This window comes from Heteronotia binoei, chromosome 5 (genome assembly GCF_032191835.1).
Source record: "Heteronotia binoei isolate CCM8104 ecotype False Entrance Well chromosome 5, APGP_CSIRO_Hbin_v1, whole genome shotgun sequence".
NCBI lineage: Eukaryota > Metazoa > Chordata > Lepidosauria > Squamata > Gekkonidae > Heteronotia > Heteronotia binoei.
The window spans coordinates 140,471,305-140,615,483 of NC_083227.1; the positions used below are offsets into that span (position 1 = coordinate 140,471,305).

A 144,179-nucleotide genomic window follows, 5' to 3' on the forward strand; every position below is an offset into this window, starting at 1 on the left:
CGCATCTGTGCAGACTACAAATAAACAATTAATACAGCACTACAGGACCACCCATACCCCGTCCCGGTGGTCAGCCATGTCCTCGCTTCCCTGGCTGGTTCAAAGATTTTCAGGAAGTTGGATTTGGCCCAAGCATACCAACAACTTCTGGTGGATGAGTAAACGGCTGAGGCCCAGACCATCGTTACGCACCGGGGTGCTTTCAAGGTGGGGTCAGCGTGGCCCTGGGAATTTTCCAAAGCTTAATGGACTCTCTCCTTAAAGGGATTCCCGGAGTACAATCCAATTTGGGGTCAGCGTGGCCCTGGGAATTTTCCAAAGCTTAATGGACTCTCTCCTTAAAGGGATTCCTGGAGTACAATCCTTTTTCGATGACGTTTTGATAGCTGAACCCAATGCTGATGAGTTCTGCTGCCGCCTTCGAGAGGTGCTCCGCCGTTTCCAGAATGCAAGTCTCAAGGTGAAGTGGGAGAAGTGCTCACTTGGGGTGCCAAGGGTAGAGTTACTGGGTTTGTGGTGGATGCCACAGGAAATTGCTCAACAGCTGACAAGACCAGGGCGATAGTACAGGCCCCGGCCCCCACATGCAAGGTGGAGCTACAAAGTTTTTGGGGGCTCCTGAACTTTTACCACTCATTCTTGCCCCACAAAGCAGCCCTGGCCAAACCCCTACACAGACTCCTAGATAAGGGCGCCCCATGGGTCTGGGGGAAAAAGCAGGCCGCGGCCTTCCAGGTGGTCAAGGACATCTTAGTTTCAAATGAGGTACTCCACCATTTTGAGAAGTCCCTCCCTGTGATTTTAGCAGGTGATGCTTCCCCTTACGGAGTGGGCGCCGTCCTGGGCCACCAACTCCTGGATGGGAGAGAGGTCCCCGTGGCATATTACTCTCGCACTTTGACCCAGGCTGAGCGCAACTACGCGCAAATAGATAAGGAGGCATTGGCAATCGTGGTGAGCGTATACAAATTCAACAACTACCTGTATGGTAGGCGCTTCACGATTGTCACAGACCACAAGCTATTGCTCGGCCTACTCGCCCCAGACCGCCAGACACCGCAAATCTTGTCACAGCAGGTCCTGCGGTGGAATGAGTTCCTCAACTCATACACCTACAAGCTCATCTACCACCCTGGCAAGGCAATGGGTCACAAAGACGCCCTCAGCCGCCTTCTGCTACCAGAGATGGACCCAGATCCAGCCCCGGCCCACCACATGATGCTCCTGGAGTCTCTAATGGAGTCCCTCCATAGAGCAGAGGTAGCCAGGTCCACGTGCAGAGACCGCATCCTTGCAGGCATTTCATACTGGGTGGGGGAAGGGTTGGCCCACGGGCAAATTGAATGCTGAATTTAGACCATTTGTTCCCCGTCAGGAAGAACTCTCCTTACACAAAGGGTGTATTCTTTGGGGCAGCAGGGTGGTGGTCCCTCCCCCACTCTGGAAGCAAGTGCTCGAAGCCTTGCATGAGACGCACCCAGGGATAGTGCATATGAAAGCTCTGGCGCAGAGCTATGTATGGTGGCCGGGAACGGATGAAGAGATAGATGGGTGGGTTAGGAGGTGCCCACCCTGCCAAGAGTCCTGGCCAAATTCGCCCGGCACCCCCATTAACTGCTGGGAATTCAATTGGGTGCCGTGGTCCTAGCTACACTTAGACTTTGCGGGACCATACCAGGAACAAATATTCTTTATCTTGGTGGATGCTTACACGAAGCGGCTGGAGGTCATCCCAGTTGCTTTCACCTCCACCGCGGCCGCAGTCAGAGCCTTACAGAGGGTTTTTTGCACCCATGGAATCCCGGACACCATAGTGATGGACAACAGCACCGCGTTTACCTCCCAGGAGTTCTAGGAACTCCTGAATAGTTACCTCATCTGCCACATATGGTCCGCTCCCCTTAACCCAGCTACTTACGGCCAAGTGGAGTGCGTGGTTCGCACAACCAAGGAGGCCCTGGGTTGAATAGTCCAAGGGGATTGGGGCCACCAACTGTCTGCCTTCCTGTTTGGGAACAGGATCAACCCCAACCCGGCTACGGGTGTAAGCCCTGCCAAGTTACTCATGGGCAGGCAGTTAACCACCTGGCTCGATAAGTTACACCCCGACCGGGCCCCGGACCTCCGCAGCTCCCCCGAGACCAGGTAGGCCACTAGGGGGTTCTTTCCAGTGGATCTGGTCTATGCCAAGAACTTTGTGAGCGGGCTGGAGTGGAAACCAGCTCGGGTGCAGCAGCTCACTGGGTCCTGCTCATATGAAATCTCGTCGGAAGGGGGGCAGCTCCTCCGCAGACACATAGACCAACTCCACTGCTGCACCCTGCCGGAAGAACCGGCAGGGCCAGGGGAAGTGGGGAACAGGGAGAGCATGGGGCTGCCGCAAGAAGCAACCTTGCCGAGCTTGCCGGGTTCACTGGCGGGGGAGCAGTACAGGGCGGGGGAGATACCTCCGCAGGCTCAAGACAACGCTCTGCTGACCGTGGCCCAAAGCAAGGAACCAGCGGTTACAGAACCCCAGGCAGCAGCCTCAGCTCCCCAGATCGAACCTCGGTGGTCACTCAGAGAGTGGCGGCCGCCCGCTCATTTGAAAGACTATGTATCTTGAACTGGGGGGGGGGGAGGAGTGTTGTGTCTGGCGTTCGTCCTGGAAAGTACAGCACAGCGCACCTGTGGGCAGTGCCTGGAAGGGACGAACACAGCCCGCCTATGACGAACAGCAGCGGGAAGTTTAACTGACCAGGATTGGACTTGACTAGGAATGTTGTTCCAGGAAATGTATATAACAGGGGACCCGGACTCACCATGTTGTCTTTGTGATGTACTCGTTAATAAAGCATGTTGCCATCTGAACATCTTCGACTTCAGTACATTACATATTTATTTAGAGCTCCTGAAAAATCATTAAGCATGTTTAATATGGAAATAATGTTACAGAGCTTTAACCTTCAGCATTATTTTAGAACTACTTGAAGCACTTTGCAGGCTGAAGATCCCAAATTCAATCACTGGCACTTCCAGTTAAAAACTCTTGGGCTGGAAATAAAACTCTGCCTGAGATCTTGGAGAGCCACAGCAAATTGGAGTAGATACTACTGGGTATGATGGCCCACTGATCTTACTGTAAAGTAGCTTCATAGAATGTGTAAATTTAAGACATTTTTAAAAAATAAGATGCTGCCCAAACATCTCTCCTTCTAAGGCAGGGGTCCCCAACCCCCAGACTGGTATTGGTCTGTGGCCTGTTTCTAAGTGGGCCGCACAGCCGCCCTCCCTCCCACGCAGACTCACTGTCCCCCGTTTATACCACTTTAAGGCCAGGGAAGGTGCCATGAAGCGCTTTCCAGGCCGGCCTCCCCCGCCCCCTGCTGATCAGCTGATCCAATCAGTGGGGAAAACCATGGCGGCGGCGAGCAACCACTGAAACAGCCATTTTGCCGTAGTTTTCCCAGCAGATTGGATCAGTTGATTGGCGGCAGGGGGAGGTCGGTCTGGAAGGCGCTTCACCTTGAAATGGTAAAGTGGCCTTAAAGTGGTAAAAACAGGAAACGGTGAGGCTGCGTGGGGGTGGGCGGCAAGGCTGCGGGGGGCGGGGCAGAGGGGGGAAGGCGCCACGTGGGGGGGGGGGCTGCTGGCTCTGGAGCCGCGGTGGGCCAGCCAGCCCTGGGACCGGTCCCTGGGATAAAAAAGGTTGGGGGCCTCTGTTCTAAGAAATATGTTATTTCATTCACAGTAAATAAGAAACCACAAGACAGAACTATTTCCACCATCACTCCAAGAATATAATTTTCATTTAGAAGGGTTTTTTGGGGGGGGGGGAGGGGTTGCATTTTCCTATGTAGGAAAAGTTTCCTTTTAATAGCACACAGTCAGAGTCATTTTGGAAAGGAAAGAAGGACTGGTCCTTCTAGCCCCATGGAAATCCTGGTGCAGAAGAAACAGCCATGTCATGTAGACAGCTCTAAGATGAATTTAAAACTATTCAGATTTATTAGCTACTCCAAGCACTAAACTGGAACAGGAATTTCCAAAATGGCCTGCAGAGCTGTGACACAAAGTTTCTGTTCTTCTGCCTAACTCACATTCAAATGCCCACATGGTTTCTCACATCAAGCACTCTTTCTACTCACTAAGAGAAAAGTACTTTTTATGATTTTTTTAAAAAATGGGATGATGTTGACTGGCAAGAAAGTAAAAACAACACAGCAACGCAGACTGCAACGGTAATTTCAGGTTAAAATCTGCAACCTATGATTAAGGTTTTGTTTTTTCCTCAAAGAATGTGTGCCTAATCCAATTAAGCCCTTGTCAACAATGCTGCACTGAAAAATCAAGAAGTAATCAAACAAGGCCTTATTCACTTCTTAGAAATTGTTCTGTGGACACAGAGGGATTTCTGGCACAAATGGTTCATTCAGGAAAGCTAGTGGCTCATTGATGTGGATTAAGGAGGAATACTCTCCTCCAGCCTCTCCAGTTGATCTTCAAGAAACTTAATCTGCTCCTCAAGGTCCTTCTGTTCAATCAAGAGTGATGTCTTTGCCTGTACAAAGTGCCTGTAGTCCTGGAGTTGACTCTCAGTCAAGTATTTGGAAAGGATGCCTGACACCACCCTTTCTCTGCGATCTAAGTTTTCTTTCAGGTCCTTTGCATCCTCCCGCTGTCTGGACAAGAGGCTGTGCCGCTCATTCAGTGATTGCTGAGAAGAAAGAACCAATGCAGAACTTAATATGCATCACAAGAGCTAGTTTCTCTCCTTTCACATTCCTTAGTCCAAAGGTCCCCACACTTTTCGGTGCCTGCAGATACATTTAGACACAGTGTGGTGGGTATGGCCACAAACTAGTTGTTACAGGAGGCGAAGCCAGCCACAAAATGGCTGCCACAGTTTATCTTCAGTCGCACACTGAAATACTGCCAAAGCAATATTTCTAAAAATTTGCAGACAATCAGATTTCCAAAGGCCAATCAGAAGTCTTGATGGACAAAAGCCCTACCTGGCTCCACCTACTTTCTCAAAACAATTGGTGGATGCCAGGAGAGGTTCAACGGATGTCATGTTGGGGGCCCCTGCCTTAGTCACTTGCAATGATGTTTATTTTTTACTATTAAAGATTTATAAAGGCTGCAGTTAGTTCCATCTGGCCTTGAAGTTTTGATTTGTATTAAACATGTGAATTGTATTTTAACAGCAGGGCTTTAAAAAAAATAATAAGCAGGAATGCACAGGAACACAGTCCTGGCTGGCTTGGTGACAGTGGGTGTGGCCTAATATGCAAATTAGTTCTTGTTAGGCTTTTTCTACAAAAAGCCGTGTGTGAAACAATGGTGATGTCAGAGGTGTGTGGCCTAATATGCAAATGAGTTCCTGCTGGGCTTTTTCTACCAAAAAAGCCCAGTTTAACAAAAAGGAGAAATATTGTGGTCTCATCATATGAGTGTCATGAATCTGCTATGACTTATTGGTCCTTCACCATTGTGTAATCTCCCCATTTTAACTCTAGTGTAATTTAGTTCAGGTAGCCAGCTCAAGGTTGAACTCATTCCATACTTCCGAGGTCGGTAAAATGAGTACCCAGCTTGCTAGGGGTAAAAGTGTAGATGACTGGGGAAGGCATTGGCAAACCACCCCGTAAAAAGTCTGCCATGAAAACCTCATGATATAATGTCACCCCAGAGTCCTGCTTGCACAGGAGACTACCTTTACCTTTTAGTGTAATTTATGAACCCAGGAAGATACAGAAAGACAACCAGTGCAAATAGATGGGCTCTACTGAAATAGTTTCAACACAATATAAAGAAAAGGCTTACCAAAACCTTTCATGGTTACTGGGCCAGGCAGGGGCAGATTAACAAATAGGCCAAGTAGGCACTGACCTATGGCCCCCCATGCTGGTTTGCCTCTCTCTGCCTCTCCCCCAGAGCTTTGTCAAAGGGGCTTTTGCGAAGGTACCTGCAGGAGATATTAGGAGATAATTTCCAAGCCCCCCCCCCCAAGATTTCAACTGCCTGGGGCCTCCAGAGGGTTTAATCCAGCACTTGGGCCAGGTCCAGCCTGTGGACAGAGACTAAGAAACAAACTACATATAATAACAGGAGATACATGAGCAGTTTCTGAACAGCTTAGTTTAAAATGAAAAATAGCTGCAGGAGTCGATATTTTGAGCACAGGAATGGCTGAGGAGCTCAACCATTTCTGCCTTGCTGTTTATCTACTAAAACCTGTGATTCTAGCTGTTTTGATTCACTCTTGCATGGGAAATGATGAGAAGAGAAAGCAGTGGGCAGTTCTCCACTCAAAGAACGGGCTATTTCAGCTGCTTTCATGAAACAAGTTGTTCACAGGTATCTTTATCTAGCATGTCCCTAAGCAATAATTAAATCTGGGATAGGAGTGTTACAGATTCTGGTCACGAGTCCAGTTCATATATTATCAAAGATTTCAGTTTTTCACAGCTGGTAACATCATTAGGGTTTGTAGAATCTTTCGGGCTCAAGTGCCGTGTTCTACTGGAGAAAGTTTTCCTTCCATACGTTTCGTTCTCAGCTGCGGAGAACATCCTCAGTGGCGTTGCAGCCGGAGCAGGCGCTCTGACCTTCTTGGCTGCTGTGCATTGAGGTTCATAAGTTCATATATTGCTTTCAGCAGTATGAAAGATTCTATGATGCAGCTGTTAGTTCTCTGCATAGCTTGCTATCATGTTGTTGGGGGTCAGTAAGACCATCACTTCTCATACCAGTGTCACCAGTAGGATCATTATCCTTCAGATGTTAGTAGTATTGGCTTGGGACCAGCTATATTACAGCAGTTGCCATGTTGTTTAAGGTTATGTATGTACTGGGCTAAAGATACCATTGTACATAGAATTAAGACCCTTAGAACAACTTTAAACATTCACAAATAGTGAAAAATTATGGAATGTTTCAGATTCAGAGAACCATGTCTACAGAAGTCTAGACAATTAGAAAAATCACACTGCAACTTATCCTGGAAGATTTCACAGGAAGGTAAAAGATTCTAACATCACTCCTTCCTCTCACAACTTACCTTTTCTTCAGCATCTGTATTTTCATCAATTTTCTCCATGGCATTCTGAACCCGAGCAAGACGGCTAGACAGACAGAGCAGCAGGCTTACAACTTTCTCCAAATCTCCAATGAACATCATATAGCGCTCGTATTCATTGGGTTTGCAGATATCTTGCACGAGGGACTCCAGCTCTTTGCCCTGAGCAGCATGCTCCTTGGCTTCAGACTGGATAAGTTCCTTCTCATCCAACAGAACCTGCAGCTTCAACTGGATGCTGGAAATAAGTTCTTTCTGCAAAGAGAGAAGTTGTTGAGAAAATGAATTGGGCAAGATGGTGCTTGGACTATGGGCAATATGCGAGAAGCCCTGAGATGGTTACTTTTTAATATCAATCAATCAATCAATCAATCAATCAATCAACCTTTAATGGCATGTAAAAACAGGTTTAAAGAACAATGGGTTGAAAAACAGAAAATAGGTTAAAATACTGGACATCAGGATTAGAGTACATTTACATAAGATCACAGTTAAATGGGACAACAAGACTGTTCCTTGTCTTGACGAATCTTTTTGGCCCAGTACAGAAATAAGGCAGAATTTACAGTTATGTTTCTTTCAAAAGAAACTGGACCTTATCTGGATCAGCCAGACCCATCTTATTTAAAAGAATAGGATCCAAAAATCGACCACGAATACTTAGATAAAAAGGACAATACAGGAGAATCTGTGAAATGGTTTCAATAGATCCAGACTTACACGGACATAGTCTGGCCGGGTAGGGTATGTTATGATAACTACCATATAGAACTGCTGATGGCATAACATCAAATCTTGCCAATGAAAAGGCCCTACGCTGTTGAAAACTTTGCAAAGAATAGAGATAGGAAGCCTATCCTACTTTTTAATATTTGCTATGTAGAAGAGAACTATATATTACACAAGTTTTAAATAGGTAGGATGCAATTAGCTGAAAAATGATCTGGTTTCAAAGACTGGTCAACCTCTTTGTCGCAATGTCAGACTTTTAAACAAACATGGTCATTCCGTCAAAGCGAGAATTTCCATAGCCAATTTCATTTTCTGCATCTACAAAAGTCAGTATAGGCCAACACAATCTGGAGTCATGAATATGTTTTTGAACTTAAAAACTGAGGAAAACATGCATTTATTCAATTCAGAACCAATACCACATTTTACAGCAAAGTTATTATGAATGGAAATAGTAAAAACATTGAGAAACAGGGTATTAACATACCAAAATTATGTTTTAAGCAGCACTGATTTCATTTGGAGAGATCTGAGCACATAGCTTAAATCTTCCATTGAAATCAAATGGATTTAAATGTGCAAACCTTGGTTGGATCATGCCATAGCTTTTCTCTTCTCATTCATCTACCTACTTTCTTGGATATGATGTTTTCTGGGTCCTCAAGGCACTCTCTGCCACTACTCAGGATTTGGTCCATATGTGATGCGGGATCATCTGCTCTCTGTTCAAGAAAATGCCCAGTTTCATGAGAGAGATTTGAGGCACTATCACTGTTTATTTGGCTGTTGAATAGAAAATAATACGACAATATTTCACTATCAGCATGAGAAATATTTCATTAACACAGACTTTATTATTAAAAGAAAATATACTAATCAAGACTACTTTTTCTTCCCAAGAGTTTCCCCCCAAAATTGTTGAAAATACATGGCTTAACATAACACCACCCTTTTTAAATCCCTCTAAATCACCACATGTTGTGACAATGAGTTATCACACCAATTGTGTGAAGTAAGTAGTACTTCCTTTTGTAGAGAAACTAAGTCCATCACAATATCCATAAACTTATTTATATTTATTTATTTATATTTATTTATATTAGGATTTATACCCCGCCCTTCTCACCTAAGTGTCTCAGGGCGGCTTACAGCATAATAATTCAAACACTTCAGTTTAAAACATTTAAAAATACAATTAAAATACAATTAAACCATAAATTAATAAAAACAAGATAGAATAAAACCGGCGGTCTATAGATGCATTTTGTTCCATCCAAGATATTTTCATTGTCAGTTAATGTTATAGGCCTGCCGGAAGAGGGCTGTCTTACAGGCCCTGCGGAATTGCCCTAGATCCCGCAGGCCCCGCACCTCTTCCGGCAGCTGGTTCCACCAATAAGGTGCCGTTATTGAGAAGGCCCGATCCCTGGTGGATTTTAGACGGGCCTCCTTTGGCCCGGGGACTACCAACAGGTTTTGTGAACCTGAGCGTAGTACTCTCTGGGGAACGTGTGGGGAGAGACGGTCCCTAAGGTAGGCAGGTCCTAGGCCATATAGGGCTTTAAAGGTAATGACCAACACCTTGTACCGGACTTGGAATATTACTGGCAGCCAGTGCAGACCCTGGAGCCCCGGACGAATGTGCTCCCGTCTTGGGAGCCCTAATAGCAGCCGGGCAGCAGCGTTCTGCACTAACTGCAGTTTCCGGGTCCGGCACAAGGGTAGCCCCATGTAGAGGGCATTACAGTAGTCCAGCCTCGAGGTGACCGTAGCATGAATCACTGTTGCCAGGTCGTCACGTTCCAGGAAGGGGGCCAACTGCCTCGCCCGCCTAAGATGAAAAAAAGCGGACTTGGCAGTGGCTGCTATCTGAGCCTCCATCGTCAGTGAAGGCTCCAACAGCACCCCCAGGCTCTTAACCCTGCCTGACGCTGTTAGCGGAGCGCCGTCAAAAACTGGCAGGGGGATTTCCCTTCCCGGGCCGCAGCGACCCAAGCAAAGGACCTCTGTCTTCGCCGGGTTCAGCTTCAGCCCGCTTCACACCACTTGAGGAGGTAAGGAGCACATTAAAAGCAATCGGTTGGGAATCTTGTTTGTTTCAGCAGGGCTTTTACTGGGAGAGTTCCTCAGTAGAGTGTGGACCATGCATCACAAGATGTGATGGTGAAAAGTACTGTCAAGTCTCAGCTGCGTTATGGCAACCCTGTAAGGTTTTCAAGGCAAGAGACGACAGAAACGGCTTGCCATTGCCTGCCTCTGCATAGCAACTCTGGACTTAATTGTCTCTCATTCAAATAGTAATCAGGATCTTAATAATCAGGGGCTCAGCTTCCAGGATCCAATAAATTGGACTAGCCTTGACCATCTAAGTCAATGTATCATGATACATTGGCAAACATGACCAAGCTTTCTTTATTTCTGCTGGCAAAATCACATAACCAGCATTTGTACTGTCCCCTCCCAAATGTAGATATTCCATATTGCTATTGATATCATGTTGTGCAATTAATATATGCCTTTGCCCACCAAAGTCTGCTAGCAAAGCCTCCATGTATCATACTCATGCAACTTACTCATTTTCTTGAACAGACTGGTTTCTCCTCTTTATTCTCAAGGATCTGTCAGATATTGAAATATTCACAGGAAAAAGGCCTTCCATGAGATCTAAAGCAGTCTTCCTAGTAGGATGAGGCCTGAGGATGTCAGCCAGAGACTTTTCTTTGGCAGTAATCTTAACAGCAAGGTCTTCACACCTCTGGTCCTCTCGAAATTTTAACTGTTCTGTTGACAATTCAGTGTCTTGCTCTTGAAAGATATTATCATGTCCCTTTTTCCCCACTTTTGCTGATGGATGACCAGTATTTTTATCCCCTTGGCTATCCAATATAACTGTACAGTATGTTATGTCCTCCGAGCAATATCCTGCTCTTCTGTGGGTCATCTGTAACTGTTGCCAATGTGTCCTCTCTGATGCATTAGACGTTAGGGATTGATTATTTCTTTCTTTCTGCAGATGAGAATCTTTGCTAATCCTTTCTTTGAGGATAAAAGCAGAAAATTCAGGAGCTATCTCTGGACAATGTGAATTCTCAGCAGAAATATTTTCTTCACTGTTTCCATTTCTGTTTCCAAGACCAGATTCTTCTTCCTTGGGAACATAAAAGCTAGAAGAACAAACCAGGTACATACAATTACGCAGGGTTGCCATCTTTTTACCAACTCTGCTGCTATGCCTTTTGATGTCACACACAGAAATTTAACCAATAAAACATTTCCTAATAATGAAATAAGCACCGAAAGCTAGGATAATTCAAGTTTTTCCCCCCCTCCCTGGTATGCATTTCAATGGATGCACTTACAACAAAGGTATTCCATATGAAAGGAAACTTCTAATATCAGATCATACTGACACAACTCTGAGTGTACAGTACATAAACATGATTTTCCAAATAGCTTCTTTTGAAAGCCTGCCATTCATTTTCCTGCAAACTTTTTTTTTACAAGCTTGCCTTCTGAATTCCTGGCAGATATTGCAGACCTAATCAAGTAATTCTTCTCAACATATAAGAAGGCAAGCTTAGATCCTGGTAGTACTGTCATGGCTTCCCTCAAAACAAATCTGGGATTTATGGGTTTGGATCCCACTGAAGATTTCCACTAATGGAAGGGAGGTGATTTTTCCCCCTCTCTCGCTACAGACTTCTGGCACCCCTTCATGGTGTTCCTGGGGGTCCCCAAAAACAGCATTTGAGGGAGCTGGTTGAGCTTCAGCAGAGGAAGGCAAGGAACTCATGCTTCACGGATAGAAATCCTTCCATCAGCTAATAAATGTTGGTAGGGTCTAAGCATTTGTTCAGTGAAGCGGCAGAGAATTTAGTTGGAGATTCCATAGAATCATAGTGTCTGGGTCTTTTCGGAAGAGAGAATCTATAAAGGAAGCCATGACACTCAGTTTGTAGGACCTGAGCAAGGCTGTTAACCATAGGGCATCTGGAAGGCCATTAATTCATAGGGTTGCCATAAGTTGGAAGCAACTTGATGGCACTTAACACACACATACCTTAAGTCTGTACCTTAGTAAGTGTGAATTTGCTAAATAATTCAATGTACCAACTGGATCATTTAATTTCAGTCCCGTAATTTAAAAATTGGACAAAGTGTGCTTCTTTAATCAGCTTATATCAACATTGCTTACTGGTCTTCCAAAACTCAGAAATAAAAACAGCTTCTCAAGTGGTGGTGGTGGACACAGGAGATTTTATCTGTAAGCAAAATTCATAGTTCTTTGGATCTAACGCATAACTAATGGCATTCTCTTCCTTTTCTACAAAGACCTTTCCACTTTTCCAGAGCTATAGTACCTTTCAGAGCAATTTTTCAGAGCTATAGTACGTTTCTTTCGTATACAATGACACTTCTGAAAGATGACATAAGAAAGTCCTGCTTGATCACACCAGTGGTCCATTTAGTTCAGCAGCCTGTTTCACACAGTGGCCAACCAGTTGCCCTGGAAGGCATTACACCTTGCTGAGGTGCCACCCCTCCCCTCCCCATCCCCCCTAGGCTTCACAACCAAAATCTCCAGGTATTTCCCAGCCCACAGCGGGCAACCCTAACAGGCATTCAGATTATAAAAGAAAACAATCGCTCCAAAAAGAATAAAATAGTTACCTGGCATTATATTCTTTGACTTGTTTTCCTTCTATGGACGTCTGTAAAGCTGATACAGTCAAGGCAGATTCTGGTGGTGTTCTGTCCAGAATGGAATTCTTATTTTGTTTATAGGGGAAGGGAAGGCTTGAGGCCTTTTCTGAGCCATTGGAAAAGGAGTCCTTAAAAACATCATTGTCTGTCTCAGTAGGAGAATGCAGAGGCTCCACAGATACATTCTGAGACTGTGACCTACTCACATAAAGTGAGGGTACATGGGACAGGGATGGATTGCCTAGACTCATTAAAGTGTTGCTGTGTTTATTTGTACTAGGAGACTGTTCAAGTGCCTGGACCATTGAATTTAATCCCTTTAAACCTCCAACACCTTCAGGGTGTGATGGTCTGGGCAGAGGTCCAGATGTAGTCTCACAGTTTTGCAGAACAGTGTTTTGATGATTTGGCTTTTGGCTGTTTTTGTCCAGCTTCTGCCCAGAAGAAATCTGCTGGTTTTTCAGATGGTGAAGCTGATCTGTACTTTGACTCAGAGGTGATAATCTGACAATTTCTGAGCTTCCAGTTTCCTCCATAGACTTCCCTCTCCTTCCAGCTGTGTAAGTGTTTTGTTTTGAAGTCCTGAAACAGTCTGATGGGTCAGCTTCTAGTTCCTCCTTTGTTGGGGCACTGAAGTTAGTTCCAAATCATGTCAGTTTAGAAAAGTAACAACAACCCTTTCTCATTCATTACAATAACTTTCCATCATAAATCTAAAACAAGCAGAATTTTCATGCCAGCATTACTGCAGAATGGCAGTTTCATGGTTTAAGCAATGTATTCCCCTCCTCCTTTATTTTATTAGGTAAATCCGTTACAAGTGGATTGGATTAAGAGCGCTGCTGGAGAGAGGAGTTGTTTGATGCATTCAGTGCCAATTGTTTAATTGTTCAAAAGTGCTACCCTAGCTGGTTTTCTTATTAATATGTAAAAAGGATACAGGTCTCATATCTTCTAAACACCCAAATGGCTGACAAATAAGGGGTGAAACACTCCCTTTCTTTCCCTCTCTTCCACCCTTGTTCAATCAGAGGCCTCTCGCATTTTGTCCCTTTGTAGAAGAATCACAGATAATTTTGCCCTCCATAAGCAGCTGGACTATAAAGCATCTAAGGCCTGTGTGACTACATTGTTGGTTTTATTGTGTAAACTGACCAGTGATGGAAGAATATCCTCTTCCCACAAAACTAGAAACAGCAGGGAGAGGTTCAATGTCAAAAGAAGTATAAAAATGAAGATAAAACAAGGGTTTTTTTAAAGCACAACATGGAACGTGTTTGTATGTGTAAGTAGGGTGACCATAATGTCTGAAGGCCAGCCAGGGACACCTGGGGGGGGGAAAGGTAGGGGTGTGTGCGCGCGAAGCGCGCGCGCCGCCGGAAACAGGAAGTGACGTCACTTCCGGTGACGTCACTTCCGGTGATGTCATGCCACCGCCGGAAGCAGGAAGTGACACCACTTCCTGTGACATCATTTCCCCGCGTCACCTGCCGGAAACGGGAAGTGACATTGTGGTAGGACCCCCAGATTGATAGCTCCAATAATCTATAATCAACGTGTGAGCAGAAATGCAGGCTTAATAAAGGCAGACACAAGAGGCTTGTATTAGCAATGGAAAGCAGAGCTTTAAGGAAAGAGGAACTAGCTCCTCTATGCCTTAGCTTAGCTGCAGAGAACATAGTTGCACAAGGTAACCGCAAAGCACAAGCTGACCGCAGAAGCAGGAGTCAGAGTTGTTTACCAGAAGGGAAAGGAGCTGGAAAGCCCCTAAGAATATGTACCCAGTATTCTCCCCCTGCACCCCACATAGGGAGAAACCAGATAAGACCAGAAAGGCCGGATGCCCAGACCACAGTGACCTCGAGTAACACCCAGTAACAGTACTAACAAGACCGAGTCCCCTTCCGAGTCCCCTTTCCTATGACTAAATATGGGCAGAGAACACCTACTAGGAGGGTGTCACGAGGGACAAGAGAAACGGGTATCGGGCCTAGATGGGGAATGATGATGTATGTATTATATGAAAAGAGGAAGTATGTTTGAGGCTCTGAAGGCCTATAAAAGCCGTGATTTTTCTATGCTTGTTGCCCAGTCTCTCTTGAGAGTCTGGCGCCCGTGTGCAGAGGGCCCGTGCACGTTAAATAAAGAAGCTGTTTCCTGATCTTGTCTCTGGCCTCTGTGATTGCTTCAGCTGAAATTGGTAACGTATAAATAGGGTTTTTCCCGCTACATAATTTGGCGAGCCAGCCAGGAGGGGCATTTAGCCCCTTCTATTAGCCCGGCCAACCAGGGCTGGTGGCAGGGGGGATCAGAGCAGCGGTAAGGAGCTCCCAGCCCCTTTTTGGGCTGACCGTCCCTCTGTCTACCCTGTTCCTGCCTAGGTTTCAGTCGTGGCCTAAATTAGACTAGGAGAACGAGGCAACAGGAACCAGCTTCACGCCTTGGGCATGAGGTCGTGGCAGATTTAGGCCCTTGTGCCCAACGTGATAGATTTCCTCTACGTGACATAATTTGAAATTTGTAGTGAATCCCTCCATATGAGATTGTCTTAAGTCTCGGAGGAAGGCGTGCCTGATCACCACGCAGCAGCATCCAAGGACCTGCGGAACAGGGAAGGGCAGTGTCCCTTCTGACTGCAGTATTCCAACGATTGACTGCATGTGTAGATTGGTATTAGAAAAAAGGGGAAAAGTATATTTGAGGAAGTGGTTTGTCCGGACTGTGTGAAGTGTGTGTGGTGTGTGAACGAGACGATATCTGATATCGAAGTGAACGGGACGCACAAGTACTCCGTTTCCGGCCCGGGCGACCGCGGCCGGCGAGGAAAGTGCGGAAGCGAGTTGCCTAGGCTCCTATATGTGGTCACCCTCCCCTGTCTGTGTGTGTTAGTTGTCTTGTCTGTTTGAGGCAGTGGAATGGGAAATTGGGAAAGCGCCAGACCCACCAGTATTAATTGATGTGACATTGGCCAGAGGCCAAGACCAATTTCTCACCCGCCCCATTCCGCATTTGTGTCCAAAATACTTGTTTGATTAACCAGGAGAAAGTCACAATCTGGGGGACGCCCCTGGTTGTATGATTGCCTCCCTGACTGGTCTAAGTGACAGGAAAACCTGGAGCCCTCCTGGAAGGTTCCAGAAGATGGTTATTCCCTGGGTTGATATCCCTGGCGCATTAGCCCGCCACTGGCAGCATATTTTGTGTCCCCATTATCGAGTCCAGTTGTGGACTGGGACCTGTCAGACCACTACGGCCTGGCTGATTAAGCGTAACACCAAGAAGCCCAGCGGTAGTTGGAACAACCGCTGGGCACGGTGGTACTTTCTCAGGCAAGAAGCAGGAGATTGCATTCATGCCTGGGAAATCAAAAGGCGAACTGCCCGCCCCGAGACTACTCGCAGAGCAGAAGACTGGGCCCGTTTGTTGGCCAAGGACCCATTAGCTCTGGAGGAGTTTCGCTCGCGAAGTTGCCCACAGTGCTTTGACAAAAACGGTCCGCCCAATCCCTCATCCAACCCCCTTCCAGAACTCGCCTGGTGGATTAATGCTTTGGATCGAGGGTGGGACCCCCTTTGATACAAAGACGATAATTGAAAACTACTTTGGTGAGTAAATGGCATAAGTCCCTAGGCCCACCTCCCAGGGGCACTGATTCTCTGTTGGTGCGTCCCAAGACACCATAGGCACAATATTGGCTTGTGGAAAGGGGAGCATGGGAAGGCAACTGTATGGTTGCTGAAGGGTCCAATTAGATGGCCGCCTGGATGCTTGAGACTAAACCAGGCACGAGGGTGCTTCCTGAGAGAATTGGGGAGGGCCCCTTATTTGCTTGGAGGATTAAAGGCTAAACGGCCACCCCTGAAAGATTAGAGGTTGAATTGCCTCTCCAGCTTGGACCGCCACTGAGGATCTGACACAGATAGGTCGACCCTCTTTGGAAGCCTTCCAATTGGCAAAGAGTTAGAATCAGAGTCACGTTTCAGATTGTTTAGAAGTTTATATTGCCTTGCTGTGTGAAATATATCTGCGATGTTGCGTAACTGTGGCCTCGCTGAGAGAAAAACGAGAAGTGCAAATGTGGTTGAGTTAAGTTAGTAAGACTACAAAAGGGAAGTACATGTGTTTTACTCCGGGAGATTTCTGGAGACAACCCCAAAAGATGCTATTTTATTAAGGCAGACAAGCTGTGGGTTGGCTTGTGCTGTGACTATGACTGTAATACTGATACCGTGTATGGGAAAGCACCTAGGAGAACTAATTATGTCCCACTTATGGGTTAGGGTGTTTGTGGTTTGAATGATTCTGTTAATGTGTTATTTTGAATGATGTATGGCTACAAGATACCCTGTTCTTGAACTAGCATTTCAGTTTCAGGACAAGGCAAATTTAGTTAAGACACCCCCGGGAATTAAGTATTGAGGTATTGAGCAGTGTTTGTTGCTGCCCCTGGCAGGGAGCTGGGTTTAAGCCCAATGCAAAGCTCCCAGTCTTTTTGCCACCTAGACTCGTTTAGACTTCACCCTTGCCCCTTTAGTGGCTGAAAATTGAAGAATTCCAGATCTATGGTCCCTCCCTAGAGAGAAGTACTCCAGAAGCAAGTCCTCTGCCTCTGGTCAGCTTACCTTTCAGAGGAAGTCCCCATCAGCTATGTGGAAACCCCCCTCAGCCATCTGACGCCATCTGATGTCCTTTCCCCACTTCCGAGCCATGACCGAGCTCATAAGTGAAGTGATTTGAGCCTGGTTGTTGAAAACGGAGTATGCGTCCTGAGATCAAGGCTGCTCTGCATTTCATCACCTTCCACCTGTATAACAAGCTCCCCCGGAGACGGGTTGACCAGTTTGGAGAAGAGCTAGGACAGCTGCTACAGAAGAAATATGAGGGCCACTGGTACCCAGAGAAGCCTTTGCAGGGTTCAGGCTATCGTTGTGTGCACCTTGGGGAGATAATAGATCCTATAGTGCAACTGGCAGCCAAGAGAAGTGGATTGACTGTAGAGGATGTGCAGGCCAGTATCCCTGCAGAGTTGACTATGTGGATTGACCCATTTGAAGTTTCCTACCAATTTGGGGAAGAAGGGCCAATCGAGACTGTGTACCTGAAGGACAGTAGGGGTTGCAGCATAGCAGACAAGAGAAGCAGAAGTGGGCTCAACCCTGAAGCCCAGGCGTTTGTCCCCACTAGAAGTCAGAATACCGTTTTGTCCAGCCCTCCACCTCCATCTTTTGGCCAGTCTCTTAGTCCGACCTTTACCGCCGTGACTTTTGCAGCTACCAGGTTTGGCTCCACTAAAGTGAAGAAAAGCCACAGAAAGTTGAGTTGGGGCATTGTTCACCCAGCAAAATAAGAGGTTGGGAAGCAAGAGCTCGCCTAAGTGAGGCAGGCTGCCAGGACACTTATTTGGACAGGCTTTCACTTTTTACCTTTTTCTAAGGCGTCAACGGCCTGGGAGAATGGCGGAGAAAGTGTCACCAGCCCCTCCACCGGGAGTCGTGCAAGAACCCCAGGCTGAGGTCTGCTCTGATGGGAATCATGAGCCAGAAGAAGATGGTTCCCAGACAGCAATCCCTCGTAGGGGCCGACCCAAGAAGGCAAGGGCTCCAACCAAGAATGAGTCCAAGAAGAAGAAGCAGGCTGTGAGAGCCTTCAGCAATTACAAAGGTACATACAACCTTGAGATCAAGGGGTGGGACCGGTTTATGATGTTCAAGAAGTTGAATGATGCCCTGGAGTTCCGAGATGCCCAGGAAAACCTCGCAACAAGAAAGGAGGCCCATGGTGAAGGCGGAGAACCTCAGGATGGACTAGAACAAGTGGGTCTCCGATCCCAAGGCCCACCAAGAAGTATGCAACCACCCCTGTTACGCGACGGGCGTGCCTGGCACCACGGAATTGGCCACCGCATGAATTTCTACCCCGATGAGTGTCCAGCCATCCCTCCCCAGGTTCGGGAGAGAGGGAGAGGAAGAGGCCGAAGCAGAGTGCTCGACCCCCACTGGCAGATGATGAACGCACCTAGGGTCATGAGAGTAGCCACAGGATGGTATCTCGCCCCCTACAGGTGGGGTCCTGCAGCTTGGAACGAGGTCTCAGACCTAAAGACTGTAGCCGAAATTGCACCAGAGAGAGATGGCCATGAAAACACCGAGGGCCCGGAAGAAGCAGCTGGCCTGGTCCCAGAACAAGATGTGCACCCGCAGGAGCCTCTTCAGGTGAAAGAAGAGACCCTCCTGAAGGAAGAGAGCCCAGAAGGAAGCCTGGAAGAAAATCCCAGTTGCTGAATTTTGTGTGCAGTCGCAAAGGGGGGACCCTCTGAAGTGACTTTGAAGTGATTTTGATTTATTTGAGTTTTGATGTTTGCAGCCATTCTCTTCCTTTGCTCTGTGTAGAAGATTTGTTCGTCTATGAAGCAAATGTTCGAGTAGCCCAAGAAGAAGAAGGTAGGATAATCCCTGGGAAAGTTGAGGGATTATGATGTGTCACAAGCTGGTTTTGGCCTGACACATTGCCTAGTGCCTTGTTTATACTGAAATGCTTAGCAGAAGTAAATAGGCCTAAAAGATTAAATTCTCTAGGTTCTGTCTATGAGAAGCCTTTAGTGAAAGCGAATGAAGGGAATGCTATATGTTATGATGGAAAATAGGCTTGCCTTGAGCTTTGTATTGTTTTTTGACTATGCAATCTAATCAGAGTTTTTCTAGATAGGCTTTTCAGATGCCGTTCGCCCCCGAATCTGGTTGTTTGAAGGCCAACCTCTGAGTACCACTTACCGGAAATAGTGGAGCTCACAGGCAGCCCCCTCTGGACCCTTGCCTACCGGCAACGGCTGGGTTCACAGGGTTCATCCCCTCTGAGCTCCACCTACCGGTAACGGTGGAGTGCACAGGGAAGAAGATCCCGTCGTCGCAGCAGAAGAACTGAAGATTCTGTATTTGAAGTATTGTATTGTTTGTAGGATCTAAGTCCTCTGTTGTACCCTACGCAGGCATAGTCTTCATGGTGATATTCATCTTAGGGTTTTTAGTAGCTTTGTCTTTTGTTCTCCTCTTTTGCATTCGCAAGCTGCGCCAGAGAGAGTTAACAGCTTGGGTTTCTAGCAGTAACTGATCATAAGTGTTAAATGGGTTTAATAGCTCCTCTAGATTACGGTTTCATCATACCAGTCAGCGCAGGGGCTATTGGGACCATATCTTTCTTGATATCTTTCTGCTGTTCTCTGTGGTGCCTGGAGCGTAAAAGGAAGAAAAAGCTCAGGCAGAGAGTGATAAACATCAGGGAAATGTTGCCCGCTATAGGCGTGAGTGCATTGATCTTCTAGATGCAAGCCCCCCGTGAATTGGAGAATGCAGGCCATGGCCTCGAGCTCCCAAAGGAGTGTGACAATGCACATACCCGACCCCTGCCAGGAACACCGAGCAGCCTCCGCAGGTGCCCTGAAGTTCCAAGCAGCAAACCAGACGTCCCCGTCCGGTACGTCACCTTCGGTGTCGACCTCGACCCCTAATACGCCCCAGAGCATGGGTCCCTCTGGCACCCGAAAGGTATTTTCCCCTCTTCCATGAGAAGACCCCGACTCATCCTTTTTCATGGACCGATCAAATATGTGTCAGAAATAGCCAACCTTTCCCAATGCTGGCTTTGCGCCCACACCCATGCGGCAGGGGGAGCACTGGCCTGGGATCCCCTCCATGGCCCAGAATTGTTCAGTGACAGGAATTCAAAATTACACCTTGCAATTGGGCACTCGAGGCATAATATGGTTACTCACTGGTAATCCACCCACATGGATTAGTGCACATGCCTCTATTTGGCTAACTGGATTGGCATACCTACAGGCCTGCAACACATCCACATATCCTAAAACCCTGGCAATGTTCCAGAACACTGGCAGGGCAACACCGTGAAGATATCATGGCCCATGAAGTTCTAAATCTAGGGTACCCCATCCAACCGTTGGGGCCAGTAGACTAAAAGACGGGAAAGGTCCTGGGGTACTGGAATTTTAGATGTTTTAGACACTCTGTGTTCCCAGGGTGGGGAGTCTATGATTTACAGATCTATACAAGAAACCTGTCCCGAATCTTACAAGAAGGCCTTGAGAAAACGCCTCATCTCTGTTCACACTGCAGAAAGAGGTTGATAGCATAGCTAATGTTGTGCTCCAGAACCGAAGAGTGTTGAATCAGTTACTTTCCGAACAAGGCGGGACATGTGCTTATCTGGGAGAAGTATGTTGCTTCTACGTTAATGAATCAGGTAAAATCCTCAGTGGAGTTAAGATCTTACGAGGACTGGTGAAAGAAGCACAAGGAGTAGATACAGCTTTTAACTCAGGAGCTGACTTGTTCAAATGGCTCACCAGCTGGCTCCCTGATTTTGCCTGGCTGAAGAAGGTTTTATTGCCTTCCTTATATTCATCTTGGTGTGTATTATTGTGTATGGTTGTATTAGGTGTGTGCCCTCGATAGCTTCACGCAAAGCTCAGAATGCCTACCCCATATATAGGACCCCACCCCGCAGAGAACCAATATATGAAGAGATGAAAGCTGTTAGATCGCAATGTATTTAGGGTCAGGGAAACTGTGAAATCTCAAGTTCCCCTGAAAGGGGGGAGATGTGGTAGGACCCCCAGATTGATAGCTCCAATAATCTATAATCAACGTGTGAGCAGAAATGCAGGCTTAATAAAGGCAGACACAACAGGCTTGTATTAGCAATGGAAAGCAGAGCTTTAAGGAAAGAGGAACTAGCTCCTCTATGCCTTAGCTTAGCTGCAGAGAACATAGTTGCACAAGGTAACCGCAAAGCACAAGCTGACCGCAGAAGCAGGAGTCAGAGTTGTTTACCAGAAGGGAAAGGAGCTGGAAAGCCCCTAAGAATATGTACCCAGTATTCTCCCCCTGCACCCCACATAGGGAGAAACCAGATAAGACCAGAAAGGCCGGATGCCCAGACCACAGTGACCTCGAGTAACACCCAGTAACAGTACTAACAAGACCGAGTCCCCTTCCGAGTCCCCTTTCCTATGACTAAATATGGGCAGAGAACACCTACTAGGAGGGTGTCACGAGGGACAAGAGAAACGGGTATCGGGCCTAGATGGGGAATGATGATGTATGTATTATATGAAAAGAGGAAGTATGTTTGAGGCTCTGAAGGCCTATAAAAGCCGTGATTTTTCTATGCTTGTTGCCCAGTCTCTCTTGAGAGTCTGGCGCCCGTGTGCAGAGGGCCCGTGCACGTTAAATAAAGAAGCTGTTTCCTGATCTTGTCTCTGGCCTCTGTGATTGCTTCAGCTGAAATTGGTAACGTATAAATAGGGTTTTTCCCGCTACAACATCACTTCCTCTGACATCACTTCCCCCAATGACATCATTTCCCCCAAATGCCACTGCCGGAAACAGGAAGTGACTTCACAGCACTTCCTGTGACGTCCCCAAAAATCCCCCAAATATCACCGCCGGAAACAATTTTGTTCTCAAATCCTGTATATACTTCATCAGTATATGGGATAAGGCACTTTCTCAACTGTGCTGCATAATGCAGCCTATTTATTTTGTCCTGTTTGCTCTGTTGGCTCTATCTGCGCCACCTTCATCACTTTCGGGGTGTGGATCCCCCAGTGGGGTGGTCTCCCGACTCCCTCCGCCGGCTGTTTCTGATAGCCCTGCGCCCCCTCTTTCATTTGATATGTGTCCCGTGCGGGTGCCACCCTCCCGCCGGGAGATGCCGCAAAATGAGCCCCCTTGAGGCTTATGGCGGCAGGGCTCGGGGGAAGCGAGCTAGACTGCTGTTCTTTTGAGGGGTTATAGAGTGTTTCGAGCCCGTCCCTGTGGCATCGGTCTCATCGTTGTGGGACCCAGGGGGCCGGCGCAGCGGCCCGCCGAAGCAGCCTGTCACTAATAACACAGGTCGAGATGCAGGACAGGAACCCGGAAGTGACCGACAGGCTGCTTCAGCAGGCCGCTGCGCCGGCCCCCTGGGCGCAGGGACGCTCCCTCCCTCACTCGCCGCCTTCCCCGCCGGCGCCCGCGGCCCACCGCCTCCGGGGCTGGCTAAACCGGGACCTTTAATGGTCCCGGTATAGGCAGCCCGGGAGCCGGGATTGGGTGGCCAGAACCGGGAATGTCCCGGGAGACCGGGACGGTCTGGCCACCCTATGTGTAAGTGTGGTCCTTGTTATTAGTAATGCCTCAGCCATTATACAAAAGTTGTCCATTATGCCTCTGCAACCTCATTCTCCTGAGGTGTGTAAGGAATGTAGGGGAGATATGACTTTTCCAAAACACAATTTTATAGATTGAAGAAAGAATTTGTCTGCAAGAAAAATATTGCCTTGAGGGAAGGCATCTGCAGACCTCATCCATGACAACAAATGAATAACATTTATTTTTGGCAAAGGGGACAGAATTCAGGACAACCCTAGTTTAACCCTGAGGTCCTAGAATATGGTTGGAAGGAACATGGCATTAACACACACTAACTGATTCATACAAGCCTTTTCATATGACTTGACTTAAATATGCTTAGGCAAATTGTTACTGCTCTTAATACAAGGATTTTTTGCCCTGCGCAAACTAATAGCACCCCATCTTCATTTGCTGTTTAAGCCACACACATCAAAGCTCCCTTTTAAAAGCATCTAACTGTATAAACCTAATAAATCTTCAACAGTTTTATGGAGTGGGTGGTTTGCTGTTAGTATTGCAAAGCACTGGAATGCATTTATGCTACTACATTTCATTCTGGAAAATGAAGATAGAAGATGAGGGTACTCTGGTCAGGTCTGTGGCTTCCTCTACCAATGAAAAATAATAAAATGTATTATCTATTGTCTATAAATCTACCAGACTCCAAAAATAACCTCCAAATTGTTTTCCAGTTCTAAGGAACGCAGCTTTCCTTAAGACTAGCTTTTTACTCGGTCAATGCCAGAAGCTTTTCCTTCTGAAGTAAAATTCTCTTCTAAGCAATCATATTGTAGTAAATATTAAACATCTGCTTTGAAGCTATATGCACAGAAGCCTTCCATATTATTAGGGCAGCATGTCCCTCCTAAATTTTGAATGCTGTTTCTCTAGAAGATCAGGTGGTGGAGCTCTGACCTAAAAAAAAATGATCACGAGAATCGCTGATTCTGTGCCTTTGAATTACAGAGTGGAGTTGTACCAGTTCTGCAAGCAGTCGTTTTGTGCATTTGCACATAATGTTGAGTCGAGGAGAAGCCAAAATAGTTCTACATTTCAACTGGAAAACATTATAATTGCAGAACTGTAGCATTCTAGATATTGACTGGACTGAGACTCTACAAGAATTCATAGCAGACTTTTGCCACTCAGAGTTTAGAACCTGAAGTGATGACTGGACATTCAAAGGCTTCTTAAAGGCTCTCAGCCAACACTACCCTTATCAGACAGCCTTCAGTAGTTGGATGAATTAGTGAGCTTTTATCCTAGGGTTGCCAAGTCCAACCCCAGAAATATCTGGGGACTTTGGGGTTGGAGCCAGGAGACACTGGGGTGGAGCTAGGGGGGAAACGGCGCCGGGGAGCGTGGCGAGCCGCCCCGTCTCGGAGCGGGCGACGCCACTGCACCGCTGCTGCCTCTTCTCCGCTCGCCGTGGCCGCTCCTCCGAGATGGGCTCAGCCTGAGCCCATCTCGGAGGAGCAGCCATGGCGAGCGGAGAAGAGGCAGCAGCGGCGCAGCGGCCTCGCCTGCTCCGCCTCTGGGGTGGAATCGGAGGGGGGGTGGAGGCAGGCCGGGGGCGTGGCGAGCCACGAGTCCGGGTCTTAGAAGGGCCCGGATTCACAGCTCGCCATGCTCCTGGCCTGCCTCCGCCCTCCCCTGGTTTTGCCTGCGCTGCTGCCGCCTCTTGGCTGCATCTCGGAGGAGCAGCTGCGGTGGGCGGGGAGGGGGCGGCGGCGGCGCGGTGGCAGCCTCGCCCGCTCTGGGATGGGGCGGCTCGCCATGCTCCCCGGCGTCGTTTCCCCCCTCCCCCCGCTTCCGTTTTTTTGGGAAGCTGGGGAAGAGGGTGGAAATCCTGGGGTCCCCCACCAGGGCGGGAGGGTTGGGAAGCCTATTTTATCCTCTAGTTAAAGGTGGAAGGGTGACTAGAGTTGTCCTAGATTCCTTCTCCTGAGTGTGATTATTACTCATTCGCAGAAGATCCTTTACAGGCCTGGTCTATACAAGCGATGGTGAAATAAGAGAATCCTAAAATGGCAGAGTGAACTGGATGGAGAATACCAGATTACTCAATGCTGTCCCAAATCACAAAATTCCCAGAATTTTAAAAAAAGATATAGCATAGCAGGGAGAAAGGATTTAGCACAGCCTACATCAAGGTATCAAATGTCAGGCTCACTCAGGGCTTTAATCATGCCCCCGAGGCTCTTTTCTCTCCCACCTCCCCCCACACCCCATTCTCAGCATTTGAAGCTCTGAAGCTGACAAAGTTTGCTTCTCTTTCAGTTCCCTGCCTTTTCTTTGCAGGCTGCAGCACAGACAAAACTGCAAGGGAAATGTGGAACAGACTCTCCATCAAAGCTGCAAGGAGAACGTAGAGTGGATTTTCCATTAAGATCTCTGTGCCCAGAAAGATATGGCCCAGGGACCTTGATAGAAGACCCATTCCATGTTTTCTGTGCAGCTTTGTCTGAGCTGCAATAAGTTTCAGTGGAATATAGATCAGTTTCACTTTCAGCATTCCTATATAGACAGCTGAAGCTCAGGCTTCCTGGAGTTGCAAAAAAAAGGGTTGATGCTTTGAGCTAGCTTGTCTCTGCTCAACAGACCTGACCTAGTGAGTACTCTAAGCTAGGAACCTACAGCCAAAGGGGAATATTATACTGTAGAACAATTGCCAATCTGAGTAGACCTGGGGAAGTAAGAGAAATCCTGTTGTCAATGGAATTTCTGTGGGATTCAACCTTATGCAAAAATAACCATATAAATAATGGATTTCATACATTATGCAAACCATATGCAGTCTTCAGATGGTGCTGTCTGTCAATTCATCTAAGTGTCTGGCCAATGATAAAATATTCTCCTGATACACATTATCATTCAAAAATGCCTGAAAAAAAATCTTTTGGATTAGTTGGTTTGGAGAACATAGTCATACTTATGACATTTTTGCCATGCATTATACCCCAATCACCACCCAAGATGCATTTATCTAGAAAACTGAATGGCAACTTATCTGAACACAGCTGGGGCCTCCCAGAAACAATTTTCATGATCATTGTTGCTGAAAAAACTATAATAATGGAAGTTGTTATGGGGAGAATGCAGTTGTGCCAGTGGAAAGGCCAAGTAAAACTTAAGTTCTTCCTTGATTGGGGGTAATCAAACACAACACAGGGAAAGTACAAGTCATGAGAACACTAAGCACTTACCAGGACTGGGAGGGATAATATTTGTGGTCCTGAGATGACAACACTGGGCAGTCTGTAGATTTATAGAAATCCTGGAGACAAATAAAACTTATGATGAGGAATCTCTGCATACAACTTCATTGCTTTTCACTTTCTACTCAACACGCAATCTTCTGGAATGAGACATATCAGCCCTAATGAAGAAATGAGGTATTTTTTAATCTCTTCAATTGCACTTCTACTTTATTACTATAGTGGGAACAGAAATCACTTTGAGCTGTGTGTTTGATGATATTCCATGCAGAATTTAACTTCCTGTGAGAATCCCAGATTTCATCCCCTCCCATCCTGGATAGCTTTTAAGGCTGCAGAGAGGGGCTTGATAGTGCATGAATAATGCCAGATGAATAAGACAAAAAAAAAACTGTGTCTGAAGAAGAAGACCTCGGCAGAGAGTCGGCTTTTGGTACACTGCATGACTTCTTGATCCTTCCTATCACCAGCACAATAAAGGTTGTCAGAATCTTGCTCTGAAAGAAAGGATCTTCTCTCTGAGTTTCATTGCATAACCATGTATAACACTGGCTCCTGATTACTGCAGCAATAGTTGAATTTTTTTCTCAGGATAGTCAATATCACCATATTAAACTGGAAACCATAGATTACCATAAACTAAAATGTAATCATCAAGATAATTTTAAAATGTTCATGAAAAACTGAATAAGTCTTCTACATTACAAGAACACACCTGGCTATGGTGGGATTACTCCAGATCTTTCCATTCCAGCCATAGCACTGACAAGCAGGCAATGATGACTTTCCAGAAGGAACACTAGCAGACTGAAGAACAGATGCTTACTTCTGTTCCTCAGTGGTAATACATGACTCAAGATTCTCCAAGATTTTGTGTAGAGTGCTGCACACCATGCTAATCTCAAGTATGCTTATCAGCTGCCTAGTGCATATTAAACTGCACTGGTCCATGAAGCTCAATATTGTATATTCTGGCTGCTAGCGCTTGTCCAAGTCTCTTAAACTTCTCGTCTCAGAATGTTTACTAGCAATATCAGGGAGAGAACAGGGATCAATTTTTGTACTGCTTTAGCAGTTTTTACCCACCTTGGAAGAATAGGGTTACCAGGTCCTACCTGGCTGCTGGTGGAAGGAAGATCTTGTGCATAGTGCAATGACATTTTCTTATGTATAGAGTAAGAAAAAGAGCAAGGACATGGTAGGCCCATTGAGAGGGCAAGAAATTGAAATTGTAACAGGTAATGAAAAGAGGGCGGAACTGCTCAATTTCTACTTTTCCTCAGTCTTCTCTTCTGAGGGAAACGGTGCTCAACATGGCAAAAACATAACATATAAGAAGGGTATAACCTAGGATCAGCATAAACACCTAGTTTCTTTAAATGAAACTAAGTCCTCAGAGCCAGATGAATTGCATCCAAGAGTTCTAAAAGAGCTTGTGGATGTAATTTCTGAGCCTCTGGCTATTATTTTTGAGAATTCTTGGAGAACAGGAGAGGTGCCGGAAGATTGGAGGCGGGTGAATGTTTTCCCCATCTTCAAGAAGGGGAAAAAAGATAATCCGGGTAACTACCGATCCGTCAGCTTGACATCTATACCTGGAAAAGTTTTAGAACAAATCATCAGTCAGTCAGTTCTGGAACATTTAGAAAGAATGAATGTGATTACTAAGAGCCAGCATGGGTTTCTCAAGAACAAGTCATGTCAGACTAACCTGATCTCTTTTTTTGAGAAAGTGACTACCTTGCTGGATCAGGGGAATGCTCTAGACATTGTTTATGTAACATTCTGCATTTAGATAGGAAAAATCCAATGCATGGTTATAGGATGGGAGAGACTTGTCTTAGCAGTAGTATGTGCGATAACGTTACTTATCTGGATTTCAGTAAGGCTTTTGATAAGTTTCCACATACTATCCTTGTTGAAAAGTTGTTAAAATGTGGTTTGGATCCTGTTATCGTTAGGTGAATCTGTAACTGGTTGACAGATCGCACCCAAAGAGTGCTTGTGAATGGTTCCTCATCCTCTTGGAGAGGAGTGACAAGTGGAGTGCCTCAAGGATCTGTCCTGGGACCTGTTTTGTTCAACATCTTTATCAATGATTTGGATGAAGGAATAGAGAGAATGCTCATTAAAGTTGCAGATGATACTAAATTGGGAGGGGTTGCAAAGACAGAAGAAGATAGAAACAGGATGCAGGATGACCTTGACAGGCTGGAAAACTGGGCTAAAATCAATAAAATGAATTTTAACAGGGATAAATGTAAAGTTCTGCATTTAAGTAGGAAAAATCCAATGCATGGTTATAGGATGGGAGAGACTTGTCTTAGCAATAGTATGTGCAAAAAGGATCTAGGGGTCTTAGTGGATAATATGCTGAACATGAGTCAACAGTGAGATGCGGTGGCTAAAAAGGCAATTTTGGGCTGTATCAATAGAAGTATAGTGTCCTGATCATGTGAAGTGATGGTATCACTTTACTCTGCTCTGGTAAGCCCTCACCTGGAGTATTGTGTTCAGTTTTGGGCACCACATTTTAAGAAGGATATAGACAAGCTGGAACGGGTCCAGAAGAGGGCGACGAAGATGGTGAGGGGTCTGGAGACCAAGTCCTATGAGGAAAGGTTGAAGGAGCTGGGGATGTTTAGCCTGGAGAGGAGGCGGCTGAGAGGTGATATGATCACCATCTTCAAGTACTTGAAGGGCTGTCATATAGAGGATGGTGTGGAATTGTTTTCTGTGGCCCTGGAAGGTAGGACCAGAACCAATGGGTTGAAATTAAATCAAAAGAGTTTCGGGCTCAACATTAGGAAGAACTTCCTGACTGTTAGAGTTTTCTGCATTGTGCAGGGGGTTGGACTAGATGACCCTAGAGGTCCCTTCCAACTCTATGATTCTATGACATCACCCATAAGTGACATCATCACACTGGGAACATTGCACAGGGGATGCTCTAGCATTACCCAAATGCTAGAGCATTCCCTGAGTGATGTGCCTGGCACAATGATGTCACTTCTGCATGATGTCATCGTGCCAGGCACATTGGGTGCCAATGGAGCTCTTTGGGGGCAGGGATTCCCCCACCAGCCAGCTCCATGTTGATGGGTTGGGGGCCCCAAAACCAGGGGAACCCCTGCCCCTAGTGGAAGGTTGGGAACCCTATGGAAGAAAGGAGAGCTTAGAAATGCTTTGACTAATAATCAATGAATAAATGTAAATGGTAAGTCTCTGGCATGCAAGGCATTTAATTTACCACTGAGCTATGGCCTATTCTCCCTAGAAAGTTAAGAAAGCAGAATTTTTGAATAGACCATGCAGTCAGTTTGTCAGCATGGCTAGGGGGGGAAATCACAATGAGAACAAGGAACTGACTTCATTTTCCTGATACGCTTGAAAACAAGGGAGTTTCTTATCAGATAAATAACCAAGAGCCTGAACTAAGAAGTGAAGCAAATTCCTTCCCTCAATTTTCTTTCCCGTTTGCCTTCCTTATCCTGTTTGCCCAGCATTATCAACAGACATTGTCCTCCAAGTTTTGGCACTGAGAACTGCATATTTCTGCCCTGATGCTGAAAAATATCTGTGGAGTGTGAAAGTAGGGGGGGGGGGGGAGTATATAGCTTATTATATCAACTAGTTTAAGCAAGATATTACCATTGGAATATCTCCTCATTCTGTGGCATTTTGCAGGCTAGGACATGGTCTAGACATGAGATGGGCAGTGAGTTGAGTTGGTAGAATGGACCATACCACTTTGACAGATTACATCGTTCACTGCTCTCTCACATAATTTTCTGTAAAGACAGAACTACCTTACCTTACCACAGCATGTAAAAACCTGGGCTAGAACCTCTCTTTTTGGGGGGCTAATTTTTAATTTGCAGGAGGTTTTTACAGGGGGAAGCATTTAAAATGTCTGAAGTAGCCCTGATCTGAATAGTCCAGGCAAGCCCAATCTCGCCAAATCTTGGAAGCTAAGCAGGGCCGACTCTGGCAAGTACTTGGATGGGAGTCTTCCTTGGCATATCAGGAGTTGGGAGCTTTATTCGGTCACCTCCCCGAATATCCTCCAAGTCCCCAGTAGGGGTCAGTCACCAAAGGTCATCGGGACATCCATGTGTGTGTGCGTGTATGCACACACATGCACATATAAATACAAAATTACAAAAAATTTCTCTGAAGCAATATATCTCATTACACTACCTTTGAATTCCTATACATCATTGTGTTGTGTTTGTAGCGGGGTTGCCCCCTGGCCACTAGCGGGGGATGAGGGGGTAGGGTTGCCAGATCCAGACAACCTGGAGTCTGGGGAGGTGTTGGAAAAGTGCAAGTTGCTTACATTTCAGTCACTGTGGGGTTAACTGTTATTGTTAAGGTAAGGTAAGGTAGTCCCCTGTGCAAGCCCCAGTTGTTTTCGACTCTGGGGTGATGTTGCTTTCACAATGTTTTCACGGCAGACTTATTATTTTTATTAATACTTATTATTACTGTTATTGTTAGTTGTTAGTAAACAGGATATATTATGTAGTTTTGTATCCAATTAGAAGCTGTCTGTAGTATGCCTGGAAAGCCAAGAAAGAAGTGTGTTAATCTGTAATCTTACTATTGGTCTGTTAGCACTTTGTTTGTAAGATTGTTTTGATTTTCTATGCAAGTTTAATTGCTGATGTTTCAGGCTTTGTCTCGCTGGCAAGAAGAGGCAACAAGGACCTTCGTTGCAAATAAAGGTAAAGGTAGTCCCCTGTGCAAGCACCAGTCATTTCTGGCTCTGGGGTGATGTCGCATCACGATGTTTTCACGGCAGACTTTTTTACGGGGTGGTTTGCCATTGCCTTCCCCAGTCATCTACACTTTCCCCCCAGGAAGCTGGGAACTCATTTTACCGACCTCGGAAGGATGGAACCTTGAGTCAGCTACCTGAACCCAGCTTCCACCGGGATCGAACTCGGGTCATGAGCAGAGAGCTCGGACTGCAGGACTGCAGCTTTACCACTCTGCACCATGGGGCTCCTTTCACTGCAAATACAGCCATGTAAATGTTAGGATATAGTTAGTAAGGTAGAATGCATCTTTTATTTTCTTTCAACCCAAGTACCCTTCCCTAATGCTTTTCAGTAAACTGTTTTCTTTATAAACTTAAGCATGCGTTTTGCCTCCTTTGTCTACGCACATCAATTCTGAATTTTAAACAAATATCCCAACAGAAGGACAGGGACCTCAGTGGGTTACAATGCCATAAAGTCTGTCCTACAAAGTATCCATTTGTAGATGACCAGTAATTCCAGGTCCCACGAGGAGGCTGGCATCTCTAGTTGTGTAGGTCAGGCCTTAGTCTCATTGAAAAGGAATTGTTCGATCCAACTCAGCATGTGCAACTATATACATATTGCCAATCAGTTTGCCATTAGATAGCATTAAATTCATGGGGGAGATATATTTCTTGGGATGCAACGCTTTGAAAAATATTGGCCATTTCCCTTGCACAATTAAGTTCAGGCAATTTCAACGAGAAACAAAGTTAGACACCTACTTCTATTTCACATGAAAATAGTGGATGGGTACTGGTGAGCCAAAATTAAACAGCTTTAATTCCAATTATTATTTACTTTATTTATATCCTACCTTTCTCCCCAAGGAGGAATTTATCCTGAGAACTTTCTAGTAAAATTAACCTACTGACTTTCAAACAGGAATATAGCCATCATAGTTCACATGGCCAAATGTTTAAATATTCAGGTCCTACACAAGGCTGGCCATAAAATATGAAGAAGGTGGTCACAAAGGGTAGGGCCTTTTATCTGGTCTGCCTTCCCATCTATGGAATGCCTTTTGCCTCTCCTTGCTTCTGGCATGATCACTGAAAACCCTTCTATGTCAGGCCAAGACTTCCTTATTTCAACTAGCTTTTAACTGCTCCTGTTCATTGGTTCTTTTCAGGGGTTGTTTTGTAAAAAAAAAAACAGGTGGTGAAGCTCATCCTGGGATTGTAATGCAGCTGCACCTACTATTCAATGGACAAGGTGTGGAGGAGAAAACTGTCAGAAAGGTTCAGGAGCTGTGCTAAAATAAATAAAAATCTAACAAAACAAACGTTAGGTTTCACTGATGTCTGATTATGGGGATGGAGATGGGATTGCTTCATAGTACCATTTTATTATACCATTTATTTTTATTATACCATTGGACTTCCTTGGACACATTTCTGGAGTATACAAATATTTCAAAATAAATACATTATTGATAAGAACTAGTGCACATCAACATACAGAAAGCTCTGAAAATCTGGCACAATTGGGCAAGTTGTATCTCAATAGATTTTTTATTACCTGCATAGGAGAAGGCGTTGACTTTGATCTCCCATGGCCTTTGCTGGAGACAGAAGCACCCGAGTAAAGAAGACTTTTCGTTGAAGTACATCTGCCGACACAGCTCCCTTCACTGACAACAGAATGTATTTTCCAATCAACCTTTTCAGACATGGAAAAAGGAGATACAGGAGTTGCAGAAGAGAGGAGAACAGGTGCTTCCAGATTTCTCCCAAGATAAGAAAATTGACAGGAACTATCAATATTTTGTGATTTCTTGCTGCTGCTGAGGTTAGAAATGCTGTCTTCTGAAAACTTTGACTCTGAGGGCCTTGTTGGCAAAGGGGGCTTTTGTGGGATGCTGGTATGGACAGTAGCAGGCCGTTGTCCAATCTTGCGTTCCATGTACTGAAGAAGGGCATTGTGCTGTATCTGCTTCAGTTCCACCTTTGAAAGAGCTCTGCTTTGATTTTCCAGACCTTTGTTATTAATGATCCCAGGGTCTTGATCATTGATTTCATCAGACCTGCACCTTGCGTTTTTAATTCTCCATGCTGTGTTGTGATCTCTCTGGTCATCCAGTTGATTCAGCTTCTCAGGTTCAGAATAAGAGGTCTTCTTTTGTTCTTTGGTGATTCTTTTCCTTCCCCCAATTAGACTAGCTTGGGGTCTTTGGGGCTCTTCCTGTTTATCGATGTTTTCAAGTGGCTTGGAGGAAGGAATCAACTGGAAGTCTTCATTTGTACTAGATAATGACAAAGACCTGAGATGCTGAATGGAAGGCCTCGAGGAAGGCTTCTGCTTCAGCCTAATGGGCAAGCTCATCTGTAAATCCTTTCTCTTAAATGAGGTTTCTCTCAGAACTTTTCTTTGAGCAACTTTAAGTTTTTCTCGATAGTCATTCTTGAACTTCTCATCCACTGATGATGCTGGGCTCTCTAGAATTAGCTCTGTCTTCTGGCTGGCAGCAGTGTCTTTCACACAGCTGTTACTGTCCCTTGGTATTTCTATTGGTTCTGCAGAAACTGAACAATCGCTCCTTGGAGACTGCATATCAAAGTCTTCATGTAACTGAACTTGATTTGGATTACTCATCATGTTGGCATTTTTCCCACCAGAAAGGTAGTAGAGCAAGGGAGTTGTTTTTCTGTTTATCTTTCTATTGGCAGAGTCATCCTGGGATTGACTTTCAACCTTCTTAGAAAATTGTTGCGGAGAACGAACAGACATTAGCATTTCCTCTTGCTTGGGCTTTGTAAGAAGTTCAGGGTTGCCATTATTTTCACTTTGCTTTGCTTTTCTAACTCCATTGAGAATTTGGAATGCAGATGGCAACTTCTGCCTTCTAGCTTGCTGTTTTAGAAGTGGCTGCTCAATATTTCTGCTGTTTTCTTCTCTAGAGCTGAAACACTGATACTTGTCTTCATAGGTATTAATTATCCCTAGTGCAGTCAGACTTGGAAGAGAACTGTCCGTGTACTTTAAGCTTGGGCTGTTCTCATATATCTCCTGATCCAAACCTGAATGCTTGTCAGCTTTGAAAACACCACAAAGCTGTCCTTCTTGTTCACCAGGTACTGACATGGTACATGGCAGGTCTGCTTCTGCAAAGGGTGGTTTGTGTACACGGCAAGTATAAAGACACTGTTTGTTCTCTTGTGTATCATTAACAGCATTATGGCTGGTGTGTGGCAAAAGAGAGGACTTAGAGTTCAGTGCCTCGGGAAATTTATAATTGTGGGCTGAATTTAATGGGTGGACCAAAGAACCAGATTTTAAATAGCCTTGAAAATTTAAATAAGGTTTGGTGGAAGCGGTAGTTTCATTTTTCTTTGTCATATAATGATTGGTGGGATACCAAATGTCACTGTCTTCTAGTTCTATGACTGGACTTTTATCTTTACATGTTGAAAGCCAACAGTCATCATAACACTTTCCTGGGGAGTCAAAAGGGAGGGTTTTGCTGATATCTTGACTGCATTCCTCTCCTTGAATTCTGTAGTCGAAGCAAATTCCGTAATGACTTTGATCTGTATTTCTGCTAGCTTTATAGCTATCAACTTGAGTTGGTGGGGATGACTGGTGTGAAAGATGTGGTGGAAGCCCAGCCACAGATGATGGTGGTTGGTATAGCATCCCAGAAGTGCTTCCATATGGCTGGCCATTGTCCATTTTGTGCATGCTCATTTCTACTGGCTTGTCTTGATATATCTGTTTAAGATTAGAATGCATTGCACAAGGATTAAAAACACCTCTTACATATCCTGAGTCCATGTATGGAAGCTGTTCTAAAGGCAGAATGTCATGGTCACTGTTGCACAATGGAATATGACATTCTGGAATATTGGAGCCACCAGAAAAAGAACTGTAGGCAGAGTCTGCTTTCCCAGGGATGTGTAAGCACTGATCCATGCCACCAACAGGTGTCTCAGATGAAAGCTTGTTAGCATAGCTGGGTGAGGTTACTGGCTCCAGAACCTCTGCTATTCTTCTGACGTGTCTCAGGTTCCATCTTGAGACTTCATTCCCACAGGAAGACATTGTTGCTACTGTCAGTCATTTGGGTCCATTAGGAAAAGAATTGACATGGAATTAAGATGTCCTTGTGCTTACAGTGGAGAATAAGCATCCTCTGGCAAGTATTATTATGCTTCAGCACTGTACTGGCTGAGATATGATCCTGGAAGAGAGAGAAGGTAATTGAAGGACAACTGTGACATTACTAAAGTCAGTTGACTTAGAAGGGCATAACTTTGCTTAACATTGCATTGCATGTCTGGCAAATTAAAAAGAAGCCTAGGTTAAAGTTCAAAATTAAGTACCTTCCCATTAATTTTATCATGGAAGCAACTGTCTTCCATGAAGCAACATGGAAGCAACTATCATGGAAACAACTCAACTGTCTATGCAACCTAAGACTGCTGCCCTGCAATTCCTCCCTTGCTTTCTTCTCGTCCCCCTTCCATTGACTGTCCCAGCCCCTTTCCAGAGCAGTTCCCACAAGTATTTCAAGCTCGCTGTGCATGCTAAGTGAGGCCTTCTGCAGCCCTGTAGCTAGCAACTTTTTGCTTAGGGGGCCCATGTGGGGCCTGTTATTATATGACTGTGTAGAGCTGTCACACAATATTTATATTTATAAATAACCAATAAACAAATAATAAATAAAAGTGGTTTATTGCACAATAATATTTCAGATTTGTTATAATTTATTATAGTAGTAGTCAACTCCAAAGTAAGGTCTGGATCACCATATATCACAGGGGTGGCCAAAGTGTGGCTCAGGAGCCACATATGGCTCTTTCACACACATTGTGTGGCTCTCAAAGCCCACAATGCCCCATTGGCCAACTTGCAGAAGGCATTTCTCTCTTTAAAATACTTCCCCAAGTCAACAAAGCTGGCAGCTTGGAGAATGCATTTAAAGTTGCTTTCTTTCCACCCCTCTCTCCCCCCAATCTATTTGCCTTCCTTACTCCCTTCTCTCCCTCATTCCCTGTAGCTCTCAAATATCTGACATTCATGTCTTGTGGCTCTCAAACATGTGATGTTTATTGCATGTGGCTGTTATGTTGGCCATCCCTGATGTATCATATGCCCCCACATTCAAGGGATTCTCTCCTTCTAGGGAACGCGTGCTGGGTCCTTGTTCAAAGAGCAGTTCTCATGCCTGTTGCTCAAAAACCAAGTGCCCCCAGGACAATGACACCGGCAGAAACAGAACATCACTATGCTCTGGTACCTTTAAGACCAACACAGTATTATTCAAAGTAGAAATTTTTGTATGCAAACACACTTCCTCAGATACAAACAATCAAATAAAATATCCTTAAGTCCTGCTTATAAGGAAAAGAGAGACTGGGGGCAGCAGTTACAGAACAGCCATACAGAGCCAAGATGCATTGAGCTGAAATAAGCCTGTAAGATCAATGAATGGCAGCAAATCAGCACATAAATGCAACAGGGATGTGAGAATGAAACCAGAGTCATTTCTGCAGAACCCCCAAGTCAAACGAAAGTCATCCCAGGGTACATGTGATAACAGACTCTCAGCATGTACACACTTCTTCACATACTTTGAAACAGATTTCCTCAAATATTACATTTCATTGCTAAATGAGAATTAACACATTTCAGAAATGCTTCAGTTCCTTATACCAAACTGAGTTTCCTGAATTTGAATTCATTCACAAGCACACTTAAAGCACATTGAAACTTTGCATCCTGACTTTTCTTTTAAATCAATGATGTCAATGCCACCAATAATCCTATCAATAATTCCAGGGCTCCGCCCAACAAGGTCTCATTTATGTCGGATTTGACCGTCATAACAAATGAGTTCAACACCTCTGTTTTAAATAGTCCTTGTATCCTTTTGTATGGATATAACAAAGTTTTCCATTCAAATTCTGTCTGAACAGACAAGCTTTGACAGTTGAAACCTCATATTCCCATTGAAAAGGTGTGCCGTCCCTTTAAATGTGATGGCCAGAACTCCCTTTGGAGTTCATGATGCTTGTCACAGTCTTGCTCTTGGCTCCGCCCCAATGTCTCCTGGCTCCTCCCCCAAAGTCCCCAGATATTTCTTAAATTGGACTTGGCAACCCTAGTTACTACAAAGATTGCTATCAGTGCCTTGAATGCATTTACTAAGTTTTATAATGTTTGGGTAGGGTTGGCAGACCACCTGGTGGAAGTGGGGGTCCTGGACTTGCCTGGAGAAAGAGAAAGGCCCAGGCCTCGTTGCCAGCAATACACAGAAATTGACATCAGCACACCAGCAACATCCTGGTGACACTTTGGTATTTGGGCAAAAACTCTATGGTAGAAGCCTGTTTTACTGCAGAGTTTTTGCCTAAATACCAGAGCATTGCCTGGACAACGCTGGTGTGATAACGTTACTTCCTGTGCAACTCCAGCGACAAGGCCTAGGCCTTTCCCTTTCTCCAGGTAAGGCCCCTCTCATCCCCTGCCAGTTGCCTAGGATGGGAGTGGTTGTGGCTTTGTTATATTTGAACTGTGTATTGTAAGTTGCCTTGAGCCATGGGGAAAAATGCTTTATTGATTTTTAAAAAAAATATATTAGAACTATGGCAATATGATGCTCACTATTAGCATGTCAAAAAGCTTATTATTCCTAATAAAGCTAAGATGTGTTGGCTGCATATTGTGAGGCTAGATTTTTCCTTTCTCATGACCAATAACAGGGAAGCCATTTACTCAGATTCTTCTTGCTGGTTGCATGGCAGCAGAACATTTTCAGGAGGAGGAGGAGGAAATTGAGATTGAATTTATACCCTTCACTATTCAAAGGAGTCTCAGAGTGGCTTACAATCTCCTTTCCTTTCCTCTCCCCACAACAGAGACCCTCTGAGGTAGATGGAGCTGAGAGAGCTCTGACAGAAACTGCTCGAGAAGAACAGCTCTGTGAGAAGTTGTGACTGACTCAAGCAGGGCTGGCCCTAGATTGTCTGGCACCCTATGACTGGACTTTTATAGCAAGGCTAACTTCTAGTGCCCCCCCCCGTACTGATAATATTACTGAGTCACATGGACAGCACTCAGTTCTGCGCCCCCAGAAGTCTGGTGCCCTAGGCAATCGCCTAGCTTGCCCTGTGGCAGGGCCACTCCTAGACTCAAGGTCACATCAGCAGGTGCATGTGGAGAAGTGAGGAATCAAACCCAGTTCCCCCAGGTAAGAGTCTGCACACTTAACCACTACACCAAACTGGCTCTAGATCCAGAGTGTCTGAGGCACATAAGTGCATTACACAAATTGGCCCAACTCTCTGAGTTTATATAGTTCAGGATAAAATCATTCTCTAGAGGTCTCCAGTGCCTCATCAAAATATTTAATTAAATATAGATCTGTACCTTGGTTGGCTGTTGGAATGAAAGGCACTTGCTGCTGCAGCCACTTGATGCTCTACCTGACAAAAAAATATTGCATCATGAGAAATCTCTCCTGGACTGTGGAAAAAAGACTGCTAAAATGAAATGCCAGACACATAAACCAAACTGATAATAAACTGTGCTATGAGTAGTGAGTCATATATTATAATGACAGGCAAATAGCTTTGCCCTGCAAAACCAGTGACTATCCAGAAATACTCTGATGGTGAGGAAGGAGTGGGACAAGCATCAACCAATAGGAGCTCCATTATTAGAAATGTTATGGTACTTGAGTGTAAATCTGCCAAGTGTGTTAAAACTGGCCCTTTATTACAGGACTGGACCTACAGCAGCTGACAGCAATATGTGTGTGTGTGTAAAATGCCTTCAAGTCTCAGCCAACTTATGCCTACCTCAGTGAAGGGTTTTCAAGACAAGTGAGAAGCAGGAGTGGTTTGCCATTGCCTTTTCTCCATACTCTTCCTTGGTGATCTCCCTGTCAAGTACCTTCGCTACTCAGCTTCTGAAATCTGATGATACTGGGTTACACCATGCTGACTTTCCTTCCAAACATCACCTTACAGTTATGCAGCTGTTATTAATAACTTGATCTCTTTACAATTATTATTATTATTTGTTTATTTATATTCCAACCATTCCCCCATTGGGGGCTCAGAGCAGAGTACAGCAAATAGAAATAAAATCACAATAAAATCATAATAAAACCAATTACAAGATTCATCAAAGTGCAGCAAGATGATTCAGCAAGATGACATGACAGCAAGGTGGCATAGCACAAAATAGTACCACAATATAGCATCACAGTACAGTAGTGCAATAGAGCAGCAGAGCAGTAGAGGGGAGGCCAACCAATCGATAAATAGATGCCCACTGCCTCATCCAAAGACCTGACGGAACAGCTCCATTTTGCAGGCCCTACAAAAGGCCAGCAAGCCAGGTAGGGTCCAGATCTCCATAAGGAGATGATTCCACCAGGTCGGGGCCAGGACCAAGAAAGTCCTGGCCTTGGTAGAGGCAAGACGGGCATCTCTTCGGCCGGGGACTATCAGAAGACCTTGGGAGGTCGAACAAAGTTACCTCCGAGGCATATATGGGAGGAGACAATCCCATAGGTATGTTGGTCCAAGGCCACGCAAGGCCTTAAAAGTCAAAACTAACACCTTGAAACAGATTCAGTACTCTATAGGCAGCCAGTGCAGGTTGCGGAGCGCCGGCCGTATGCTCACCCGTACAGGTGATGCAGTCAGCAGGCGAGCTGCCGCATTCTGCACCCGCAAATAATTGGAATAATCTGCGGGCACCTCTTGCAATAGGCGGCCCAGAAATGCTGGCATCTGATGCTCTGAAGTGACGGCTAACCAACCTCAGTGCTCTGTCTCTCTCGCACACACACACTCTCACTCTCTGTCACACACACACTCACTCACTCACGCACTCTCTCACTCTCTCTCGGGAAAAAGCTCATACCTTGAATAAAACTTAAAGATGCTTTGTATCTCTCTCCTGCAATCAAGGGAACTAGGAAAAGGAAATTCTCCCCCTTCCCCTCCCCAGCTTTCTGATAACCCTAAGTGGGGGGAGGGCCTCCAAGCCAGGGGATCCCCTGCCCCAACAGGGGACTAGCAACCCTAATTGTATTTTAATTGTCCTGGTGGAGCCAAGAGCCCCACTCAGCCTACTTTAGGTCTCCTCGCTGTAGGTAATTAGCCTTACAGCTCCTCCGCATGCACCAGTCACAGTGCCACAGCTGTGAAAAAGGAAAACTCTACAGTAGGAAGTATTAAGAAGGGAATAAAAGCAATACAGCCAATATTATAGATTTATGGTGCCTCTGGTATAGATTTATGGTGCCTAGTGTTGCCAATCCCCAGGCGGGGGCAGGGGATCCCCCGGTTAGGAGGCCCTCCTCCCGCTTCAGGGTCATCAGAAAGCAGGGCGGGGGGAGGGAAATTTCTGCTAGAAACTCCCATTATTCTGTATGGAGACTTTTTCCCATAGAAAATGATGGAGAATTGATCTGTGGGTATCTGGGGCTCTGGGGGCTGCTGTTCTTTGAGGTAGAGGCACCAAATTTTCAGCATAGCATCTAGTGCCTCTCCCCAAAGTACTCCCCAATTTTCAAAACGATTGGACCAGGGGGTCCAATTCTATGAGCCCCCAAAGAAGGTGCCCCTATCCTTCATTATTTCCTGTGGAGGGAAGGCATTTAAAAAGGTGTGCAGTCCCTTTAAATGTGATGGCCAGAACTCCTTTGGAGTTCAATGATGCTTGTTACACCCTGGCTTCTGGCTCCGCCCCCGATGTCTCCTGGCTCCACCCCCAAAGTCCCCAGATATTTCTTGAATTGGACTTGGCAGCCCTAATGGTGCCTCTGGCATATTTATTGTATATATTTATAAATGTAATGGAACAGTCTGCTGCCCCTCAAAATCTGTGTGATTTAGTTTGGTTCTATTCAGTGGAGCTCTTGTTTCAGTTTCCATTCTTGTATGTTAGCTGAAGTTGTTGATTAGCCCCTTGCAAATACTGTTGATATTTTGAACCAGTTTGACTCTGCTGAATGGTCCTGAGGATGAGTGCCCGAGTGAGTACTCTAACCTGGAAACGCACAGCCAAAGGGGGACAGTACACAGCTGGTGTCATTTGGAATACTGGGCACAGTTCTGGGCAACACATCTCAAAAAAGATACTGCAGCACTGGAAAAAATGCAGAAGAGGGCTGTTGTGTATTGCCTCTTTAAGAGGCTATCCCAGTAGGCCTCAGAGCAATCAAGAGAAACTCAGAGCTTCTCTTGTCAATCTCCCTGCTGGCAGCCTGCAGGAGTTCAGAGTCTACTAAGAATTTGCAGAACCAGACCAGGTTTCTAGAACTCTAGAAACAGCTTAGTTAGGTTATTCCAATAGCCAAGTTACCTGCCGTACAGTTATGGTTACTAAAGAGGCCTTCAGCCAAACAGAACTGGGTGTTGGTTGTTTGCTCTATTACACAAAATGGGCAACCAAGATGATTAGGGGGTTGGAGCACCTTTCCTATGAGGAAGGGCTGAAGAGTTTGGGACTTTACGGTTTAGAAAAGAGATGCCAGTAGGAGTGATGTGACAGAGGTTTATAAAATTATGCACTGGGTGGAGAGAGCTGAGAAAGAGGTATTCACTCTCTCCCAAAATACCAGAACTCAAGGGGATCCAATGAAGCTGATGAGCAGTAGACTCAGGATGGACAAAAGGAAATACTTTTTACACAGCAAATGATTAAGGGTAGAATTTGCTGCCAGAGGATGTAGTAATGAACACAGATTTAGATAGTTTAAAAGGGAATTAGATTCATGGAGGATAGCTCTATCAGTGGCTACTAGCCAAGGTGACTAAAGAGAACCTCCACATTCCGAGGCAGTGAATTTCTGAATACCAGTGTCAGGAGTCAACAGCAAGGAAGGCCTTGGTCTGTGTCTTATTGTTGGCTCTCCAGAGAAACTGGCTGGCCACTGTGAGACAGGATGCTGGATTAAATGGAGCACTGGTCTGATCCAGAAGAGCTCTTCTTATGTTCTTAAGTGCATCTCAGGCTAGTCCTGGGTATGTGTCTGTAGCACAGAAAGCAAAAAATGGGAGATGGAAAAATGAGAGATAGAGATACTTTTTCTGGGAATGCCTGCTGCTCTTTCAACCAAAAGCTTAGCAGCTCTGTACTGTTTCAAGGACAGTCTTGGCATCAATCATTCTGAGCCAAGGGGAATGTGGAAAGCAGCCAAGCTGGATAACGTCAGGCATGGCAAGGCCAGCGAATAGTTACAAGAAGTTAATTTATAAAGTAAAGCTAGATTTACAAGACATAGTAAACAAGTCAGACAGCCCCCAAGAACAGGAAGGTAGAGCAATAGCATTCTAGACTGGGCATTTGTGCCTGAGCCTTTGGGGATAAAGCCAGATCGTTCTGATACAAAATAATACAAATGAGAAACAGAATTAATTGGGCTTTCATAAAGTAAGAATGACCTACCTAATTTCTGAAGAATTCTGCTGTATGTAGAGACAGACAAATATCCACACAGATGGCAAAATTCAAGTCTATTCCCAAATAAGAGGTCAATATGAGAAAATGCCAACTATCTTTTATTCACATCTATACACACACGCACACAAGTGGCCTGCTTTGTAGGCTGATTTCACTAAAAAGAAAACCCAGTTCTTAAGCAAACCGTCTATGTTAAGAGTAAAGTGATTTGTTAAACACTTTTGAATGGCCACAGCGAGCAATTTTTTTTTAAACCCAATTGCTTCTGGATGGTTTTCTGCACCAGTTTTCCTCACACCTCTTAGAATTAGCTAAAAATATACTCAGTGCCTAGCCTAAGGCAGCTTGAGAAGCTGAGACCAATTTCCCCCCCACTAGCCTTACCCCGCTCTCACTCTCCTCTTCTCTGCGGGACTTCTGTTGGATTTTGCACAAGCTGCCCAGAGGCTGCAACTCACTCCTCCTTTTTCGTGGAGCAAGTAAGATCCTCTAAAAATAGGGTTGCCAAGTCCAATTAAAGAAATATCAGGGGACTTTGGGGGTGGAGCCAGGAGTCTTTGGGGGTGGAGCCAGGAGACATTGGGGGTGGAGCCAAGATCAAGGCTGTGACAAGCATAATTGAACTCCAAAGGGAGTTCTGGCCATCACATTTAAAGGGACGGCACACCTTTTCAATTCCTTCTTTCCATAGGAAATAATGAAGGATAAGGGCACCTTCTTTGGGGGCTCATAGAATTGGACCCCCTGGTCCAATCGTTTTGAAACTTGGGGGGTATTTTGGGTAGAGGCACTAGATGCTATACTGAAAATTTGCTGCCTATACCCCAAAAAACAGCCCCCACAGAGCCCCAGATACCCGCGGATCAATTCTCCATGATTTTCTATGGGAATAAATCTCCATAGGGAATAATGAAGTGCCCAGCAGACATTTCCCTCTCCTTCCCCCGCTTTCTGACGACCCTGAAGCGGGGGGAGGGCCTCCAAACCGGGGGATCCCCTGCCCCCACCTGGGGATTGGCAACCCTATCTAAAAACCAGTTTCCGTTTGCCACATGAAAGAGGCGAAGCAAGTGAGAGCAGGGTAAGGCTAGTGGGGAACTGATCCCAATCTAGACCCTAAACCTCAGAGGGCTTCAAGAGCCAAGATCCTGTAACGACACATATATGAATACTGGGTTCCCAGTCAAAGGATAAGATTTCAATCCAGTAGGAAAGTTAATATGAGTAGATATTGGCTGTGTCAGGCTCCTAAGCTTTGTCCTGGGTGTCTGCAAATCCTCGGGAAGCCCTGAAAATAAATGCCCAAATATTACCCTGTAAAATGTTCTAAAAGTAGAAACAGTTCTTGAGAAAAGTTTTTTACATTCCTGTGGTAAACAGGTCAGAAGCTTCACATTTCACGTGTTTTAAAGTGGGTTACAATGCTATGCAGCCCCATCTCCTTTTGCCCTGGAAGGAAGGAAACAGCATGCTGTCAACATCTTGCTAAGGTTAAAAATGACACTGTTTTCTTAGACTGTTCTGTGGCTAAGCAGCCAGAAATGTCCAGGCAATTTCATAATACAAACCACTGGGATAACACGAAATAATTCCAGGAGGGCACTCTCAGTTGTCTGCCAGTGAAAGAAAGCACATTAAACTAAGTACAGAACAAAATGCCAGAGAAACAGCAGATGGGGCAAAGTTCTTTAATAAACTAGCACTGCAGGAAACAAACAGAAGAAAGCAAGCCATCAGCTCATCAAGAGCCAAACTTTAATATCACACCGCCATATTTTTCTGTTATATTTGCATCTCCTCCAAGGAGTAAGAGTTGATCTTTCCATTTTTATCAACCTTCTGAATTAAGTTAAGCTAGCTTGAAGGATAATGATTGGCTGTGAGAGATGTTACTTGGTTGAGTGAGATTTGAAACAGGTTTCCCTCATCCAAGTCCAATAATTAAACAACTAGACTAGCGGGTCACAAACTATTCAACCTGAGAAGCCCACGCATACATATGTGCAGGAATAGACTTACAGTGAGGGCAAAAGAGAACATGAGTGCCAAAGAATCAGAATTAACCTGGTTCTAATGAAAATCAACTTTCTTGATCAGCAGAGTAAGCTATCACCTTTCAACCCGAGCTTCCAAATTTGTAAAATTAGAAATCTAGAGATAGAACCATCTCAAAGTCATTATTGTTCAAAGGTAAATGGATTAGGGATATATTTTGCTTTCCTATTCTGTGGACACTTAAACTTGTTTACCTACAAACATATATGGCATTTGTAGTAATGACAGTTCAACACAGAGAACATGACCTAAATGCAATCACCATGCTGGTCACAGAGACATGTGCCGTCTGAGGATTTTGTTCCAATAACATGGTTCTGTAAACTTTCTAATGAAGGATACATGGGTGCCTCACCAAATTACATTCTGGCTTCATAACACACACTTCCATTGACCAGTGTGCCATGAATACAAAAGTACAAAAAGTAGTGGATGGAGAACAAAGTAGGCATACAACCACTGTTTGTATGAAGCTGATTTTTTAAAAACCCACATAATTAGCATTGTTCTGTGAACCTCTGGACATTGTACTAAAGCCATTTCAAACTATCCCTGTGACCTATCACTGATAACACAAGTTGTAAAACCCTTACTACTGCTGAGGTGGACTCAAGAGCAAAATGTACATGTGTAGTGGTCTGCATTTGGAGGATTCGGTAAACAGCTGCCCTATCTCCAATCTATTTGTTTCATTTCAATATTATTAATACTGCTTTAAAGGTATGACAGAGCCTTTCAAGATTATATGTGTACCAGGGATTCATTTGGTATACGAATCCAGAATTTTTACCCCAAGTAACCCCTTTTGATGTAGGGATTTTTAAAGCATTCAAACAACAATATATTGGTATTGAGAAAATAACCTTCCCTCCTATCCTGTCCTTGTCAGAGGAGGCTGTCCACAAGTCTCAGGCACCTGATGAGTACTGCCTGTGACTCCAAGTTTATGACCTGTGACAAGATCTCCCAGCTGCACTGTTCATGCTGCTGCTCAAACTTTTCCTTATCTTGTGTTCTGAACTCTTCACAAGGTGAACACTGGTCCACTTGACCACTCACTTAATATCTGTCAGTAAGTTAGCCCCCTCAATTTTCTCCAGTAGTTCAGCATTCTCCACTTATGCACCAGGACAAAGAATCCCCTTTTTGAAAAGGGGGGGGGGGGAGAAATGGCAAAGAGCTGCCCACTGGAAGTCAGGCTCTTCCCCCTCCCTCAGAAATGCAAATGATATAATTGCACTGTTGCACACTTGCAGACTATTCAAAAGGTAAAATATGATTGGGACATGCAATGATTGATCACCTGGATAGACCTCTGGTTTTTCAGGTGGGGTGATAATTTTAGGGGAGGGTTCCTATCAGGAATTTAACAGATTATATATTTGAGTGTTTGCTCAACAAACTAATGAGCCAACGGCAAGGGAACCTCAATTAGTTCCCAACAGCTTTACAGAAATGTGGGACAAAAGAAAACCCTGTTATCAACCTCTTTTACAAAATCCAGCCGTCCTCAGAAGAATGTGATCAATAAACATGTGAAATGCAAAGCAAACATCATGAGCAGCCTACCAGTGTTGTGTCTTGTATCCAGTTGTGAATGACCTATAGCTTATCAAGGTACAAATGGCTAAGACAAATATTAAACTACATTCCAAAGATTCCATTCAGTTGTATGACTGGCAGCTAGAATCTCATCTAATTTAAAAGCAAAGAGCTTGTACGAAGGCCTCAGGACCAAAGTGAACACTGAACAAGATATGGTCTATGCTAAACATGAAAAAAGGGAGGTTATATATGTAGAAATGCAACTCATAGGGGGGAGTTAGTCAGAATTAGAATTACCTCTTCCATGCCAGTTTTCACCTGCTCTGCCCCAGCTGAGGCAGTCACATTTCTGGAGGAGGTGCTAAGAGGAAAGCAGCTGGGGAGGGAAAGCTAGGGAGAAGCTTTGTAGGAGAAAGGTTACATGCCTGAATCCAGCCCACTGTTTCGCTTTTCAACATATTAAGAGTCTCAGTGGGATATTGGGTTCCCACTTGGGAGGTGGTGCTAAAGGGGGAATTCTTGCTGGAAGATAGGCTGAAAAGGCCACAGAAGCTCCTAAAACCCAGTGCCTGCATGGAGGGAAATCCTATGGCATAAAAGAGCCTTTTTCCTAACCATTCACAGCCAGAAACACAAGCACCTGCTGGTTTTACCTGCATCCCTTGGCCGAATGGAGCAGGAGAAAGCTAGATAGGAAAATGAGGGGCATGTACATTATGGATTGGATTGTGTGCAAAGTCTCTGCTAACGGGAGGGCTTCCGACCAGCTGACTGGGATTCCTCTATCCCTCTTCCAGCTGCAGCCCCAAATGCTGGGGGACATGGGAGTCCCAGCAACAGCACAGGTGCATTCACGCCACACTAAAAATGCATTTTGCAATTGGATTTTTACTGTTTAAGAATAACAAAAATCCAGTTGCAAAATTCATTATTTAGTGTAGTGTGAACGCACCCCATGAGAGGGGGGTTGGACGGCTGCAGTGGGAGGAGAGAATTAGCAAAAATCCCACTGCTGCTGCCACCGGTGGCAAATTTCCTGTGGATCCAATCCTCTGTAACAGCATTTGCCATATGAAAGGGGTTAATTAAAAACACAACACTGTTCTGCCCTGTGGGATCCCTCCATGCAAGGATGCTTCACTCAAGAAAGAGGACTGGACTGACCTTATAGCACAGGGGTGGCCAACGGCAGCTCTCCAGATGTTTTTTGCCTACAACTCCCATCAGCTGGGGCTGATGGGAGTCGTAGGCAAAAAACATCTGGAGAGCTACCGTTGGCCACTCCTGTCATAGCATGTAGTGGTGAGAACTTTTCCCTACACATTCCATATAAATACAACAAGATGTAACAAGATGGGGTCACAACTCGCAAGGGGAAACAATCCAGTTTATGACTATATGAATTAGCACATGCGCTGGAGTGCATTCTTCTTGTGTTTTCCTGATGTTCATTCAGTTGGGTAGCTGTGTTGGTTTGAAGCAGCACAACAAATTTTGAGTCCAGTGGCAACTTTGAGGCCAATTAAGTTTTAGTCAATGTATAAATGTTCATGTTCAGGCACACTTCTTCAGATACCGTCTGTATCTGAAGAAGCGAGCTTGCATATGAAAGCTTATACCTTGAATAGAATTTTGTTGGTCTTAAAGGTGCCACTAGACTCAAACTTAGTCGTCGTTTTTTTCCCTAGGGCACTCCTCAACTCTAAGCTGGTATTTGACATACAGCTTCACCAGGAAATAAATACCAGCTCTGAGCTGAGGCCCATCTATCTACTACTGTGGCTCCGATCTAGGTTTCTGCCACATCCCTTATGGCTACTGTTAAGAACAGCACACTCACACAGCAGGAGATCCAAACTTGTATCTTCCAACATTTCATCTAGTCTGGCTCTCATCTGCTATTCATATATTTCAGTGCAATAGAGACCGATAAATAGAAGCAGCAATTGTTTCCCTCCAATCTTATATGGCCGAGGACTGGCCTACCTGAGGGACCGTCTTTCCCCATATCAGCCCCAGAGAGCACTGAGGTCAGCAGGGAAAAACAAGCTGACCATCCCTGGGCCAAAAGAGGCTAAACTTCAGAACACTCGTGCACGGGCCTTTTCCATTGCGGCCCCATGCCTATGGAATCAGCTCCCGGAGGAGGTGCAGGCCCTGCGGAGCCTTGACCAGTTCCGCAGGGCCTGCAAGACCACCCTTTTTAAGCTGGCTTTTACGGACTGCTGATTTATGATTGTTAAATAAAGGGACCCGCCAACGTGATTTTGTTTATACCTATGTATGTTGTTAGCCGCCCTGAGCCTGCTTCGGTGGGGAGGGCGGGATATAAATAAAATTTTATTATTATTATTATTTGTGGCCGACAACAACTAGAAAAATCACTAAATCCTGGTAATCTTATCTACTGAAAATTATCTTATGTCAAATTAACTTTAGCTACATAGATTTGGATCAGGATTCTGATCCTTGGGCAAACTATGCTTCTAACTCCGTGCAAGATTCTGAGCTTTGCAGTTGCTGGATAGAAAACACTACAAAAAATGGAATACATGTACTAATTACAGATTTAATATTTGACTTTAATTTTTTTAATTTTATTCTAGAAAGTAATATTGTTGCTGTGTTGTTGGACACAACTATTGCTTTTCTTGAATATTAGTTCAGTCAGCGCAAATGTGAGATATAACAATGCTATTCAGCTTCTATACAAGGCATATGTCATACAAAGTAGTGACAATTAAGAGTCAGGGCTTTTTTCTGGGGAAACACAGCAGAATGAAGTTCTAGAACCTCTTTGTGGAAACAAAAATCTCAAAAAATCCTTAAAAGTTCACAAGGGGCATCCATGCATTTCTCTTTCATTTCCATATTGAGAGTTCCAGCACCGCTTTTTCCAGGAAAAAAGTCCTGGACAGAGTTATAACTTTATATCTGAGGAAGTGGGAGGGACTGTGGCTCAGTGGTAGAGCATCTGCTTGGTAAGCAGAAGGTCCCAGGTTCAATCCCCGGCGTCTCCAACTAAAAAGGGTCCAGGCAATAGGTGTGAAAAACCTCAACTTGAGACCCTGGAGAGTCTCTGCCAGTCTGAGTAGACAATACTGACTTCGATGGACTAAGGGTCTGATTCAGTATAAGGCAGTTTCATATATTCATATATAATTTCATATATTCATATATATATTCACATAAGTGTACCTGAACACAAAAGCTCATACAGTGGCCACAGGATTGGAAAAGATCAGTTTATATTCCAATCCCAAAGAATGGTAATGCCAAGGAATGTTCAAACTATCGCACCATTGCATTCATTTTACATGCCAGCAAGGTCATGTTAAAGATCCTACAAGCTGGACTTCAGCAGTATGTAAATCGGGAACTTCCAGAAGTTCAAGCTGGGTTTCGGAGAGGTAGAGGAACTAGAGATAAAATTGCCAACATTTGATGGATTATGGAGAAAGCACGGGAGTATCAGAAAAACGTCTAATTCTGCTTCATTGACTATGCTAAAGCCTTTGATTGTGTGGATCACAACAAACTGTGGCAAGTCCTTAAAGAGATGGGAGTGCCAGACCACCTCACATGTCTCCTGAGAAACCTGTATAAGGGTCAAGAAGCAATTGTCAGAACGGGATATGGAACAACTGATTATACTGTCACTCTGCTTATTTAATTTATATGCAGAGTACATCATGCGGAATGCTGGCCTGGATGAAGCACAAACTGGAATTAAGATTGCCGGGAAAAACATCAACAACCTCAGATATGCAGATGACACTACTCTAATGGCAGAAAGTGAGAAGGACCTAAAGAACCTCTTGTTGAGGGTGAAAGAGGAGAGCACAAAAGTAGGCTTGAAACTCAACATCAAAAAAACTAAGTTCATGGCATCTGGCCCCATCACACCTTGGCAAATAGAAGGGGAAGACATGGAAGTAGTGACAGACTTCACATTTCTGGGATCAAAGATCACTGCAGATGGTGACTGTAGCCATGAAATTAAAAGACGTTTGTTCCTTGGAAGGACAGCTATGGCGAACCTGGGCAGTATAATAAAAAGTAGAGACATCACCCTGCCAACAAAAGTCCGTATAGTCAAAGCAATGGTATTCCCAGTAGTAATGTATGGCTGTGAGAGCTGGACCATAAGGAAGGCCGAGCGAAGAAGAATAGATGCTTTTGAGATGTGGTGCTGGAGAAGACTCTTGAGAGTCCCTTGGACTGCAAGAAGATCAAATCAGTTAGTCCTAAGGGAAATCAACCCTGACTGTTCCCTGGAAGGTCAGATGCTGAAGCTGAAGCTCAAATACTTTGGCCACCAAATGAGAAGGGAGCACTCCCTGGAGAAGATCCTGATGCTAGGAAAGACAGAAGGCAAAAGAAGAAGGGAATGGCAAAAGATGAGATGGCTGGACAGTGTTACTGATGTAACAAACACGAATTTGAGCAGCCTTCGGAGGATGGTGGAAGACAGGATGGCCTGGAGTGACTTTGTCCATGGGGTCGCAAAGAGTCGGACTTGGCTGTGCGACTGAACAACAACAACAAACCCTCACCCATTCCCTCAAGTGTACTTTAGAGACCAACCTCTCTCACAGTCCTTTATGGCACGGCAAGGTTTCCGACTAGAGCCCATATTTCTTTGTGCTATGTAGAGCAGTGTTTCCCATTTGCAGGGTCGTGACCCAGTACTGGGCCAAGGAAGCCTCACTACCGGGTCACAAGAAAAGCCAAAGCTAGCCCCTCCCCATCTCTGTGTTGTGCAGAGAGGAGCTGGGCTGCCTCTCCTTCCTTCTCCCCTGCTCCCAGTGTTTGAGAGAAAAACTGGCATCCATTGGCACTTTAGACTCATGAAGTGTTCTTCAAGGCATGAGCTTTCATGTGCCTTGCAGTATGTTCTTTTGGGGAGATTTCCCCAGGAGGCCTGAGCGGCAAAGAAGGGTGTGTGTGTGTGTTTTTTCAGCCAAGAGGGACGGGGAGTGGGCACTCCAGTAGCTGGGTTTTTTTTACCAAATGACCCCTGGGCAGAATTTTTGCTGGCTGGGGTCATCTGATGGTGAGGAAGGGGGTTTTTTTCTTTGCCTCCCCTTCTTTCTTTCTTTCTTTCTTTCCCTGCAAGTGATGCTCTGTCTGTATTCTTGGTGCTGGAGCGGGGGGGGGGGAGCAACAGTGGGAGGACTTCTAGTGCCCTGGCCCCACTGGTGAGCATTTTGGTGCCTTTTGGGCATTATATGAGGGAATTTTGGACTGGATAGTCCACTGGCCTGATCCAACATGGCTCCTCTTATGTTTATGTCCTTTCTTTCCATGTCTTTCTTTTCCTTTCCTTCCATGTCTTTCCTTCCTTCCTTCCTTCTTTCTTTTTCTTTCTTTCCTTTCCCTCTTTCCTTCCATTTTTGCTGGATGAAAGTTTTCTGTTCATCATACTGTTGTTGCAGACATAGGAGCTCTGCCAATGAAAAGTTGGCACTCCCAGTTGTAGCCAGGTGGCCTTCTATGAGATTTCTGTGTGAGTGAGTGAGAGTAAGAGGTGTGGGGCAGAAAGAGATTATTGGAGATTACTGCGATATATCTCAACAGTGCTGGAAGAGATGGTACTATGATGTTGGCACCATTTTACTGGTCCTGCTTTTAACAGCTGTCTGACACCGAAATTAAACTCCTGTAGATATTAAAAAGGATGAAAGTAGTTCACTGGCTAAGTATCTGCACAACAGGTTGCTTTTAAAGGCATGGGAAACACAGTCAGTAAAAAGATGTAAGCCCCTCATAAATATCCTTCTTGGGATAACTGCAGAAAAGCTTGTATGAACTTCATATAACTTGAAATTAATTCATTAATTGCAGTACAATTCTCTGCTACCTTTCACAGCAATTTCCCAGTGTTTCAACCAAAGAAAAGTATAAAAACTAGCTGTTGAAAGATTTTCTTGAAACCAAGCAAGCTTGGTTGTAGCTTAAGGCAGGGTTCCAAGAGTAGCAACTGAAGGAAGGGCCTACTAAATGTGTCAGCATATTATGAGGTAGAGCAGCTGCCAGGGCCCAGTGTGGGTGATACACAGTGCTGGCATTCCTGATGGCAATGGCAACAGCACTCTCAACTGCATACACTGCCCCGTGTTGTTGAGGAAGGGATGTGTAGGTGGTGCAGGCAATTGAACATGGGCATTAGGAGTGCTTGCAAGCTGGAGAAGAATACACACAGATAGGTGCATGCAGGTGTGGGGATGAAAACAGTGGACTGCCCACTTTCCACCCCCATTTTGGCTCAGCATGAGTTTCAGAGAGATTTTTCTGAAAACGAAGTTACTTCCAAAGAAAAGGCAGATTTGGGGGAGTGCCCTGGAAATGACATCACAGGAAAAGGTGGAGTTTTGGTTCAGTGTGCCCCAGAAGTGACATCACTTGGTCCTTGACACAACAGGAAATGACATAATTCCTGTATCCTGGCTCCACCCCCAAAGAGCCATGAAGGAGAAGTGTAAAAATAACTGGGCCACGGGAAACAAAAGTTTGGGAAACCCTGATCTAAAGCCTTAGTCTAAGAGGAAAAGGAGATTCCTTCTGCTGGCTGGCTCTAACTAGCAAGCAATGAAATTGGACAGAAAAGCAATTTCAACAATCATGTATATTTTTGTGAGGTTCGGAAGCTGGGGGGTGCAGCTAGAGAACATAACAACCTCCTCTATCATTACTTTTCAAGAGACTCAGCAAACAAGAGCCTGTGTCTTCCATTTTCTCTATCATTATGACTTTCACAATCTACCATAAAACTAAGGCCTTTCCCCTCAACTCTGATTTCACAATGAACCCAAGAAAAATGAATGTGTTTATACATATATTCCTGGGGTACGTGCCTAATGTCACATTTCCTCTAGGAGCAACAGCTAGACCCCTGCTTTTAATTTTAAAAAACCTCCACTGAAAGAAGGGTAATGAAAACAAGGCACTGAAGTTTGTTAAAATGTGTAGCTGAGAAGAATGTCTAGGCTAGCACATAAACTGCAGTACTCTGGTTTATGATGCATGATTATTTTCATTGCCTTCAGTGGGGTCATTGAAAAATCTTTAAACTCAGTCCTCCTTTCAGGGGTTCTAGCCATTGTGGGACTTAGATCTCAAGTTGCCATTCTAGTGACATAAAAGCAGTTCCACTGACAGAACAGCATTGTCAGAGGAAGGGAGAGCACATACGCTGATTACCCCTCCACACACAAACTCCCTGGACTATAAGACATGGATAAATCAGATCACTGGCAACCAATGTATTTGGGGTGGGGAGCAACACTGCATGATGCCACTTCCAATTTGTACTCAGAAGTGACGTTCAATGCTCTAGGAATTGGCTTGTTTCTACAGGAAGTGCATGGCTAGTGTGTCATGACATAACTTCAGGATATGAGCTGGAAGTGATGAGGCAGGCCCTACAGTTGGCCCCCTACCTTACCCCCCCGTGAACCAGCCACAGTGATTCACACACCAGTCACCTCCAGATTAGACTATTGTAACTCTCTCTACGTGGGGCTACCCTTGACCCTGCTCCGGAAACTCCAGCGGGTGCAGAACGCTGCAGCCCGGTTATTAGCATTGAGACCTATATGGGCATGGATGCATCCGGTGCTGCACGAACTGCACTGGCTACCCCTCAAGTACCGGATCTGGTTCAAGGTGTTGGTCCTTACCTTTAAGGCCCTTTACGGCCTGGGGCCTGCATATCTCTGGGGCCGCCTCTCCCCATACAAGCCCACCCCCAGGCTCTGAGGTCAGCTGCACAACATCTTCTTGTGATCCCTGGGCCTAAGGACATCCAACTGGCTTCAAAGAGGACCAGGGCCTTTTCGGTCTAGGCCCCTACCTGGTGGAATGAGCTCCCACTGGAGATCCAGGCCCTGCAAGACTTATCCAAGTCCCACAAGATGAGTAAGATGGAGCTATTCCAACAGGCTTTTAATTGATCATGCAGGTGTCACCTGAAGTCATCGCTTCCCCCAGAACCTTACTATCTAGGTGCGCAAGTTATGCCGAATGCTTCCAGCCTATATGTGGTTTATGACTTGTAGCCAATGACATGGATCTGGGTTTTTGATCTAATCTGATAATTCTGTAATTATGATATTGTTTTGTTTGGATGTGGTTTATTTAATGTTGCTGTAAAGTTTTGAATGCTGTAAGCCGCCCTGAGCCTGCATGCGGGATAGGGTGGGATATAAACCGATAATTAAATTAAATGTTGCAAAGTTGCTCCCTGACCCTGCTTTTTGTTCCTTCTGAAACAAACAGCCTCAGAAAAACTTGGATCCTTGGAGCAAGAGGCTTCCTGCCGCCTCTGGGAAAATGGCAAGTCTATACCTCACATTCTGCTTTGAGGAAGAAGCTCATGGCAACAGTTGGTCAGTCAGTCACACCATCACTCTCACCATCTGTTTCACACAGGACTTTTTTGCAGAAAAAGTCCAGCATGAATTCATTTGCATATTAGGTCATACCTCCTGATGCCAAGCTTGCCAGAACTGTGTTCCTGTGCGTTCCTTGCTGACCAGATGGAGGCAGCAAAGTTCCAATTTTGTGCATAAATTTGTGAAAGATCTGAACATTGTGAAATTCTCTACACATATACCACAAGTTCTGCAAGACGCTCCCTGGAGGAAAGACCTGGTGGTCTGAAACGGACTTTACACTGCTAGCTGTCCGTTGAAGCTCTTTTTGGATTCATGTCTTGGATTTATTTATGAATTGGACTGATATATATGTGTGTGTGTGCGCGTGCGCATAAACATGCACATGCACATGCGGTATGTAAATGATGAGGTTGCTGAATGGCACTTTTTTCTTGTATGAATCACATTTTGTAAATATATTTTTCACAGAGTGGTTTTGATTTATTTGATTGCAACCTCTGGGAAAATGGCAAGTCTATACCTCACATTCTGCTTTGCAGAAGAAGCTCATGGCAACAGTTGGTCAGTCAGTTCTCAAACTCCACACCATTACTCTCACTGACTGTTTCACACAGTCTACAAAAAAGCCCAGCATGAATTCATTTGCATATTAGGTCATACCCCCCCCCCCCCGATGCCAAGCTAGCCGGAACTGTGTTCCTGTGTGCTCCTGCTCAATAAAGCACTGCTTCTGAAATAAAATCAGCTTTTCCCCATCACCCTGACAATGTGGCTCCTTCAAGCCAATAGTGCCCTAATAATAGGCCAAATGAAAGCTGCCAAGTGGCAGCCTGAGTCCCTAGACACTTCTTGCTTATTGATGTTTCCAGACTAGAGATCATTGTGCATGGCTGCAGACTATGTGCATGCATCTCTGTATGAGGACTTTCCTGTCAAAAGATATGGTCAGTGCAGACTGTTCTAATCCCCACTGTCCTCTCTGAAGACTAGAAGACTCAGCAGTCCCAAAAGTCTGTAGAGTTTCCATAATTAAACCCCTAGTTTCTAGACTTGGAGATGGCATTGTCATATCCATCAATTACATTTCTTGATTTTCAGTGGAAGTAAGAAAGACAAGTAAGTGTCAGATTTACAGCTGGTTAATGTGCTATTAACATACATATTAGCTCTCATACCATTGCCCGATTCTACAGTCTGCCTCTTTGAATTCTGTCCACAGGTGTAAGTTTAACTACTCAGGTGCTATTTCCAAGTTGGGGGGGGGGGCAGACTTTGCCACCAGCACTTTTCTGATGCTTTCTCTGATCGTATCTATAAAACATAAGAACATAAGAGAAGCCATGTTGGATCAAGCCAATGGCCCATCCAGTCCAACACTCTGTGTCACACAGCGGCCAATATATGTGTGTGTGTGTACATACATACATACACACACACACACACACACACACACACACATATATATATACTGTGGCTAATAGCTACTGATGGACCTCTGCTCCATATTTTTATCCAATCCCTTCTTAAAGCTGGCTATGCTTGTAGCCGCCACCACCTCATGTGGCAGTGAATTCCACATGTTAATCACACTTTGGGTGAAGAAGTACTTCCTTTTATTCGTTTTAACCTGACTGCTCAGCAATTTCATTGAATGCCCACCAGTTATTGTATTGTGAGAAAGGGAGAAAAGTACTTCTTTCCCTACTTTCTCCATCCCATGCATTATCTTGTAAACCTCTTATCATGTCAGCCCGCAGTCGACATTTCTCCAAGCTAAATAGCCCCATGCATGTTAACCTTTCTTTATAGAGAAAGTGTTCCAACCCATTAATCATTCTAGTTGCCCCTTTCTGGACTTTTTCCAATGCTATAATATCCTTTTGAGGTGCGGTGACTAGAATTATACACAGTATTCCAAATGAGACCGCACCATCGATTTATACAGGGGCATTATGATACTGGCTGATTTGTTTTCAATTCCCTTCCTAATAATTCCCAGCATGGCGTTAACCTTTTTTATTGCAATCGCACACTGTCTTGACATTTTCCGTGAGCTATCTACCACGACCCCAAGATCTCTCTCTTGGTCAGTCTCTGCCAGTTCACAACCCATCAACTTGTATTTGTAGCTGGAATTCTTGGCCCCAATGTGCATTACTTTGCACTTGGCCACAATGAATCTCATTTGCCACGTTACGCCCACTCACACAGCTTCAACAGATCACTTTGGAGTGCCGCACAATCCTCTCTGGTTCTCACCACCCTGAACAATTTAGTGTCATCTGCAAAGTTGGCCATTTCACTGCTTACTCCCAACTCCAGATTATTAATGAACAAGTTAAAGAGCATGGGATCCAGTACTGAGCACTGCGGCATCCCACTGCTTACCATCCTCCACTGTGAAGACTGCCCATTTATACTCACTCTCTGCTTCCTATTAATTAGCCAGTTTTTGATCCACAAGAGGACCTGTCCTTTTACTCCATGACTCTTGAGCTTACTAAGGAGCCTTTGATGAGGAACTTTATCAAAAGCTTTTTGGAAGTCAAGGTAAACAACATCTATTGGGTTCCATTTGTCCACATGTTTGTTCACCCCCTCAAAGAAATGTAACAGGTTAGTGAGGCAAGATCTTCCTTTACAGAACCCATGCTGAGTCTTCCTCAATAACTTGTGTTCATCAATGTGCCTACTCATTCTGTCCTTGATAATGGTTTCTACCAACTTTCCCGGTATTGAAGTCAGACTGACTGGCCTGTAATTTCCCGGATCTCCTCTGGAACCCTTTTTAAAGATGGGGGTGACATTTGCTACCTTCCAGTCCTCAGGAGCGGAGGCAGACTTCAATGAAAGATTACATATTTTTGTCAGGAGATCCACAAGTTCAACTTTGAGTTCTTTCAGAACTCTTGGATGTATGCCATCCGGACCTGGTGACTTATTAGTTTTTAATTTGTCAATCAGTTGTAGGACCTCCTCTCTTGTCACCTCAATTTGACTCAGGTCTTTCAACACCCCTTCCAAAATTAGTGGTTCTGGAGCGGACAAACACTTCTCGTCTTCCATAGTGAAGATGGAGGCAAAAAATGCATTCAGCTTCTCAGCCATTTCCCTATCCTCCTTCAGTAATCCTTTGACCCCTTGGTCATCCAAGGGCCCCACTGCCTCCCTGGCTGGTTTCCTGCTTCTAATATATTTGAAGAAATTTTTATTGTTGGTCTTTATGTTTTTTGCAATATGCTCCTCATAGTCCCTTTTTGCCTGCCTGATCACAGTATTGCATTTGCTTTGCCACAGCCTGTATCCCCTTTTATTAATCTCACTTGGACTAGCTTTCCATCACTTAAAGGAGTCCTTCTTACCTTTTTCAGCTTCCATTACTTTCTTTGTTAACCATGCAGGCCTTCTCTTATACCTGTATGTGCCTTTCCTAACTTGTGGTATATATTTTATCTGAGCTTCTAGGATTGTAGTTTTAAATAGCCCCCAAGCTTCCCCAAGGGTTTTGACGTTATTTACCTTTCCTTTCAGTTTCCTCTTCACATGCCTCCTCATCTCAGACAATTTACTTCTTTTAAAGTTAAATGTGGTTGTGCTGGTCTTTTGGGGTAACTCCCTATTTATATAAATGGTGAAATCAATAACGTTATGGTCACTGCTCCCAAGTGGTGCGATCACTTTTACATCTCTCACCAAGTCTTGGGCATTACTTAGGACCAAATCCAGGATCGCCCCACCCCTGGTAGGTTCTGAGACCATCTGCTCCATAGCACAGTCATTGAGAGCATCTAGAAATGCAATCTCTTTCTCTCGACCAGAACACATATTGACCCAATCAATCTGCGGGTAGTTAAAATCACGTATTACAACACAGTTTTTACGTTTAGCCGCTATTTTTAATCCTTCCATCATATTATAATTATCCTCTATCTTTTGATTTGGTGGGCGATAACTCCCATAGTTAAATTTCCTTTTGGGCCCTCTATTTCGACCCAAAGCATTTCTAGAAGGGAATCTAATTATTTGACCTCAGTCTTACTGGACTGCATACCCTCTCTGACATACAGAGCCACCCCACCTCCAACCCTTCCCTCCTTACCCTTCCGATATAACTTATATCCAGGAATCACCGTGTCCCACTGATTCTCCTCATTCCACCAAGTTTCTGAAATTCCCACAATGTCTATGTTTTCCCCCAACACTAAACATTCCAACTCACCAATTTTACTTTGAACACTTCTAGCATTTGTATACAAACATCTATAATTTCCCAAGCAAGTTAGGCGCGCAACCTTCCTCTTGCTGCCTCAAGACTTTGGCAGACAGTCCATACCGTTTGTCACCATCTCAGTGGACAACTCTGATCCATTTCCTGGTAGAAAAGTAACAGCTAACCCTTCATCTCTTTGAGATGAGTCCTCCCGAACCAGAGACATTTCATCTCCTGTTGGCTTTCCCCCAAGATTTAGTTTAAAAACTGCTCTGCCACCTTTTTGATTTTAAGCGCCAACAGCTTGGTTCCATCTGGGGACAAGTGGAGACCGTCTCTTTTGTATAGCTCCTGCTTGTTCCAGAAAGCATCCCAGTGTCTAACGAATTTAAACCCTTCCTCCCTACACCATCGTCTCATCCACACATTGAGACTTATAATCTGTGCCTGTCTCTCCAGCCCTGCATGTGGAACAGGTAGCACTTCTGAGAAGGCTACCTTGGAGGTCCTGGCCTTAAGTCTCCTGCCTAGCAACCTAAATTTTTCCTCCAGGACCTCATGACTGCATTTCCCCACATCATTGGTGCCAACATGCACCACGACCACTGGCTCCTCCCCAGCACTGTCTATCAGCCTATCTACAACACGCGTAATGTCCGCTACCTTCGCACCAGGCAGGCAAGTCACCATACAGTCAGTATGCGGTTTTGCCACCCAGCTGTCTACTTGTCTAAGGATCGAATCACCAACTACCAAGACCCCCCCTCTCTCCCTGCCCAGGGATGGTTCCTTGGCATGAAAGGATACCCGCTCATCAACTGAAGAAGAGGTCTCTTCTGAGGGCGCATTCCCCCTGTTCTCAGCACGGTGCCCTGTTCCCTCTCGACCCTCATGCTCCCTGGCAGCAACGAGGCTGCCACGTTCAGAGTGGGGCTCATCTACTATGTCCCCGAGAGTCTTCTCCGAGTGCCTAACTGACTGTCTCTGCTTCTCCAGGTCAGTCACCTCGGCCTCAAGGGTACAAACTCGTTCCCTGAGTACCAGGAGCTCCTTGCATTGAGCACACACCCAAGACTTCTGTCCTGTGGGCAGATAGACATACATATGACACTCAGCGCAAAACACTGGAAAGCCCCCACCCCCCTGCTGGCATTCTACCTTCATGATAGCTTTTTAAAAATATACAGTCCCCTTTTAAACCCTGTTTGTTTATGTGGCTCTCCTTCTGAAGGGTGTCATGGGTGCTGGGGGCCCTGCAGAAGAAGCTGAGCCGGCAGAAGAAACTGTGCCCCTGCCACCTGCACCAGTGCCCCTGCCTCCTGCTGGAGAAGATCCAAGCCCCCCTGCCTCGCCCTCTCGGGTGGCTCGTGTGCGTGACCGCCTTCGTCAGGACCTCAGGGATCGGAGGAGGGTGGCACGCTCACAAGCAAGACACTCCCTGAGCCCTGAGTTTTGAAAGGATTCTGGCCCTTCTAGGGGTGAGGGTGCTTGAGTCCCAGCAGGATCCTGGCTGCCCTCTGAGTCAGCAATTAGCCCAAATGGGCAACAGACAGCAGAGGGCTATATAGCTGTAGGCTTTGAGAGAAGGCTTTGTGGAAGCAACTAGTCATCTACCTGACGTCCTAGCATCCACTTCGGCTTTTGACTTTGGACCTCCTGACCTTGGCTTGACTTCTGGACCCCCTGACTACGGCTTCTGAACCTCTGACCTACGATACCTGGACGACGATTTGGCTTTGGCACCTTGGACACTCTTGCTCACCGGTTACAGACCTTGGACTGCCCCTGGACTTCGCCTGGCCTGGCCCCAGCTCGTGACAAAGGGTCTACTTACCTTATTGAGAACACAAGGAAAATAGGGATCTGGGTTCCTGGTCTTTACATAGCCCCCAAGCTAAGAGCCACAGGCCAAAGGCTCGCGCCTCTAGCAAGGCGCAGCTTAATAATGCAAAGAGGGTGGGGCCTCAGTCTGCCCCAAGAACACAGCCACTCCTAATCAATCAGCAACAATCACCTTCAGCCCACTCAAACCAAACAAACAGCAGTTCCCCAGCAACCACAAACTCAGAATTTTCAGCAATCACACAGTCACACAAACTCAGAATTTCTCAGCAACTCCCCCAGCTATTTAGAAAGCCAAACCTCACCCTTATAGCACTTCTTATCTGCTCTCTCTCAGAGCTCTCTGAAACTTTCTCTTGAATGTGAATAAATGCTTCAAAATGTGGTTTAAATGGTTTCCTGCCTATATATGCCAACCCCATCAACAGTGACTTTCAGCAGAAGCAAGTAAATTCAGACTCCGCACATCTTGAAGATAACCAGAAGCAGCAGCTCCAGAAATATCATCATAACGTTTGTATAGCATTTCCGCAATACAAATGTCATTCCCTTTGATTAGTGTATATCACCCATTGTAGTTCAGCTAGGAACTATTTGATTTAAGTGCAGCTGTTTCGTCCACATGAAGCAATATTGTCCTGTAATCCTGGAGCTAGTGTAGGATGTCCCTGGTTATGAAAAGTAATTTGTTTAGTGACATGCCATATTTGTTGGATGGAGCCATATAAAGACATCCAAATATCTGGGGTGTTAGGCACTTATCTTCCTAACTCAAATGCTTCTGACCTCTTTCCAGGGCTAATTTACTGGAATTCAGTATTACTGGGATGCTTCAGGTAAGTAAGTTAGCACTACACACACCTCAGAAGCCTTTTGAAAGCAGGTTCATTTCTGCTGCAATTTGCCATTCCCATCCATCAAGTGAGCAGTTTATTACGTATTACTCTTGGATCACAGTTTCTTTTCAGTTCAGAATTAACAAAATGGGTGGCAGAGGACACTGTGCACAATGCTTTGGATGCTGGCCAAGGGAAGTGAATAGAAGCCACAGATATTTCTTCATCTTCTTAGTCAATTATTAACTATTAAGTGTCCAGGCATGCTCTTAAAATCATAGCTCACCTGAACAGAAGAGAAAAAGAATAGAGGCAGAAATTGGAAGGATTTTTATAGTACACAAATTCCACATACTTGAAAAATATTATTTATTGACATTATTTATAATCTGCCTTTCTCAGTGAAATTCCAGTCAATCAACAGGATTAAAGATCCAATGAGCAACATAATGATTAGGATTGCAGAAATTAAAAACAAATAACAAATCTGGAACAAAACTGAAACAGAGCACAGGTATTGATATGGCACAGGGGTGGCCAAACTATAGCTTGGGAGCCACATGTGGCTCTTTCACACATATTGTGTGGCTCTTGAAGCCCCCACTGCCCTGTCAGCCAACTTGGAGAAGGAATTTGTCTCTTTAAATCATTTTTCCAAGCCAAGACAGTTCGCAGTTTGGAAAATGCAGTTAAAGTTGCTTTCTTTCCACCTCTCTCACCCTTCTTATAATACAACTTTCTTTCTTTCTAATTGATGTTTTCAGACCAGAGATCATTGTGCATTGAAGCAGACTATGTGCATGCATCTCTGCATGAGGATCTTCCTGTCAAAAGATATGGTCAGTGCAGACTGTTCTAATCCCCAAATTTAAAGGAAAGAGGAAGTAAGTATCTTGTGGACTGGTTTCACAATACTTTAGATTGGGCCAATCTTCAGTTCAGCACCTACATTAGAGCAAAGTGTGGGTTTTATACCTACCCACTTTTTTTTGCATGTGCAGGACCACATACATGCATGCGCGCATACATATATACGCACACGTGGACGCACATACATACGCGGGTGCGCACACATACATAAATACATGCGCGCGCGTGCACATACACACATACATAGAAGCCTGTTTTCACAAGCAGATCCTAATTAGATTGTGATCACTGTACCACAGTAGTTAGAGGAAGGAAAACACAGGTAGCAAGAAATCTGGGGTGTTTTGATTTCATTCATACACTAACCAGAGGCGAAATGGTGCACCACAGTTTAATTGATAGGAAGACTCCCACTCTCCCGCCGCTGCTTAGTTAGTAGCTCTGCTATGTGTAACTTCTGAAAAATGCTGAAACATTCAAATAAACCAGACCGTACTTCTTTGGCATTCATTCGTACATGTAACTCTTTATAGAATGACATATTTGCTGGAATATTTAGGTTTGTAAGCAAGTTAAGAAGCTTCTGCCCACAATCTCTGTAGCCTACAGTACAAGCACAGGAACTACACTAGTTAATAAGTCCCAAAATTATGGGATATTATTTCATAAAGCCAACTGTGGGAAAGTGCCTACTTTACACATGTTTTTGACACTATAACATTCACCTAATAAGAAACATGGAACAGTTTCTCTGGAGAGACCTGAGATATTACCTGTACCTTTCTTTCTGTCCTCTTATTTTCTCCATGTACCACTCCATTCTGAAGCTAATGCCCTGTAACTGACATTCACAATCCATGTTTAGAAAATATATCAAACCAAGTACGCCGGGAAGAAGCTCTCCTTCCATAAGCAAAAGGTCCTGGCAATTTTTCAAAACACTAAGGAGATGTTAGGGACCCCAATTGCTGTTACCATCAGGTACACGATTTCCTTTTTGTGAACTAAAACAAATAAATAAGGGAGGGGGGAAGCCTTCTTCTGGCATGCGGATATTGTTACGTGGCAGAGGCAAGGCTCTGCTCTCTGCTTTCTTTGCCAGCACTCTGAAACAATGGTGTCTTTATTACAGTCTGCCTAAATAAATAATACAGCCCTCTGGAGTGCAAGAAAGTGAAAGACATTCATTTTAGAGAGCTCCCAAACCAGGACCGCTCATTATTTCTGAGCCTCATAGACGAACTTCAGATCGTTTGCCCGATAGAGCAGATTGTTCATTCAGAAGCTCAATTTCACCTGGGCTAATGTATCAAGGTCATTTTATAATAGTTGAGGAACCTGCCCCCGTCCTTTGAATTTAGGAAACCAATGAATTATTAGGGTGACCTGATGCAAAGGACAGGTTTGTCATGGACAGGGGAGAAGAATCGGCCCAGCTAACATGTCCTCTCCTACACAGCTATGAAAGATATAGGAGCCCTGCTCTCCACTCTTGCGTTGGATCATCCTTTTTCTTACTTGATCGGGAACTGACCCAATAGTAATTGTTTATTCTTTGCAGCCATATGCAAAGGAAAATCAATCTATTTTTCAGATTAATAATAGGAAGAGGCCCTAAATTTCAGAGGTCTGCAAGTGAATCTTGGCTCACTGAATGACTTCTGGGGTGCAGTCAGACGTACCATTAGTGGCGACACAGAACCGTCTCGCTGATGGATTAAATGTGTTCGTTCAGACATCCACATCTGGCAATCGAGCGTCATCCAGGGTCATCCCGGCTTGCTGCACCTCAATGCCACATTAATTTGACAGCGCAAAAAGTCCATCCCTTTTTCAAAAAAGCAGCACAAGATCGGCTTTTTCCTGTTTGGACAGCTCGCGCGTGATACTGCCCCTTGGAATGTTTACCGCCCCTCCCACCTTTTTTTTTTAAAGCCCCAGCAGACATGCGCATTGCCAGACCATCCGGGAATCTGAGGTAATGCTTCTGCTTCTCCAATCAACACAGGATTGGAGGGGGGGGGAACGTTATCCCACTATTCAGAACAAGAAAAAAATCTTTTTTTTCCCAGTGTGGAGGATTTCCAGATATCATTGTCACTGCCAATTTCTAGGAAAGTAATTCCTGGCAGTTCCTTGGTTTGAATCGGCAATGTTAATTCCGGAAATTTTCCCCCTTCCCCCTTGCCTTTGAAGCAACGTTTGATTTCCCACCTCCAAACAGTTGGGCGCATGTTCAATGGACCCCCCCTCCCAGAAATCACCATCTGATCACGCATACGCCAAGAAAAGAGTGTGATAGTATTGGATGTCTGATCGCTCAACAACAGAATGAGTCACATTCTTGGATGCTCGTCTGAACGGCCCTGCATCAAATCAATATTCAGCGGTTCAAATTTGAGCGCTACACACCCGCTTTTAATGTGACTTGTGACCGCAGCCCTGGAGTATCTTCATTTTCTGCTGCTGAGCATTATTTTAGGTGAGAAATGACAGTGGGTGCAATCCAGTGCATAGTGTGTGGGTCCCATTCCTCTGCTTTTTAAAAAAGCATTTGTTTCTCCCCTTCTTCATTTTATCCTAGGGTTGCCAGGTCCAACTCAAGAAATATCTGGGGACTTTGGGGGTGGAGCCAGGAGCAAGGGTGTGACAAGCACGATTGAACTCCAAAGGGAGTTTTGGCAATCACATTTAAAGGGACACTTGTGCCTTTTAAATGCCTTCCCTCCATTTGGAAATAATGCAGGATAGGGGCTCCCTTGTTTGGGGGCTCATAGAATTGGACCCCCTGGTCCAATCTTTTTGAAACTTGGGAAGGTGAGGCACCGGATGCTAAGCTAATATTTGATGCCTCTACCTCAAAAAACACCCTCCCCCAGAGCCCCAGATACCTGCAGATCAATTCTCCATTATACCCAATGGGAATTGGTCTCTGTAGGGTATAATGGAGTGTCCAGCAAACATTTCCCTCCCCCACCCCCACTTTCTGATAACTCTGAAGTGGGGGGAGGGCCTCTAAACCAAGGGATCCCCCGCCCCCAACTGGGGATTGGCAAATTTAACCACTCTGTGAGACAAGCTATGCTGAGAGTATGTGACTGGCTCAAAGTAATCCAGCAAGTTTCCATGGCAGAGACTCTGGAACATAGGTCTCCCAAATCATACTCCAAAACTCTCACTATTAAAGCAACAGTTACATACTCTGAACTGGTCCACTGTTACAGCATTTTTTTAAAAGGGGGGTGGTGGTTCAGAATATGCTGGGAAGAGGATGCAAGAATTATGATCTTGCCGCTTTGATCCAGCACAGCTCCAGCATGACAGCAATCCGACTTCTTGTACTAGAATAGTTTCAGTGAAAACATTACACTCTTGTAAACATTTGCAAATCACCTCAAGACATACGCCATTTCCATTTTGCTAATGGCTACCTCTTATCTTTGCTCAAAAAGCACAGTTTGATTCAATTCTGCACACAGTCATGCACAAGTTATTCATACAGAAGACATCTGATATCTAACCAGAAAGCAGTAGTTATAAATAATGAAAAACCACTGACCTTGGCTAGAAATACAAGCTACATGGAGTTACCTACCTTTGAAAATTATTTCTCATGTGTCAAAAAATGTAGTGATGTGGCATAGTTGGTTGCTTATATTTTATTTCAAAGTTTAATGTATGTAGCATAAGATTAGCAACAGAAAACACAAAGGGCAGGATTCTGTGCATGGAATGATATTGGCCCTACAGGCAATTGATCAGATTGGATTCAGACCCTCAAAGCAAAAACAAACAATGCCCTACTCTGGGAGCCATTATGGAGCAAGGAAAAAAGTAGAGTCCAGTCCACAGGTAGTCATAGTTGCCTCACTCACTAACCTTGTCTAAACATTCATTAAATCTCCATGGAAAGCTCATGTAGCAGGCACTTTTTCATACTCCTAAATTGCTGTCACGCAAGACAACACGTACAGGAATGCATCTCAGAGAAGTACATTTCTATACAGAGAATACAGGAATCCCACTGTTCAGACTGCATAGCCTTTGTTGTGACCAACCCATAACCTAGTTGTGGAGACTGGAAGAACAAAGATGGATGGAATGCCATGTGGTAAGTATTCATGAATCCACAAAGGATTAAGACTACAGATGGCTGAGCTGTAGAGTGCCCACTGGAGAAAGGATAGGGGACTGAGGGCAGAGAGAGCTGAATGGGAGAAGTTTGATACTGACAGATGAGTGTTGGCCCGCAGCTTTACTGTGGCTTGGTTGCACTTGCTCCCAATCCCTGTAAGGACTGCCAACAGGCCCAGAGGGAAAAAAATCCTGACCCTTTTACATGGCTTAATGTGTGAAAAGAGATAGCTGAAGCTTTTCACGGCATGAGGTAGATATCACATTAAGCCTCTACAGGGGTTTTTTGTAGAAAAAGCCCAGCAGGAACCTATTAGCATGTTAGGCCACACCCCCTGACATCACCATTGCTCCACATAGGGTTTTTTGGTAGAAAAGGCCCAGCAGGAACTCATTTGCATATTAGGCCACACCCCCTGACAACTTTGTTCCTGCTCAAAAGAAGTCCTGAGCCTCTATTAATTAGGGTGACCATAATGTCTGAAGGCCAGCCAGGGACACGTTGGGGGGGGGGGAGGTAGGGGTGTGCGTGCGTGCAGCGCGCGCGCGCCGCCGGAAACAGGAAGTGACGTCACTTCTGGTGACGTCACTTCCGGTGACGTCATGCCACCACAGGAAACAGGAAGTGACATCACTTCCTGTGACATCATTTCCCCGCGTCACCTGCCGGAAATGGGAAGTGACATCACTTCCTGTGACATCATTTCCCCCAAATGACATCATTTCCCCCAAATGCCACTGCCGGAAACAGGAAGTGACTTCACAGCACTTCCTGTGACATCCCCCAAAATCCCCCAAATATCACCGCCGGAAACAATTTTGTTCTGAAATCCTGTATATACTTCATCAGTATATGGGATAAGGCACTTTCTCAACTGTGCTGCATAATGCAGCCTATTTATTTTGTCCTGTTGGCTCTGTTGGCTCTATCTGCGCCACCTTCATCACTTTCGGGGTGTGGATCCCCCAGTGGGGTGGTCTCCCGACTCCCTCCGCTGGCTGTTTCTGATAGCCCTGCGCCCCCTCTTTCATTTGATATGTGTCCCGTGCGGGTGCCACCCTCCTGCCGGGAGATGCCGCAAAATGAGCCCCCTTGAGGCTTATGGCGGCAGGGCTCGGGGGAAGCGAGCTAGACTGCTGTTCTTTTGAGGGGTTATAGAGTGTTTCGAGCCCGTCACTGTGGCATCGGTCCCATCGTTGTGGGACCCAGGGGGCCGGTGCAGCGGCACGCCGAAGCAGCCTGTCACTAATAACACAGGTCGAGATGCAGGACAGGAACCCGGAAGTGACCGATAGGCTGCTTCAGCGTGCCGCTGCGCGGCCTCCCTCCCTCACTCGCCGCCTTCCCCGCTGGCGCCCGCGGCCCACCGCCTCCGGGGCTGGCTAAACCGGGACCTCTAAATGGTCCCGGTATAGCCAGCCCGGGAGGCGGGAATAGGGGGCCAGAACCGGGAATGTCCCGGGCTCCCGGGACGGTCTGGCCACCCTACTATTAATACAATATATTTTTTTCTTTTTCAAGCAGTTGGCTGCCTATTGTGTAGTTTGGTGCAGGCAAGGAGACAACACAAGCCAGGATTCTTAACATAAGGTTTTATTCTCCTGCTATTAAAGCCTCTGCTCTCCATTAATTTTCTTTCATCCTACTACTTAGGATTGCCAATCACCAGGTGGTGACAGGGGATCTCCTGGTTTGGAGGGCCTCCCCCACTTCAGGGTCATCAGAAAGTGTGTGTGGGGGGAGAATGTCTGTTGGGCACTCCACTATTTCCTATGGAGACCGATTCCCACGGGGTATAATGGAGGACTGATCTACAGGTATCTGGGGCTCTCAGGGGGCTGTTTTTTGAGGCAAAGGCACCAAATTTGCAGCATAGCATCCAATTCCTCTCCTCAAAACACCCTCCAAGTTTCAAAAGGACTGGACCAGGGGGCCCAATTCTATGAGCCCCCAAACAAGGTGCCCTTATCCTTCATTATTTCTAATGGAGGGAAGGCATTTAAAAGGTGTGCAGTCCCTTTAAATGTGAAGGCCAAAACTCCCTTTGGAGTTCAGTTGTGCTTGTCACAACATTGCTCCTGGCTCCACCCCCAAAGTCCCCAGATATTTCTTGAATTGGACCTGGCAACCCTACTCCTACAGCTCCTTTTTTGTTTCAGTCTCAAAGGCTGTAGTTTGCCCAGAAACAGCCTACACACAGGGGTGCCAAACATGCAGTCCATGGACTGGATCAGGCGCCCCGGATGGCTCCTATCAGGCCCACGAGCAACTCACTGTTGCCTGCTTCCTTCCGCCTCTTTTGCTTTCTTCTGCATCACAACTTGCTTTGCCAGGCTTCCTCAATCAAGCTACAGAGCAAAGCCTCCATTTTCTCCATTGGCTGACCAGTACACGAAGCCGCTTCTGTATAAAAGCTTGCAATGCCCAGTCTTAGGCCCAAAGCATTGACCATGAAATTTCTGTAATTAATGTCAATAAATCAAAAGTAGGTTTGCAACTTACAGATACACACCTGAACAGCATACTCCAATGCAATAAGACTGTTAGATAAACAAAATATTGCCTTTTTTCTTTGCAAAGAGAGAATCAGGGTTAGGTATGGGCTAACCACTGAACAAAGCAGAAAAGCGTTTAGAGAAATTAAAAGAAAAGAGGGCAAAATATATGTACAGCTAGGTTGTCGTTTAGACGTAGCCTTAACTAGATGGGTTGAGGAAAGCAAAGTACAGACATTAGAAGAAGCAATGCTATCCAATGAAATCTATTTGAGCAGCCTGTCACTCAAAGGCTCTCTGGCTCTGTAAGGCATTAACACTTCAGAGTCCATCACATCTTTATACAGTTAGTTTTCACAGCACAGCCTATCACAACAACTTACTCTTAAAGCATGGGATATCACCAGGGCTTCTTTTTTTTCCTGCTGGAGCCACAGGAGTGGAGCTCCGCTTGGGCTGGCCCAACCTGCCATGCAGCAGCCACCCGCTCCCAGGCCAGGCAGTGTAGCCTAATATGCAAATGAGCTCCTGCTGGGCTTTTCCTACAAAAAAAGCACTGGATATCACTGTGTTAAAATGGACATCCATGCAGAAAAGGCTCATTCCTAAGAAACTTGAGAGAACAAATGGCCTGACTTTGGAGTGAGCCAGCCCTGTTGCTAATATTTAAGCCTATCTGGGTGTGTGCTCTAGGACAACGAAGGAGAAGGCTACACTTACCACATTAAAATACAATAACATGATCACAAAATGGCATAACTGTGTATAGAATGGCATTGATAGATATGGTTATAGCTCCTTGTCATTAAAAAAAATACTGCTGTATTCATTGTTTGGATTCATGGGAAGGAAAAGACACACTGTTGAACATATTGAAGCTAATAAAACTTAAATACAGCTATTTTAAAAGTGCAAAACATTGCGCAGGCAGCTATAAAGCATGATGCTGACCAACTATACCATTCATCACATTCCACAATACACTGACAATGGATTGCTACGTGGGGGGAGGGGAAGGATTGCAATCCTGCAGGCACAAAACATTTGACTGCATTAGAGAAAAACATTCCCTGGTAAAGACAAGCTATAGTTAGGGTTATTGGCTAGGGTTGCCAATCCCCAGGTGAGTAATAAGCAAAAACAACCAATAGGTTATAGTGACCAAATAACTATGTTAAAATATCCACATTGACAAAAATAAACAATCTTAATCATGCAGCAGAATTCTTGCAAAGAGGAGTCCCAATGTACAGGAAGTTGACTTGACCAGTCCTGCTTCAATATATTCTTCTGGCATGGGGTGCTCTGCAATAGACTTGTTAATAGCTAAAAATTACAACATATAAACATAATAAGGAATCAAAATAATATATTCAAGTTTGTTGCCCTTCATTTTGAGCGTAGTGCCGGTTAAAATCCTTTTGGAGACTTTTTAATCCCGTTTGGGAAAGGTTAAATAGTGAGTACTTCCTTTAAGGCTTTGGGCTTATTTTAAGACCTTGTCTCTATTTAAAGTTTTAAATTATATTATCAGTGTTATTTATTGCAGTTCCTGCAGCTTTGGGAATGCGAGTAAGAAAGTCATGTAACTGGCACTGAATGTATTCCTCTTGTGAGTATGATTCAGGTTTGGGAAAATATGTGGCTTTAATCATGGCATCTTTGAATATATTATTTTGATTCCTTATATGTTTATATGTTGTAATTTTTAGCTATTAACAAGTCTATTACAGAGCAGAAGAATATATCAAAGCAGGACTGGTCAAGTCAACTTCTGTACATTGGGATTCCCTCTTTGGAAGACTTCTACTGCATTATTAAGATTGTTTATTTTTGCCATTGTGGATATTATAACAGTTATTTGGTCACTATAACCTATTGGTTGTTTTTGCTTATTGTCCTGTGGTGACCTCTCTCCTATTTTTCCAATCCCCAGGTGGGGGCAGGGGATCCCCCGGTTTGGAGGCCCTCCCCCCCCCCCCCCGCTTCAGGGTCATCAGAAAGCAGGGGGAGTGGAAGGAAATGTCTGCTGGGAACTCTATTATTCCCTATGCCCATAGAAAATAATGGAGAATTGATCCACGGGTATCTGGGGCTCTGGGGGGGGGGGTCTGTTTTTTTAGTAGAGGCACCACAGTTCCAGTATAGCATCAGTGCCTCTCCCAAAATACCCCCCAAGTTTCAAAAAGTTTGGACCAGTGGTTCAATTCTATGAGCCCCCAAAGAAGGTCCCCCATCCTTCATTATTTCCTATGGAAGGAAGGCATTTAAAAGGTGTGCAGTCTCTTTAAATGTGATGGCCAGAACTCCCTTTGGAGTTCATTACACTTGTCACACCCTTGTTCCTGGCTCCACCCCCAATGTCTCCTGACTCCACCTCCAAAGTCCCCAGATATTCCTTGAATTGGACTTGGCAACCCTATTATTGGCCTATTGGGGCAGAACTAGATGTTATAAGAGACAGCAAGTTGCCAACATTTGGCACGTCTTGTATTGTTTGGCTCTGCACTTGATACGGTTCTTAACCAGTCTGTAGGGTGCACAATTTCCAAAAGAAAAGTACATTAATACTTTCTAAGGTTCATGAAACAATAACCTTGGATCACAAAGAATCTTTGACATTTTGACATGCTTAATTGGAACTAAAACCTGCAATTTGTCTAAATTCTCTAAGCAATAACTTTGTGCTTAATAATGGAATGGAGCATTAAAGCTGTACTAACGAATCCATCAATGCAAAACGTTAAACCCATTTTAAATATTTTTGTATCCAGCAAAGTCTGCAAGAGGTCTTAGCAGGGAAAATATGAAACCAAACCGTCTCTGGTGCTTTGTTCCTCTAAAGATTCTTTGAGAAAGATGGAAGTGTCACTCCTATAAGTCTCAGAGGTAATTAGGCATTCTAATCTTTACTTTGGATGGCAAATCTGAAAATCCCAAAACTTCAGTGACACAGCCAAGTAAAACTGAGACAGTGGCAGCACAAACTAAATGGTAGCTGAAAATAGAAACAAACATTTTCCAGAGTCCCCATAGACAAGGCAGAAGTAGAATCAAAGTGTCTACACCTGTTTCTTTATGTACTGAAATCTGAAACTCATTACAAGCTGAAATTCAGGACAGGTAAACAAAAGTTAGTGAAAAAGCCAGGGCTAAGTTTCTATTGTGCCTGGGCCAGTTTCAGGTGCCAGAGAAGGATTTATGGTTACAGGCTAAAATGTAAATCTTTGCATGTGTAGAGCACAAGTGGGATTTATTTTTAATAATAATATTTTTTTAAAGGTAGGAGAAAGACAGTGATGCCAAGCAGTTTCCTCTTTTGGACTAATTTGCAGCATAATCCAAACTTTATCTGTGATCAGCTGCCTAACTTTGCTGAGACTGCTCAAGTCTTGGGCTTGTGTAGTTAATTTTGCTGAGGACTGCTCCATTTTTGCTGAGACTGCTCCAGTCTTGCTTGTGTAGTTAATTCCCCCCCCCCCCCATTTTTATTTAAATCAGACTTCTAACAATTAATGTCTCTAACACAATCTATAGAGCTCCAGCAATGGAATTTAATTTGGAAGTCTGACATGTGTTCTACCACCCCACTCTGATTTAGGGATTGCCAGCAGATTGTTCCCTAAAGTTCCACCACCAGTGGACAGAGTTACCAACTTCCAGGTGTGGCTGGTGATCACCTGGGATTACATCTGATTTCCAGGTGACAGAGATCAGTTCACCTGGAGAAAAGGGCTGCTTTGGAAGGTGGACTTTGTGACATTGAAGACCCTCCTCCCCAGGCTCCACTCCCCAAATCTCCAGATATTTCCCAACCTGAACCTGGCAACTCTGCCAGTAGAGTACTGATTACCCATAAAACTCCCACAGCCCAATAATGGGCCTCAAGAGTCTCTATAAACTGAAAGAGTTCTCTCTGGAGGCCAGGGGATCACGCAGACACATCACTCTCCCTCCCTTAACATCTTTTTAAACACCCAGGGCTTTTTGTGTAGAAAAAGCCCAGCAGGAACTCATTTGCATATTAGTCTACACCCCTCATGTCACTATTGTTCCACACAGGACTTCTTTTGTAGAAAAAGCCCCGCAAGAACTCATTTGCATATTAGGCCACACCACCTGACACCAAGCCAGCCGGAACTGCGTTTCTGTGCATTCCTGCTCAAAGAAAGCCCTGTCCAGCCTTAGGAAGAGTTTTGTGCAATTCAAAAGCTCATCCATTGCATTGTGAGTACTGGTTCATCCCAACAAAGGTTTTACTAGCCTTTGGCATCATATTTTTGTTTAGTATATAAGGGTTGAGTATATAAGACTGAACAGAAAGTGAAGACAGAATTCAGAGACACTCCAGATGCAGAATCCCCTGAACAGACATTTGGAAATCCAAATCAAATCAAAACATCTGAAGGAAATTACAAGAAAAATTACCAAAGCCACAACAGCTACCCTGAATATTTCAATCACTAAAGGTCTGTGTAGGAGTCAGAATCAGAGGCTACCACTGCCCTCCATCACAGACTCCCAACGGACTGGTTCAGGCTTATCTGTACAAGTAATATTACTGGTCTTGGGTGTCTGTAGTTGGCACTCATTTCCAACAAGGCATGTGTACTCCACCCACAAGAATATTCTACTTGTCTATAGAACAGATATGGGGGAATTGTAAGCACAGTCAATGGAAGGGAAAGGGTATTTTGGGTATGCTAAATTTCCACAACACATTGAACCCCTGTTAAAAGATGCCAGCTTCCTGGCACTTTCTGACTTATATATCAGGCATGTGCTCCTGCACACTCCCAGATAAGAATTATTATTATTATTATTATTATTATTATTATTATTATTATTATTATTATTATTATTATTAATAATAATAGTGAGGAGGAGGAGGAGGTGTGTGTTGTATAGCCAGGAGATCCGAGGATTGTCCAGAAGCCAAAGTTCAAACTCTGTGGTGAGCTAGACTTGTTGGTAGGTGAGAGAGCTCTGAGATAACTGTGACTGGCCAAAGGTCACCCAGCTGGCTTCATGTGGAGGAGTGAGAAATCAAACCCAGTTCTCCAGATTACAGTCCTATCACTCTTTACCACTACACCAAACTGGCTCAATAAGAATCAATAATAAATGATACAAGACCTGTATTTAATGAGGTCCCAGACACCAATGATATGTTTTTGTCACTAGGCATTCATAGCAAGTGTGTGGAGGGGGGCGGGGAGGATACAGCAGTGAGAGCACAGTGAAATTTGCATTCTACCAGTTGAAAAGAAAGTCCTAAGGGGAACACAGAGAAACAAGTTGGCATTCAGGCATCTATTCTATCTATTTTCAAAATGTATCCCCCAACTTTCTGCCCTTATCAAGGCCACCAAAGTGGCTAACGGATTTAAAAATGCATAACAAAAACCCTAAAATCAAATAAGAACATTATTAAAACAACTTAAAACCAAACTGAAATACATATACAAAAACATAAAAACAACAACTAAAACACGGGGCCAGAAGAAAAGATCAGAGTGACCACCGGATGAAACAACAAACTCCTCACCCACTGATAGAAAAGGGAAAGAGAAGGGGATGGGCGAGTCTCCCTGGGGAGAAACTTCCAGTCTTTTGATGCCATGCACAAGAAGGCCTTCTCTCAGATTGCCACCAACCTAATTTCTGGGGGTAGAGGCACCAAAAGTAGGACCTTTGAAGATGAATGTAGTAGTTGTGTAAGGTTCGTTAGGGTGTAGGCGGTCTTTCAGGTAAACTGGTTCCAAGCCATATAGGGCTTTAAAGGTCAAGACCAACACCTTGAATGTGCCTGGAAACCGACTGAGAGTCAAAGCAGATGGGCCAAGACTGGAGTGATATGGTCCCTATGACCCACCCCAGTCAGAATTCTGGCCGCAGCATTCTGCAGCAACTGGAAGTTTCTGAACACTTTCCAAGGGCAGTCCCAAATAGAGTGCGCTGTAGTAATCTGATCTAGATATAACCAGGGTATGTTTCACTGTGGCCAGAACTTTTCTGCTCCAGAAAGGATGTAGCTGGCTAACCAGTCAAAGTTGATAAAAGGCACTCCTGGCCATAGATGCCACTTTCTTATACAGCAGTAGTTCTGGGTCCAAGAGCACTCCCAGACGACAGACTTGTTCCTTCACAGGGAGTGCAGTCCCTTCCAGAATGGTTGCCAACTTAAAACCCAGGTAAGACCTTCTGCTTACCAGTAGCCCTTCCTCTCTCTGTCTATCCCCAGGCACAGGGTGACCAAGGCTGCTTCAATCCCATAACCAGGATGGACACCAAAAAGGAACAAAACAACCTGCTTCATCCAGGAATGTTTGAAAGTGTCCAACACCACCCATTCAGTCATCCTACTCAAGAATACAATATTTGATAGCTGATACTAGGGATGGGCATAGAACGTGAACATGGCAGTTCAGTTCAGTTCATGGTTTGTTGGGTTGCCTGAACTGGTGGTTCATTTCCTGTCTTTTTCAATTTCCTGAACAATTCATGGTTCATTGATTCATTCAATTTGGGAAGACATAGAACAGCCCCTGAAGGGACTAGAGATGCCAAACTTGTGGCAAACTCTTCAGTGAACTCTCCTTTACTAGCTCTCCAAATATGGTGCAAATTGGATTTTGGGGGTCCGAGCTACAGTTCCCTAAAGCAGGTGGCCCCCAGTAAACTGCTCTCCTAGGAGCTGGGGAAAGAAAGGGAAGCTGCCGAGCTGCAGGAAGCCTGGAAACTGCTCTCCTCTGTACTGCTGCTCTCCCCTGCACTGCTGTTCAGTTCTGCTCTTCCCTGCACTTTTGTTCAGTTTCTTGTGAAACTGACTAGAAGCTGCAAGGGACAGGTGAGAGTGGCACTGTGGAGTCTAGTCAGTTTCACTGGGAAATGACCAGAAGCATAGGTGTTGGGGAATCATGTCTAAGCCAGGCTGTTTGGAAACAGTTTGGAAAACAAAGCAAACACAAACCAAATGACATGCCAAGAAAAAAGGCCAGTTCATATTTGGGTGCAGTGGGATCAGACAGACCAGCTTGGAATGAACCACAAATTGACCATTTTTAGCATGAATCATTATTTGTGGTTTGGTTCACGCTCACCCCAGTTGATACCTAGAAATCTCCCAGTTCCAAGGCAGGCTTGTTTAATAGTGAACACATCACAGTCTGTTTTAAGGCTGGAGTGAACACCAGCTAACTTGAGGAGGCACTCACTACATCTTGGACCCAGTTACACCCCCCCCCCCCACTCCCCAGCAGATTTAAGTAACCAGGAAGGACACGGGTCATACAAGCAGGTGGTAGGCCTCAAACTTTCAGGGCTCCTGTCCACATGGCCTGTTGTTCTCCCACTACCATATCTCCCCCTATCCCACACACTACACACTGTGATGCCTCTCCATTCCCTTTCCCCAACCACATCTTTCCTACCAGCAGTTGATAATCTAAAACACAGCAGACAGTGGAACAAAGACATACCCTTAGCCAATACTCACTAAACAAAACTCCAGACCAACCTCTCACCTGTGGCTTGAAAAACATAACACAGATGCAAGTACAGACCCACTTCTCGCTAGGGTCTGAGCAGAAACACACACACAACCAAACTCTCACCTGGCAAAAAGACATTCAGGTTGGCACAGCGTATGTTAACAGTTAACCAAAGTGGCTTGATCATATATAAAAGAGAATCATTTATAAATTGCAACCTGCAGTGAATCAAACATTGTGTAAGAAATGGCCTTCTCCTGATGGTGTGTGTGAAGAAGAAAGGGGAATGGAGAATAGACAGGTGCTCATTAAATAGTTGCCACCAACAAGGAAGGCTATATTCTATAAGGATTAAACCAAAATATGAAGAGCATGAGGTCTCTGCTTTTAATTGTAAGAGCCCTTCAATGTATAAATCCTCTAGTAATGTAAAATATGCACCTCCTCCAAATGTAGCAGAGGAGTTGGGAATCCTTTTGGATTCAGCGAACCAAATATTCCTGGTGAAAGCTGAGATGTTAGTGTATGCAGTTCTTACTTGGCATGTGGTACAGTCTTCTAATCTCTCCTACAGCTTCATATGGCTGGTGACTACTGAGAAGGAATAGCAGGCAATATGGTCAGGATATGCTGTCTGTCAAATCTAAAATGGGCCTGGAAAATCTGTTTCCTTGAACAACCTGTGGTTTGAAAAGCTGATCAGTCAAGTTTAGCAAAATGTTTGTTGCCCATCGTTACAGTTTGTTCTGAATGTACAAGATATCACTGAATGTTTAATTCTTGTTTACATGCAAAAAAGGAACATAAAACAAGAATGTGCTGTTTGGTGGACAGCACAAACAATAACATGCAATTCTGAAAAAGAAACATGCGTTCTTACTAAACAGGACATCTGAATACCCAGATGTCATGAGAACATAAAAAGATCTCATGGGAATATATAAAGTACCAAACCAGATGTTCCTGTCTTCAACCCTATCAGCGTAACCTACCCACTCCCACACTTCAAAAGATTTATGCACATACGGAAGTTCCAAGATGCACGGAGTCCAAGAACTGCAAGGGGCCTTATAGACTGTCCAATCAAACCCATCACTCAATGAAGGAATAGAGAGAATGCAAGAATAGTAATAGAATATGAAGTTCCTATATAAGGGCTTCACCATTCACTTCACATACATCTAGATGTGTCTATGTAACTTCCCTTGATGGTAAAGAGAACAAAGGAATCTGCAGATACATAGTCTTTTTGTGCTTATTAGAAATCAAGTTGCTCTTAGAAGTGAAGCTTAGGAAATTCAAGATATCCTCCTCCAAGTTGTCTGCCCCAAGTCCCACCATAACATGATCAGTTAGCTCAATTTTATTTCTTATTTGTTACACTTCTAAACACTCCTTTCTCCAAAGAGCCCCAAACAGCTGGTAGTTTATTTGTATGTATACATTTCTGTTGTTTTTAGCTGTTTCTAGTCAAGTTATCATCTCTTATTTTCAGAAAGAAAGAAGTTAAAAGTCTTAGAAGTAACTTAGGTGCAAAAGAACTTGCTCTATCTTAAACAAAAATATTGGTTCCGACATCCTAAATCTTTAAAATTGCTTGCCTGGAAATTTAAACAATGAACCAATAGGATAATCACCTACCTTAGAGACAAAGATAGGAAAATTCTGACCTCATCTATACATATTTTTAAAACAATATTAGAAATCTTTATATAGTACTGGCAACACAGACGATAACATTATAGAGGTGTACCTCCACTCCAATCAGTTAGTTAAAGAAATCTCAATTGACAATAAACAATTTATGGATAATCCAGTTACTCCATAGGAAGTAAGGAAAGCTATTAAACATTTAAAAGGCAATAAAACACCCAGACAAGATGGTCTCCCATCTGAATTTTACAAATGATTTGTTGACACTCTAATACCTCCTTTAGTAGATATCATTCTAAAATGGTGCGGTTGAACCTCCAACCTGAGATGAGGCCAAAATTATTGAGCTCCCAAAACAGGGAAGAGATCTTGTGTGTTCCAAATCTTTTTGGCCAATATTGCTTTTAAATTGCAACTATAAAATCTTTGCCACTATTATGAAATCTAGGCTTAGACAAATTATCAACTAATACATTCATATAAATCAATCAGGGTTTATCCCTGGTAGGGACAGTACGGATAACATTGCATGTCAATCAGTATTGTAAACAGCACTCTTCTGATACTTTCCTTAAGGCTTTAGATAATGAAAAGCCTTTGACCAAGTAGAACCAAAATTCTTAAACGCAGTCATCAAGGCAATGAATACAGCAAAAAAAAAAAAAAATTCCAAAACACTATCACTTTGTTATTTTCTTCTCCTAAAGCACAGGTTGCAATAAACGGTCACTGCACACAAGACTTTACCTTATCTAGGGGTACCCCTTTACTTTTTGTTATGTCCATAGAACCTCTGGCTAACATGATCTGGAACACAGCTGAAATTCAAGGTATCAAAATTAACAAATTGGAGCACAAAACCACTTTTTAGTGTTGTATTTATCTAATCCTATACAGTCACTTTTGACTTTAGAATTCTGTTTTATCAGAACTCAGTTGTTTACACAAGTCAGTTAACCCTACTAAAACATTACTATATCCTATTACTTTATCTGCAGAATCCTGTAGCTTCATTAAAACGCATTTTATCTACCAATGGAAAACCAAATTGTGGCACTACTTAGGAGTCAAAATCCCCCTAAACTTAGACAGTCTAAAATTAATTTCTTGAAGACAGTGAAGGAAACTAACAATTTACAAAACAATAGTCAAGCTCTCATCTGAGGGTTAAGAGATAGAAAATTGCTTCCCAAGACTATCCAGTTGACTTCACAGCTATCCCAAGATTTGAACATGAGTTTCCAAAGGCCTTACCCAATACTCTTAACATTTTCTGACCACACGGACTATTTTAGAATACTCAGAACTGATGAAACTGATGAGGAGAAAATGTAATATGTATTGATCTGCCATATGTCATGAATCCTTTCAGAGGGTTGGATCAACTACCAGGACTTTGCAAGGACCATACAAAGATCCCTAATCTTTTGGGCTCTGCCCATTGCCGTTACTGACACTGGGAAGGTTTATTCCTAGAGCTGCAGACCTCAAGGTTAGCTATGCAAGTCAGGAGGCTGCAGCAGGGAGAGGGAAGCAGAGGAAATCACTTCCTTGTACCTATTCTACCGGTGGATCTCTGCTGATTCAGGAGGTGGGAGGCAGTGATTGTGCCCACTTCGCCCTCCTTCCATGCAGCTTCCCAACCCATACGACTAGTACTCCATGCAAGTCCTGCAGTCCCTGGAATAAACTTTCCAAGTGTGAAAATCATTGCTTTGCTTGGGGGAAGGGGAGAGTCAGGATAATCCAGAACTGTCATTGCTTTCCATGGGATTCAACCGAGAAAGTCAAAAGGGCTGCCACTAACAAAAGACAAATACAATTTTGTGTTATTTTTAGTCACATCTACAACATCTGCTATTCTGATATTGTAGTTTTGTTTAGCTTGCTGTTGCTTTGCAAAATAAATAAAATGGATATCCTATGTTTACCTTTATCGTTCAGACTTGTTTATCTGAAACCTCAGACTAGGATTTAAAAGCTGCATAATTTCAGGTCTAGCTCATAACTACGCTTTGCATAGGCTACCCTGAAACACTGTCATTAAGTGGAAAGAATTCTAGTCAACCACACTCCTAGGGAGTGCTAAAGCAAGGGAGCAGGCAGCTGGCTGTAGGTCAGCAAACCCAGCTGCCTGTCTTGGAATTCTCCAAGCTATTCAGATGGCAAAGCAATGTCAGAGCAATCCTTGCACTAAAAATGAACACACATTCTGCCTGAGGTTTTTCATGCTGGCTACAGATTTTAACAGACATATGTGAAAAGGCTTCCCACAAAAACTTGGCTTAATATATTACAAAGGATGATTCATATTTTTTTTTTTGCTATTTGTTTTTGTTTTGCTATTCTTTGTGCACATGTGCATTAGTATTTTTGATTGCACTGAGTTCATAAATGTTTCCTTTCATTAACAGATTGAATTTTTTTGGCCTCATTTACCCCCCCCCCCTCTGTCTCTAAAGGATAGTCCTGGTGTGGGTGTGGAGGTGAGTGGGTGGGTGGGTAGGTGGGTGTAATGGTTTGTAACCAAACCAGCTCATATGCAAGTAGAAGAGCACTTCTGCTCATATGGGGAAGGGATGAAGCTACAGGATTCTGCAGATAAAGTAACAGGATATAATAATGTTTTAGTAGGGTTAACTGACTTGTGTAAACAACTGAATTCTGATAAAACAGAATTCTAAAGTCGAAAGTGACTGTATAGGATTAGATAAATATAACACTAAAAAAGGGGTTGCCAGGTCCGACTCAAGAAATATCTGGAGACTTTGGGGGTGGAGCCAGGAGACTTTGGGGGGGGGGCAGGAGCAAGGTTGTGAGAAGCATGATTGAACTCCAAAGGGAGTTCTGGCTATCACATTTAAAGGCACCACACGCCTTTTAAATGCCTTCCCCTATTGAAGGGTAGGGACACACACACACACAACTTACATTATCTAATTTACATGTCCTATGAGGAGTCTCCAGCAGTTATAGGTCATCAGTAGCTCACAGTAGCTGGTGCATCTCCTAGATTAGAAGGCCCAGGAAAAGACAGAAAAAGATTGCAGGGTACAGGTGGACCGTAAGCTAAATATGTAGGTGATACACCAGCAAAAAAAGCCTAATGGGGTCTTGGGGTATATCAACAGAGACATAACATCTAAATCGCAAGATGATGTAGTCCCACGTACACGGCATTGGTCAGGCTTATGTACCTGGAGTACTGTAAACAGAATGGAGTGGGTGCAGAAGAGAGTGACAAGGATGATGGAGACCAAACCCTTTAGGCAGGTCTCATTCTGGGCAGGAGCTCACAGGAGCAGAGCTCCGGAACCTCTAAATTTTATTGTGCTCTTTCTTTCTCTCCCCCCCACAAATACTTGCTTCTGAGCTCCATTGTTCAAACCTCCTGTGAGAATTTTGCTGAACTCTAAGATCTGACAAACTTTCTAATATGTTTCCCCACAAAAAAGGGGAAAATAACCAAAATCTTTAAAGCAGACAGATAGAAATCTCCATCATGCCACTGTGGCCACATAAGAGAAAGTAATTTTAAAACTTTGATGAGAGAACAGTTTTATTATCCTTAAGTCATAAAACCCAAGCTGTGGTGGCAAATCCCCATGTCCTGATTCCTTGGAATAGCTGGGAATGTACTGCGGCAACTATTGGCTGACACTCTGTCACCACTTCCTGCCACCATTGGGTAGCCTCTCTGTCACCTGCCCACCGCAGCCTTCCCCATGTTCTTGCAGGACTGGCTCACAATCGGCCTCTGCCTTGCCATTGGCTGATTCTACTCTCCCCCACCCACCACTGGCCCTGTCATGCAAGAACCCCACCAGACAGCCACTGACCTCTGAGGGAGACAGTTCTCTGCTGAAAGGTTCTTCTGGGGGCTTACTGATCACTACTGCCTCTCCTCAGGGCCCTTTCTATCTTTCTTCTCATTTTTCTTTCTCTCCCCCCTTTCTCTCTCTTTTTTCTACCTCCCCTTCTGTTCTTTCTCTCATTCTTTCTCTATATCTCTGTCTGTCAGTCTTTTTATTTCATTCTGTCTACCTTCCTACATTTCTTCAACTGACAAAAAAGGAATGTCCGTTCACAGCAAGGAGGAGCCACTTCAGCACCAGCAAATAAATAGAGGGAGCAAAAGGGAGGTTTTCAATGCCCTGCCTCTTACAGCCACCAGTAAAGAAGGTCCGCCTGTCAGCTGCTTGATGCTACCAGCCATTTCCTCCCAGGGAACAACTGTTGCCAACCTTCAGGTGCTTGGTTCTCCCATAGATGTAAACTACGCGGGGGTTCGGGGGCTCAAGCCCCCCCTCCGGATTTTCCCGGCGGAGGCTAAGCCCACTCCAGGCAACCAACACAGAACTTGGGGGCTTCCACTTTAAATTTTCAAGGAGGAGATTATCTTCGAAGGCATGGATGGATAGTACAGTATGTGTGATTTTTCCCTCTGAGCTGCAAAGAAGTCAGTGGTGATCTTACAACCTCAGCTTCTTAGAAACGCTAACTGAGCTAGAAGACACAAATGGAGATTAGATATTTGGATGGAGAAACTTCTGCTTCCTGGCGCCAGGGGCTAGGTGTCAATATGCATATTAACTAGTGTTCCTAAGCTCTAATTGGGTAAATTAACACATTGGCAGGGGGTGGGGAGATCTGGCAATAGCTTTTGCAGCACACAGGAGATACAGACCTCTCTGAGATCTAGGGATAGTGGCTATTTTTTTATCCATCCAGCCGATCTAGAGTGTTGAAAGATGCTTTATATTGTAAGGGAATTGAGATCTGCAAAAGTTTTCAGTTGTATCTTTGGATTCTCTAGATTAATGACTAAAGTTTTGATATCCAGCACATATCAATCCTTATAAGCTTGGTGTCTGTTGGAAAATAAAGCCTGGCTGGCTACACCCACTTTTAATGTACCAACAGTCATACTGCAGGCTCTCTTTGGTGGATTCAACATACTTGCTTGGTTCCAATTTACATTTGCGGGGAAAGTGAGATTGAGTGTGGGTGGACATGAAGATCAGAGGCCTTTAAAAATTTCCTAATGGATTCAGTTCAGGTGGGGTAGATCTGTTGGAGAAGAAATTGGGGGGAAGAATAACACTGTATTGCTACATTGTTGCATACATATTACTATAGTATTTGGGGGTTCTTTTGGCAGATAGATATTTTGTGTCTTCTTCAAGCCTGTGATTGTTTACATGCATTTAAGTGGATGCTGAACCAGATCCTTTTGAAAATTAATGGCCCCAGCAAGCCTATTTTTTCTCCAAAATTTATTTATTTATTTACCTTACATTTGTATGCCGCCCACTCCATATGGACTCTGCGCAGCTCACAGTCACAATATCATAGCAATAATGCCTTATGGTTATATTTTTATCCAATCCCCTCTTGAAGCTGTCTATGCTTGTAGCCACCACAACCTCCTGTGGCAGTGAATTCCACATGTTAATCACCCTTTGGATGAAGTAGTACTTCCTTTTATCCGTTCTAACCCGACTGCTCAACAATTTCATTGAATGCCCACGAGTTCCTGTATTATGAGAAAGGGAGAAAAGTATTTCTTTCTCTACTATTTCCATCCCATGCATAATCTTGTAAACCTCTATCATGTCACCCTGCAGTCAACATTTCTCCAAGGTAAAGAGCCCCAAGTGTTTTAACCTTTCTTCATAGGGAAAGTGTTCCAAATCATTAATCATTCTAGTTGCCCTTTTCTGGACTTTTTCCAATGCTATAATATCCTTTTTGAGGTGCAGTGACCAGAACTGTACACAGTATTCCAAATGAGACTGTACCATCGATTTACACAGGGGCATTATGATACTGGCTGATTTATTTTCAATTCCCTTCCTAATAATTCTCAGCATGGCGTTGGCCTTTTTTTATTGCAATTGCATACTGTCTTGACATTTTCAGTGAGTTATCTACCACGACCCCAAGATCTTTCTCTTGGTCAGTCTCTGCCAGTTCACACCCCATCAACTTGTATTTGTAGCCGGGATTCTTGGCCCCAATGTGCATTACTTTGCACTTGGCCACATTGATATAAAATCAAAAACACATAATTTATAATTTAAAAATTTAGAATGGTGCTATAAAATTTCTTACATAGGCGGTCCAGCTTCATTATAGTTCTTAATTCTCTGTAGTCGTCTATTAGGTGGCTTATAGATGGATGATAGTACTCAGTGGCATACTAGTGGCAGCTCCTCACACATTAGTTACTGTAGGCCTGCTGGAAAAGGTCAATTTTGCAGGCCCTGCGGAATTGGGAGAGATACCGCAGGGCTCTCATGGCCTCTGGAAGTGTGTTCCATAAATTAGGGGTTGCCACAGAGAAGGCCCTCGCCCATGTAGAGCATAAACTGGCCTCCCTTGGTCCAGGGATGGATAACATGTTGACTTTCTGAACGCAGTGCTCTCTGAGGTACATATGGGGAAAGGCGGTCCCTTAGATAGACAGGTCCTTGGCCATATAGGGCTTTAAAGGTCAATACCAACACTTTGAAGCAGATTCGGTACACAATAGGCAGCCAGTGCAGCTCTTTCAGCACCGGTTGAATGTGCTGCCCCCGAGGGAGCCCCATTAACAACCACGCTGCACCATTCTGCACTAGCTGCAGTTTCTGAGTCAGAGTCAAAGGTAGCCCCATGTAGAGGGCATTACAGTAGTCTATTCTTGAGGTGACCATGGCATGGATCACCATTGCTAATGACTACACAAAGACTTGGTCAAGTAGGTGTGTATTGAGAATTGTTCACCACCTAGGCATAGGGTTGCCAATCCCCAGTTGGGGGCAGGGGATCCCCCCGTTTGGAGGCCTTCCCCCTGCTTCAGGGTCATCAGAACACAGCGGGGGGAAGGGAAATGCCTGCAGGACACTCCATTATTCCCTATGGAGATCGATTCCCATAGGGTATAATGGTGAATTGCTTTGTGAGTATCTGGAGCTCTGGAGGGGCTGTTTTTTGAGATAGAGGCACCAAATTTTCAGCATATCATCTGGTGCCTCTCTTCAAAACACCATCCAAGTTTAAAAAACATTGGACCAGGGGATCAAATTCTATGAGCCCCAAAAGAAGGTGCCCCTATCCTTCATAATTTCCAATGGAAGGAAGGCACTGAAAAGGTGTGAAGTCCCTTTAAATGTGATGGCAGGAACTCCCTTTGGAGTTCAATTGTGCTTGTCACAACCTTGCTTCTGGCTCCATCCCAATGTCTTCTGGCTCCACTCCAAAGTCTCCTGGCTCCACCCCCAAAGTCCCCAGCTATTTCTTGAATTGGACTTGGCAACCCTATCTAGGCAGATACAACTAACCTGAACTGGTTTCTAAGCATATAACAATATTATTGCGGCTTATTTTACATGGTGGTTTTTGCAGGGGTTGTTTTGTAGGCGCTCATCCAGGGATTGTTATGCAGCTACACATACTATTCAATGGACAAGGAGGTGGAACTCTCAGAAAGGTTCAGAACTGCACTTTTGTGAGCTCCCACTGAATCTGAGGCCTGTTTTTTTTGGATAAAAAGTTATAAAATATTTTGACAAATTTAAAATGCTATAATAACAATTTAGAAGCTGATTAACATGGCTATCCACTATAACCACTGGCCAACTCCCACCTTTTCCTGGGTTTGGCCCAGTCCATGGGCGCGGTTGGGGGGGTGGCTCCCTAAATTTATGGGGAGGGAGCTTCTCCATAAATTCATAGGTAGTGATAATGGAGGCCCCTCCCTGTGATGTCACTGGATCAAATGCCTCTGGCTGGGCTCCAGGCCCCCCCCCCCCCCCGGGGAAATTGAAAAGTCTACACCCCTGGGTCCTCCCCCTGCTGTGAAGAAAGACTTTTTCCCAAGTAGATGCAGCAGGGTTGCCAACTCCAGGTTAGGAAATTCCAAATGGCAGAGATCCCCTCCCCTTGAAATGTGTGTGGAGGGAGCCTTGACCAGTTCCGCAGGGCCTGCAAGACCACCCTCTTTAAGCTGCCGTTTACGGATTACTGACTTGTGACTGTTCAACAAAGGGATCCGCCAATACGGTTCTGTTTAAGGACCCTCGTTACCAAGCAAACTGACAGAAATAGCGCCAGGAACATCATTGCTACTGTCAGATTAAGTTAAGTTAATTGTGTACTGACTGGTTTTTAAATAATGTTAATTTTAAAGCTTGTATATCTATGGTATTGTATATTCATGGATGTTGTTAGCCACCCTGAGCCTGCCCCGGCGGGGAGGGCAGGATATAAATAAAATTTTATTATTTTATTATTATAGCACCCAGACACCTTTAGTGGTATCTTTCCAGGCTGATGGGAAATTCCTAAGGCCTCTGAGGGAGAGGCATTCCCTCCTGGGAACTACTGTTGCCCATCTCCAGGTGTGGGCTGGAGATCACTCAGAAATACAACTGCTATCCAGATGCCAGAGATCGGATCCCCTTGCGTTAGGGTGGGAGTGAATGCCTTCACTTGGGTAGGTGGGAAGACAGCAAGGCTGGGAGGGCACTCACCCAGAGGCCTTTAGTGCAGGACCAGCCCAAGGCCTTCTTGCGCCCAAGGCAGCACAGCTCCGCCCCCGGCCCTGAGCCTCAGGCCTGTCACTTACTCGCAAGTTGACCCATGGCACTGCTTACTTGCGAGTAGACCTACGTCAATCGCCCACTCACAAGTAGACCCGTGTCAGCCACCTACTCGCAAGTAGACCCGTGGGACTGGGAGGGCAGGAAGGGTGGTGAGAAGAAACAACGGCGATCGGGGCAGGGAGGGTGGGAAAGGAGAAAAGGAGAAGCAGCGGCGATCGGGGCAGGGAGGGTGGGATAGGAGGCAAGGAGAAACAGCAGCGATCGGGACTGGGAGGGCTGGAAAGGAGGCGAGGAGAAACAGTGGCGATCGGGGCAGGGAGGGCGGGAAAGGAGGCGAGGAGAAGTAGCGGTGTTGGGGCGGGAAGGACGGGAAAGGAAGTGAGGAAAAGCAAGGGCGATCGGAGTGGGGAGGGCAGGAAAGGAGGCGGGGAGAAGAGGTGGTAATCGGGGCGGTGAGGAGAAGGATTTTTTTTAAATCAAAAGGTGGGGGCAGCCAATTTGGCACCCCTCCAGGGCTGGTGCCCTAGGAAAGCGCCTAGTTTGCCTAGTGGAAGAACTGGCCCTGCTTTAGTGGTACCTTTCCAGGTTGGTTGGAAATTCCTGGCGATTCTGTGGTGGAGTTTGAGGAGGGCATACGAGTTAGGGCTTCAGAGCAGGGTCTGCCAGACCCAGGGTCTTGCTGTGGAAGCTCATTGGGTGATTTTGAACCAGTCACAGACTTCTAGCCTAACCTGCCTCACAGGGTTGTTGTTCAGATCAAAGGAGGGAGAGGAGAATAATGTAAGCAGCTTTGGTCTCTCCCACACTGTGAAGAAAGATTGTAGAGGCTGCAGGGAGGGGGAAGGCAATGGAAACCTGAAGTCAGAGGGGCAGATAAACAGAAGGAAAAAGGGTCGCCAACTCCAGCTTAGGAAATTCCTGGATATTTAAGGGGTGAGGCCTGGAGAGGGTGGATTTTGAGGAGGGATAGGACCTCAGACAGGTACAATGCCATTTCCTCCTGGGGAACCACTGGAGATCACTCAGATTTACAATTGCTCTCTAGGTGGCAGAGATCAGCTCCCCTTGAGGTGGGGGTGGGGAGTCAATGCCCTCACTTGGGTGGGTGAGAAGACAGTAAGGGTGGTGGGCACTAACCCAGAGCCTCCTTCTAGAGCCTGTTGTATTTTCTTCATAATGGACCTTACTCCAGAGACAATTATAATTCAAGAAGCATTTTAAGGTAGATGCTGAGCTGATATAATTTAGTACACTTTCTGGCAAATAACTTGTGCTAATGAGCACTGGCACCTCTTTTTCTACAAAATGACCCCTGCCTATAAGGAAAGGCTAAGGGGCACTTGGGAACTTTCAGCCTGAAGAAAAGGAAGCTGGGGAGGGCATGACTGCTCTCTTTAGGTATTTGAAATGCTGTCAGGAGGACAGGAAGTTGTTCCTGTTGGCAAGAGAGGAGAGGACTCATAATAATGGGTTTAAATTATGAGCAGAAAGGTACTAGCTGGATATTAGGATTTTTTTTTTTTTTTTACAGTAAGAGTAATTTAGCAGGGGAACTGGCAAGCTCCCCCTCACTGGCAGTCTTCAAAGAGCAGCTGGACAGACTCTTGTCAGGGATACTTTAGGCTGATCCTGCATGGAGCACGGGGTTTGACTAGATGGCCTGTATGGTCCCTTCTCTGATTTTATAATCAGCTGTAAGCTTTATTTAAATCATTTTATTTCATGGATTTTTCTCCATGCTGCTTTAAGCTTATTGCTTCATTTCTTTCTAGTTTGCATTCTGTTTCTAGGACAGAACGTATCTTGTAACATGCTGTGGGGGAGAGTAGAGCAGTTATATATAATTTTCATTACTCAGAAGTAGCCTCTATCTATGTATACTGGGTACAGCTACTACAGAATTTTGGGGAGATTTTGTGTGTGTGTGTGTGTGCACACCTGCAAGTCATGTCAACCTTTGGTGACAGACCCCTAATGGGGATCTGGAGGATATTCAGAGAGGTGTCTGAATAAGGCCTGCCACTGTCCTCCCAACTTGGTAGTTCAAGAAGGTCTCCCGTCCAAGTACTAACCAGAGTTGACTCTGCTTAGCTTCCAATATCTGACAAGACTGGGCTTGCCTGGGCTATCCAGGTCTGGGGCTGAGACAGAATTTTAAATCTGGTCTTATACAAATTCAAAGCATACTCTTCCTTCCACACATACCTCTATCTAAAAATGTGAACTTTCGCCAAGAGCAAACAATGAGTCATTCTTCTGTAAAGGCACAATCTACAAAGAAGGTCTCTTGCCTAGACCGTACTCTTCCGCTGCTCCTATTTACTGCAGTGCACCTTGTAAAAGAAATCTTGCTAGTGGATAGAAAGTTGTTTCCTCTGTCAGCACGTTGGCTTCCCTTTCATCAACATTTATGCAGGGAAACCAAAGAAGGTCAATTCAAAGTTCCTGGCCAATATGTGTCTGTGCTTTGTGAAGGATGCAGTACCCATCATGCTGTGGGTGGGTTTCAGGCCTGCAAAAATCACTGAAAGATGCCCTTTGGCTTGGTAAGTGGTTTTCTCTGCAATAATTAGCTCAGGCTCGTCTATACTGACTGAGAATTCATCTGTAACAGAGCAGAGCCCCTGCGAAAGTCAAGGAAGAATTTACAATTAAGATTGACAGAAAAAGACAGTTTCATCCTGTGTGGTCACCATACTCTGAACAATCCAACTTTTCTCCAGCTGTCTGAGGTATTTATAAAACACTGGATTATTTACTTTTACATGTATACAGAGAATAGATTAGCATACCACAGTGTTTATTCTTTAAAAGCTTTTCAGAGACCTCTGGAGCCAAAGGGCATCTTTCAGTGACTTCTGCAGGCCTGAAACCCACCCACAGTCAGTGTGTACTTCATCCTCCACATAGCACAGACCCACATTGGCCAGGACCTTTGAAATTACCTTCTCTGGTGATGAAAGGGGGAGCAAAAAGCGCTAACAAATGAAACAACCTCTATCAGAAAAATGGAGGCTTTCATTACTGCTATTAGCCAATAACTTGCTATTTGCCAATATACTTCCTGATATCTGGATGCTAAAATCTGCATGGGGTTTTGAATTAAGGGAGAGGCACCAGTGAGAGTGTACTTGTATGTTTCTTGACATGCATATTAGATCAACTATTAGATCTTGAGAAGAGCTTTCCAAAGCTTTCCATATTAGATCTTGAGAAGAGCTTTCCAAAGTTTCAGTATCTAACAACGCAATACTAAACCCTTATAAGAGAGTAACCCTGGTTCAGGATTGCAGGGTACAGATGTTAAGGTAATCAGGGGTGGAATTCTAGCAGGAGCTCCTTTGAATATTAGGCCACACACCTCTGATGTAGCCAATCCTCCAAGAGTTTACAAGGCTGTTTTTTATAAGCTCTTGGAGGATTGGCTACATCAGGAGTGTGTGGCCTAGTATGCAAAGGAGCTCCTGCTAGAATTCCACCCCTGAAGGTAATGAATATAATGAACATTCCATACACTTTTATTGGCTTAAGGAAAGTGGAAATGGGCTTACATAGCTTAGACCAGGGGTGTTGGATTCATTTGTCATGTGGGCTAAATCTGACATAAATGAGACCTTGTCAGGCCAGGCCATGTTTGCACCTATTTAAGATTAGGTAGCAGAGATACAAAGTTCATAAAGGACACAGAAAAATAATTTTTTTTTAAAAAAAATAACCTTTAAAACATGCTTAAAATATTAGTACTCGTTGGTCATAAAGGTACTTTCTTTGTATCTCTCCTATGTGATCCAGGGAACTGGGCAAAGGAAGCTCTGGCTCTTTCCTTCCTTTCCCAGGGGATGAGGAGGGGGAGGAGCGTCAGCCAATAGAAGGAAGAGAGACTTAGCTCAGTAGCTCTGCTGTACGATTGAGAGAGCCTGGCAAAGTCAGCTATCCCTCCTCCCCTTCCTCTTCGGGGGAGGAGCCTCAGCCGATGGAGAAAATACTTTGCTCTGTAGCTCCTGTGCAATTGAGCAAGCTTGGCAAAGCAAGCTGTTATGCAGAAGAAAGCAAGAGAAGAAGAAAGAAGCAGATGATAGCCAGTTGCCCAGGGGCCTGATATGAGCCCTCCATGGGCCTGATTCAGACCCCGAACCACATGTTTGACACCCCTGGCTTAGACACACCATATAAAATCGATTCCCCACCTCAGTTGTTCACTGATTCATTGTAGAGGTTGAAACCTTGATCTACAGAACTGGTAGGATAACAAATTACCCTTCTCTATACTGGAGAAGTATTATCTGGATCAGAGTCTTCGTGTTCGCAATCACTTGCCATAGGCACACATTTCAAAAAACCAGTCCTGTGCTTTGCTATAGCACAGACAGTGACACACTCAAGAGTCTATTAGAAAAGGGGCTACTTCAACCCTCTGTTCTAGGGGCTACTTCAACCCTCAGCACCTTTGCATTTGTAATTGAGTAAATACAGGAGGACTGACCTGGGATGCAAAAGGTTGGGGAAGGGGGAGGCATAAGCGTGGGGATGACAGTGATACCGTCAGCCCTTCAAACTGTATGCTAAAGAGCCATTTCATAAGAACAGATGACCACTATGCATATTTGTATGCCAACCATGTAGTGTTTCACACAACACAGGATTATTCTTCAGGAGCTCACATATGTCTTGCTAAGTCCCTGCTTCTATACATGGAAAGCCTATTCTTTTGAACAATTAGTGGGCCAGTTTACTACATGTTCATATATGGGCATGAACGCCTTTCCTTCAAAAGGAATGTCAGTACGATCTATGTTTATAACATTGCTACAATGGTTATGAGGTATTCAAAAACCAGCTACTGCAACAATGCTTTTTAAAAAGCCTTAAGATTCAAGACTGGGACCAAGCCATATGGAGAATCCTCTCAGGGATTCAGAAATAGAATCCCTGAAAAAAGACCTTAGCCTTCTGAAGTTCAAATTAGACCCAAGCTTCTTGTGTGAATTAAAGACTTTTTTGCTTGCGCACAGCATCGGCATGTTCCATGTATTTTCCTTCCAAATGCAGTCCTCAATCCATATCTTGTGCCATTCTGAGGACCCTTTGATCTTTAAGGGCAACTTTTTAGGAAGTTCAGGGAAGGAGGTGGCTGTAGCAGGAAGGGGAAGGTGGGAAGGGTCCATTCTGTTATATTCTGTTCAGGTTACAGTGCACGGTTCTTTGGATCCAATACACAATTGACAGTTGGCAAATAACTACTACCTGATGCAATTTTTTTTTTAAAAAAAGAGTTCTATAACTCCTTCCACCAATAACAGGGCCTCAGTACCTTGAAATCTATAAACTAATTTTGCCAAGTGTGTACAATTTAAAGGAACAAAATATTTTTCTGCCTGTTCCAAATAAAGTCCTTGGTAAATTCCACTGATGGACTTCTTGAGTGGTATTTACACTTGAAGCAGGACTGTTTTAAATAATATAAAATTTTCACACAGCGGGTTATTTTTAAAACCTCTCATTTTTTTGCTTATTTTGATACATTGATTCTTACATTTATCATACTGGTTTTAAGAATACTGGCAGTGATTCCACACAGAGTAACTTATGGCACAAATCCTTGATTAAATTAGATGCTTCTAAATACTTCACCCCAAGTAATGGGGTTCCCCCTGAAATATTCTGTTTCCAAAGAGTTGTAATTTATGCAGCTCTGCTTACTTCCTTGGCAGAAAGTCCTGCTCCAGAGGAGTAATTGAGAATCCCCATTAATGGGTCCTCACACAGGATAGCTGCAGTATACATGGAACTCCTGGCCTTGTGATTGTTGCAAGTGCTATGGGAATGAATACAAGGCCCATGTACCTTCCAGCTGTGCTGTGTTGGAGATATACAGCAACTCTTGACATTTGCAGCTTCTTAAAAATAAAAATGTTCTTTACTGAAGTTGAAATCAGGATTACACAGACATTAGTCAACATTTGCAGCTCTGAAAACACTTATTCCCAAGTAATTTTACAAAGATGCAGGAAACCTCTCCAGAGGAAATTAATTCCAGTTTACAATATTTACTTTCACTCATACTGATATTCTATAAAAGACACGATTATACAAGGCTCCCATGCTTTTAGCAAACACTATGTTTCATACAGTTTAATTTCTTATCCAGTAACATAAAACCAAGTCATTCAAAGCTCAAACACATGAAATAAATGAAAAAGAAACATGGGATTCGGCTGCATTCGTCATTATTTTTTGCTCCTGTTTTTTCTGTTGCTTGAAACAGGGAACTGATGTAGGTATAATATCTCAACACTAGTTTTTCCACAATTAAAACATGACAAACTGATCTTTTTTAAAGTTGCTTTTAAAGCATCACTGAAATTCCTATCACGTAATAAACCAGAAGGCCTTTCCTAGTCTCCCTGCAATGGCAGTCTCTAATCCACCTTTACCTATAAATCCCTATTCCCATTCATTGAAGATATACTGCTTCCAGACATACATTCATATCCCCAGGAACCAGAAGCAATTGTAATTTATATACCATATGTCAATCCACTCCCGTCATGTCCCGGGTTTTGCCCAACAGAACAGAGTCACTAGAGCTGCAACAGCATAACAAATTATCAAGGGCGGGGGGGCAGTTATAATTACCTGCTTACCATCATTCGATGTTGCCTCCGCTCAACTGTGCTTCCCAAAACAGCTGCTTGAAAGACCTGGCGTCCCCTCCCCCAATATCGTTCCCCTTTCAGTACCAGTACATTAGCAAGACGTTGCTAGAAATCCCTTTACTCTCTCCCAGAAGTACCATTTCTTTGAGAGAACCGAAGCGCAACTCTTTCAGTTTTCTTTGGTTCCCCTAGCTACTTTTAGATCGTAAAGGTAATTGGAAGAAGTTCTCATCCAATCATTGGAAAGTAGGTGGGGTTAGAATAATAAACCTGAAACTCAAGCTTCAGAGTAAAAGCATTTCAGGCTGACGCTGACCCAGATCTCCAAATGCAAAAAAGAAAAGAAAAGCACTCGCCAGCACTGGGCAAAAGAACAGGAAGATTTATTCCATTCGTTCCAGTCTGACTCAAGGCTCACTTGTTTCTGATGTAAAGAAATGGCCCACAGCGCAATTCCATACTCATGGCCGAAGACTAGGTTAAAAGTAGAGACAGTCACGGTGTCACCTCACATGAATTCCATTGTCCTTCAAATAAAATAATTCCTTGTCTTTTATCCCTTTTCTACCTGAAAAACATTAGAAGAATTTAGAAATAAATGGTATTACAGTTCTGCCCAGTGAAGTTTCAAAGCAATTTTTAAAAAGAATATATAGACAAAACTTACTCTTTTCAAGAGATGAGGGGTAGCTCATAGCTGTTTTCCTAATTGTTATTTTGGGTGATTGGAGTACCATTATAAATTATACACACAAAGTAAGGATTTATACTCATTCTAGTTGTGTATCTTACAGCCACGTGCTAAGAATTTAGGGATCACTTAAAATAGCCTTGTCTAACTTGCAAATAACTATAGCCAGAGGCTGTAGCTCAGTGAGAGCACATGTGCTTCATAGCTAAAAGTTTTAACTTTCATTCTAGCACAAGCCCCTTAAAAAATCTCAAATGCTGGTGAAGTGAACATGCCTGAAATGTTGGGACATCACTGCCACTTCAAACAGAATATTGAGCCTAATGGACAACTGGTTTGACCCAAAATGGGGGGATGGCAGCTGCGGTCTCCTCCTCCTCCCTCTTTTTGCTGTCCCGTCACAGCTGACTTATAGAGACCCCATAGGATTTTCAAGGCAAGAGATATTCATGGGTGCTTTTGCCATTGCCTGCCTCTGTGTAGCAACCCTGAACTTTCTTTGTTGTCTTCCATTGAAGTACTAACCAGGGCTGACCATATCAGGTTAACCTGGGCTATCCATCTCCCATCTCACTAATCCACCAGAGAGCCATATGTCCTCTTTATATTATTTCTAATTTGGAATAATACATTAGAATAGTAGATTGTAATGTAACACAATTAATAGTAGAATGTAATGATATTTGGAATGGTAGATTGGAATGTATTTCTCTAGTCTGGGGACAGGGAAAATAACTCTTCACAGCCAATTGCCCCACTTCAACAAAGATAAGGTTGACTCTCTGCTTGAGAGGAGACCAGTGGAACCTAATGGAAGGGTCCCAGTTAATTATTCTCAGCATGCCACACTTAAGGATACATCTGCCCATCAATCTCCAATTCTGACATTTATTCCTTCACTATGTTTTCCCCAGTATTAAACTAAGCTTGTTATTTCTGTTTGGGCCTTGAATCTGTTAAACATCTTCATTATGCTGTATGCTAATTCACTGCTTATCCTGTACCTATAGGTATAGATTGGTAATTTCCATTTCATCGTATCTGAAGAAGTGTGCATGAACGTGAAAGTTTATACCTTGAATAAAACTTCATTGGTCTTAAAGGTGCCACTGGAGACAAACTTTATTCCCATTATATAATATTACTCATGCAAATAATGCAAATAATTTGCGGGATTAATCCTATGAACAAAAAATACTGAAAAAAAATATTGCTTTTACATAAGAACATAAGAACATAAGAGAAGCCATGCTGGATCAGGCCAACGGCCCATCAAGTCCAACACTCTGTGTCACACAGTGGCAAAAAATGTTATATACACACATACACTGTGGCTAATAGCCACTGATGGACCTCTGCTCCATATTTTTATCTAGACCCCTCTTGAAGGTGGCTATACTTGTGGCCGCCACCACCTCCTGTGGCAGTGAATTCCACATGTTAATCACCCTTTGGGTGAAGAAGTACTTCCTTTTATCCGTTTTAACCTGTCTGCTCAGCAATTTCATCGAATGCCCACGAGTTCTTGTATTGTGAGAAAGGGAGAAAAGTACTTCTTTCTCTACTTTCTCCATCCCATGCATTATCTTGTAAACCTCTATCATGTCACCCCGCAGTCGACGTTTCTCCAAGCTAAAGAGTCCCAAGCGTTTCAACCTTTCTTCATAGGGAAAGTGCTCCAGCCCTTTAATCATTCTAGTTGCCCTTCTCTGCACCTTCTCTAAAGCTATAATATCCTTTTTGAGGTGCGGCGACCAGAACTGCACACAGTACTCCAAATGAGACCGCACCATCGATTTATACAGGGGCATTATGATACTGGCTGATTTGTTTTCAATTCCCTTCCTAATAATTCCCAGCATGGCATTGGCCTTTTTTATTGCAAACGCACACTGTCTTGACACTTTCAGTGAGTTATCTATCATGACCCCAAGATCTCTCTCTTGATCAGTCTCTGCCAGTTCACACCCCATCAACTTGTATTTGTAGCTGGGATTCTTAGCCCCAATGTGCATTACTTTGCACTTGGCCACATTGAACCGCATCTGCCACGTTGACGCCCACTCACCCAGCCTCAACAGATCCCTTTGGAGTTCCTCACAATCCTCTCTGGTTCTCACCACCCTGAACAATTTAGTGTCATCCGCAAACTTGGCCACTTCACTGCTCACTCCCAACTCTAAATCATTTATGAACAAGTTAAAGAGCATGGGACCCAGTACCGAGCCCTGTGGCACCCCACTGCTTACCGTCCTCCACTGCGAAGACTGCCCATTTATACTCACTCTCTGCTTCCTATTACTCAGCCAGTTTTTGATCCACAAGAGGACCTGTCCTTTTACTCCATGATTCTCAAGCTCCATGATTCTCAAGCATCAAAGGAGCCTTTGATGAGGAACTTTATCAAAAGCTTTCTGGAAGTCAAGGTAAACAACATCTATCGGGTCTCCTTTGTCCACATGTTTGTTCACCCCCTCAAAGAAATGCAACAGGTTAGTGAGGCAAGATCTTCCCTTGCAGAACCCATGCTGAGTCTTCCTCAATAACCCGTGTTCATCAATGTGCCTACTCATTCTGTCCTTGATAATGGTTTCTACCAACTTTCCCGGTATTGAAGTCAGACTGACTGGCCTGTAATTTTCCGGATCTCCTCTGGAACCTTTTTTAAAGATGGGGGTGACATTTGCTACCTTCCAGTCCTCAGGAACGGAGGCAGATTTCAATGAAAGATAACAGATTTTTGTTAGAAGATCCACAAGTTCAACTTTGAGTTCCTTCAGAACTCTCGGATGTATGCCATCCGGACCCGGTGACTTATTAGTTTTTAATTTGTCTATCAGTTGTAGGACCTCCTCATTTGTCACCTCAATCTGACTCAGGTCTTTCAACACGCCTTCCAAAATTAGTGGTTCTGGGGCGGGCAAAAAGTTCTCGTCTTCTACAGTGAAGACGGAGGCAAAAAATTCATTTAGCTTCTCAGCCATTTCCCTATCCTCCTTCAGTAATCCTTTTACCCCATGGTCATCCAAGGGCCCCACTGCCTCCCTGGCTGGTTTCCTACTTCTAATATATTTGAAGAAAGTTTTATTGTTGGTCTTTATGTTTTTTGCAATATGCTCCTCATAGTCCCTTTTTGCCTGCCTGATCACAGTCTTGCATTTGATTTGCCACAGCCTGTGTTCCCTTTTACTAATCTCACTTGGACTGGTTTTCCACCGCTTAAAGGAGTCCTTCTTACCTTTTACAGCTTCCATTACTTTGTTTGTTAACCACGCAGGCCTTTTCTTATGCCTGTTTGTGCCTTTCCTAACTTGTGGTATGTATTTTATCTGAGCTTCTAGGATTATAGTTTTAAATAGCGTCCAAGCTTCCCCAAGGGTTTTGACCGTATGTACCTTTCCTTTCAGTTTCTTCCTCACATGCCTCCTCATCTCAGTGTATTTACCCCTTTTAAAGTTAAACGTGGTTGTGGTGGTCTTTTTGGACAACTCCCTATTTATACAAACGGTGAAATCAATAACATTATGGTCACTGCTCCCAAGCGGCGCAATCACTTTTACATCTCTCACCAAGTCTTGGGCATTACTTAGGACCAAATCCAGGATCGCCCCACCCCTGGTAGGTTCTGAGACCATCTGCTCCATAGCACAGTCATTGAGAGCATCAAGAAACTCAATCTCTTTCTCTCGACCAGAACACATATTGACCCAATCAATCTGCGGGTGGTTAAAATCACCTATTACAACACAGTTTTTACGTTTAGCCGCTATCTTTAAGCCTTCCATCATATTATAATCGTCCTCTCTCTTTTGATTTGGTGGGCGATAACAAACTCCCATAGTTAAATTTCCTTTTGGGCCCTCTATTTCAACCCAAAGCATTTCTAAAAGTGAATCTAATTCTCTGATCTCAGTCTTACTGGACCGTATATCCTCTCTGACATACAGAGCCACCCCACCTCCAACCCTTCCCTCCCTATCCTTCCGATATAGCTTATATCCAGGAATCACCGTGTCCCACTGATTCTCCTCATTCCACCAAGTTTCTGAAATTCCCACAATGTCTATGTTTTCTCCCAACACTAAACATTCCAATTCACCAATTTTACTTTGAACACTTCTAGCATTTGCATACAAACATCTATAATTTCCCAGGCGAGCTAGGCCCGCCACCTTCCTCCTGCCGCCTCGAGACACTGGCAGACAGTCCATATTGTTTGTCACCTTCACAGTGGACAACTCCGGTCCGTTACCCGGTAGAAAAATAGCAGCTAACCCTTCATCTCTTTGAGACGAGTCCTCCCGAACCAGCGACATTTCATCTCCTGTCGGCTTTCCCCCAAGATTTAGTTTAAAAACTGCTCTGCCACCTTTTTGATTTTAAGCGCCAGCAGCCTGGTTCCATCCGGGGACAAGTGGAGACCGTCTCTTTTGTACAGCTCCCGCTTGTTCCAGAAAGCATCCCAGTGCCTAACAAACTTAAACCCTTCCTCCTTACACCATCGTCTCATCCACACATTGAGACTTCTAATTTGTGCCTGTCTCTCCTGCCCTGCACGTGGAACAGGTAGCACTTCCGAGAAGGCTACCTTGGAGGTCCTGGCCTTAAGTCTCCTGCCTAGCAGCCTAAATTTTTCCTCCAGGACCTCACGACTGCATTTCCCCACATCGTTGGTGCCAACATGCACCACGACCACAGGCTCCTCCCCAGCGCTGTCTATCAGTCTATCTACTACACGCGTAATGTCCGCTACCTTCGCACCAGGCAGGCAAGTCACCATACGGTCAGTACGCGGTTTCGCCACCCGGCTGTCTACTTGCCTAATGATCGAATCACCAACTACCAATACCCCCCCTCTCCCCCTGCTCAGGGATGGTTCCTTGGCGCGAAAGGATTCCCGCTCACCAACCGAAGAAGAGGTCCCTTCTGAGGGCGCATTCCCCTTATCCTCAGCACGGTGCCCTGTTCCCTCTTGACCCTCACGCTCTCTGGCAGCAACGGGGCTGCTACGTTCAGAGCGGGGCTCATCTAATAAGCCCTTGAGAGTCTTCCCCAAGTGCCTAACTGACCGTCTCTGCTTCTCCAGGGCAGTCACCTCGGCCTCAAGGGTACGAACTCGTTCCCTGAGGACCAGGAGCTCCTTGCATCGAGCACACACCCAAGACTTCTGTCCTTTGGGCAGATAGTCATACATGTGACACTCAGTGCAAAACACTGGAAAGCCCCCAACCCCCTGCTGGCATTCTATCTTCATTGTGTGTGTGTGTGTGTATATATATATATATATATATATATATATATATATATATATATATATATATATATATATATATATATATATATATATATATATATATATATATATATATATTAAAATATACAGTCCTCTTTAAATGCTGTTTAAGTGGCTCCCCTTCTGGCGGGTCAACTTACCTTACCTCAACTTACCTTATTTGGAGAACAAGAAAGACAGGGATCTGGGTTCCTGCTCCTTAGGGAGCCCCTAGGCGAAGAGCCACAGGCCAAGAGCCCTTTAGCTCTCGCCCTTCGGCTCGCGCCTTTGGCAAGGCGCAGCTTAAAATGCAAAGAGGTGGAGCAGAGGCACTCCTCAGCAATCACTCTCAATCAGCAGCAATCACTCTCAATCTCTTTCACCCTTAAGGCAGTCAACCAAACAAAGAGCAGTTCCCCAGCTATCACACCTTAGAATTTTAGGCAGCCCCACAAACCTTAGAATGAAGTCCTTCAAAACTCAGAAATTCTCAGCAATTTCTCCAGCTGTCTCAGCTATCAGAGCTGCTCTGCTCTGCTCCTCTCAGACCTCTGTGAGATGTGCTCAGCCTCATACAAATATGCTTCCTTGTGGATTGAAAAAGTTGTTCTCAAAATACAGTTAAATTTATATCACTCTATTGATAAGGAGCTTTTAAATCTGGCATTTAAAGAGCTGACTGAAATTGTTTGGGGGAAAGGACCTTGAAACTATTTTCATATTTACTAGAGAAAATAAATATTGCAAAAGGCAAGGAATATTCATCCAACATGCAAAGCAGGTGCTCTAAAAGGAATCTGGGAAACAAATACTTCAATCTGCAGTGATGGTGATAAAGCAACCTTCCACTGACAACATGGTACAAAACATGTGTTCTGACTAAGCAAGAGTGTCAGCCACAATGCTGAACATTTCTTTTCTTTTTTTTTGCAAAGTGATGAATAATCTCACTACAACACTCTTTAGGTATTAAATACCAAATGATTGTGTTAACCAAATGACTGCTCATCGTGTCAAAGACTGACAGTACCATCCTAAACAGAGTTACACCCTTCTAAGCCTGTTTATCAATGGATTTAGAAGGGTATAATTCTGTTGAGGAAGACACTGTAAATTATACTGTATTTCTGTCTACTGAATCATGTATTTTATGATCAAATATTTTTAAATATAAAGCATGTACTGATCTTGTTGTCTCTTGATCCTTAGAATGTAGGTATGTGATTATCCCTCAGCAATTGCTCTGGAAAATATGTGTAGAACTTCCTAGAAGTAAAGTTGCCAGATGTGTGTTGGAAAATACCTGGAGACTTTGAGGGTAGATCTGGGAGAGGGAGGGGTTTAGGGAGGGGAGGGGTCTCAGCATGGTGCAATGCCATAGACTCCACCCTTCAAAGCAGTCGCTTTTTCCAGGGGAGCTGATCTCTGCTAGCTGTAGATCAGTTGTAAAAGCAGGAGATCTCCAGGTCCCACCTGGAGGCTGGCAGCTCTATCTAGAAGTGATTAATCAACTACTTCTTGTTTATCTGGTAACCAACTATGGTTCTTTTCTATTAGGACCTGAAAAAAAATCATTTTCTTCTCCTTGTCCTAGACTCATATAATTTTGGGGAGCTTGTTATCTTGTGCAGAGCATTCAGGGGAACTTGACAGTTTACTGACTCCTGTGTGCCATCTTAATGGCCCCTGTCCATTATATCACTCTGCACTGCTGTTTTTCCCCAACTTACACATTTTTAACCTTTATTAGAAGAAGTTTCTATTGGAATCAATGTGACTTGATTCCAAATAAGCAGCATTATTAACACTGATGGATGCCCAACAATGCAGAGAAGAGTGGAACAGCAACAGAATTGGAGGGATTTCCAGTATGTCAGTTCCCAAAACATAGTTCATGACTCCACAGGTACCATTAAATGATAGGAATGGAGGTACAAGTCCTCTAGGGTTGCCAACCTCCAGGTGCAACCTGCAGATCCCTTGCAATTACAACAGCTCTCCAGTTCCCCAGGAGGAAATTTGAAGATTTGACTTCATAGTGTCAAATCTTTGGAGATTTGACTTCATATGCAGTCAGCTGATGATGTGCACATTGCACTGGTTACCAATTGAGTACCGAATCTGCTTCAAGGTTTTAGTATTGACCTTTAAAGCCTTACACGGCCTGGGACCACCATACTTGCGGGACCGCTTCTCCACATAAGAGCCCCGAAGACTGCTGTGATCGGCCAACCAATATCTTCTGGCCATCCCTGCCCCAAGGGACATTGGGCTTGCCTCGACCAGGGCCAGGGCTTTTTTGCCCCTGGCCCCGCCCTGGTGGAATCAGCTCCCTGTGGAGATCTGGGCCCTACTGGATTTACTTCCGTTTCGTAGGGCCTGCAAGACGGAACTATTTTGCCAGGCCTTCAGTTGAGGCAGGTGGACGTCCTTTCATTCTACTGCTTATACCATCTATTGCCCTTCCCCACAATGGGCTACAAAACTACAATGAGCTGGAATATTTGTTTTATCTGAAATATGTGCTTGCCCGCCTGTGTATATTTTTTGAGCTTTGTTTTATTGGTATGTTATAGAGCCGTTGCTGTATTTTAACTGCTTAATTACAACTGTGATCTGCCCTGAGCCCGTATGGGAAAGGGTGGAATATAAATCAACCCAATAAAATAATAAATAGTGTTATACCCCACTGAGGTCCCTCTCCACCCCAGGCTCTGTCCTTAAATCTCCAGGAATTTCCCAGCCTAGAGCTGGCAACCCTCAGCCCACACAGAGAGAAAGGATGAGTAAAAGTCAGGGTGAGCATAGTGGGGTGCAAGAGGCTGAGTGGGAATATCTAATACATTTTGTAGGTTATTTGCTGACATAAGACGACAGAGGGGATGACATTCCATAAAGGCTGACAGCTACTGCAACAAGGAGTTTCAGATCAGGGTGTTAGCTTACCATAAAATATTAAAATATAAGTACTTGGTCCATAGGAAAAAAAATACAGTGCTGCTGATCAATGGATAATCATCTATGATTAATAATGCAGCACAAACAGCTGCAAAAACATCACCCTATGGAAATCCTGAGCTTATAGTCATCAGGGCTTTTTTTTAAAAAAATGTTGATTTAAGGATTTCCCACTCTCCTGAACTGGCTCCCATTAAACAGATCAATCTAGGGTTGCCAACTCCAGGCTGAAAATTTCCTGGATATATGGGGAGAGCCTGGAGAGGGCACGAGACAGACCTTATCGGATACAATGCCGCAGTCCACCCTCTAAAGCAGGGTGATCTTAATTGTATGGAGATCGATTGTGGTTCTAGGAGATCATCAGTCCCCACCTGGAGATTAGGGTTCCCAGACTCCTGCTAACGGTGGGGGTTCCCCTGGTTTGGAGGCCCCGAACCCACCAGCATGGAGCTGGCTGCAGGGGGGACCTCACTTCCAAAGAGCTCCATCAGCACCTGATGTGCCTGGTGCAATGACAACATCCAGAAGTGATATCATTGTGCCAGGCACATTGCATGGGGGTGGGGGGACAACACTCTAGCATTTGGGTAAAAACTCCATGGCACATGAAGGATATCCCCTGCTGGGAACCTGGCAACAGACCTGCTGATGATAGTACAGGGCATGGTTTGAAGATGAGGCTGGTGAGCAAAGAACTTGTTTAAACTGTGGTGCGAGCAATGCAAAAGAGCTATGTTCCTATGGACCAAGTACTTAGCAGTTTGGAGAGCCAGTTTGGTGTAGTGGTTAAGTGTGCAGACTCTTATCTGGGAGAACCAGGTTTGATTCCCCACTCCTCCACTTGCACCTGCTGGCATGGCCTTGGGTCAGCCATAGCTCTGGCAGAGGTTGTCCTTGAAAGGGCAGCTGCTGTGAGAGCCCTCTCCAGCCCCACCCACCTCACAGGGTGTCTGTTGTGGGGGACGAAGGTAAAGGAGATTGTGAGCCACTCTGAGACTCGTCGGAGTGGAGGGCGGGATATAAATCCAATATCTTCATTTACCTCACAGGGTATCTGTTGTGGGGGAGGAAGGGAAAGGAGATTGTGAGCCGCTCTGAGACTCTTCGGAGTGGAGGGCGGGATATAAATCCCATATCTTCTTCTTCTTCTAGCATGGCAGCACAAGTGCTCCCTAGGGCTGCTAACTCTGACCTGTCAAATTCCTGGAGATTTGGAAGAAGGGAATTCCAGATGGAACTACACCTAGAATCTGTGGATCCAAAGCTGCCATTTTCTCCAGGGGAACTGATCTATGTAGCCTGAAAATCAGCTGTAATTCTAGGAGATGGCCAGGCTCCACGTGGAGGCTGGTAAGCCTAGCTTGCCATGGGTGTCCGTTAAGCACAGGCATGCAACTGCTTGGCAGGAGTTGCAGCACAGATTAAATGAGACCCTGAGTCCATGCAAAGACCCACGCTCTTGACCACCTCAGCCTGAGGTCTAACTTGGACCTAATTATCTTTTGTTATGCCGTTCAAAGGCTGCAGCCTAAAAATGGCAACTAGCACCAAATGTTTCCAAGATCTACTGCATAGAGTTTGGAGCTGATTAGTCTGCCCACCACCTGCTCCCAGTAGGCTTGCCCATGAATTGCATGTGACCTGAGTTTGCAGGGAGGAATGTCTTTGTGATAAAGATCAAACATTCTCCCTGAACCAGCCAGTACTGCAGCAAGCAGGCCGCTGGCAACATGTCATATCAATGCTTTGTGCTTCTTGCCTGGGGAGCACAACAAATTACTACCTTGAGTAGCTCAGAATCTGACCAGAGTGGGGAAGACACCACAACTACGGCAGCTTGGCCTGCCCCCTTTCTAACCTGTTGCAACACTATCTTTCTGGTTCTTGTGCAGTTCACACTCAGGACCATGTGCTGTAACAAAGAAGTAAATTATTGCCTTGCCTATGTCTATAAAGGCGTGCAGCACGATAAAAACATGAAAAGCTGCTCCTACAATGCTGCCATAACCCCTCACGATGTGGGTCAGAGGGACTGTGAAGGTCTCCTGAAGCCGGTGATATGTTAGAGAAGCCATTGATCAAGAGCAGGAAAATGTCCTACATAGCTTTTGCAGAACTTCTGTTTTCCTAAGACGATTTATGGTCTCTGCAAACTGATATCCCTCATGGACATATTATGCCGCTTTATATCAAGGCAGATCATTATTCCATCTAGCCCCATATTGTCTACTTTGACTGGCAGTGCTAGGGCTTTCTTTGTAGAAAAAAGCCCAATAGGAACTCATTTGCATATTAGACCACACTCCCTGTGTTCCTGCTTAAAAACAAAAACAAAAAAACCCTGGCAGTGGCTCTCCAAGGTCTTAGGCAGCGCAGGCTATATGAAATTCTCAGGGTGGCAGGAATTGGATCCAGGACACACGAGGTGCCTCCATCTCCATCCACTTCCCCCTGGTGGCCAGCCCCTCCTGCCACCCCGAGACATGATGTGTCTGCCCCGAGCACCTCACAGGAGGTGGCTCGAAAGCTGCCGGTCAGCTTGGGCATCCGTACACTCCAAAGTCTGGAAGCATTTCCAACTTACAGAGGATCCATGCTATGCGCAGTGCCAGCTGTGTAGGGCCTGAGTCAGTCGCGGGTGGGACCCTGCACACCTGACTCCGGGGGGGGGGATGCGGGACCACCTGCAGAAGCACCACCAGACGGTGCTTCTTAAGGGGGAGAAGCAGGCTGGTGCTGGGGTGCCCAAGCGGCCAACACCACCCAGCCAGGAGGTCCATCCCATCGCAACTACCTCCAGAGCTCTCCAGGAGAGTTCCGTGACAAGGCAGGAATGCCAGCCATCTCTGCCTGAGATGTTTGGTGGGGGTGGCACCTGCGTGCCAAGAGGGGGAATCAGGTACGGCAGGGGGGTGATCGCCTGGAACCTTGCCAGGTCAGTCACCCATGAGCTTCCATTTTCAGTGGTCGAGAATCCTGGGGTGCTAGGGTTGCTCGAGTACCTGGCACCCTAGTACAAAGTTCCTGCTAGAACCACTATTAGGAGGACCATTGTGCCATCTGTTTTCAGGGTGACCAGATCTGTGGTGAAGGCGCATTTATCCCGTGCTGTCAGGGGAACTGTTCATTTCACCTCAGATATCTGGAGCTCCCAACATGCATTTGAGGGGTATCTCTCCCTGACTGCACGTTGGTGGCAACCCAGTGAGCTGGAGAGTGGGGTGGCAGTAGCGGCAGGCAAGGTCAGGGCCACCAGGCCGGCTATTGCTGCACCTTGCTGTATGCCAAAGCAGTCGACACGCCACACACGGCGGACACTCTTGGAGCCATCCTCTCATGCTAGCGGGGATGTCGCCATGGGCTTTGTGGTGACTGACAGTGGCTCCAATATCAAGACAGCTGTCCAGCGTCAGGGCCTAAAACGCCTTCCTTGCATAGCCCACCTTCTCCACGTCGTGGTTAAGGATGCATTGGGCCAGATGAAAAGCCAGGATCGTCGGTATCTAGTCGCAACCCATGAATACCGACTTCTGCTCCAGAAGTGTCGGCACATCACGGGTCACTTTTCATGCAGCAATACGGACTAGTATCTGCTGTGTGAGAAACAGACACTGACAGGTGTGCCAGGGCACCGCCTGATCGGTGACATCAGCACACGCTGGAACTCAACCTGTGCTATGCTGGAGCGCATGGTGGGGGAGAGAGCAGCCCTGGATGCCTTTGTCTCTGAGACAAGGGTCTTTTGGGATGAGAACCGTCTCACCCAGGAAGATTGGGTGTTCATTTCTCAGACTGTGGAGGTTCTTGGGCCCTTCAAGACCCACACAGAAATGCTCTTGTCTGACACAGCGAGCATCGCACTGGTCGTCCCCATTGTCCCCATGGCCCATGAGGACCTGGCCTCGTTTCTAGTGCCAGCTGAAGGCTATGCAGACATTTTTCCAGTGGTGCGCGCCCTGTTTGTTAGGCTGCAGGAAGGGCTTGAGGCTCGCTTTCAGACTTTCACCCAGAATAAGGTCTACATGATGGCGACCATGTTAGACCCATGCCTTAAGGGCACAATCACCGAGCGGGCCAACGAGTTCGATCGCTGGCAAGATGAGCTCTCCCAGAAGGTCGAGCACTGCAGAGTCAGGGCAGGCCCAGTGCCGGTAGCTGAGGGGGGGGGGGGAGCAGCTCATCTGCCACTTCCACTGCTATTCATCCCCATAGACTTGGAGAGCCAGTTTGGTGTAGTGGTTAAGTGTGCGGACTCTTATCTGGGAGAACCGGGTTTGATTCCCCACTCCTCCACTTGCACCTGCTAGCATGGCCTTGGGTCAGCCATAGCTCTGGCAGAGGTTGTCCTTGAAAGGGCAGCTGCTGTGAGAGCCCTCTCCAGCCCCACCTACCTCACAGGGTGTCTGTTGTGGGGGGGGGGGAAGGTAAAGGAGATTGTGAGCCACTCTGAGACTCTTCGGAGTGGAGGGCGGGATATAAATCCAATATCTTCTTCTTCTTCTTCTTCTTCTTCAACCTCCCCGGCTAGGCAGTGTTTCCCACCAGACTCACGCCACAAAGAGTCCCAAGATGACACTCATCAGGCAGCTTGCTGGCCCCTCTGGGAGCGGTAGGACCCTGAGAGCGGAGACGGATGCTGCGATGGTGAGGGACTATCTTTCAGAGCCCAACGAGTCACAGGAAACATCTCCCTTGGATTACAGGGTCACGAAGGAGGGGATCTGACCGGTCCTCTCCTCCGTGGCCAAGGTGTTCCTCTCATGCCCACCGACGAGCATGCAGAGCGAGCGCATCTTTTTGCATATGGGCGACATTGTCTGCCCACATTGCAATCGCCTACAACCCTGGACAGTTGAGCAGTTGGTTTTGCCTCTGTTCCGCTCCCCGAACGTAGACTTTGAGAGTGAATGAAGTGAGCATCTACTTGTGGCTGCATCCTCTCTTGGTCCGCGCTTGGAAGGTGGTTGTAAAATGCTCTCCCACTAAACATAGACTAGAGTCCAAAGACAGCCCAAAAACTCACTCACAAATTGATTGGCAGTGCACCCCCACCCCACCCCTCATCCAACCCCAAACCAAAAGTGAATGCTGATTTAAATCTGTAAAGCAATCCAAATTTCCTCAGTCCCCATCCACACATGCCTAATAATACTGAAAGGGCCATTGCAGCCCCCAACTGTAACCGACAGCATGCACAGGCCCAGCCAGGATAACCCAGTTTTTTTTCAGGGCAGGAGGAAGGAAGAGGGAGGTGCCAGTGATGATGACCGGAAGCCAGCAGCTATACCAATGCTGAGGTCCCTCTAATGGGACAGTGATAGCTGGTGTGATGCTGCTGAGCTGAGAGAGAAGGAATGGTTCCCTTCCTCTCACACAATCTGAGGCCCTCCCAGTGATCTTCCTCATTTGGGGTGCAACTCTGGCTCGCCTCTTCATGGTGCACCCTAGATAACGCAAAAGAGCCTGGACCAACCAACCATCCATCACTCAAGGTAAGTCTAAATGCTTCTTGCTTTGTGTCAGATACAAAATGATGTGGAGCTAGGTGTGGTCCACCGCTTCTCTTGTTTGAGAGTTGTGTTGTTTGGGGCAGGACTGGAGAGCTGGCATCTGTAGATTGCGTGTTGTGTGTCAGGGAAGCTGGCATCTGGGTGAGAGACCCAGAACCAGCATGCTTGCTGTGCTTGACCAGCTCTCCCTGCGTTGTTTGGGGCAGGGCTGGAGAGCTGGCATCTGCAGATTGTGTGTTCTGTGGCAGGGAAGCTGGCATCTGGGTGAGAGACCCAGAACCAGCATGCTTGTTGTGCTTGGCCTGCTCTCCCTGTGTTGTTTGGGCAGAGCTGGAGAGCTGGCATCTGGGTTTGCTGCAGCCAGATTGTGTTTTGTGTGGCAGTGACGTTGGCAACTGGGATTATATTGGTTCCAGGCCAGCAGGGTTCATAGAGTAGATAGATGGATGTAGTGCATTTGGGTCCTATAGAGATTCTCTGGTGTGAAGTTAGGTTTGGCTTTGGGTGCACCAGGAATTGGACCCCCTGGTCCAATTTTTTTTTGGCCTTGTGGGTTTTGTGTGGAACAGTGCCCTGAAGCTGCACAGCAGTTTGGGGGGCTCTCCTCAAAACCCCCTGCTCCCCAGAGCCACTTTTCCCACAACAATTACAGTGGGGGAAGTGGCTCTAATTGGTTTTTTCTCACTATTGGGAACAGTGTTCCTTTTGGGGTGCCCACAGATGGGTGCAGTCTTTTTGAGCCAGGGGAGTTGCATGCGGGGGAGTCACCTGAAGCCGCCCTGCAGTTTTGGGGCCTCTCTCTCAAACCCCCCTCTGGCCACAGCCACTTTCCCCACAGCAATTATAGTGGAGGAAGTGGCTAATTGGGTTTTCCCCAGCATTGGTGGCAATGGGCCTTTTGGGGAGCCCAAAGACAGGGACCCCCTAGCCCAATCTTTTTGGGACTTAAGGGTGTTGTAGGGGAGAATCCCCTGCGGGTTCCCTGCAGTTTTGGGGGCTCTCCCTCAAACCCCCTGCCCCCCAGTAGCCTCTAATTGTGCCCTATGTTGCCATCAATTTCAATGGCCCTTAGGGTATAATGGTGGGATAGGGGCACCCTCTTTGGGTGCCCCTGGAATGGGATCCCCTGGCCCAATCTTTTTGGGACTTGGGGGGGTTTGTAGGGGAGAGTCTTCTGCAGGTCTTCTTCAAATTTGGTAGCTCTCCCTCAAACCCCCTCCCCTCCAGGCGGCTTCCAATATACCCTATTTTGCTGTTGATTTCAATGGCCATAGGGTATAATCAGGCCGTATATTCGGAAACAGCCATACATCTACCGTATATACGGCTATTTCGAGTGCCAGTATTCGGAAATATACGGTATTTCAAATATTTTGGCCCCGTATATTTCCGAATCCGATTAATTCTGACTTTTTTTTTTTAACACCCCTAGTATGGAGTCCATTCTATTCTATGGGCCCATAAAATAGAATGGGCCTAAAAGGCGGCATCATTTTTAATTTTGCCCCCCCCCTTAAAAAAAATGTAGCTCTGGTCTGGCCCGGCCCAACAAGGTTTCATTTATGTCAGATCCAGCCCTCATAACAAATGAGTTCAACACCCCTGATTGCAAACTCTTTAATACAGAAGTGAGAGCCTCTCCCTTACTTCCTAACTGAACTGGCTGAAACAAACACAAACACAAAAATTACAGCATTTCAGCAAACTATAGATTTGCTGATTTAATCCTGAACAGTTTTGTAATTATCTCCACAGACTGTGGGCCAGGGCTGATATTGCATATATTAATTAAGCCATCGCTGAACATGTGTCCCTTCCTGCAAACAGCTAGAGAACAAAGTTGGATATTTTATAACAGCACAGGAAACATTTTTAATTAAGTACTGCTGATAAGCTAAGGATAGTATTTTAGTTACTATCCTACCAAAGCAAAAGAAAAGCTGGAAAGCTTTCCCTGATTAGTTATTTTCAACATCTGAAGGCTTTATGCGTTATTAAAACTACCATAGCAGATAGAGATTTTGAGGAATATATTCCATAGGCAGTGACTGAACACTGGGCTGATGCAGATACCTGTGTTTTTGATTAAAGATAATGTGTGTGCTCTGCTCAGGAGAGGAGAGGAGTGAAAGATAATTTGGGGAGGTTACTACAGGTACAATTACTTTTTTGTTTCTTGAAGATCAACAGTAAAGGAGTGAAAGGTAAGAGGGGCATTAACTGTAGATTATCCAGATACAAATCAGAAGCCTTCCATGGTAATTAATATTTCAAGGGACACTGTTACATACTTGAAACCTAAATACAAGATCTATTCTGTAAAAGGAATACATTCTAATCTGCATGATCCGTATTCTGGATAACCAAAGATCAAACTATACAGGTCTTGCAGGCCCTTTGTCACTAGCTCAGCTAAGTGATGTCTTGGAGACAACTAGATACAATAGTGCAGGGCTTTTTTTGTAGCAGGAACTTCTTTGCATATTAGGGCACACCCCCAAGATGTAGCCAATCCTCCAAGAGCTTATAGGGCTCTTCTTACAGGACCTACTGTAAGCTCTTGGAGGACTGGCTACATCAGGGGGGGGGGGGTGGCCTAATTTGCAAAGGAGTTCCTGCTACAAAAAAGGCCCTGCAATGGTGTGAGGTCCATGTGTTAGAGCTGGGTCATGACCAGTTTCCAAGATAGCAGGGTGAAGTTGTGAATGCGTCTTGGGTGCGTGCTTTAAAGTACACCAGGAAGGGAGTGGATGCTCGACTTTTGTCATGTGTACATTTTCTCTATAGAAGAGGGGTGGGGAGCGATTCAGACTGGCAAAATTAATGCAGTCAAATGTTTTTTCTATTTGAAGTCATGTGGGAAGAACCTAATCTGGCACACACATACATACAGCTCGCAGCCCTAGGCAAAAGCCTAGGTCCAGGGCTTTTTTTGTATAAAATGCCCAGCAGGAACTCATTAACATATTAGACCACATCCCCTAATATTAGCATATTAGGTCACATTAAGGGAATTAATGGAAACAAAACAATGCGGGGAAGAAATAGAAAGGGAGTACCCACACTGCGGTGAACCTGTGGCGATTTATGCACATCACATATTTCTTGGAAAATAAAATAATTTGTATCTTCCCTCTATATAATCAGAGTTCTGCACAGTATCCTGATCACACTAGTCAAGAAATCAGCACCATTGGTTGGAAAGATCAAGCGATATTTCATCCAGGAGCTTTTTAGTGTAGGCTAGTTTCTGTTCTTTCCAGCATTCCCTTTAGCCTTCCCTATCAGCAGTGATACTGACCTACCTTAAAAGGTAGTTCAGATTTACTATGCAAACACAAAGGGTGATTATTAAACTGATACATGGTATCTCTCATCCCTACAATAATTTCTATATTGGTATAAAGATACTGATACTATCAAACTATACTGAAATCGTTTCCAGTGTGGCAAATAAACCATTATCATGAAAGCCCAAATTTTGCAACATTTTTTTTTAAATGGAGGCTACTGTGCATTAGTGCTATAGTTTCCTCTATACAACTATCCTTATAAAGCTATATCCTTATATTGTTTCTATTGCATTGTATTTAATTTCTAATTCACCTTGAGTCTCAGCAAGAAAGACTGATTATAAAGTGAATAAATAAGAAAGGTATAACCTGGATTTTTATTTTGTCTTGATTTGTTTTCATTTATAGCCTGTCTTTCTCATAGGGAATCCAAATGGATTACATGTACTATATAACTATTCAGTCTATCAATAAGCTGATTACAAAATATAACATTTGAACAATAACAATAATAGACTCTAACAGCAATGATTCCTAGGGAAACAGCATAATGCAGTAGACTGGATTGAAGAACTGGAAGCAAAAAGCACAATATCCTTAAAGCCTTGCGTGCTGGCATTTTCCAGCTCTCTCATTGGCTATGGTGTGTACCACATCAGCTATTGGCAGATCAGCTGCCACTCATGTACTTACCTCACACTGGTTGAGCCTGCTCCTCTCTTCTGCCTGCTAGGCCACTGGGGGAAGCTGTTAGGCGGTGACTGCTGCTACACAACCAAGCATGCTTTTGTCAGTAAAAGCCAACCAACTGTGGTTCTCTCAATAATGGAGGGGGGGGGGCGGGAGGAGGCCCTTTCCAGGCCTATTTTGGCCTTTGAGGGAGAACTCATTGGGCCCAGTCCCGACTACAGTTGCCAGTTCCAGGTTGCTGGAAAATTCCTGAAGATTTTGTGGTGGAGTCTAAGGAAGCCAGAGTTTGAGGAGGAGAGATCCCTCAGCTGAATGAAATGCCATACAGTCCACCCTCCAAAGCAGTTATTCTCTAAGGGGAGAAAGATCTGTTGTCTGATGTTCAGTTGTGATAACAGGAGATGGCACCCTCTAAGTGACTTGATGCTACCTGACTGGCATGACTTAACTAGGTCTGGCTGCTTGCCCCTGTTCAGCAGCAATCCCGCTATGACAGCCAGTATGACATGGCAATCAGCAATTCAGAGCAGGGTCTGCCAGACCCAAATTCTTGCTGTGGAAGCTGACTGGGTGATTTTGGACCAGTCACAGACTTTCAGTCTAACCTGCCTCACAGGGTTGGTGTGTAGATCAAAAGAAGAAGAGAATGATGTAAGCTGCTTTGGTCATCACTGTGGAGAAAGATTGTACTCTTCCTAGGTAGAGACTGCAAGGAGCTAGGAGGAGATAGAAAACTGAACTCAGGATGCCTGATAAATGTAGGTTGACAGTTGACTGGAAAGGAGGTAGGGTTGCCAACTCCAAGTTGGGAATTCCTGGAGATTTGAGAGTTGGAGCCTGGAGACGGTGAGATTTGAGGAGGGGTGGGACAATGGGATAGACTCCACCCTCCAAACCAGTCATTTCTGCCTAGAAAACCATTGTTGCCAATCCCCAGGGGAGGCTTGGAGATCACTCAGAATTACAACAGCTCTCCAGATGGCACAGATCAGCTCCCCTGGAGAAAATGGCTGCTTTTGCAGGGTAGACTCTGTGTCATTATACCCTGCTTTGGTCCACACTACGGAGAAAGACTGTATTTTTCCTAGGTCGAGGCTGCAGGGAGGGAGGAGGACATGCAAAGCTGAAGTCAGATAATTTCCCCTACAAAAATGGCTGCTTTGAGGAGCATATTTTATGGTATACCACAACATAACCAGGCCAGGCCAAAAAAAACAGAAACAGAGCACACACTGATACTAAATGCTGCAAGGCTGAATATGACAAGAAAAGGTGGCAACAATGTACTGTGAACAAAAGGAATACTGCATTTCAGCGTCTGTGTGAATATCATCATGTCCCCCTGCACTCCACCCCCCCATAATTATTCTTCCTTCTCTCCATTCTGGGCCTGTTTCAGGGCTTTGAGCCACTACGGACGCAGGAATGCACACGCATACTCATATGGGGGGCGGCTAGGGGGAAGCTAGCATCTGTTTCAGTTGCAGGGTGGGTGGGAAGACAGCGAGGGTGGGTGAGTGAATGCCAAGGGTTGGGGGCGAATGAGAAGACAGCGAGGGTGGGAAGGTAAGTGAAGACCATGGGTAAGGGGTGGGGGAGACAACAAGGGTGGAAAGTGACTGTCATAGGTAGGGGAAGGACTGGAGTGCCAAGGGTACAGGGATAGTTGAGAGGAAGAAGTGGTCTGGAGTGGGGGTAGTTGGAGGGGGTGAGAAGTTGGGGGTGGGAAGACACCAATGGTGGGGGGGAGTGAATGCCTTTACTTGAGTGGGTGGGAAGACAGCAAGGGGGGGGCACTTGCCCAGGGTCTCTTTCTAGAGTCTGTTCTATTTTTCTTCACAATGGGCCTTATAATCTCCAAAATGGATCTACTACACAGATTTACTTCTCCACAAGAATGTCCTCCTGAACAATTTTGTTTTGCACATTTTGTGAAATGATTTAAGCATGTGGGACTTCCTTATAGGTTCTGACAAACCATTCCATAATGTGGAAAATACCACAGAGAATACCCATGTATAGACCACTGTTGATTTTACCTGTTTGTGTGGAGGCACCTTCAGAAGGCTTTGTTCTAATGAGCAAAGTTGTCACATTGGAACGCAGCAGGTGAGATGGCTCTGCCGCTAGGTAAGTCCAATGTCTTTAAGAACTTTGTAAATGATAGCAAGTATCTTGTATTGAACCTGGTAACTGATCAGTAATCAATGAAGTGTCTGCAGGAAGGAATTATTATTTGTCATATGGCAGAGTTACACACCAGAAGTATATAATAAAATAAAATATGTAATCAAATGGATACAACTGCTATGCAGACCAACTGGGCAATCCCCTTAAACACGAATATCTAAATTTTCAACCAACTCAATTGAAGCGGTGGAGAGTTCAAAGAGCTCTGTTATAGCTCCATAAAAAGCACAATGCTCATGTTCCTATGACAGACAGAAAGTAGTTTGGCAGGCTGCACCACAATCACATTTGCATCCTGGTATTTTGTGAGCCTAATGGAAACTAATGTTAAAAGAACAAGATCTAGAGAAGTTTAAAAGCGAGTGGGGAAAGTTTCAAAAATATATTGAAAAACAATGGAACATTAAAGGACATTTGGTGATCTTTGACAATAGTTAATCTTTAAAGAAACCATATAGATTACAGTTAAAAAAATAGAATTTATTGGATTATAACTTTTTCATTTACTTGCTAACGACTAAGAAGAAATATTATAAAGATGGACTATAATTATAACCTTTGGGCTTTTTAGAGAAAGATTATTTACTAGATAGAGTATATTACCTTATAACAAACTAAATTAAATAGTAATATGGAGATGTTTGTTAAGGGGGAAGGCACTGATGGGGGTCACCAAAAAGGGGGGTGGGGTGGAGAAAATGTGATATATGTGTATTAACATTTAATGATAAATGATAACATACCATTACAATATATTACATTATAATAAATTGTTTTAACCAACCCTTACTTACAGAGGTTGGGTGGTTGTCAGAAACGTCAAGATGCATAAAATACTGGGTGATTATAGCTGATTACAGCTGAGACTGAATGGGAGAAAGATACATGAATTGCATAAAATTAGCGTGCAAACACAAGAGTTAACAAACAAATATGGGAATAAAGTTTGAGGTTTCAGTTTTTACCTACAAGTCAAACAACATTCCATTATGTGTACAACTGAGGAGTTTAGTATGTCCACTCCTTAAGATTCGCTGAAACAGATTTCGTCAAGTATTACATATAGGTAAGAAAGGAGGGGTAAGTAACTGAACAATAAATCCAGCTAAGATTGGAATAACACATTGGGCAAGATGTGTAAATCACAGTAAATTGGTATACAGATAATAAGGTAAAGGTAGGTAAAGGTAGTCTCCTGTACAAGCATCAGTCATTTTTGACTCTGGGGTGACGTTGCTTTCACAACATTTTTACGGGGTGGTTTGCCATTGCCTTCCCCAGTCATCTACACTCCCCCCCCCCCCGCCAGCAAGCTGGGTACTCATTTTACCGACCTTGGAAGGATGGAAGGCTGAGTCAACCTGGAGCTGGCTACCTGAATCCAGTTTCTGCCAGGATCGAACTCAGGTTGTGAGCAGGGAGCTCAGACTGCAGTACTGCAGCTTTACCACTCTGCACCACGGGGCTCTTACAGATAATAAAGCAGTCAACAAATGTGAGAACTGAGTTGGAGCCCAGTGGCACCTTTACCAACAAAGTGGTATCTATAGCCCCCTTCACAGTGCCTTCTTACTTTCTGATATTTTTTCAGACACTAAAGTTTCTGGGGTTACACAAACACACAAATATTTCTCTGACATGAGACATGGGTGGGGTTTTTTTGCTAGGGGGTAGGATGGGGTATAAATTGAGATGAGGTGGAGAAGGGGGAGGATATTATTATTGGATTTATATTCCGCCCTATACTCTGAATCAGAGTGGCTCACAATCTCCCTTACCTTCCCACCCCCAACAGACACCCTGTGAGGTAGGTTGGGCTAAGGGAGCTCTTACAGCAGCTGCCCTTTCAAGGACAACTCCTACTAAAGTGATGATTGACCCAAGGCCATTTCAGCAGCTGCAAGTGAAGGAGTGGGGAATCAAACCCAGTTCTCCCAGTTAAGAGTCCATGCACTTAACTACTGCACCAAACAGACTGTCACCAACTATATGTTGGTTTCAGAATATGCTACAGTTTACAACTTCTGTTGATACCTAAATCATTTAGTTTTCACTTATACTCAGAAATCAAACTTTCATTTCATGTATTAACATGTCCTGCCCTACCCACAAAATGGGCTCAGGATAGCTCATATCAAAAAACCAGCAGCAGCAAAACAATAAGATCAATGATTAATAGCAAAAAAAAGGCTCATGTCAGATAAAATAAGTGTATGTGCAATCTAAATGAAACAGTGTACATGCTCACAAAAGCTGATGCCCAGAATAAACTTGGTTGGTTCTTAAAGGTGCCACTGGCCTCACATTTTGTTCTTAAAGGCCTATGATCTTCATGTCCACCCACAATCAATCTCACTTTCCCCCCAAATGTAAATTGGAACCAAGCAAGTATTTTGAATCCACCAAAGAGAGCCTGCAGTCTGACTGTTGGTACATTAAAAGTGGGTGTAGCCAGCCAGACTATTTTCCAACAGACACCGAGTTTATAAAGATTAATATGTGCTAAATATCAATACTTTAGTAATTAATCCACAGAATCCAAAGATACAAGTGAAAACTTTTGCAGATCTCAATTACCTTACAATATGAAGAGTCCTTCAACACTCTGGATGAATGAAAAAGATAGTCACTTTTCTAGATCACAGAGAGGTCTGTATCTCATGTGTGCTGCGAGAGATATGCCAGGAAAGAAAGTTACCAGATCTATTCACCCCTTTGACTCAGGTCTGCCAATGTATTGATTTACCCAATTAGAGCTTACCAACACTGAGCTTAATATGCTTAATATGAGCATATTGACACCATCCCTCTAATTCATTTGTGGCTGCTTTTGCTCAATTAGCATTTCTAAGAAGCTGAAGTTGCAAAGTCAGTGTAATGAGGGGAAATCATATATAGCTCAGAGGGGAAATCACACATAGCCCTTATCATCCCATTCATGCCTTTGAAGCCCCAAGTCCTGTGTTGGGGGGCTCCAGCCCCTGAGTTGGAGTTTACATCTATGCTTCTGAGTAGACTTGCCTAGGTTTGCTCCCTTACAGTTTCATTTTGCTGTTGATGATATAAAATGAAATTGTGATGTACATTTAACTCTGGAGTCATGTGGTCTCCAAATAGGCCACAGTCATGATGCTTAAAAACTGATCTAACTGTAGCAATAATGTCTTTGGTTCCATTCATGTATGCAGCAAAACACTCTACATTGAGTGCTCTCTGCCTTGCCCTAAATGACATAATTGAAACGTGATCCTGGCAAGGCAAAAGATCTAACCTATACACTTTGCAAGTGTCTCATTAAAACTGGGCTTCTAGCCATGCAAAACCAAGTGTCTCATTAAAACTGGGCTTCTAGCTTAGTTAACACGCTTATGCTGAGTTAACATACTAGAGGTCCTTAGCATGCAGAACTACTTTGCACAGAAAATCAGACATAGAGTCTTTGCAAAACTGCATGGATAAGTTCTTTTGCCTCAACAACATCATTTCAAAACCATGGCTTAAAAAGAATGAGTTAGATTGCTGCTCTGGGCCACTGATGGGGATTAAATAATAGATACAGCACAGAGACACTACAAGTAGTTTAGATGAAGTCAGTGGATCTGTCTCTAGTAAATTAATTCAAGGAGAAAAGCATAAAGAATCACTTTTCCTGAAGTGTAGCCTTCATAGATAAGCATGGTAAATGAGCACTTTTAAAAGCTCAGACCAGCTCTTGTCACTCAAGAACTCTTCAGGTCTACAATGACAGACTTGCATCACCACAGCCATTTGCACCCATATCTGTGAGAAATCTTTACATACTGAGACTAATTTCCAAGGATTACAGGTTTATAATCCTTTATAGGATTAGTTTGTTAGCAAACCACTTTGTCATGCTGAAAACCTATTGCTAAGTATAGCATTATTTAACAGTACTTTAAGGCTATCACAAAGAACCCCCAAGGGTCATCCACAGAGCAACAACATATGAATATAAGGGGCTGCCACTAGAAAGAAAAAAAATGCACTGGCACCATCCATCTTATTTCAATATTAGAGCGTCAGGCCATCTGTCAGCACACTGGAAATTCTAAATCAGATTCTTCAAACTCCAGTGGAAATAGTAGAATGAAAAATGTTGCAGCACAGGTGGACTGAAAACCTACAGTGACAATATTAGGCAAGATAAACTACAGGATAGCATACAATTTTGAAACATCCTTCTCTCTGTGTGCTTTTTTAAATCCAGGCAAGGCCAGGAAAAGCTCTATATCCCATTCTCCTAAACAGGGATCCTCAGGTATTTGCTCTTCCTTTTTATCATCACAACAACCCTCTGAGGAAGGTTAGTCTGAGACTAGATCTCCCAGTTCCTACTCAATCACTCTAACCACTAATCTCTTATGACATGCCCTTGACATTTGCTACTATTTAAATGTGCCTGGTTACAACACAAGCTGTTTTCAAATGGTAGTTTGCACTTGAATATAATTAAAAACAATGACAATTAATTATTCAACATTTCTTAATATTAGGGGGGGGGGGGACTAAGCTCCATGAATTCCTTTCTTTGCATGAAACCAGCAGTCTCTAGTAAGATCTGATTCCCTGATCTGCTAACCCCTGTCATTTCCTACTTTATTATAGTGTCTTGGACCAACAACCTAATGGAGGTGTATGACTGCTAAAATAAATGTTGCTACAGTAGTAAAATTCAGTACATGTGGTTTCCTGAATCAGGGCCTAACATAGGCAATCAGTCAATGCATTTTCCAGGTGAGAGTAGAGCTCTTACTTAGCAAACACGCTAGCAAAAAGTAGAGCCTGCAGCTGATCAGCAAACTGGCAGTGCCATCCTAAGCAGAGTTACACCTGTCTAAGCCCACTGAATTCAATGGGCTTAGAAGGATGTAACATTGCTTAGGATTGCACTGGGATCACCTAATCAGGTGAATGGCTTTTCTTCCACATCTAATTAGAGGGGAATGACTCTCAGTGATACCTGGAATTTATTTAAGAAACTGAAAGGACTGCTTCATTTTCTTTAGAGCACAGGCTGTCATGGGGGAAATAGTGTCTTTGTCTTGACTAATCCCCAACATGAAGGTTGCTTGGGGAATGCTTACTTGTTGTTGTATTGGACTGTTTTTTTCTGGTGTCCTGTGTTCCCCCAGTTCCAGAGATGAAGGGAGCTCTCAGCCATTACTGGTATCAGAAGGGGAAGCCTCTGAACCACTTCCAATGTTGCTGTTTCCCCCAGATGCAAAAAATGGCTATGCTGTGCTGCCTCCTCTTTTCAAAGTGCTGACTGGTCACAGTCATCAGGAAAGGAATGATGGTGCTCCCAGACCACAACCGGATTCCAGAGCTCTGAGATACATGAAAAAGCTGTATAAGACGTTTGCAACCAAGGAAGGAATCCCGAAGGCTAACAAAAGTCATCTCTACAATACAGTCCGGCTCTTCACTCCACATGCTGAGTGCAAGCACCATGCTGAAGGCCAAGTGAAAGGTAGGTGAGGTACTTTCAATTTGGGCTTACTCTCCCCACCCCCACCTTTCTAGGTTTGGAGCACATCTATTCTCCCATCTGTACATTTCTTGCTCTCAGAAACCTGTGGAATTATGATGAATGGTTCTGATGTTCTGTTTAAGAGCCCAGTAGAAAGTCTTTTAGAAAGGTTACTAGGCGCATACACACAAGACCTCACTTTAGGAAGGTTACTGGTGACCTTCAAGTAAACAGTATATCTGTGTTTGTCTGGATAATTCAAAGTTTGAATGTTTTCAGGTATGCACACTTTGGCGCTTCAAAGTGTCCGTACTTACACCACTAACATTAACTGAGGCTACTACAATGTGTTCATTTCATAAGATTATATCCAACATTCTATTGAAACTGCATATGAGAGTTTGTTGGTGGTTTGTAAAACAGCTCAAAGTGGGGGATGTATCTCCATAAAAACAGTAACTCCAACTGTGATTATACAATTCTAAGTGCTGTTCATGTGTGGAGGCTGCCCCAGTCTTGCTAGATACTTTTGACTGTCACAACACAACCCAGTTTCCAGTATACTTACTTAGAAGACCCCTACCTTCAGTGGGATTTGCTACTGAGTAATATGTTCAAAACTGGGGTCTTAGTTGGATTTTTAAAAAACCTGTTTGGAAAGCACAATTTTTTTTACAAAAAAATTCAGCTTTGTGTCATAGTAAGCTGTTACAGCTACTGAGAAAACTGAATCCTAGGTTTTTCTCTTGTCTTTGCAAAGAGCTACTTGCCAGTGGAGTTACTGGCAAATCTTGTCTCATTTCTATAGCTTCACTCAAACTGTGGATTCATCTAATTAATTCAAAGCCCCCTTATATGAGGAGGTCTAGATAGAAATTTCTATTCTGTCATGAAGGTCGATATGTTATTTTGCAAAGTTATGAATAGAACTCTTAACTGCAGAGGTATCTTCATGTATCTGAAGAAGCGTGCATGCCCATGAAAGCTTATATCCAGAATAAAACTTAAAGGTGCCACCGAACTCTCAACTTTGTTCTGCAGCTTCAGACCAACACAGCTACCCACCTGAATCTATCTGCAGTGATATAAATAAGCTAAAATGGTATCTTTAAATTTGGTCAGCTTGAAAATACGATTGCGTAATTTGTGAGAATTGTAAATTGAAGGGATGGAGTCACCAATTCAAAAACTGCTAACAGGTTTGATTATTCTTATAAAGTTATATACTGGGCTAATACTGCTGCCTTCCCCTCCCACTACAGATATAGACATGCTGATTGTGATGCTGTTAAGAATGGCTACCAGCAATATGCTTTGGTCTATACCTGGGGGGGAAATGGTTTATATTATAGTTTGCAAGCAAGAATACATTGACTCCTTAATGTGCTCCTACTCTTACACTATTGCAGGAAGAGGCTCTTCACACACTCAGTATTAGTGCCAAGCAAGTGAAGACCCCTCATGCAATAGAAACCAGTGTTTTCTTTGCCTAACAACCCTGTGAGGTAAAGCAGGTGAGCAATAACTTGCACAAGTCTACCTTGTTGCCTTCATAGGCTGAGAGGAGACTGGGCCTTGCTGATCACACTGCACTGGGAGGGACCATAGCTCAGTGGCAGAGCATCAGCTGTGTGCACAGAAAGTTTGACACTGCACTGGCATTTCCAGTTAAAAGGATCAGGTAGTAGTAGATGTGAAAGATTGCTCTCTGAGACCCTGGAAAACTGCCACCAGCCAGAGCAATTGACAGACCAATGGTCTGACTTGGTATAAGGCAGCTTCATTTTCTCAAAATGATCTAGCTGCTACATCTAGCTGCTACATGGAGAGCCAGTTTGGTGTAGTGGTTAAGTGTGCGGACTCTTATCTGGGAGAACCGGGTTTGATTCCCCACTCCTCCACTTGCACCTGCTAGCATGGCCTTGGGTCAGCCATAGCTCTGGTAGGAATTGTCCTTGAAAGGGCAGCTGCTGTGAGAGCCCTCTCCAGCCCCACCCACCTCACAGGGTGTCTGTTGTGGGGGAGGAAGGTAAAGGAGATTGTGAGCCGCTCTGAGACTCTTCGGAGTGGAGGGCGGGATATAAATCCAATATCTTCAATATCTTCTTCATCACTGCTTCAAAAGTCAGCCATGGAAATGCCTTATTGTGAAGCTATTCAGCCCCCTTTTCTGCACTTGGTGGGGCTCTATTAAATGTTACATCTGAGTCCTAACATGGCATAGTAAGCCATGTTGTGTGTGTTTTTACATCTTTAGTATTTGAGAAGTCTGGTTCTAACTGCTGGGGGAGGTGCATGCCTTATTTAATAATTTCTTCAGTTGAATACTTGCAGGCTGCAGAATGTCAAGGAAGAGAATGCATTTGTGTGTGTCTGTTTGCCACTGACATTAGAAAACTCTTCAAAGTTACCATCACAAACAAAAAAAGATGAAAAATCCAACAGTTATAGAGACAAATACTTTCATTTGTAAATCCCAATGTTTTTCAAAGCAATTAGCTCTTCATCAGGAGTCAAGAAGAATAACTTTAATACCTTATCTGAAAGACGGACTGTATCTTAACTCCTGAAATATCCTCTGGCTCAAATAGTTTCAATTTGTCTTTTCCACTTAAGTTAATGCAGATTGATTAGTTAAATTCCTTTAGTTCCTAAGAAGCTATGTTTTTTTTTTCTTTCAGGAGACCTTCACTCAGTGGATCTTCTTTTCAACTTAGATTGTGTCACTGCTTTAGAGCACTTATTCAAGTCAGTCTTGCTTTATTCGTTGGATAAGTCAGTTTCTAAATCATCAGCCGTTACATGCACATGCATTCTAGTTGTTAAGGAACATGATTCCTCCAATCAAGTGTGCTCCAGCATTCCACATACAATAACTATTGAACTCAGACGGAGGTGGGTTGAGATTGATGTCACTACTTTTCTAAAGCCTCTGATAGCCTCAAACAAGAGAAGCATTCATATAGCTGTGAATTTCACTTGCCTGAAAGATAACAAGCCCCTTGACTCTAAATGGGATTTCTTTAATATGGCTTTGGTATCACCTTCTCTTCTTCTGTATCTCAATGACACCAGTGAGCAAGCTTACCATAGGAGGGATATGAATCCTACAAGGTCTGGTTTGAAAAACAGCCCTCTCATGGGTCCCAATGAACAGGCAGGAAAAGAACCCATGCAGGATGAAAGAGCATCTCGTCATCGAAGAGATGAAGATGGAAAAGTGGAACATTCATCTGTTCCACCATATAATTTAAGCCACTTCTACCAACAGTTTCTCTTCCCCCAAAATGAGTGTGAGCTTCAAAACTTTTGGCTGAAGTTCAGCCAGCTGAAATGGGACCGATGGATAATTGCCCCACATGGATACAATCCTCACTATTGCAAGGGTGACTGTCCAAGAGTGGTTGGGCACCGCTATGGCTCTCCTGTCCACACAATGGTCCAGAACATCATCTATGAAAAGCTGGATTCCTCTGTCCCCAGACCATCCTGCGTTCCTGCTGAATACAGCCCTCTGAGTATCTTGAAGTTAGAGAGTGACAGATCAGTTGCCTACAAAGAATATGAAAATATGATAGCTACAAAATGCACCTGTCGTTAAAATCAATCCTGGTTTACTTATGCTTGTATTTCTGTATTTTTTCAACCTTACAAGAAAGTTATCCTTCTGAAGACGTAGCATGGAGTACTGTGGCAGGTATTTCCTTGATAGCAGTTATTTTTGTTAGCCCCTTCTGGTTTACAGAAGACTAAATGTGAAGTTGGGTATAAGAAACTTCTTGTTTCTATCCAAACGGAATTTTTTTTTTTGCTGAATTGTGAAGTGTTTTGGTTAAAAGAGTCCTTTGCTTCTCTAAGTAGCACATAGGAGAAATGAATACCTGTCCTTCCATGCCATCTTTTGTGTAGTTCTTAATTTAATCTTTCCTATGTTAAAATATTTTAAAAGAAAACATTTTATGACAAGTGACAAAAGGTTTTATTTTATGACAAAAGGTTTTACTATTGCTGACTTATCAATCACTTCCTTTTATGTGTACTTTTAGTGGTTGAAACTGGTTGTCTGAGACAACTCTAGTCCTTTATTATGATGACTCCCAGATGTAAAAATTTTAAAGCAATGGATAACCTTTTGTCTGTCTCTGAAGGCTCTTACAAAAGAATATCTTGTAGAAAACAAATCCTGGTTGTATGTCTAGAACTATGTATTTGTGGGAAGTAACTTGTTAAGTAGACATCACATGTTTTAAAATACTAAGATATAAAAGCATTTATGTACAATATGCCTATGAGCTGCATGTAGGTCATTGCATCCATTCACATATGTAGTAACCTTAAATGGGAAACCATAAATACCTGTAGTTTTCTATATATAGCACATATAGGATTTCATGCAGGTTTCTTGCATTAACTTTGACACTGCATTAAGTTTGATCTGAACTATCTTCACACAGATTCTCCATAATGTAAAAAAGCATTCCACTATTCCAGGGACTGAATGAGAAAATGGCAGTTATGAGCCTATACCGGACTGGTTTTATGAGCGTTATCAGATTTGGCATTCTGTAATTTTTAAACCCTTGCTATTGGCTTATGAACAGGAATTATCATTAAGCTAAATATAAATGGTCATGAAGAAACGTTCTATGTTAACTGTTTAATACATGTAAGTCAAAAGTGTTCTGTAGTGATCAGCTAGCTTAAAGCATTTTAATGTTCCTGTTGCTGAACTGAAATGCCATCTGAGAGTATTTATAAACCTAAACACTTGTTGGAAATAAATATGAAGCAGCTACTGCTTGCCTATGTTTTCTTCTCTGTCACTGACTACTTGCTGAGGAACTGTTTTCTAAATTTTGTAGTCCTGTTCTAGGGCACAATTCTATGAAATCTGTACAATCTGTACACTTGTGGTTGGTAAGAGGTATGCTGAGCTGCTTGGTGTAGTGGTTAGAAGAGTAGACTCTAATCTGGGAGAACCAGGTTTGATTCCACACTCCACATGCACCAGCTGAGCGACTTTGAGTCAATCACAGTCCTCTGGAAGCTGGTCTCTCAACAGCAGTTCTCAAAAGAGCTCTCTCAGCCCTACCTACCTTACAGGGTGTCTGTTGTGGGGAGAGGAAGGGAAAGGTAAGCTGCTCTGAGACTCCAAGTGAAGGGTGAGGTATAAATTCAGTCTCCTCCTCCCCTGTCTCAGAAGACCTTAGTCTTGATTGTTTCCTTGTATCTGTGTTTTTAACCTGAGTATGTAGAACATAAAAATGTAATGTTTGGTACTGGGTGTGCCATGGTCACAGGAAAGAGATATAGGGATGCCAGCCTCTAGGTTACAGGTTACAGATCAGTTCACCTGGAGAAAATGGCCACTTCGAAAGTTGGACTCTATGGCATTATGCCCCCAACCCTACCCTTCTCAGGCTCCACACACCCAAATCTCTAGGTGTTTCTCAACTCAGAGTTGACAACCCTGAAAGAAGTTCTATCAAAAGCTTAGGACTTGAGGTTGTAGCATAGCAGGCTTTGGACAGATTTTTTTCTAATTACATGACATGTTTTTCCAAAGCACATATTCTAAAAGGACTGTTCAATATATTAGGGAATGCAAGCAATTCATATGTAGACTGTTTCCCTGCTACAGGAATAACAGGGGCAGTCTATTGTGGGGAGAAGACAAAGTAACCATGGAGATCCAGCAGAGGACTATTTCATAGAATGTATGTAATGCTTAATTTACAGTTGGCAGTTTGGGCATTGTTTCACGTGACACTATGACCGCTTTCATGGAACTTTAAAGAATAAGTACATCATGCTGTTTTGCCACAGAAAAATGCTAACACAAGCACAATGCCAAAGACAGGATATACATTCTTGCCCACATGGATCTTACATTCAAGTTACAACTGGAGTTTAAGGAAAAAATCTCTCCAAACATCAAAAGTGAGAAGCATTTCTACATTCACAGGATGGGCAGGAAAAGAACAGCATTATGATAATTTGCTTTACCCTGTCCTGAATTTTCAAATGCTGACCTACAGATGCTCTACCACTGAGCCACCGTCCCTCCCCAAGTCCTAGGGTTGCCAATCCCCAGGTGGGCAAACCAGAAACTGCAGTGTACTGATTAGCAAACACTAGAAATAAACCACTGCGTTTTTATGTTGCAAATAAATGCTTAAGCAATTTCTTTCACAATGATGCAATTATATTATCACAAACCAAAATGCATTAAATGTCCATAGAAAAATCAATGTTATTTCACACCACTCTTGTAAGGTAGTACTTTACAGTCCACTGTCTCAGTTCGCCTTTACTTGAAAGATGTAGATAGTCCCACGCTTGTATATGATTTCTCTGTGGGTAGCAGACTGAAGTCTGACAGGTGCTGCGGCTACACAGGTCCTAGGTTCAGTTCTGTGTTTTGTTCACCTTCCACTGGCCGCTTTTCTTTTAGCTTTGGAACCCGTGCTAAAGGCAATTGCTCACACATTACAATGCAATGTTACTTTGCAGCTTGCATGAACCATCAGTGCAAGCTGCAAAGTAACATTGTATTGCAATGTGAAATAACATTCTGATTTTGAAAGTACTACCTTACAAGAGTGGTGTGAAATAACTTTTTGGTTTTTCTATGGACATTTAGTGAATTTTGGTTTGTGATGATAATGTAATTGCATCATTATGAAAGAAATTGCTTAAGCATTTATTTGCAACATAAAAATGCAGTGGTTTATTTCTAGTGTTTGCTAAACCCCAGGTGGGGGCAGGGGATCTTCCGGTTTGGAGGCCCTCCCCCCCGCTTCAAGGTCATCAGAAAGCAGGGAGGTGGGGAATATTTGCTGAGCACTCCATTATTCCCTATGGAGACTGATTCCCATAGGGTATAATGGAGAATTGATCCACAGGCATCTGGGGCTCTGGGGGGCTGTTTTTCGGGTTTTTTTTTAGGTAGAGGCACCATATATGCAGCATAGCATTCAGTGTGTCTCCTCAAAATACCTTCCAAATTTCAAAAAGATTGGACCACAGAGTCCAATTTTATGAGTTCCCAAAGAAGGTACCCCTATTCTTCATTATTCTTATGGAAGAAAGGCATTTAAAAGGTGTGTGGTCCCTTTAAATGTGATGGTCAGAGTTCAATTTTCTTTGTCACAACCTTGCTCCTGGTTCCATCCCCAAAGTCCCCAGATATTTCTTGAATTGGACCTGGTAACCCTAAGTGTGACTGGCCCAAGGTCACCAACAGAGCTTTCACAGCATAAGTAGGGATTTGAACCTGGGTCTCCCAGATACTAGTCTAATTCTCTTAACCACTAACTACATTGCACTGACATTTAGTACAGAGAGCAGGTGTGAGAGAAAAGCAGGCTGGCATATGTTGCGCAAGAAACACAAGAGGGATGGTTCCCGGTTGGACTCTTGTGAATGCAGCAGCGTTTCCAATGGGCCTTCCATGGGGGCGGGAGAGAAAGTTCACTATTCTTTCCTCCATGCACCACCTCAGCACTTTTTGTCTGCTCTTTTTTTAAAAAAAGTAATATCTGTGTTATTGTAGTACATTATAGGGCTACTGCGAATGAAAAAGGGCAAAACTACTGCCAATGGAAGGGGAAGAATATAGACCATCAGGGAAAATGAAAGAGGAAATGGTGCCAGATGTGGATGAACAGCTGCAGCAATATGCCCACTTTGAATATAACCTTTCAGAGAAAACAGGTTGGAAGCAGGAATGCATCAAAGTGGGGAGAACTTGAAGGGGGGTGGGCGCATTGATAATGTACTGTAAACATATGCCCAAAAGGACTTGTGGCACCTGTCATACACAGTTTTTTACTTTCCAGCACCTGTAATCTTGCTCTGAAATTACCTGTTCTCTATTTTTTTTAAAAAAACCCGTCCCCAGTGGAAAGAAGCTGGCCTGCGACCAGTGATGCCATTCTCTTCTGAGGGGTTGCTATGCAAGGGAAGCCGCCAAAATTTCGAGGGGAGCCTGAAGAGCTTTGTTGGGATTTGGTCATCTCGCTGAGACTGCCTCAAGAAGGTCCGCTCGGGCACAACGGAAGTGCTCGTCTTTACCATTCACGTCCTACAGAGGGCACCCCAGTCCCACCAGCATGCTGGCGACCTTCAGTCAAGCGATGAAGCAAGAAGCTTGTGCAGCGGATAAAAGCTAACGTCGTTGACTGTTGGGCAGATCCAGAGAAAGAACCGCAAACGCTGTGACACAACGGTCGTGCCGTCTTTCTCTGGAGTTGGCTTAATTGCGCAAAAGAGCATTTATTTTGTTTTGAGTTTTGCCCTCCACGCTTATTTCCTAAATGACCTTCTACCTGGGTAGAATGCTGACCTGTAAAGTTAGGGATGCAATCCGGTATTTCTAGGTTTGCCCCCACAAAATCGTGGGAGTGGTAATTTTCTGAATGAGCTTTCGATTCTCAGGCCTTTTCGCAGAGCGGTTTCTGGAAAACAGGGAACGAATTTGAAACCAGTTACTGTACAGCGTCCCTATTTGCTTCATGTTTACTCAGAAACCGGTAGTAGAATATCTGCTTTGCATGCAGGAGGTCGCAGGTTCATTTCCAGAGCCACAAGGGAAAATACTGACTGTGACTCATATATGTGTTACACCCCCCCCCCCCATCTTTTATCATTATCAAGGATAAATAGATATGGAGAGGAATGCATTGTCTTTAGTACATCAGGCCTAAGCTAGAGCGTCATTAGGTTTGTGTGAGTCCAGAATTTCTCTACTTTAGTGACTTACCGAATGACATAGTTGACTACTTTGTTGACTGCCCTTTATTGATAGGTACCATATTTTTCTAAATCTAATCACCAAAGTAGTATAATTGGAAAATTAATGGGAAACCTGTACAGCAAGTTCCTGAATTCTATTATTTAGAAATTTATTCCTGAGCTAATTTGGCCTAGAGCAGGAGGGTCAAACTCATTTGTTATAAGGTCCAGATCTGACATAAATGAGGCCTTGTTGGGCTGGACCATGTGTGCCGTAAAATGCAACGCCAGATACTGGAGATATAAACTTTATAAAAGGCACAGCATTTTTTTTATTTAAAATAAAACATGCATAAAACATTAGCACACTTGCAATTTTTTTTAACAGTCTCTGATATCTGACTTCTCTTTCTCTGAATTATTTCATCAAAAACTGGAGACAATGTATGTGCTGTAGCAATCTTGAGTAGGCTATTCAGGTGTTGTTCAGGTGTGCGTCTGTACGTTTCAAACCTACTTTTGATTTACTGACATTCATTACAGAAATCTCATGGTCCATGCTTTGAGTCTAAGACCCAAAGGAAAACATGAAATGGCTGGGCAATGTACATAAGTTGCTTCATGTGCTGGTCAAGAACGTGTGAAGGCACCATGACACAGACTGAGGGCTATGTGTTTGTCTACAAAACTACAGTCTTCCCCATAGAAATTGTTACAACTCCTAGGAGGCAGTGCCCGAATAGAGAGACAGCCATGCATAGTGGTCAGTATCAGCTTACTGTCTGGGAAGTCTAATGTTACAGGGTCAACGAAACACTCAGACTCTGGGTGCTGCTCACTGTTTTAATTTGTGTTCTCCCAATACAGTGCTCAGTGAATGATATGGCTACCCCACACCAGCTTCCCTCTGGAGGTCACAGCCTCCTCTTGCCCAAGCAAGTCCCGACCTTTCTCCAAAGATCATGGGTGGGGCCCCCAGTTGACCCAAGGGGGGTGGCTCACTGTTGGCCTGCTGTTCTGTCTTCTTCAATGCAGTCTGGATCTCCAGTCACCTGAATCGGCTCCTAAGGGTGGATGTTTGTCCATTAAATAGCCCACGGTTTTTAGCTCACCCCACCTCCCCTTACAGGTGTAGTCAGTCTCTGGATTCACCACATCTAAGTTCAAAATCCCCAATCAATCAAAGGAAAATGTGCTGAATAAACTTGGTCTGGACACACACTGTCAGCTTAATCCTGGCTTGTTATTCTTCTAAGTAGTGCACATGCTTTCCTGCTGAAAAAGACTGGATCATGAGGGTATGAATTCAGTGATAAAGGGGGAGGCAAACCCAGTTACACCAAGGAGACCCCTGGCATAATGAGCCAACAACTCTCTCTCTCCCTGTAACATGGCAAAAAGCTCATACCTTAAATAAAACATTGCTGGTCTTAAAGGTGCTTTCTTTGTAACTCTCCCGTGTGATCAATCGAGGGAACTGGGCAAAGGAAATTCTCCCTCTTTCCCTCCCTCCCCAGGGTATGAGGAGGGGGAGGAGCCTTTGCCAACATAAGAGAGGCTTGGCTCTGCAGCTCTGCTGTGTGATTGGTAGCCTGGCATCCCAGGCTCTCTCAATCACACAGCAGAGCTACAGAGCCAAGCTCATCCATTGGTGGAGGCTCCTTCTTCCTTTGGGAAGATGAAGGGGAAAGAGTGAGAGGCTGTTTGACTGCCTCATCACAAGGGAGAAATAAAAAAATGGTGACCAAAGATAGCAGGTGAGGGAGATGGAAGCAGACAACAGCCAGTTGCTTGTGGGCCTGATAGGAGCCCTGTGGGGGACAGATTAGGCCCATGGTCCAGACAATTGACACCCCTGGCCTAGAGGGCTCATCTTGAGAATGCTCATCATGGGGCCTTAGTCATAATACTTTCTTTTTCTAACACCAAATGCAGGAGAGACACTAGATTCCCTTTTGCCATTGTTTGTTTGTTTACTTTCTTTGATTTATATCCTGCTCTTCTTGCAGGGTGGGCTCAGGGCGGCTTACAGGTCACATAGTATGGTGATGAAACCAGGGCTTTTTTGTAGAAAAGCCCATCAGGAACTCATTTGCATATTAGGTCACACCCCCTGACATCACCATTGTTCCACACAGGGCTTTTTTGTAGGAAAGGAAAAGCCCAGCCGGAACTCATTTGCATTCAGGCCACACATCCCTGACACAAAGCCAGCCGGAACTGCATTCCTGTGCATTCCTGCTCAAAAAAAAATCCTGGATGAAACAAATGCTGGGTAAAACCAATAATAAGATTTAATTTTACCCAATAATATTGCGTAAAACCAATAAGATTTAAAACGCATAAAATTTTAAATCAGGTTCAGACGAAAAAGAGAATAGAAGTTACCAGTATGGTAGCACACCACTACAAGCCCTCTGGGCAGTGTCATGGGATGTTGAGCTACTGACCACTAGGCTGAGCTAACAGCAGGGGAGGTCAGAGATGGAAATTAGAACATCCATGGCCTCAGCTGAAAGCTTGGTGGAACAGCTCTGTTGTGCAGGCCCTCCAGAATTGCAGTGGATCCTGCAAGGCCCTGATCTCAAATGGGAGCTTGTTCTACCTGGCTGGGACCAGAGCTGAGAAAGCCCTGGCCCTAGCTGAGGCCAATCAGATATCCTTCGGGCCAGGGATAGTTTTTGCAGAAGATCACAGGGATGTCAAGTTGTGTGGCTAATCTCTTTTTAAGGACAAGACTAGGTTTACAATCTCCAGAAGCACAGGCATGGGCAAGGCTTTGGCTGAAAATTCTATTTGACACAGAAGATAATGGACTCAAATGACTCCTATGCTGCCCTACAAAGGAAATGAATGGAGACTAGACTTCAACTGCTGGGACTTAGCAGTAGTGATCTGGCAATATTAGGAAGATCAGCAGTATGCTCTGTGGTGAAACATCTGTATAACGGATTTTATCAGCACCATGAAGAGAGCATGTAGAGCAAGGGTGTCAAACTCAGTTTGTTAGGTGGGACAGATCTGACACAAATGGGACTTTGTGGGGCTGGGACATGTGTGTCATAAAATGTAATGTGAGGTAGTGGAGATGTAAGGCAATTTCGCACTAGACCTTTAATCCTGGTTTAGCCCTGTCCCTAAGCTGACATTCTACACTAGAATCATAGAATCAGATAAACCAACTCCATGACTTTATGATTGTATGATTTTAGTGTAGAATGTCAGCTTAGGGACAGGCCTAAACCAGGATTAAAGGTGTAGCGTGAAATTGGTCGTAAACTTTATAAAGGACACAAACAAACACAAAGGTATTTTAAACTTAAAATGCAAACATGCTTAAAACTCTTGCAATATTTTGTTTAAAATGGAAAGGTGGGGGAATAGTGGGATTTGTTAAAGCAATGTTTAAAATAAAACATCAAGGAAAACCACAAGGATCACAGAAAAAACCCTAGAAGTATAAAAAGCTCTGAGCATGAGAAAACAATGAAATGGCATTGCAGACTTCTCCCCACCACCTCTCTGGTGTACTCAGATTGGCAATGGCTCTCCAGTGTAATATCCCCTTTGACTGTGGGTTCCCAGATTAGAGTACTCTGTAGGTCAGGTCCATTGAGGAGAAATAAGCTGGCTCAAAGCATCAGCTCCTTATTTGCAAGGACACAACTCCAGGAAGCATGAGCTTCAGCTGGCTATAGCAACATTGAAAAGTGAAACTGATTTCTACTTCATTGAAACACATTGCAGCACAGACAATGTTGCAAGGAAAACGTGGAATGGGTTTTCCATTAAGGTCTCTGGGCCCTATCTATCTGGGCACAGAGACCTTAATGGAAAATCCATTCTGTGTTTTCTTTGTAGCGTGGCTTCCTGCTGCTGCTGGCAAAGTCAAGGCAGAAAAAGCATGGAACTTTGTCAGCCTCAGAGCTTCAAAGCAGAAGGACAGGAGGGGAAGGAACAGGGAGAAAAGAGCCCCACGGGCTGGTTTTGACCCATGGGCCGGACATTTGACACCCTGATGTAGAGTATGCTCTCCTTTATAATTAGGATTGCCTTACCCAAAGGCACTATATCTAGTTTTTTAAACTGTTCCTCGATACAGAAGAGCAACTTATGCTTGCAATATTAAACTCTATCCTTTCTCAAGTAATGCAAGGCTGAATGTAAAGGACTGCATATTCCTAGACTATGGCTGTGCTTCTGGACAGATTGAAACTCTGGACCTCTGCTTATTGGAATGCAGTACCTTTTGCAGTATTAGGGATTTGTGGCTGTCAAGAAGGTTAAGAAACTTCTGGCAGTCAAGGATTCAGAATTTGCATTGGCTGTGGCCAGTTCTCCTTATGTAATCAAATTTTCAAAGGACCTCAAGGATGGTAACTGGTTGGTTATCTAAATTATTTTTTGTTGTTGCTCAAGGCCTGTAGGCTAAAGGAGCAGTATCAGTAAAGATAGGAACCCTAGCTTCTGAGGGTAATTTGAATATGGAAATAGGAGGAGGTGTTAAAAACCCCTTCCCCAGTGCTACAAGCTATGGCCCTGATCATATTGACCTTTCTTCATGCGGCTTTTTTAAAGACGGGGAAATCTAACCGTGGATTCCTGTTGCCTGGCCTATTTGGGCTTGCAGCTGATAACAGACACTGAAATAAAAACTGTACATATTTTTTAATTACAGATATTGGGTGTGTTAGGAGCCATCAAGTTGCTTCTGACTTATGGCAACCCTATGAATTCATGTCCTCCAAAATGTCCTATCATCAACAACCTTGCTCAGGTCTTGGAAACTGAGGACTGCGGCTTCCTTGATGGAGTCCATCCATCTCATGTTGGGTCTTCCTCTTCTCCTGCGGCCTTCAGTTTTGCAGCATTACTGTCTCTTCAAGTAACTCTTCTCTGATTATAACGTGGCCAAGGTACAATTGCTGCAGTTTAGTTACTTTGTACATTTTATAGACATTAGAGAGAACAAAATATAAACAAGACTTAAGGAATACAGAGGAAAATTCTGTGGCAAGAAATGAGGAATTAGCATACAATATCAGAAGGAATACATTTGAGAATAGTCCTACCAAGGTAAATAATACTTTGGTTATTTCAAAGAGTTATGATAGTTCAGGTAGTGTGTGTGTATACTCTCTCCCTCTCTCTCTTTAGCTAAGTCTGCAATTAAAAATTTAATCATTTCCATAATAACATGCTATCAACCCAGACTGTAATACATTATTTAGCAAATAACAAATTGCCTACAGATGCAGAATAAGGAGAGGCAACACCTTAACTGAAAATTTAAAAGGGTCAGATTTAGTTAATTAATTATTTACAATGATCAAAAGAGATCTGTGGCGTCTACAAGCCAAAACCCATTCTAAACCCATTTGCAGTGCAGGTGAGAAGAATAAAGTGACACCCTATCCTCATCAAACAGAAATCAAAAAGTGGCAGGTGCCCCAAGGGGATACCAGATGTTTTCCTATGGGCACTGAGGTAGCTGCCCTGATAAGGGTCTTGACCTCCTGATCGGTAAATGAATGCCAGATGTTTCCTAATGTAGTGGGATTTGTGAATGTACAAAGGCTATGTTTTGGAAAAGTATATATACATTTATATATATACATCCACAGTAAAAGTGTATTTTAGAATCATTCAATGCAAAGAGCATTTTTCCTGTTCTTTTGGGTCTGTGATTTAAATAGCATTTCCTATTTAAAAGCAAACATCTTTCTGCAAGGTCTTACCCCCTAAAAACAAACAAACTAGAGGTGTTCAATTTCAAGCTGTTTTGATAATTCCATCTTATATATTGCTATTTGTGAGACAAACAGCATTTGACCTGCAAACCCTAAAAGGTCAGGGCTCTAGGTCACTGATTTTTACGTTAAGAAGTTGTAAATATTGTTGTACAATATATTTCAAAATGTTGCTTGTCAAAACAAGAGGTCTCAAGACTTCTCACAGGCCACAACACCCCTAGTGAAATGTCAATGCACTTTCCATCTGTGTGGTTTTTGCCTGCTAATGAATGTGTGTGTATGTGTGTAAAATGATAGCTGTGATCTTGCATTTAAAGATGAAACTTCACTGGTATTCCAAATATAGACAGAACTCTTAACTGTGCCATATTATCTCTTCAGAAGGGTTTTTTAAAAAGTTTATCTCCTTTCTTTCTACCCATTGGTTTCCAGTACAGCTGAATACATTTTTTTAAGTCTATGAATGTATGGTGGAAAACAAATTTAATCAGATGAGCCCAAAGGCAGGACAAACCATAATAAGCTGCAGATCAAAATAATTAAGCACTTGCATACATTTTATATCCTGCCAAGAACTTGAGAAGTCAGGGCAAATTTAACCTAGCACCTAAAAGATAACACAGTACAGACTTGCTGAATATTTTAGAAAGAGTATACCATATTTGCTATGCCATCACAGAAAATGCTTTGTCGTTACCATTGGCTACCACTCACCTATTTTCTTAAGGTAGTATACCTAGAGCAAAGCCATGGATGATAATTAGCAAACAGAATGCTTCTTCATATAGGAGACATTATTCTTCCAATAACTTGGTTCTCTGCAACTTAGTTTAAAAGAAAAAAACCCACACTTTTAATTGCTTCCAGAAACAAGTTAAATACAGAAATTAACTAAATACAAGAAATTGTACATGCATTTAAGTCTAAATTTCCCTTTATGTTCATCCTACAGCAAGTGAAATAGGCAGAAATAAGTTCTACATGCCCTGTTAAATGTGCATTCACTCCATGTTCCCCAAGTATTGTTGACAACACAAATATTTACTGCCAACTTTGGTGATTTTTGATATGGTTCCACCAAGATCAGGATCTGAACCTTTAATTGTATTCAAGTAGGCATTCATTTGCTTTTGATGGAACTCTTAACATCAGAAGATCTGGGACTTTGTTCTGAGCCATGCAGCTCACTTAATATCTTGGCACACAGTACAACTTCCTTGAGTCATAATTGCTGCCAGAATATTCTTCACACCTTTCACTCCAGGTACTGCCACCATGTTACTCTGGTGCTACTGAGCAATTAGAGAGAAGGACTGGGAGAAACAGCTGATCCCTCTCTCAACATGGGATGTTTCTGACACCGAGGATATTTCCTCGGGCATGAAGTGTGTGCCTTCTCTGCTGCCACCTACCCGAGTTCTCCATTCGAGGCGGACTGCAGAGTCACTTCCTCTGCAACCTGCCTCAAACAGAGTCCGCATGGACAGCAGAGAAGGGCAAACATCCTCTAGTGTCACCTAGGAGGAAAATGTAAATGTCCTCTTATGCTATTCAGGCAAGATCCAAGGTGGGGTGTAGAAGGCTCTGCTTCTTGCTTTGGACCCTTAACACCAGCAGCTCCGGTCTCTGGCGAGGAAAGGGCAACAGGAACGCCACACATGTCACCTTTTTTCCATTGTCAGCATCCTCCACCTGTTAGCACTCCAAGGAGCTGTCTGGGGGTTACTTGAGCAATGAACAGGGCCCCAGCAGTAGGAGGTTGCCTAGGATTCTAAAAGAAAAAGAAGAGTTTATTGTTGCTGCTTTAGGGAGAAGAGGAGGTTGTGGATCATGGTCAGCCTAGGGACTGATCTCCTTGATGAACCAAGGGAGCAGACAGAGGAGCGAATTCCACATTTTAATCACTCTCTGTGTAAAATAGTATTTTCTTTTGTCCACCCTGAATATACTATCAGTCTCGTTGTATTGAGTTCTAGTATTTTGAAAGGGAGAAAAAGTTCTGTTTGTCAACTCTCTCCACCCCATGCATAATTTTATAAACCTCTATCTTGACCCCCACCCTCCCCCTCCCCCACTTAGCCATCGCTTTTCTAAACTGAAAAGTCACTCATCAGCCTTTCCTCATTGGGAAGGTGCTCCAACCCCCTAATCAACTTTGTTGCCCTTCTCTGTACTTTTTTCTAGCTCTGCAATGTCCTTTTGGAGATACGGTGACCAGAATTGTACACACTATTCCAAACAAGGCTGCGATATAGATCTATACAGGGGATTACAATATCGGCTGTTTTATTCTCAGTCCTGTTCCCAAGAATACCTACCACAAAGTTTGCCTTTTTCACTGCTGCAGCACACCTGGTTGACACTTTCACCGAACTATCCACAACACACTTGGGATTTCCCCCCTCTCATTCACAGCAAGTTCTATCCCTATTAGCTTATGCTTGAAGTGGGGATTTTTTGTCCCACTGTGCCATCACCTTACACTTACCAGCACCGAATTTAATTTGCCACACACCACACCCCTACTTCCTAATCATTTATGAATAAATGAAATAGTCATGCCCCCATACCAATCCTTGTTGGACCCCGCTGCTTACTTCCCTCCACTGTGAGAATTGTCCTCTGATTCCTACTCTTTACTACCTGTCATTTAACCAGTTTTTTTAATCAGAAAAAGAACCCATCCTCTTATCCCATGACTGCTAAGTTTACTCAGGAATCTCTGGCGAGTCTTTCTCAATGAACTCTAAAAGGTTGGTGAGGTAGGACTTCCCTTTGCAGAAGCCATGCAGGTGAAGATTTAAAAAAAAAAACAAAGAAACCTGGCACGATTGTGATCTGAGGGTGGAAAATGTTTTTGTTTCAAACAATTTTATTAGTAACACATGGCAATAAATTTCAATTTCTTACATCATTAATAATTACTTTTTATCTATCCCATATATTACTTTCTACCGACTCCTCCCCTGTTGCTTGACACCCGCAGGTGTTATATACTTAAAATCTTAATATTAAAGGTACCCTTAATTAATAAGAACCAAAATTAATATCCTCCTCCCTCTTGTACTTAGTCATTATCAAAAATTGTCCAATGTCCTTTTATTTTCCACTCTTTTTCTACGTATCTTCTGAACTTTTTCCACTGCATCTTAAATACTTTAAATCACAGTCTCTTAAGGTTCTTGTTAACTTGTCCATTTCACTCCGTGTCATAACTTTTACAATCCAACCCCATTTCTCTGGTATTTTTTCTTGCTTCCACAACTACGCATATAATGTCCTAACAGCTGAAAGCAAGTACCAAATTATAGTTCTATCTTCTTTTGGAAATTCTTCCATTTGTAATCCCAACAGAAAAGTCTCTGCAACGTTCTTAAATTCGTATCTCAAGATCCTAGAAATTTCTTGTTGAATCATCTGCCAATGCTTTTTTTTTTGCTCTTTCGCAAGTCCACCACATACGGTAGAAAGAACCTTCATGTTTTTTTTACATTTCCAACATCGGTCTGGCATCTTATTATTCATCTTTGCCAATGTCACCCAGCGAGTTGCATTTGAACCCAAGTCTCCTGGGTTCTTGTTTAACACTTAACCCGCTAGAGCCAGTGGAGTATTTTACTTACTTTACTGTAGCCTCCCCCCCTTTTTTTTTTTTGCTGAGACTGAAGGCAGCTTACACAAATGTAAAAACAATGTACTCAACTAGGATAGGCATTAGAGGGGCCACACTAGGATCCGGAACCATCAAGTTCAAATCCTGACTCTGCCACGCAAGATTGCTGGTGACTTTGAGCCAATCACGCTCTCTTGCCTTAGCCTACCTCACAAGGTTGCTGTTGTGAAGATAAAATGGAAAGGGGGGGGACCATTTGATAAGCTGCTTGGTATCTTGATTAGGGAGGGAAACAGGATGTAAAAACTAAGCGCTACACCACGGTGGTTTCCATGAAATGTGTGAGCTGGACAGCGGTAAGAGATCGCAGAGGCTACTGTTACACGGCTAACCCTACCGGCTTCCGAGCTCTGACAAAATTGGGCTAGTCAGTTATATTCAGGCTTCCCATGAAACATTTACACGCAGATAATTAGAGAAATAAGAGCCCCAGCGGTGCAGAGTGGTAAAGCTGCAGCACTACAGTTCTAACCTCTGTTAACGAGCTGAGTTTCACGGTTAAAACAATTTTATTCGGTAACATATGGTAACAAATTATATTTCTTGCATCATTAATAACTTCTTTTATCTATCCCATATATTACTTTCTATCCACCCCTCCCCCATTACTTGACCCCCACCGGTGTTATTTACTTAAAGTACTAATGTTTAAAGGTACCCTTAACTAATAAAAATGAAAATTAACATTCTTCTTTTTTTCTAAGACTTCATCATTATCAAAAATTGTTCAATGCCCTTTTATTTTCCACTCTTTTTCTACGTATCTTCTGAACTTTTTCCACTCCATTTTAAAAACTTCTAAATCATAGTCTCTTAAAATTCTTGTTAACTCGTCCATTTCACACCATGTCATAACTTTTACAATCCAATCCCATTTCTCTGGTATTTTTTCTTGCTTCCACAACTACGCATATAATGTCCTAGCGGCTGAAAGCAAGCACCAAATTATAGTTCTATCTTTTTGGAAATTTTTCCATTTGTAATCCCAACAGAAAAGTCTCTGTGACTTTCTTAAATTCACATCCCAAGATCCTAGAAATTTCTTGTTGAATCATCTGCCAATACTTTTTTTTTTTTGCTCTTTCACAAGTCCACCGCATACGGTAGAAAGAACCTTCATGTTTTTTACATTTCCAACATCTGTCTGGCATCTTATTATTCATCTTTGCCAATTTTCTTAGGAGTCATATACCACCTGTACATCATCTTAAAACAATTTTCTTTAATACTCTGACACGTCGAAAGTTTCATAAAGTTCTTCCACAAATATTCCCAAGTTTCCATATGTATTTCTTTATTTACATTAATTGCTCACTTAATCATTTGAGATGTCACTATTTCATCTTCCATAGACCATTTTAAAAGTAACTTATAGATTTTCGAAATTAATTTTTCATTGTCTCCAAGCAGAACTTTTCCCATTTCTTTTTGCTCTTTTCTTATTCCTTCAGTTTTAACATCGCTTTCCACCAAGCTCTTTATTTGTTGCATTTGAAACAATCATATTTATTATTCAACTCTTCAGCAGTTTTCAATTCTATTTTACAGCTTTGTATTTTTAGTTTATATGACACCCTTTTTCCCTCTCCCATTTCCGCTGTTATCCTTATTACTTCTGCAGGCACTGAGGATAGAGAAATGTTACGACTGTTCCTTTGTCATAGATTGCTATTTGATCATGTTTTGCGCGCTTCAGTTTTAATACAAAGGCACGCAAATCGGGGCCCTCGGCGGTAGTTTCTAAAGCATCCGTGCAATTCGATGTTTTGATTACGCGTGTCTTAGACGGTCACTGTATATAATCGAATAAAATATAACACGCGATCGCGATGTATAACGTTAGGCAATCTTGTTACTCTGACTTTTGACGCGCCAAGCTGTAATACGCTCGTCGCTAGCGATACCGCAACACCGAGATAGGCCTCCTTCTGCGAATTCGGCTCCGCGCCCCGTCACCAATAGGGGAGTCGCTGTTGTTCAAACGGGCCAGCGGGTTGGCGCAGGATTCTCTTTAAATATGGGAAACCCGAGTGCCGTTCTGACGGCTCCGTACCACCATGGCGAATACACCCCTGTCTGTTTTTAATCCTGTGGCCCCTGGAGCACCTGTGAGGAGGAAAACTACAGCGAGGATTCAAAAACCTAGCACCGATTCTGACAAGGAGAATGTACAGCCAGTTCTTGCTAAACGCCTTTTTGCTTCCCCCGAGAAAATGAAAGATGGGGCAGAAATCTGTACACCGAAGCGGAGTAGATGTTTCCAGGATGGTGAGAGTTGTGACTCCGTGAATCCGTCACAACAAGATACATTTAAGGTGGGTAGAACAACATGGGAAAGATGTGTAAAAGATTGTGTTGTTTCTGTTTAGGCTCCTTTTCTCATTTTGTGTGTTTGTGATTTTTTAGAAAATTTGTCTCGTGGACTTGTCCGGTGTTCAGACGTCGATTCATACCGTCCTGCAAAAATATGTGGGAGTGTCCGATGAAGACGTTCCACCTGTGGACAAGCAAAAGTCACGTTCTGCGATGTACAAACTGATAACTGCCACCGCTTATTCTGTTCTCAATTATTGCTCCAACGATCTCTCTTATTCTATGTGTGACGGATGCATTTTAGATAGACCCAGACAGAATTCTCATGTATGTTTGACGTGGTCCTCTGCTTTTTACGATGTTTGCTTTTAAATAGGAAATGCTATTTAAATCACAGACCCAAAAGAACAGGAAAAATGCTCTTTGCATTGAATGATTCTAAAATACACTTTTACTGTGGATGTATATATATAAATGTATATATACTTTTCCAAAACATAGCCTTTGTACATTCACAAATCCCACTACATTAGGAAACATCTGGCATTCATTTACCAATCAGGAGGTCAAGATCCTTATCAGGGCAGCTACCTCAGTGCCCATAGGAAAACATCTGGTATCCCCTTTGTCAAGTCTGCTGTATTTTTGGGAATATATTTTCTAACTCTGGTTCAGAAGCAAGGGATTCTGGGTCCATACTGAACACCGAATGCTGCTAGCTAACTCTCCTTCCCCCCCCCCTCCTCCTAGCTATGCCTTTGTTGGGTAGTTTACTTTGAAATGCTGATATGGGAATGAGATGTTGGAGCCTTCTCAGACCAAAAGGGCTGTGGGAGTACAGAGCGCCGCGGCTTTGGTGTGAGAATGAGAGATTAACATCCTAGTGTGAAAACCTGTTGTTTAGTGTACCCCGCCCGTAGGAATCCTTTGATCTACACCTTAAAAATGCTTGGTTCATGTTTGGTACCTTAGTCCTTCAATTGTTATCATGGTCTACTTTTCGGCTTTCAATAAACTAGAAGCTTGTTTTCAACCAAGGACTCGTTATTGAATCCAGCTGACTTGACATTTTGAAGGACTCCCTTTATTGGAGTTCAACCTTTCCGGCAACTGAAAAGGCGATGTCCGATCAGCCTCCGGACAACGGGGAACTCCCAGCCAGAGCGGAGGGGGCCGAGACACCCTGGCACATCCACACTGCCAGAAGGACCGCGGCTTCCCCTCCCCAGTTCCAGTTGGTGGGCACCCCCCGGCAATACCAGCCGAGGACCTCGACCACGTTGATGGACCAGGCACCGATCCGCCGAGAGGCGATCATGACCCGCCACACCAAGCGGGTTCAACTGGCCGAAGCCACGGCTACCAACCCGGGAGAGCCGGAGGAAGGAGCCGAGGCGACCGCGACCCAAGCCCCGGGCGGCGGGAGCGAAAGCGTAGAGTGCGGGGAGGAGGACGAAGGGGGGCTGAAACCCAAGGACCCGCACGATGAGGACTTCCAGATGTTCCGGTCAATGGTGCGCCGTGAGGTCGACGGGGCAGTGAGGGACCTCAAGGACCAACTACAGACCCTGACCGCCCAACTGGGGAGAGCGTTGGGAGTAACCGGGACTCGCCAACAGCAGCCGGGGCCAGGGGGGCCACGCGGCCGACCGAGCCAACCCCCACCCGCCGCTGTGGCGGCCACCCAGGCGCCGGCGGCGCCCCAAGCGCCGGCGGGCCCCGCCCCGGTCAGACAGCGAGACCTTGGGGGGAGCCGGGAGCTGGATGCAACATTCGACGGGGATCCGGAGGAGGTGAACTATTTTGCAATCCAAGCGAATAGTTACATGTACTATTGGGGAGATCTGTTCCCCGATGAAGTGAGCCGAGTGGACTATTTGGGCTCGAAGTTGCGGGGGGCCGCCAAGAAGTGGTATGTGAGCCTGTGTGAGACCAACAGTCCGATCCTGCACTTCGTGAACACGTTCGTGCAAGCTCTACTGACCCAATACGAGGACCCCCTGCAAGAGGCCAGGGCGCTTTCGGCGCTACGAAATATGAAGCAAGGGGCCCGATCCATCCGGGAGTATGCGGCGGATTTCCAGGCTAACGCCGCCCGGGCCCAGAATTGGAACGAAGTAATGAAAATTGAACACTTCACCAACGGGCTGAACCCCAGCATCCTGGACCGGGCGCTAACCCAGGCCCACCCAGACACGCTAGTGGGGTGGATCCAGCTCGCGGGAGAGGTGGAGACCAACCTGAAGCGGGTGGCAATGCTGCGGCAGGCACTGACTGCCGGAAGAGGCGCACCCAAAACCCCACCCGGAAAGGTCGAGCCTCCCAAAACCAAGAAGCCGCCAGCGGCCGCCCCGGCAGGGCCCCGCCGCTGCTTCCGTTGCGGCGACCCCAAACACCTCGCCTCCAACTGCCCCCAGCTGCCCACAGGAGCCACCCCGACGCCGGGGCTGAACAGGCAAGGCACCCCGGGTCCGAAGAAAACCACGGGCCGCCCTAAGGACGCAGCGAAAAGCAGCACTCTGATGGTGCAAGAGGAGTTGCAGGAGGAAGAAGTCCGTCTCTCCGCAGAGTTAGCTGACCTCGCGTGGGAGGAGGAGCCGGCGGGAAACGGCGCCGACCTGCTTTGAACGGTGCCAGCCAGCAGGTCGATCGGGAGGAGGCACCATTAACGGTAAAAACCACGGGAAGACTGTACTTTGTAATGGTGAAGCTGCTAAACCCAAAACTGAAAAGGTTCCTGCAGATCCGCGCCCTCATAGACTCGGGGTGCAACCGGGAACTAATTTCCCCCAAGGTGGTGGAGGCCCTGGGACTAGAGCGGTTGCAACTTCCCCACCCCATGCAGTTTGCACAAATGGACGAGTCAGTGATGGGGGGGGAGCCCTGCACGCAGGAAACAGAACCATGCCCCCTGGGGATTGAGAGCCATTGGGACAGGGAAACGTTTGTCATCGCCCCGGCTTGTGGCTACCCCGTGGTGTTGGGAGTGGGATGGTTGGAGAAACACGAGCCCCTTATCCGCTGGAAAGCACAAACCATCCGGTTCCCCGACCCTGATTGCAGCGGGCACTCGTGGGACACGGCGTGGGGACCGCGGGCGCCCGCCCCCCGAGAGAGGGCGTGCGTCCTGGTAGAGGAGGTGCACCAGGTCCCGAGTGTATATCAGGACCTCATGGAAGTGTTTAGTGAGCGGGAAGCCAACCAACTACCCCCCCACCGGAACACGGACTGTGCCATAGAACTGATCCCCGGGGAAACCCTCCCCCGGGCCAAACTTTACCAAATGGGGTGGGCTGAGAAGAAGGAGCTGCGCAAGTTCCTAGACCTGAACCTGGAGAGGGGTTTCATCAGGCCCGCCACGGCGCCCCACGCGGCCCCGGTGCTGTTTAGAAAGAAGAAGGACAATACTCTTAGACTTTGCACTGATTTTCGCGGGATAAACGCGATTTCCATGTCCAACGCTTACCCCATCCCCCTCATTAAAGACTTGCTGAGCACGGTGGCGGGGGGGAAGATCTTTACAAAGCTTGATCTGAGAGACGCGTACTTCCGAGTGCGCATCAAAGAGGGGGATGAGTGGAAAACGGCGTTCAACACCCCGATGGGACAATTTGAGTACCTAGTCATGCCATTCGGGCTGCAGGGGGCGCCTGGGGTATTCATGAATTTTATAAATGATGTACTGAGAAAATTTCTGTACAAAGGGGTGGTGGTGTACCTGGATGACATCATTATTTATTCCCAGGACGAACAGTCCCATGTAAAACTAGTGAGGGAGGTGCTAACCACCCTGCTGGAGCACCAACTGTATGCCAAGCTGTCTAAATGCGAGTGTCACCGCACCGAATTAGACTACCTCGGGTTCCGGGTGTCCAAAGATGGACTAGCCATGGATCCCGCGAAGGTGCAGGCAGTCGTAGAATGGGCCCCCCCGAGGACACGTAGACAGCTCCAATCTTTCATCGGATTCTCCAATTTTTACAGAGGGTTCATTGAGGGGTTCGCTCAAATCGCCCTGCCCCTGACGGACCTCCTCAAAACAAAGGGGAAGGGGGAAGACGCAAAGCGACCGGGGTCGAAGCTTAACTGGACACCCGCTTGCCAGGCGGCTTTCGACCGGCTCAAGCAACTGTTCACTAGCGAGCCAGTCCTGAGTCACCCAGACGGGCTCAAGGGCTTCGTGGTCCAGTGCGACGCCTCCGATGTCGCCGTAGGAGCCATTCTCATGCAGAGGGATGGGGAGGGGAAATTGCGACCCTGTGCCTACATCTCAAGGAAATTCTCAGATGAGCAGAGGAACTGGTCAGTGTGGGACAAGGAAGCCTTCGCAGTCATGTTTGCGCTAAAGACATGGAGATCGTGGCTGGAGGGGGCTAGAGTGCCATTTGAAATATGGACGGATCACAAAAACCTGGAGGCACTCACGGGGAAAAGAAAGCTCAGTGAGAAACAGATCAGATGGGCGGGGTTCTTTTCCAAGTTCGATTTCATTCTGAAACACATCCCGGGGACACGTAACTTCTTGGCTGATGCCCTGTCCAGGCTCCCGCAGCACGAAAGCCAGAGGGAAGAGGTGGTCGACTCCTTAATTTCCCCCACACAAGTGGCGGCCATGGTCACCACCCGCTCGCAAAAGAGGAGGGAGCTGGACGGAATCAGTCGGGAACGCATCACTCTAGAGGCCGAGAGGGAG

General features: G+C 44.4%; 3 protein-coding genes across 3 annotated transcripts; 2 read left to right on the forward strand and 1 right to left on the reverse strand.

Annotated features, from left to right (window-relative positions):
• Nucleotides 1-3,964: 3,964 nt before the first annotated feature.
• SHROOM1 (shroom family member 1) lies at nt 3,965-93,085 on the reverse strand. Its single transcript, XM_060240508.1, has 9 exons — nt 92,902-93,085; nt 38,084-38,139; nt 32,234-34,892; nt 25,896-25,966; nt 12,467-13,129; nt 10,369-10,959; nt 8,428-8,578; nt 7,046-7,318; nt 3,965-4,696 (listed from the first exon to the last, which is right to left on the reverse strand). The coding sequence occupies exons 3-9, from the start codon at nt 34,751-34,753 to the stop codon at nt 4,442-4,444; spliced, it is 4,524 nt and encodes a 1,507-aa protein (XP_060096491.1). The 5' UTR covers nt 34,754-34,892; nt 38,084-38,139; nt 92,902-93,085; the 3' UTR covers nt 3,965-4,441.
• On the forward strand, nt 17,259-17,846 carry LOC132571012 (protein Tob2-like). The gene has a single exon (XM_060237643.1). The coding sequence runs from the start codon at nt 17,259-17,261 to the stop codon at nt 17,844-17,846; it is 588 nt and encodes a 195-aa protein (XP_060093626.1).
• Nucleotides 93,086-118,537: 25,452 nt separating the features above from the next.
• On the forward strand, nt 118,538-123,806 carry GDF9 (growth differentiation factor 9). The gene is made up of 2 exons (XM_060238335.1): nt 118,538-119,011; nt 121,693-123,806. Exons 1-2 carry the CDS (start codon nt 118,600-118,602, stop codon nt 122,610-122,612), a joined length of 1,332 nt encoding a protein of 443 aa, XP_060094318.1. The 5' UTR covers nt 118,538-118,599; the 3' UTR covers nt 122,613-123,806.
• Nucleotides 123,807-144,179: the final 20,373 nt, after the last annotated feature.

Coding starts and splice junctions, on each gene's coding strand:
- LOC132571012 (XM_060237643.1), top strand. CDS start 17,259: ATGCGTCCTGAGATCAAGGCTGCTCTGCATTTCATCACCTTCCACCTG.
- SHROOM1 (XM_060240508.1), bottom strand. CDS start 34,753: ATGTCTTCCTGTGGGAATGAAGTCTCAAGATGGAACCTGAGACACGTC. Junction 13,130..25,895: donor TATTATCCCTCCCAGTCCTG/GTAAGTGCTTAG, acceptor AACTAACTTCAG/TGCCCCAACAAAGGAGGAAC. Junction 7,319..8,427: donor AAAACATCATATCCAAGAAA/GTAGGTAGATGA, acceptor CTCTCTTTGCAG/AAAGAACTTATTTCCAGCAT.
- GDF9 (XM_060238335.1), top strand. CDS start 118,600: ATGAAGGTTGCTTGGGGAATGCTTACTTGTTGTTGTATTGGACTGTTT. Junction 119,012..121,692: donor TGCTGAAGGCCAAGTGAAAG/GTAGGTGAGGTA, acceptor TTTTTCTTTCAG/GAGACCTTCACTCAGTGGAT.